Raw genomic sequence first — 144179 nt, forward strand, 5'->3', positions numbered from 1 at the left:
AACTTGCTTTGCTAAAACTGAACTCTAGAAGTTAGACTATTAGAGATTCTACTTCCAACATTTAAGATGTTAATGCAAACAAACCTTTTGAAAATACATAGTGATAATGAGGAGCAATCTGCCTGATTTTTAATATTCCATTATTAAACATCACATCTTTCTTCCTGTAATTAATTATTACAAACATGTCTGAAATGTGGGAGCTTACCACACTGAAGATTATGGAAACTTAGTTTGTTGACATTCTCAGAAAAGAAAAAAATTAACCACATAAAGGAAGTATTTTATTTAACCCCACCTGCATTGGCAGTTAAACACAAACAATTAAATGTAATGTGATACTACATTTCAGGGTGTTTACAATACATAATTCTGAAACATTGTGGGTAAAAAACAAAAAGGATTATATAAGCCTTTTTGTGAAAATAACAATAATAAATGAAAAAGTTTGAACTTATAAACTGCACACTACTTAAGCCTTAATTCACAAATCCAGGTATGTTACACTAAGTGGTACAAGTCCAAGATTCCCTATAATACAAGTGTTTGAGTTCAGCATGATGCCTATGCCAATCATATTTGTGTAATATTTATTACACTATGCCTATTGAACAATAGTTTTTGTTCTTATATCACTCATTCTAACATTAGAAAAAAATCCACTGGGTCTATTTCTGGATAACCAGACAAGTTCCTAAAAATATTGAAATGTGGAAGTTAAACACCTGCACAAAAACACTACAGTATTATACATAACCTCAAACCAAAACTCTATACACATCTCTTATTCATAAACCTATTTATAATGAATTAATTCTTCCAGATTAGACATTTTGATAGTTGAATCAGTCAGTTTAATACAATGGGTTATTAATAATCAATGTTAAGGTACTCACTAGTAATGGTATGCATGCAACTGGTAAAGAAAAATTTACAGCATGTACAATAAACTTAATTTATTCTTTTTAATCAATTTTATGATGTATGATAAAAGTGTTTTATTACACCATTTTCACACAATTCAATGTTAAACCAATAAATGATGCTGATGTTTCTGTGAATCTTCACTTTGCAGCACTAACTAAAGTTTAATGTAGAATAAATCAATGTCACATGGATTAATGTTTTAAATTAAAAAGGGTCAACCAGAATCCATGCTGTTGATGTATGGATGAGAGAGAGAGAAACATTACTTTTGTTTACAGCAGAAATCTAGTGAAATTGATTGGTAACTGGTAAAATGAAATTATGATCAGTGTTTTGCATCTTAGATAATATATTAGTTTGTAGTAGCATTAACGTAAACCTTAATTTATCATTCACACATTATGGTAATTAAGTCCAGCACTAAAAACTATTTGTAAATGCATCCTTTAATACAAAAAACAGGATGTTTTTTTCTAACACAAACTTTAATATTTAATCATACTATACATATCATTTCATGAACAAAATAGTTCTGTTCCTGTTCAGTAGTAATTATTCTTATTGCCACTAGCATTCTTTATTGTTCATGCAACAAGGTTTTAGTCAGTTAGATTTAAAGTTTAATAAAAGCTACTTTTTTGTTATTGTTGTACAAGCTAGCATAGCATAAAATCATAGCTAGTAAACTGTATTTTATAGTATAAAAGTTTAAAGTTCTTAATATTATAAAAACATTTTTAAAAATAGTGAATTTCACTTACAGCAAGAAATTCAACTTTCTCTAGGTATTTGCATCATTATGTTTAGTATTTTGTTTTCTTTTTTAAAATATATGTATACACACACACACACCTTTTAGTTTTTCACGAATAATAAATCTTCAGCCAGTTACTTACTCTTGGAAAACATGGATTTTTTGTTCACCAACAATCAGCATTCCTCCCTCTGCTCGGACCTCACCCTTGTAGCGACCGTGTGTAGAGTCGTATTTGAACATGTAAACCTATCAAACAAATAGGAATTAAAGTATTCTTGATAAAAAGTAATAACTAAAGAATAGCTCAAATTAATAATATCAATTCTATATAACAAACTGAGTAAAAGGACAAAAGTGTAAAATATACAAAAAAAAACACTAAAAGCAACAATAATTAAAGATACACTGATTTACAAGTTGTGTTTGTTTGTTTTTTTAATTCCGTGCAAAGCTACTCGAGGACTATCTGCACTAACCATCCCTAATTTAGTGGTATTAGACTAAAGGGAAGGCAACTAGTCATTAACACCCACTGCCAACTCTTGGGCTACTCTTTTACCAAAGAATATTGGGATTAACCGTAACATTATAACACCCCCACAGCTGAAAAGGCAAGCATGTTTGGTGCGACAGGGATGCAAACCAATACAAGTTGTGAAAACACATACTACTAAGTTCAAGTTCACCAGCTTTTTGTTAAAGGTCATGGATTGTGCACTTTTAAACTTGTTTTGACCAGATTTTTATCTAATACATTTTGACAGATGTACAGCTATCCTCAAAGCAATTAAAATAATTTCAAACATTAAACTTACCATGTAATTGACATCAATAAAAGGATCATTAACAGCTACAACTTCAACTCCTTTGTCCAAACAGGAACGGAGAACCAATCGGCCAATACGTCCAAACCTACACAAAATAAATTACAGCTATTAAATGTGTTGATAAAGAAACAATCTTACCAAAACAGGAGACAGTTATGATGTTATTTTAAGAGACTAAACATCTTATCCTGGTGGCAATTTATCAGGTGTTAAATCCTTCATTTTTTCTGTGCAATGCATAAATGAAGACAGACTACATGAAAAATGTTACATAAGAATAACAAGAAGTAAAATGAAATTTATCTTTACCCATTAATTCCAACTTTTGCCATTGTGCTTTAGATGACGGACAACCAACGAGAATAATTCCTGAAAGAAACATAGCATACTTGTTTAAAATATATAATTTATTAAAATACTGAGAAGTATACAATAATGACAATGTAAAAAGTTTATAAATATATGAAATTTATAATTCCACACACTCCAAATAATTTTAAACTAATGACGAACTTTATGAAGTTTCACATCATTTGAGTTATGAATTTACCAGTTTCCCCTCATGCTCATTTACAAATATCCAAGATAAAATACACAAAAAACTGAAAATTTATTCTTACTTTATCAAAACTTTAACAAGCCATTTGTTTGCAACTAAAAATAAAATCCAAGTTAAAAAACATTGCAAAAACCAGTTCAAGAGCTATCCCACTTAAAACAGTGTCTACATTTCATTAGAAAATATTTAGACATTTCTCCAAGTGACAAAGGAATTATATACCGGTTTGTCATTCTCGAAATAAACTTACATTTGCAGTGTAACAAAAAAGTAAACATTTTTCTATTAAATAAAAACAGCAAAGATTGATTGTTAAACATGAAGCACAATTTAAACAAACATACAAAGAAAAATGATGAAAACAATGTTACAGATTACATGTAGGTAAATATTAATATGCTGACAGAAAGATTACTTTTTATTTTTTTACATTGTTCTTTCAAAAAGAATTCGTCAATTTTCATTTGCATTGTGCCAAAACTAAAAAAATATTCTAAAGTAACAAAAATAAGCAACATACGTATATAATAAAAATCAGACCATCTGTTAAAAACAGAATATGCATATTTAACATCATAAAATTTAAATAAAAGAAAGCATTTGAAATACAATTGCAAGTTCATGGTTTGAAGTTTATAAAAATAAATTTAACAAGTCAAGTCAAAATCACAAAATATTTTAAATTCACAGAAATAAATTTAATGGTAGCACTAAATAGCTTCAGTAAAAAAGGTATTGAAATTGTGGCTGTTGAATTTATGACTGAAATACAAGCCACAAATTTCATGCTCATCTTAAAATATACTTTGATTATGTAGAATTAATATTAGGCATAAAGAAAAAACTTTGATATTAATGTACACAGCTGACTAATGAACATAAAAAAAAGTATGCATTTTGCATTGTTAGACTCAACCACTTATTTGAGTAGAGCTTCAAAAGATGAAAATAAAAAAGGGAAAAATAATTTTTTTTTTAGCATTTAATTGGGAAAATGTGAACACTAGGAAATCAGCCTAAATACTAGCTGGTCAAATGTTTAAGACCATACTCAAAGCGTTAATCTGTAAACACGTAACGAAATTTGGTCATTTGTGTTCAAGCATTAGTATTGTCAACATCTCCCACTGACATCTCCTGTGTTACATAAGGTAAAAACATGGCAAAGGCTAAAAAGTATACAGAGTTTGAACGTGGCAGAATTGTCCAGATGCAAAAGCAAGGTCTCTCTCAACGTGCCATCACTGGTGAGATTGAGCGTAATAAAACTGCCGTTGCAAATTTCTTAAAAGACCCTGAGGGATACGGAACGAGAATTTCAAGTCGTCGACCCAAGAAAATTTCGCCGGCGTTGAGCAAGAGGATTCGACCAGTTGTCCGGCAAGACACCAGCTGATCGTCAAACCAGATTAAGGCCCTTACGGACACAGAATGCAGCTCAACAACAATAAGACGGCATCTACGAGAGAAAGACTTTAAAAACCGTAGAAACGTCTTTAAAGGCCTCGCCTCCTTCTACACCACGAAACAGTTTGGTTAAACTTTGCTGAAAAGCACCATACATGAAACGAAGAAAAGTGGATGAAAGTTTTGTTCTCTGAGCAGTAAAAATATAACCTGGATGGTCTAGATAGCTTCCAATGTTACTGGTACGATAAGGATATCCCAACGAAGACATTTTCCACATGACACAGTGGAGGAGGTTCCATCATGATCTGGGGTGCTTTCTCCTTCCATGGAACAATGGAGCTTCAGGATATACAGGGGCATCAAACAGCAGCTGGCTACATTGGCATGTTGGAGAGAGCATCCTTACTGACTGAAGGCCCTCACTTGTGTGGAAATGACTGGATCTTTCAGCACGACAATGCTGCAATCCACAATGCCTACAGGACAAAGGATTTTTTCATAGCATATAACGCAGTTCTTTTGGACCATCCAGTGTGTTTGCCCGAACTGAACCCCATTGAAAATGTTTGGGGGTGGATGGCAAGGGAAGTCTATAGAAATGGACGTCAATTCCAAACAGTGCATGATCTTCGTGAAGCCATCTTCACCACTTGGAATAACATTCCAGTCAGGCTTCTGCAAACATTTATAACGACCATGCCAAAGCAAACATTTGCTGTTATTCGCAAAGAGGGCTGTGCAACTCAATACTGAGACCTCTTGTTGGGCATTTTCTACCCTGTTTAGGACTTCTTTTTGGTGTGGTCTTAAGACCTCTTGTTGGGCATTTTCTACCCTGTTTAGGACTTCTTTTTGGTGTGGTCTTAAACATTTGACCAGCTAGTATTTGGGCTAATTTTATAGTGCTCACATTTTCCCTATTAAATACTAAAATAGTTTTTTTATTTTTATTTTCCCTTTTATTATTTTCATCTTTGAAGCTCTACTCAAATAAGTGGTTGAGTCTAACAATGCAAAATGCATATTTTTTCTTTATGTTCATCGGTCTTAAGATTTTGGTAAGCAGTGTACAGTCATGTGAAAAAGTTAGGACACCCCATGAAAGCCTGAGTATTTTTGTAACATTTTTGGATATATAGATATTTAATCTCAAGTTTAACAATACTGAGAGATTACAGGAATATAACTAAACAATTACGACAGAAGAAAAGACTTAAGATCTTCTGTAATTCTACAAAAATGCATATTCTAACCAAGGAAAAAGAACACCCCCATATTTATTCCCACTTAAAATGGCTCAACTCACACACTGGTTATCACACCAGGTGCACACGATTAGAAGATCGTTACTCAGCATTTTGAACAAGGCTTGCCCTATTTAAACCCCAGACATTTAGTTTGGTGTGCTTCTGACTGTTGAAGTGAGTGAGCATCATGGTGAAAGCAAAAGAGTTGTCTGAGGTCGTCAGAAAGAAAATTGTAGCAGCTTACGAGTCTGGTACAGGATTTAAAAAGATCCCAAAAGATTTTGAAATCAGCCATTCCACTGTCCGGAAAATAGTCAACAAGTGGAGGGCTTTCAAAACAACTGCCAGCATGCCCAGGTCTGGTCGTTCAAGCAAGTTCACCCTGAGTGCAGACTGCAAGATGCTAAAAGAGGTCTCCAAACACCCTAACATGTCATCACAGGACCTTCAGCAGGCTGTGGCTACTGTTGATGTGAAAGTGCATGCCTCTACAATCAGAAAAAGACTGCAGAAGTTTAACTTGTATGGGAGGCGCGCAAGGAAAAAACCTTTGCTCTGTAAGAGAAACATCAAGGCCAGACTGAATGTAGACAAAGACCAGGAATTATGGAATAATTTCTTTGGACAGATGAGTCCAAAATTGAATTATTTGGACACCAGAACAGAGGACATGTTTGGTGTAAACCACATACAGCTTTCCAGGAAATGACCCTCATACCAAATGTGAAGCATGGAGGTGGAAGTGTCATGGTTTGGAGCTGCTTTGCTGCAGCAGGACTTGGACAGTTCACAATCATAGAATTCACCATGAATTCTACTGTGTATCAGAGGGTGCTTGAGGATCATGCAAGACCATCTGTATGAAAATTAAAGTTGAAGCAGAACTGAACCCTGCAACACAACAATGACCCAAAATATACCAGTAAATCCACCAAGGACTGGCTGAAAACTAAGAAATGGAGAGTCCTGTAATGGCCAAGTCAAAGCCCAGATCTTAATCCCATTGAGATGCTGTGGGATGACTTGAAATGGGCTGAACATGCAAGAAACCCCCTCAAACATCTCACAGCTGACAGAATCCTGCATTGAGGAGTGGAGCAAACTTTCTTCAGACCAATGTCAGACTGGTAGATGGCTACAAGAAGCATATCACTGCAGTTATTTCATCCAAAGGGGGTAACAATAGCTATTAGGGGGAAGGGTGTCCTAACGTTTTCCTCAGAATATACATTTTTGTAGAATTATATTTACAGAAGATCTTGAAATGTCTTTTCTTCAGTTTTAATTGTTTAGTTATATTTCTATAATCTCTCAGTATTGTTGAAATTGAGATTAAATATCTACATATCCAAAAATATCACAAAACTACACAAAGTTTCATAGGGTGTCCCAACTTTTTCACATGAATGTATGTTCTAAACTGCTAACATTCAGAGGAAAAAAAAAAAATTAATAATGTCTCATTCTTTCCAATGTAACATTTTTTTTTTATTTGTTAAGAATGTTAGTTCTTCCACCTTATGAAACCAGTTTAAATTATTTGATCAATATTTTTTTCTTTTATGAAACTTAAAAACACGTTCATATAAGAGGTTTTCCCCATTGAAATAAGGATGTTATAAATTTACATGTATCCCACAAGCAGCAATGAACACAGAAACACTGTGCTTCTAAGACAACACACAATACTGTGCATATTATTAATTAAATTATAAACCACACTTCTTTGGAACTTCACACAGATCAATGTTGGCTTTAGCAAATTCATTTGCCATTTTATGCTGGGCAGTTTCTCATGGTGGGAAAACATGATTGCTCCAGCAGGCAGCTGATAGGGTAAAGCTTTGATTACATATTTCCTGAAGGATACACATGTTCAAATACTAGTTCTCTCAACATATGCATCCTACAAGAAATAAGATCAAAATTCACCACATCAATTGCATACTAGGGTGCAATCTAAAGAAAATTTAGGATTGAATTTTATTACATATGTATGCTGAAATGATCCTCTTTTTCTGTCAATCACTCTCCAACTGCAGAGAATATTGAATCTTGTAGACAAGTATTGCTGTCTGTGTCAGAAGTTTCATACAAGTAGATTTTAGTTCGATTATAACAAAACCGCAGTTTAAAATATGAAGAAATATCAATAAACTGAAAATTAGTTCTATTTTCATTATGTAAAATATTCAGTTAAAAGTTCGTGTTTTTTTTTGCATGGTAATTAGGTGTATGAAGAGGCACTGCACTTCCAAAACAAAATGATGTGATCAATTTCCTTATTAATTTTTAACCTCAATGTGGGGTTTCTTGCTTTAGTCTTTATATACGTGTCACAACAGACAACCGATACTTCAGTATAACAAACATTTTACTCTGCAATACAACCCTTAAAAGCAGCTTAACAAAAGTATTTTACTTTTTCTAGCTAAGCTTAACAAGTTTTTTTCAATTCTGTGTTAAAACTAAAATAAAATTAAACTACTGGAACCACATTTGTATCTCTCATAAGAGATACGTGCTCTACACCACACCGATGCAGTAAAAACCGCATTTCAGAAAAATTGACGCAATGGCACATACCCGGTTCGGAAACTTGAATAATTTGCTTAAAAATCATCTATTTTGATTAAAGTTCGTCTTGAGGTTTGTAATAATACTATTACACATACTAAACTAAATTACAGACATTAACATTCTGATTACAAAACTTTAATTAACTTTGTGATAATTCCAAACATACTTACGTAACCCAAGGTCGATTTATAACTGCTAACTTCCGTGCAAATGCTTTTATAACCAGCAAAAGCTGCATGGAATTGTGGGATATTACCTTAATCACAGATTACCACATGGTTTCCTGTATATGTTGAAATAAAAATGCCCAAAACAAAAGTAACAAAGAATTATAGTTAAAAATCTTTCAAAAGTGTCGGTCTGGTTTATATTATAACTAAACAACCCGGCATAAATTTTCAAATATGTCTTCCAAATAAAGAGATTTAGTGAATGACCATTATTAGGTTACTCTTAAATTAATAAAAGTTAATTTTACTTTATTACGTCATCGTTAATACAAATATTTTAAGTGATGGCGGTGGAAACATAATACAATTTTTAGGGTACTGTACAATATCTTTTTATTTCTAATTTTAAATTTAGTACAGAAAACATTAATTAATCTAACTTCTCAGTCAACCTCCCTAAATACTGATAATGATTTTTATAAATGTGTACGGCACGGCGGAAGTTCGCTTGATAAACACTGATTACATGGTTAAATTTTTTCTTGTGTGTTGTGAAGCGCAAAGCTACACAACAGGTTATCTTTACTGTGCCAACCACGAGTACTAAAAGACGTGTTTTTAAGAAATAATTCATGATGATGACTGGTATGTTTATTAAGCCTTTTATTAAAATAAAGTAGATAACAACGTTTTAACCTTCTTAGGCCATCTTCAGGTCAACGAAGTTGTTCTCTATTTTATTTTAATACCTATACCAGCTGTTTTGAGATACACAGACATATTTTAGCATTAGAAGCATTCTTACTTAACATTGATTTAGAGGAGAAGAGGGAGCAATCAATCTGGAAAAATGGGGTGCTTCAGGCCTCAGAGTTGGGATCCTTGCTCTTTAGTTTTTGATATACATCAATTATATGTGTAATAGATAAAGAAACGGCTAATAACTTGTTTGATTGTTTTTATTAGAGTCTCAGGTGTTCACTATTGTGACAAAGATGTCTCTGCTTTTCAAAAGGTTTGTTTGTTTGTTTTGGAATTTTGCACAAAGCTACTCGAGGGCTATCTGTGCTAGCCGTCCCTAATTTAGCAGTGTAAGACTAGAGGGAAGGCAGCTAGTCATCACCACCCACCGCCAACTTTTGGGCTACTCTCTTATCAACGAATAGTGGGACTGACCGTCACATTATAACGCCCCCACGGCTGGGAGGGCGAGCATGTTTGGCGCGAACCCGCGACCCTCAGATTACGAGTCGCACACCTTAACCTATCTGGCTATGCTGGGCCCAAATGTATAAATTCTATCTGAGCCAGCCAGGATAATAAACGAACAGTACACAGCCTACGTGTTTTGAAAGTGATATATATATTTGAAAAAATTAAACATAAGTGCAAACATTATTTACGCTATGGAAATCGTAGTTATCTCTTAAACACTACACAGCTCTCTTCTTGGTGCCAAAAGTCCACTTAGGCCAATTCAATTGCTTTAGAATTCAACTGACAAGTCAAACCATTTTTTCTTAAACACTATCAGTGTACAATTCACTTCCTTTCATTATCTTTTCTTTTTCTTCTTTTATCACACTATCAATGTAAAATTCACTTTCGCTGCCTCCCGAGTTACTGCAGTTGTATCCCGAATTTCCGTTATACGTCTGCTTTTTCGTATTTACGCCTTCTTTAAATAAACATACACTTTTCATATATAGGCCTACTTCCCACTAATTGTCTGCATTTTTTCATCAAAGTATACACAAACAGTTTTAACTATTTTAGAACACCCTTTCATGAGACAAATTATCTTCCCAAAATGTTAGAAAACTGTTAATCTCATTTTAACATGTCAACCATTAGACTATTTACTCCTATGACATAAACAACCGTCTTTAATAATACTATTAAATAGTTTTTGATATACACATATCAAATATGAATCGCTACATATTAATGCAGAGTTTTTTAACTCTTCTATAACCAAAACTCTCTTTCACTCAGCTTTATTTTTGGCTCTCTAGTCTTTCGGCTGGTTGCCGCCATTTATATCTCTCATTGAGGCATTCTAGAAACTTCAGTTGCCTCGACATCAATAACTTATAACTCTTATTATGTGAAGACTAAAAATCAAGAAATATTAATATATAAAGTAAATTAATTAATACTGCCTACACCAAACAGACTTTTATATCTGACATGAAAGGAAAGGATTTTGGTGTTTTGGTTAATCAGTCTCTTAAGTTCTGTAAACAGCGTGCTGTTGCTAATGGCATGGCAAATAGGACTTTGGATTGTATTTAGAGATATGTTTATATACGTCCAAAGAAGTTATATACTCTCGCTATATAGATCACTGGTTATACCTCATTTGGAGTATTGAGTTCAGGCTTGATTTCAATCCTATCCTTAAAAACTAGTTTTGTTTTCTTGAAAGGCTTATTTAAAAACTGCACTGTTCCTATTGCAATTTCAAATGTCAATAATTGACACTTTATCTGAAACCAATGCAAATGTAAATAATACAACTTGTTATTCATATTTTCAATCCAGAGAGACTGAGAAAAGCCGTCTCAGACATTGGCAGTAATAATGTTTGTCCTCATATAGGAAACTCAAGTCTTAGGTACTAATTGTTATAAATATGATATAATTGCTTTGTCTAACACAGAACCCTCGAGTAAAATGTATAAGATTGAAAACTTTGTTTTCCAAGGTTAAATTATAGCTAGAACCTATATCTAGAGAATACACGTAGCACTTGCACGCAAGTGATATAAAGGCAAATTGTAACTTAGCAACTCACAATGCATGTTCATAATCATAAAATATGGTTAATAGTGTATTGTTAGCTTGTTAATAGTGCTGAAAAATGATTGTTTTTACTTATTCTTGCCAAAGTTAAAAGTAAAACTTTAAAAACCATTTAACCAAGGTAGTGTAATTCAATCATATACATTTAGGTTTGCATAAAGTGAAGCTGATGCTAAAAGATTGGGAGACGTATACTCTCCAGGCCTAGACAGATCTTTTTTCAATGCAATGGTACAGTTTGCCTTTGTGGCTTCAACAGGGTTTCTTATTGAAATACTTTGTCTGGCATAAGTCTGGGATACATACTGCTTCATCCAGTCTTGAAACTCACTAGATGTCATACTGCGGCAGTAATCATTAGTCTGTTTCCCTTGCAATGAGGTTAATCAACAAAAAAAATTCGATCATTCTTCCCAGTACAAATGGGTTCTGATCATTTTTTCTTCCCAGGTATGTGACAGTAATGTTTTGAAGCATTGGCAAAAGTCCAATATCCAGGAAAGTTAAATGTCAAGAGTCTAGCAGAAACCATATCTCTCTTGTTAACAAGACCTTTGTATTGTAAGAAATTCTGTTTCCTGAAACATAAAAATATTTTTGAACTTTAACAGATGTGGTAAACTCCGAATTCAATAACATCCGGTAAAAGCATCAGCATTTCTCTTCCTATCCAACTCTATGGTATATTAAAATAAACTAAATTTTCATTCAAGCTACCAGATAAGTCTAATAAATAACAGAAGATTTGCTCAAGATACTGATTTTCGAGTAATATTAAACCTTACCAATTGAGTCAATGAAAATGAAATAAAAAGAGTGTACACAAGGTGAATTACACAATGAACAATCTTTATTAATTCACTATACAACACAAATGGAATTTACTTATGTCAGGCCGTTATTTTCACTGGCTCATTTGATTGACTCCTGTTGACCATGTTCCATTAGACTATCTTCAACAATATTCCAGACCAGACTTCCAAATCCAAGGCTCCTATGTTTTAAGGAAATCTTGTTTTTACCCTGAATAATATGCATTACCCACATGTGACTGTAACCTTTAAATATCCAAATAACAATGAAAGCCACAACTGTGAGCTTTCTTATACAACCTCACATGGGTGGTAAGAGGTTTGACCTACTTTGAGAACAACAATAAAGGCAACTTAAAACAATATTAAATTAACAATTTTCTTAATTGCATGTAATATGAACCATCAGATATTCAGAACAATGAATAATATTTGGAATAAATATTGCAATACTATAAGAAGATATAAGCCTATGTTATATTCATGTACCACACTTCTTATTAAAGAGCTTGCTTTAATTCTTATTCTTTGCTGGAATATGCATATGGCTTTCATTTGCATGTGAAGGAATTATTTTTTAATTTGCTTGATTTTGGCTATTGAGGAATAACATAAATTGGACAAAATGGTGATTTTGTATCTAAAAGTGGCTGGTAGGAGTTTTAAAACTTTTATCAAAATAAAATAGAGAATGTTTCGACCTTCTTAGATTGAAACGTTGTTCCCTTGCAAACTCTGTTAACCTGAAGATGACCTAATAAGGTCAAAACATTCTCTATTTCATTTTGATAAATGTTTTACCACCCATACTTGTTATCTTGAGATACATTTTGACTTCAAGTGGGTTTCTTGTCGTCATGAAATTGGTGTTCCAATCTTATTTGATTATATTTCTCAGTACATGTATGCTTTTAGAAAATAGTTTTGCATTTTTGCACCATGTTGGGTGCTTCAAGCTGTAAGAAGTAAACCTCTACTATTTTGTTATTTTAATGTATTATTTAAATCTCTTTTCACTGTAGGTTACACATAATAAATTCATATGGGCTTTTAGAAAGGTGTATGTAAGGTTACTTATAAGCTACATGTGCATTACCTATTATCTATCCAAGATCATTGTTACAAGTGCATTATACACTTAGAAATACATTTTGTATTTTGGATCACTGAAAAACGGGAAAAAACGAATGTTTTCATAATAAGGAAAGTAAAGGCTACAAAAATAGCCTTTAAATAAAGCATACTTTTACCAAGTATATATATTTTCTTTGTTTTTACTATTTGTTTGTTGTCATGCACAAAGCTACACAATGGGATATTTGTGCTGTGCTCAACAAGAACATTGAAACCTAATTTTTAATGCTGTAACCTGACATACCGCTTTTGTTTTATCATTAAAATTCAGTGTACTTAATACTTCATCATTAAACTGTTCTCTTTGATAAATGTGGTAATGGAAAACTTAACCATTCACAAATGGAAAACACCTTGAAAAAATATACATAGAGTAACTTGAACATATTGATGAAAATACTTAAATTCTTTAGTTAATCAAAAAAAATCCTTGTACTTGTTGCTGAATAGAGATATCACAGCTTCCTAAGCTATCAATTGTATGTAAGATTTTATCTCACACCAGTGTGATATATTCCAGTGCACAAATTCTCCACATAACAGTTAGTCAATGATTCTGCAGGCTCATGCCTTTCATATGACTTTCAGTTGTTGTGGAAGCTTTCTTCCTACCCCCTTATTTCTGCCACTTCACACAATCAGTATCTTTATATTTCTGCAACAAATAGCTCATTATAGAATGGTTAGATTTAATACTTCTACCAATCTGCCTTGTCAAAAGTTTCTCTTTGCTCACAGAAGCAATGACTGTTTTCTTCCATTGTGTTAACTTACAACTTTTGGCACTAGTAAAATCCCAACGTATTGTGGCAGATATTTTACAAACTGACTCTCAATAAGAATATTTATAGCCAAAAGAATGGTTTACACAAAACACAAACAACTAAATATATAGCACGTTTTTCATGCCTTAAGTCTTTCAAGTAACCTTCATACAAACAAACTGATTAGTGTTAGCTCGATCTCTAAAAACTAGCTAAATTCCAAAACAGTTTCTTTTAGGGTTCTAATGTGAAATAAGTACTAGAACTCATAAGAAGCCAATAAATATTCAGGAAAGTTTACTTCAGTTTTAAAAGTTACTTCTACTGTTGTTGTAAACCTTAACTTTGTAATATCATGAAACATTAATATATGTCTCTCTGCTATTATTCACAGTCATAGCAAGCAAAAAACACTCATTGTATCCTAACTGCATTATAAATACAATACACACACACACACACACACACACATACTTATGTTCAAATAATACATTACACAGCAAGGAAACAGTACAACTTTAACCCTTTCGGCACGTTTGGCAACCACAGTTGACTTGAAGGCTCAGTGCGGCAGGCGACCTTCTTTTATTCCTGTTATTCTTATGTATTGAATTTAACATATATAGTATTGGGTACAATCACTGAATATTTCAGGGACTTTTGTTAAGTTGTTGCCGAGATATCATGCTTTTAGTACTGATACCGTAATTAATTGAAGTATCAAACATATATATTCAGTGCCATGTCAAACATTCAAAGTTGTTATTCAGTGCTGAAAGGGTTAAAGTGAAACTAAAACTTCAAAATGGCACTTGACTATTTGTTAACATACTTATCCAGACTGACTAACTTCAATATCTATAAAGCTATACTATTTTTACTACAACTGTACTTACTGTGTATGTTTTCACAAAATTTGGAAGGCTTATGGTAAACATTACAAAAGTGTTTATGCAATAACAAATAAAAATTTTTAACAATTTACTTACACTATATGTTTGTCAGTAAATTTCCAAAGCCTTTACTGAGTCAATTTGAATGAAAGGTGATTTTTTATACTACAAAAGCAAATACTTTTCATTTTAAAGTTATTATATTTTATTTACACAAGTCTAAGAACTACCTAAATAAATATCAAAATATTTTCAATGAGGTTTTATATTGTATTTCATATTTTCTCTACCTAACTAATTGAAATTTGACAAATGTTAAACATTGTATTTTGCCTTAGTTTTATACTAGAGCTCATGGAATATTAAGTGTTTTATTTCACTAAAAAGTTTATAATTTTCATATTTTAAAACAATACATAAAAATATGAAAACGAAAAAAAAGTTTTGAAGTACTTACTGTATAGTTGAACTGTTCATATTCAAGTAAAAATCTGAGTAATTAATCCCTCGTTATCATTGAATTTTAAATGTTTGGGTGTCCAAAACAAATTAATATATTAAATAAACATATTAGAACACAAAACAATGTATCAGTCACTAAAACAGAATGTCTCAAAACTGTTATAATTTATTCAACTTTCTAAGTTAGCTCTAAATAGGTTAATAAAATTCTGTTACTGTTCTGAGCACTAAAATTGGAAAAACACAAAAAATAATGACAGCAAAACTGAATACAGTGTACAAGGTACACATAGAAGAGAATCTGCTTTTTCTATTAATTATAAACTTACCATCAGCCATGCACAGGTAATTAGAAAACAGTTTCAAAACTCAGAGAGAGAAGAAGAAAAAGAACTTCATTGGTAGGTTTAACAAATTCATCAATACTGTTGCAAATAAAAACGATGGAGGTTCAACATTTAGATTCTTGGTTGTAATTATGTATAGTTTTGTTTCTAATTGTTTGGAAAGTGCAGGCAACATATTTTTGTTGTCAGAAAATTCTGAAAAACAAAATCAGACCTGAAACATGCCAGATAACAGAGAAATAAAGACTGAAAATATTTTAAACATCTGTTTTTGAAATTCAGAATTTAAAACTTACATAACAAACTACATTTCATACCAAGTTTATTATGAAACATTAATAATGAATTTGTTTGATTAAATTTTGAATATAACCACATAAATGTTTGTGGCATGCATAAAAGAGCCAGTCTCAAATATGACGAGTATATATATTTTATCTTTGCTGTAACAGGATATAACCACATGTTGTCAAACCATGCTATGTTACTCACTTATACACAAATGTAAATGAAAAATAAACAACAAATCAGAACACTTCCAGCCGTATTAGTAATTTTCATATTACTATATTTTTATAAGTGCGTTTGCCAGTATTCAACTTTTATTATTATTGTTCTTTTATTGATCACTAGAAAAAAAAAGCACCAATCTATTGCTGATTATATTCTTTAAAAAAATGCATTAATAGTTAAGTCAAAAATATTTATTATATTGTTTAAAATGTCAGTTAGTACATTTTTCTCAAATTTCCAACAGCATTGGAGCAATCAGAGAACTGGCTATGTCTCTTCCCATAAGCTTTTCCACAATCATTCGTGCAAACTCAAAAGCTGTTCCTGGACCTCTACTTGTGATAATTTTACCATCTACAACAATTCGGGCTTCTGAGTACTTGTATCTACCTGTTGATTCAATACAGAAAAAACACAACATGACAGCTACATACACGTTTTCTCAAAACATGAGGTAGTTCACACAGCTATCACTTAATACACATAAATAAGAAACTACCAAAAAATCTTTAAAATATTAATAATTTTTTCAATTAAATAGATTTTCAATAAAAAAATGTATTTTTGTAAAGAACAAAATTATTGAACAATTATAAAAAAATAAGACAAAAGAACATTACTTATTTTATGAACATCAAGTAATCTAGGCTAAAGTTGACAATCAATTACTATCTTTACTTCTAATTTCCTTCCTTATAACTCTAAAACGAAAACATATTTTATGCACCAATCAAATCTAAAGCAATATATTTTACTTCTCTTTTTATAAAAATAAAAAATGATTAAATTGATTTTAAACTTTTTATGTAATCAGATAATATATCATAAATATATAATAAATGTTCAAAAGTTTATTTACTATTTGCAATAATACTTATCTTTCTGATTGCATATACACATTCCTATTTTCAATGAAAAAAAGCCACTGAATAAAGTTTAAAGTAATGACTAATATTTGATAAATTGCCAATCAAATTAGAAATATTCACATTTTAGGAATTTAAATTTTCAATCTACAAATTTTCATGTCAAAATGTAGACCAGTATTTTAATAAACTTTTTTGTAAATTGAAACGTTTATTTAAAATTAGCTAAATGGATGTATTGTTTGTTTGTTTTGAATTTCGTGCAAAGCTACTCAAGGGCTATTTGTGCCAGACATCCCTAATTTAGCAGTGTAAGACCAGAGGGAAGGCAGCTAATCATCACCACCTACTGCCAAACTCTTGGGCTACTCTTTTACCAATGCATAGTGGGATTGACCATCACTTATAATGCCCCCACGGCTCAAAGGGTGAGCACGTTTGGTGTGACGGGGATTCGAACCCACAACACTCAAATTACAAGTCAAACGCCTTGACCCACCTGGCCATGCTGGGCCTAAATGAATGTATCAATACCACAAGCTCAAATTAAAAGTTTAAATGCAATTGATGAATTTGTTGTATTGCAAATGGCAAAAGTACCACAATATATATATATATATAATTTTTTTTTGTTGGTTCTTAACTCATTTAAATAGAGCAAACAAATTGAAATATGTAAAATAATCCCAAATATTTAGTCAATTTCAGTCTTAACTGCGATATAACATACAGTGTAAAGCAATACTGAATCCAATTAAGCAATCAATTTTCTTTTATTAGTATTTTTAATTTTTTCGTATTATTGAAACTTTACAGTTATATAATGAGAAAACTTAAAATCATTATTTCTTGAGCCACTGTTTGCATTTTCTAATAAATCTTTACAGCTGTAGTGTTATTGGTGGTACTGTAGTATGCATTGCTACAAAATGCCTCACTAGTAATCGATAGCAGATTAACCATATCATACTGGGAAGTTACAAATTTTTTAATCTGCTCATGGGAAATACAAATATGAAAATATGTATATGTATATATATATTAATTCCCCTAATGTTTGGAGCAGCAAAATATAATCACTCCAAATCAACCAATCCAATATCAATTTAATTTAGTTATAAATTTATGAAAAAGTTTTAATTATTAAAAAATCATTATATATACTAAGTGATTACTCATGGTGCCAGTGCTCACTTGGGGTGCCAACAATTGATAAGAATGACAGTGCATGGTGGCTAGGAGTGATTTGCAGCCTTGTATAATAATCTCTGTTGAATCCTTTTATTTTTCTTGTCTAAAGACAAAAATTTGCCAAATAACCTGTAAACACTGTATCTACATGTGACCTCTTCACCTTCATTTTGCTCCACTATGCACAAGTTCAGCTGCCCAATTTTTTCTGTACATTTGAATGAAGAAGAATAAAGCTCTCTGTGATGGGAAATGCAGGATAAATGGGAAAATTGTGACCCCTTTTGAAAGTCTACATGCATACAGGATAAACATTTTGCAAACTTGGGGGTTGCACATCATGTAATAAAAGGTTTTCCCAGTATCATACACATACAGAGATGCCAACTATTTCAAATGACTGAACGTAATGATTGTAGACAGAGCCCTTTCACAGTCTTAGTCCTCTTAGATTTGCCAGAAACAAGACAATCTGGTGAACGAGGCCTCTTTTTTTTTCCATCTTGTGAACGATCGCATTGGTGTTTCTATGCAGCTTAGAAAATGAGAAATACCCATCTATGCGAGAGCTGATTGGCTGACAAGCACTGATGACGTAACTATGGATTCCCCCACGTACCCAGTATGGAGAAGTACCGCACTTAAACTATTGGTAGACGTCGGAGATACAAATATTTTTTATTATTTCGAGCACAAACATTATTATTGCAAGTAGTCATTTGGACTATGTCTTTTATTTATTATCAAAATTTATTTGTATCTCACTAGAAATTTTCTTTTCACCCCTTTCAAGCCCTGGGGGAACAATTTATCACTTTGTTGTATAGGCCTATTTTATATATAATAATTTGGGAGTTGCAACAAGTCGTAATATTTATCTGTATGAGCGTATAGTCGTAATGTATACACCAAAATTGTAATGGTTGACATCTTTGCACACATAAGCATTATTGTATGACACATATACACACCACAGTAGAAGTATGGTATTTCTTGTTTAGAGAAATAATGGCAAGCAAGTAACAAACCATGCATACTAAAATTTTGAAGATTTTACCTGAATGGAATGTTAATGTGAGAACAAGTGCAGAAAAGAGCAAACAAACAAATCTGACACACACAACAAAGTACATTTTATTTCACACCCCATATACCATGCATGTATATCTTCCAGGTTGAAAAGACAAAATTAAAATATAGTAAAAATAAGTGAATTTGATATGAAAATGTAGTTAAAATAAAATTTGCCCATTCAGCAGCAGAAATAACATAATACAAAAATTGGATTTCCACACTAATTCCTGGATCTCTCAGAACAAAGATGGACAGTCTTCCTTGAAGGTTAGAACACATTTCATCTGAAACTGCCCAAACTTCATTCACAATACACATTCTCTCTGCAGTTGATGAGAAAACTAAAATGCAGAATTACTTCTGCACAACTGAAAGAAAACACTGTGTACCTTTACAGACATATCCAATATTTTTGTATAATCTTAAACACTGAAAGAATCAATCCAATTTGCATAAAAACAATTGTATAGCATTCAATACAAAAAAAGTTGACTCACTTTGTTATTAGTAATGCATGTTTTGAGACCATGCAGTTTTCAACATTTAGAGTACTGATAAGTTACTTGAATAAAATCTTTATCAACTTGAATATTGACAAACTATAGGCACAAAACAGGCTACTTTTATTGAATCTTAAAACATTAATTTTCCATTAAGTTTTTTTGGTATTTATGTCAGTTAAACAGAGCAAACAAATTCAAACATGTAAAATAATCTCAATAATTTAAAATATTCTTCCATAAACCTCAATGAGTCTCACAAATTTGGCTATCCAAAAATGAACTTATGTAACTTTCAAATGAGGAGAAAAATGAAAAGATGAAAAACATGATATACAATGAATATTCAAAAAAATTATGAAGCTTTAAAAATATATTGGTTACTAAAACATGATGTCCCAAGATTACTAAAATGTATGCGACTTTGTAAGTAGATAATAAATTGATTAGAAACTCCTTTAATGTTTGGAGCAGCAAAATATAATCATCCCAAATCAGGCAATTCCATACCCACTTTATTAAATTATATATTCATGAAACAAAAAGTTTTAATTATGAAAAAAATATGTGAATACTTGTCACAAATATATTGGTACTATGTTAATTTAACTCACCATCATCTTCCAACATGGACCTTATACTTGGATGAGATGTAATATACCTCTCTGTTCCAATAGCATGACTTTTCAAAGCTAATGGTCCTAAAGAAAAGAAAAGAAAAAAACTGTTTCAGTTAGCATGACCCATTCAAAATTAAAAATATTTCATACCATAGGTTTGTGAACTATTAGCAGTTGGTGTGAACCATTTAAAATTAAAATATTTCACACCATAGATTTGTCTAATCAAGTGTACACAGGCTTGGTCAAACTTCCCACCCCAGTAACTGTGAAGTTATGCCTAGGTTAACATTTTCGTAAAACAAAAATGTATTTTCAGTAATACTTACTTCACACTTATAGGTGTTATTAAACAGGCAGGGCTTATTCCTTTGCCCATCTGATTTTTCCTCACTTACTCCAGCCTTTTATACCCCATTTAACTTCCTATAGCAGTATTTATCTCATGACATTTTCTTCCTGATATTGTATATAAGCACCTCATTCAGATAATTTTATCAGTTTCTTTAGACTGGCTCAATCCCAGTCTCTTACACTGGCTCTTAGTGAGGAGGAATGAAGGAATTGTGTGAAAGGAGGCGAGTATCATATTTAAGTTTTTATTAACTTCCAAGACACTTATAGTTAAAATCCAACACTGATATGAAGAAGGGGCCAGTGAGGGTATTATCCATACAGAAAGTGTCTTCAAGGGTGTGTCAATACAAGATTGATATCATAGCTGGGGAATCACACTACATTAAAAACAGGTATGTTCTTCACCTGGAACTTAATTCCTCTATTGTGGGTGGAATTGTAGATGATTTATCATCACTATAGGCCAGGTCCTAACCAGATAACCAAGATTCCACTATTACAGTTGGAATTAAAGGGTCATGGTCCCTATATCCCAAATTAGTGGTCAGGGTAACTGGACTGAAGAAGCTTAAAATGCAACACCACAGGCTCAGAATGACAGGATTATGTATGCCTTACTCAACCTGAGGAAACAGAACTCAACTGGTCTGGAATTATGAACATTTGTCTTCACTCCCTAACTGTATGAGCAAGATAAATTCCACTTGACCCAGAATTATTGGAAGGATGTGAAACAACTGTGCTCAACCAAGGATACTGGATGGAAACACTCTTCCTTCAGAATTACAAGGGGACAGTGGATCCTTTTCCATGAACAATGTACTGAAGTACTAAATCAATATTGATCAAAAAGAAGGGCCACATTCAACCCAACTGGATAGCCTAGCATTAAATCTGAACCAGTACAACGAGTAGGCTCTGGCATAGACTGGTCCCATTTATGCTAATCCCTGGAAAAAACCCTCCAGACACTGGGTAGGAGGTACACCTATAGCAGTATAACCTTGCCCTCTTCTCCAACAGTGAAGGAATTCACTCTAACACTCTGAAAGAGAAGCCTCTGTCCACTATCCCAGTGACTGGACATTGAGTGGGTTAAGGCTCCCTAGCTTCACTAGTATAATCTGGAGATGGGGCAGAATGTACATTAGGAAGTTCTGAGAAACATATGGCCTGATATCCAGAAAACCTGGAACGAAGTAGATAATAGAGAGAAATGGGCCAGTTTGTTTTGAATATCGATGAGAACAGGGTGAGAACTAACGTGAAGCAATTCCAGGACCAGTAGAGCCAAGCAAGCTGGTATAAACAGTACAGTTGATGTACTGCATAGTTTCTATGTGATCCAGGGCAAAAGAAATGGCATACAATTCAGCAGTGAACACAGAAACTGTAGAGGGGATTCTGTGTACAATCACCAAATCACAACAAACCATGGCAGATTCCATAGAGTCACCTTGGAATGGAAAGATTGTTCAAAAGATGTTTGGCAAATAGAAGGCAGTACTTCCAATTAGGAGTATTTGCCTTCTTCAAATGAATCAAAGAAAAGGTCACACTTGAGGATGGTAATAAGCCATGGTGGGATGGGACGACTGATGTTATTGAAGGACAGACCCAATTCATCCAATTATGCTTTGAAACAAAGGCTGAAAGAAACAGTGGCAGACCATTTATTCTGAAAAAGCATGGCCCACTGCAGAAGAAAAACACAAACCTAGGTGGTATGCTGTATTAAGGATCAAAGTTTTGAAACATACAGTAAATGTGGTTAATGTTGCCACACATCCAGAAATTCTTAGAATTAAGCCCCCACAGACTCTAAAGCTATACACTAGACCCCAACAACACTGGTGGAGATACGACCCAGCGACAGAACCCCTGGATATAGACAGAATCTGTTCTGGGTACCAATATATTGAGGGGCTGATGTTGGGAGTTGAAACCTACAAATAGGGGTAGAACTATGATCCCTTGTATAAGTCAATGAAATTTTAGACTCCAATAGCAATAGAGATGAATGTAGAAGCTAACAAGTGAACCAACATGCACTTTAATAATGGTTACAGCTCGTCAATGAAATTGGTGATCCTGAGTGTCTTCCAACAAAGTAAAGAGAAAGAAAAACAAAATGTTGGATTTTAAAGTTATAAGTCTGTAGACTTACCATGTCCTATCAGGAGATGTTGATCTATTCAGGTTAACTACAAACTCTGCTTTAGAACCCTGAAATTTGAGGAGCAGATGCATTATTTGAGAGTTGAAAAATGCTCCTATCTGGTAGTGGTAAGCACAATTATGAAGTTTTAACAACTGTTACAAATAAGAACAAATAATTATTCTTTCATGTAACTGAGAATTAAAAAAACCGAAAACTTGTTCCCAGACCCTTCAGCCATTAAGTAAGGTGCAGGCACAAAAGCAAGTAAAGTAAGACTCAAAACATCATAGTCTCAATGAACCATCTGAAGAAAACAAATCAAAGGCAACTTATCCCAGTGTAGCTTCATTTTTTTATATGACATTTAAATCCTCTGTTGATTATTGTTGATTAGAACAACATTTAGTTAAGTAAGTTTGTTTTGTTAAAGTAAAACAACACTGGACTATCTTTCGTCTCCACTACAGAAAATTGAATTCCAAATTTACAGCACTTCATGTTCACAATCTCAACAGTGTCCCACAGGGAGCTGAAAAAGGCAACTGACTAAAAGAAGGTGCAGGAAAAGTGAATTTAAATTTTCTCTAGAATGTTGAGGATCACCTACAACCACAGCCTCAGAAACTACTCCATAGAGCCAAACATGTCTGCATCTCACTAAGAATATTATCACTGACAATTTCAACTGAGAGTGACCCTCCTGATTGTTGTGTGATGCTAAATATTAGAGATGGGATAAGAGACATGATTATCCTCCATTCCCGAAAGAATAATCTAGGAATTCATACTGTAAATTGGCTTCTCAATCAATTAGGTAACATGGAGAATGTTCAAAATATCCCCAAATGATCTCAGCACTAGGAAATCCATTAGTTACACTTTGTTGAGAAAGTAATACTATTATCTGAATGAGGTGCTTCTACATAATACCATGATAGATGATACATTGATATAGATGAAGTGTGTTATAAGAAAAATATCACCAAGGGTAATTGAGTGGGGTATAGAAGATTGGAGCAAGTGAGACAAAATCAGACCAATGCTTAGATGAGCAAGAGAAGAAACTGCCAGTTGAGCAGTATCCATAATTTAAAGACGAGATATGTTTTAGAATAATGTTTACTATAATTCTGAATATACTATCTTTACCTTTACATGCTCAACAAACTTTTAGTAAACATTACACGTCTGTTGTAAACAAAAACTGGAAATTTTGATATGCATATTTATTAAAAAAAACTGAATTTCTAAGGCTTTAATGATTCTGCCTGAATGATAGGCAATTTTCATGCTAATAATAAAAATTCTTCAAATTACAGTTTTCATATTTAATTTGCACAGCCTATAGAACCTCCTAAATGAATATCAAATGCTACTTTTTAGTAAAAGTTTATATTTTCTGTACCATACACTACCTGCAGCATAAACAAATGAGTGAAAGTGAAAAATATAAAATAAACTGAATAATACCATTTTTTCCCTCTGTACTCAAGACAGTAAGTACTTACCTCAGATGTCCCAAGTTATTCATCTTAATAGTTTCAACTGTTAATATTTTAAAATTTATTTTATGGTTTCATCACCATATTTCCTTTATATCCACTGGAGCAGTAATCCTGCTGTTAAAAGGAGTTGTAGTAGGCTAAGCTGAGAAGTTTCTCCTTTTTTTTTTTTTACATTTCAGTTAATTTTGTTAAAAATATATTACAACCAATAAAACATACATAAAATCATGGATCTGTAGTTGTTATTGTTCACACAAATAAAAATTAAAGATGTTCTCCAAAAACTCATTGAGTTTCACAAATTTTGGTATCTAAAATTGAAATGATGGAGCTTTCAAATGTGCAACAAAATAAAAAATTGAAAAACATGAAATACAATGGATAATAGGGGAAAAAAGGGTTCATGTAGCTTAGAAAACAATATTGGTTACTAAAATGTGATATTCCTGAATTACTATAATTTACCTGACTTTTTAAGGAGCCCGTAAATTGGTTAAAAACATTCCTTTAATGTTTGGAACAGCAAAATATGATCACCATAAGTCAAGTAATTCAACTGGCAGTGGTTTATGACAGGAAAATTAAATGAATGTTAAGGTTTATATACAGAATAATCTGCTCTTTTTTGTTGTTTATAAACAGCAATCATTTAGCAAATAATCTTGAATATCAACAAAAAAGTAGATTTAATTTTGGAATTAAAAAATGTATCGATATTTCAAGCAAATCAAAAAGGTAGGAAGTTCAATTTTTGGCTGTGGGCAGTTTGTGTTTTTTATTAATTGGAAACTGTAGCATCTTAATTCTGATGGTTGGAAATTATGAAAGGAGAAATCATAACTTGAATATACTATATGGCATGGGAAAATGAAGGAAGATAATTTTTAAATATTTCATTTTAAAATTTAGAAGTTTAAATTCAGATAATATATAAATTTAAATTATTAATTATTTTCATGCCAAGTTTATTGATAAACATGGATAATAAAGATGCTTAATTAAATTTTGAACATAATACTTGAACATGTCATGATGTGCAAAAGAGTTAGGGTTAAGTAATGCACAGATGCAAACTCCGGTTATTCTTGCTAAACAATGTAATATTCTCTTCAGGAAAATTACATTATGGAATATACTTACATATTACTTAGCAAAATGTTACAGCACAACTAAAACACAAGACAAATGAGACAGTACAACATAAAAGAATAGTTGTTAGTTCTCATACAACATTTAATTTATAAAATCAACTTTAATGATTTAACTAACATTATGAGAATAATCACAATCAATCATCATAGAACAATTTAATTATCTTCATAACTGATACAGACTTTGTAACCTGTACTTAGACTTTAAAAGACTGTTTTCTATTAGGTTGAATCCCTGAAAGGGTTTACTTTGTAGATGAGCTCAGATGTTATTTCCTGAGGAGTACAAGTAACATACACATAGTATGTATCAAGATAATATTATCACTCCTCAACATAGTTTGACTAATTCTAGCCCTATATGACTCACTTCTTCCCATATACATTTGCAAAAACATTTCCAAATGATTATGGGTGCTGGGTATATTTTCTGCACAGCTTCTAAGTACTCAGCAGCAGTCACATCAGTAAATTTTGGGGGTACTTAAGCATTCACAAAGCTGACACCTATGACTTTATCTGGTTAAGACTGAGGATTTTGTAAAGAATGTTACAGCATGTTGGTTAAAGGTTCATTTGAACTAAATCTGTAGACCAACCAAGCATGATTTGGCACAACAATATACAATATCAGATCTATAAATATATATATCAAACAATTATAAGTATTTCAATTTTTCTATTAATAAGTTATTAATCCACTTTTTATTTTGAATTATGAAAAAATTAATATTTCAATTATACAATTTATGTTGTGTAAAGATTAAATTTCTCAAAATTTTGTCAATGGTAGTATTATTCTCACACTCCCAATTAATTTAGGTTTTTTTACAAATTCAGTCTTTAAGTAACAGATTAAATAATGGTACCAAACTAGGAAATAAATTACAAAAGCCTGTTTATTTTCAAATTTAGTTTCATTAATGTTGTTACTAATTTTAATTCTTTAAATTACTGCACAATACCATTTATTTTGTAACCAAACAAAGAACTTATTCAGTAAAAAGACAAAAACTTCTTGGATAAATTTTAATTAAATGTACAGTATTTGTATTATGCTGTTCTGTTGAATACTGCTGCATGCATTACTTTGGCCATAATTAAACATTACAGTCATGAACACATCCAAACAAACCTGGAACCCCTTTACGGTCATGCCCATTTCACTAGCCATGAATAATGACCATAATTTTGTTGTATTCCTGAGAGACAAATTATGTGGTTAAAGGTGACTATTAAAGTTTATGTTAAATAGGCCAATTTAAATTTCTTATTGAAGAGAGCACGGAGTGAAACCCAATAATAGTAACGTGGTTATTAGTGGCATATCCTAGACAGTGGTTTTGGTTTTACTGTACTTATATATATGGTGTGTGTGTGTGTGTGTGTGTGTGTGTGTGTGTACACTTGTATAACAGTAATCAAACTTAAACATATCAGAAATCATCATGGAAAATGTATAACTAAAAATAAATTAGGTTTAGCCTAATAAATAATATTAAATTAGTGTCATCTGACATTTGCTACCCTACTTTGCACTGAGTGATAAACTTTCAATAAATATTCTCCCTTCAGCAGAAATCATGTGTAGATGATAATGTGTGTATTTAAGAGTTACTAAACTTAGTTAAAATTACTCTTGAGGTGCAACCTAATGATTCAGTCCCAAGCTTGAGGGCTTACAGCTCTAAAATGCTCACATTAATCTTAACGGTGAGCATAGTGCAGATAACTTATTATGTAGCTTTAAACAAAATAAGCTCTTGAAATAGTAATGTACATCTAAAAATCAGAAATTTGACAGAATCTCTCAAAGTGTTGAATCAAGTGCAACAGAAAACATCTGACAAATTCAGAAGTTACCATTTTCTTTTATCTTACTTTACTGTAATAATAAACCAACATATAAGTAACATATTACCTGCACAGATAGCTGCAATAAGTCTTCCATTCTTTTCTTGTTCTTGAAGGACATTTTTCACCAAAGAACTCTACTAAATAAAATTTTTTAACAAATGTCAACAACCTGATACATGGACTGTATATTTTACAAATGTAAGCACTTTTTTTTTATTGAAATACAATTGCAACCATATTCACCAATAATGTAAAGTTGAAATCATCTTAAAGTTAATCAATCAATCAAAGAACTGGGTGGAACAAAGAATATTCACACAGATTTTAAAGTATTTAAAACTATCTTCACAATGGAAATTATTACACATAATACACAGCTCTAAATTGATAAAAACTTTAATGTGTTAAAATTATTTAGATAGGTTAGATATGGATTCTGTTTCTAAGAAAGCTGATCAAGGTTAAAATAAACAGCCACTATTTACTAAAAAAAACCTAAAATTGTTGTAGGGAAATATGTGCTTTTACTCTTTTTACCCACAGAATGAATTGCTTGTGCTGCAGCATTTGTATGTCTAAAAAATTAGTGCTAACTGGGCAGTTAACTGTATTGTAAAGATGGCTGGTATGGGTATTAAAGCTTGATTCTAATTAAAGTTTTAATACTCATATCAGCTGTATTTAGAATACAATTTTACTTCTAGTGGATTTCTCATCATTATGAGTAGATAATTATAAATTACCTATGTTTAAATGTTTTTCTTGTCAATTATTCAATGTTTTATTGGGTATCATGACATTTTACATTATGAAAGATTTTTAATTAACTAATACACGACTTCCTGTCATTAACTGCACCTTGATAAGGAAATATGCATTAGTAATAATTACTTTTTTTTTTATCAAAAGCATCTAATAAGAAATAATAAATGGTAAAAGATTTTGCGACCTCAGTACATGAGCGTGCTTCCACCTTTGTCCATAATTTGCCAAAGAAAAATATGTGGGGATAATTGTATATTTTATCCATTGTATCAATGAGATGTTGTTGTTTGGAATTTTATGGCACAAAGCAACTAGGCTATGTAAATCAAACAACTAGTAAAAAAAATTAAATAAAATAACAGTGAAAGTATTATCAAGTGTAAAAGGAAATTAAGTTAAAACAAAAACAGTGGTCCAATGTCATAGAAAAACTTAAATAGAATTAAAAAGGCCAATGGCCCTTAAAAAATTAAAAAGATTTGTAAGGTGGACAGACATGTCTAAAATGGTGCTGTCGCTCATGGTTGTAACAACAGCACGAGAGTAAAATGTGGGCTATTGTGACTTGAGGGTCGCATATTAGTGCATCAGTTCCAAATAAAAGAAAATAATGTTAAAAAACTATGACAGATGAGTAGCTTAGTTTGGACAACTTCCTCCTTCCGATCCTTACGGTAAGAAGATCACCAGAGTCCAAAATTTTATCACATTGCTCACTCCAAGTAGATTGCCAAACAGAGCAGAGCTGAGCCTTGAATACAGGGTTGTAGCCCATTTGTGGAATAGGCACTGCAGTGGTAGCACCAGAGTAGACAGACTTAGCTGCAGTGTCAGTGAATACCAATGCGGCTTGATATCCAGAAAAACTGGATAGAAGTAGATGTTAAAGATAAATGGGCCAGTCGATTTTGAATATCGGAGAGAACAGGGTGAGAACTAACATGAAGTAGAGGGCTATTAGAGAGGTAAGCAAGTCGGTATAGATAGTATGATTCAAGTTCTGCTTAGCTTATATGTGATGATCCAGGGCAAGAGAAATGGTGTGCAGTCCAGCAGTGTACACAGAAACTGTAGAGGGAATTCTGTGCTCAACCACAAAACCACAACAAACCATGGAAGAGCCCACAGTGTTGCCTGACTTTGAACCATTCATATAAATGGGAATGGAAGAATGGTTTGAAAGATGTTTGGTGAATAGAAGACAGTACTTCTAATTGGGAGTATTTGCCTTCTTCAGATAACTCAAAGAAAAGTCCCAATCGGGGATGATAATAAGCCATGGTTGGATGGGCTGCCTGTGGAGAGAGCAACATCATCTAAGGACAGACCCAATTCAGTCAAATGAGCCTGAATATGAAGACCAAAAAGAACTATGGCAAATGATCTATCCTGGAGAAGCACGGCCCACTGAGGAAAGAAAACACAACCTCAGGTGGGATGCTGTGGTCAGGATTGACATTTTGAAGCATACAGTAAAGACAGTTGCAAACAGCAGAGATGTAGAGGAGGTTCATGAGACTCAGTGTAGAAACTTTGGACTGGAGAAGTGTAAAAGGCCCCTAATGAGCAATGAAAATGCTCATCTTTTTGTATAGTTTAGCAGACAGCTACAGAGGGGTAGGCATCTTCAACATCAAGGTTCTGGCAGAGCCACAGACCAGAAACCCATAGTCTATCAATTGAGGGCATGATAGATCTAGAGCACAGAACATCAATCCACTACCCAAGAGGTGGAGAAAAGGACATGGAGGATGTTTAGTACCCTTGTACATTTGATGCATAGTTGCTTTATAAGTGGAATGAAAGTCAGTTTATGATTAAATATAAACCCCAATAAATTTGCCTTGGAGACTATAGGAACAACTTCATAGAGATGGAGTTCATGATCAGAATGAATAACCAATTGGTGGAAAAAGTGTCTGCTAATGGTTTTAGAGAGATAAAAGGTAAAACCATTTGCTACAGTCTACTTTACTAAATGATCTAAATTACTGAGGACAGTACATAGCTACCATTCAATAAACTTCATGCTCAATAACTGACACAAGGTGTGGAAGTTGTTTGCAACTGTAGGGGGAGTTATACAGTGTATGGCATTAATCTTTATAATGAAAAGTGTGACACTCAAGACACATCCCAGAGGGACTCAAAGTTCCTATGGAAAAGAACAGGAAAGTATCAAACCCACACAAACTTGGAATCACCAGTCAATTAACAATTTTTTTAAAATAATGAGCAAATGGCCACATAACCCATACGAGTCTAGGTTTTGCAAAATGTCATACATCCATGTAGTATCATAAGCTTTTACAGGGTATAAAAAAAACAGAAACAAGATGTCACTTAAGAAAGGCTTCCCTGATTGATATTTCATGTCAAAGCAGGTGTTTCACATTAGAATACTGTTGTTGAAAATGACACTGGGTGGGTGAAAGGAGGTTACTTGATTCAAGGAACTAAACAAGATGACCATTAACCATCCTCCCTATGATCTTACAGAGACAGCTCATCAAAGCAATTGGATGGTAGTTTGAAGGAATCTTAGGATCCTTCCCAGGCTTCGAAAATGGGAGGACAAGAGCCTGGTGCCAAACATCAGGAAAAGCATTCTCCTGTCAGGTCCGGTTAAAAACAAGAAGAAGAGAAGCAATAGAGGTAGGAGAGAAATGGTGCAACATCTCGTAGTGAATATCATCAGGTCCGACTGATGTACTGCCAGACCAATGAAGAACAAACTTGAGTTCTATCAGTGTTAAGGGGCAATTATAGTCAGAGATAATCAGTCTGAAAGAAAAGAGTCTTGATGGCTAAAAAGGTGGATGATGAAGTGGAAGTGCTAGATGCATGAAAAAAAGCTTTCATTGAAAGTATCGATGATGCTCTAGGCATCAGTAACTTCATGGCCATCAGAGAGCAAGAGAATATCATGGAAAATGTGTTGAGACTTTAGAAACACACTGCGCAGCTGCCTGGACAATACAGTCACTCACTGCTGCTACACAGTCAATGGCTTATAGACTGCAAAAGGATCAAGTTTCAAGAGAGCAGTGAAAGAGGACAAGTTGGACTGCTCTAACTTTCATTGATGCATGTGGGTTGGGTGTCATCAACCACAGCCAGTTTCTTTCAAAATGATAGGAAAATGATCACTGCTATGAGAGTTACTGTCAGCCCACCAGGAAAAGCAAGACAAAAGTGAAGTAAGTGTAAGAACTAGTATTGAAGAGAGAAAGATTGTGATCCAAGAGCATATTCTTTATGGAAAAATTTCTCCCATCGATATCAGCACCACTCTAGTGGGAATTATGTCCATTAAAATCACCCAGAATTAAAAAGAGAGACAGTAACTGTTTAATGAGAGCATCAAGGTCTGACTGATCATAGGTTTCTTCAGGAAACAGGTATAGAGAACAAATAGTGATGACACAACCCAAGGAAACATGGCTACAGCATTTAAGAGTGTATCAAGTGGCAAAGACAGGGTGGGCATAGCTTATTGACTAGTGGTGTTACCCTTCTATGCACTCATCCATAACACAACCTATCCTTTCTATACAAAGAAAACTGCCAAAAGGTGACTGCATTGGCAATACGTTTCCTGTAAGAAGAGATGCACAGAATGGTAAGAATCATTCAAATTCTTAATGTCATCTATATTTGATTAAAAACTCAGACAGTTGCACTGTATCAAAATGGCCATTTTTATTTATGTGGAGGAGAATGAGGCAGGGAACCCTTCTGCTTTCGACCACATTTTTTTCTCGTTCAACAGAGGTTATCAACCTCCATGGATCCTGTCTTTGGTCAAGTAGACAGGTCTTTGTCTGTGCATGAAGGTTCAAGTCACTAAAGGTGTGAACAAATAATTGTTTTGCATCTCAAGGCTGGAGAATAAGATGGGTCTCAGGAAATGCCCAATTCCAGAGCAAAAGGAAGTGAACCCGAGCAGCCACTGAAAGAAGTGGCAGGGATAGAGATAGGAGTAGCCAACACTTTTAATTATGGATGGCAAAAGATTCTTCAGATTTTTTGCAAATAACTCTGCTGGAGGCCTGAAGGAATTTGTCTGCACTCACAATGTGGCAGTGGAATGGAGTGAACTAGCATATTTCTGAGGTGAAATGAGGGGCAGTAACTTCTGAGCCTCTGGGTAGGAAATATTGTTCACAGTCTTCAAACATTGCATCTCTTTCTCCTTCACCCACTTAGGGCAAGAATTAGAGTAAGAGGGGTGTGAACTACTACAGTTAACAGAGTGTGGTTCTAGTTCACACTCGTAAGCATAGTGATCTTTGTCACCCCAATGAGCATGTTAAAGAACCATGACATGATGTCTTCAAGTGACCAAATTGCTGACACTGGAAACATCTGAGAGAGTTGAGAACGTATGATCATTCCTTACAATTCAGGTAACTTGACTGTTGCAGGTAAACGTGGTGATATAAACATCAAAATCAGAACATAGGCACCATAATTCCATCTTTGCAAGTGGAGATTTGGCACATTGCAGAAATGCTTTGGCTGGAAAAAATAGTGAGGATTTCTTACTCAGGAATGTTCTTCAAGTCCCTCTCAACAATAACTCCTCTTGAAGAATTCAGGGTAGCATGGGGAGTAACCTCGATTGGTATATTCCCAATGCTCTTTGAACTCAGAAGGAGTTTGGTGTGTAGTGGTAAAGATGTTTCCATCAAGATGTCTTATAAGTGTAGCCTTCTACTGACATAAGGAAGTCAAAAAGATCCTCTAATCCCTTTTGAATGATAAAGGGGGGCATCTGCCCAAAATATTTCTCAGACAATGAATGGAGAATGGAAAATTGAGGTGTTGATTCTGACTTTTATGGTGACTGTATAATAGAGTCATTCATTTATAGTCGATTTCTGATAATGTTTTCTTTCATTTTCCATTTTTATTTTTTTGTTCATGAATGGAGATATCCATATTAAAAGAACATTTCAGTGCCAATTGTCCCCACCCACCATAAAGTACTATGACTTTTCATGCTGTAATGCCAAAGATAAACATTGCAGCAATGCCAGGGTTTTGTGAACACTATACTCAAACATCAACATCGGACACAATGTTCATAATACCTGTTGAGAATGTTCAATACTGGTACTTGGTTGACACTAGCCAAGTGGAGCCCACAAGTGGTATGTTAGACTTAGAACTCTCAACCATCAGGATCCTCTCCTTCCCTTCACAGGTTGCCACTCATGGCAAACACGCTGGTGGATGTTCAGATCCCAGAGAAGGTAAGCTGAAATTACAGAACCTTCTTTGGTAGGTCCACTCACCATGTACAGGAGACCACCTCAAGGGAGTCAATGAGATAAGTTACATGGTTCATATTAAGTTGCTAAAATCAGTTTCAACTACTCTCAAGGACTTTATAAGTACCCACAGAATGTTTTCCAAGCACATTTTTTTGGATGTTAAAATCTACATCAAAATCAATTGGATTCCATAGAAATTTTATAAAATTCCTATTTATTTGTTTGATAAATGAATGTAGACAAAAAAGAAAAAAAAGATTTTATTTATTGCATTCAACTCTGCAAGATAAATTAAAGTTAAATATATCGATGTATTCTGACGATGACCGAAGAAGGTCAAAACGTTGTTCGCTCTTCTATGTAAAATACTTTCTCAACCTAAACAAGCCGTTTTGCATATATATTTCTCTACAAGTGGGTTTTCTCGACATCACTGATTATCGATGCATTCTGCTACTAGCTGGGCTACTTGTCTCCTTGATGAAAGGTATGCATAATTATAATTAATAAAAGATTATCTTAAGACACAAAAAATTGCTTCCCTTGAAAAAATGCCAATAAAAAGTACAAAACTCAAAATAAGAAACTGCAAAATTGCACTTATCTTCTCATTGACCCAAATAACCTTCATACCAGATTTGATGAACATCCATCAACGGGTCAGCAGGTAATTACAGCCTTACAAGTATACAGGAATCTTATCAAGTACCACAACTGTTTTTTTTCTTTTTGGAGTAACATATTATGGCCATCATTTAATCCTTCAAAATATCTCTAAGGTTGCCGCTAAAGGTAGTAACAGTGTTAATAAAAAAAAAATGATAATGTACTCAGTGTTTCAACATTAGTTTTGACAATCTTCTCCAAATAAATATGAAGCCAAACTCAAAAATATTAATAAGTGGCAAATGTAATATAATCTGATTTTGAAAACATGTCACAACTTGACAGCAAGATCCACATAGACCTTTCAAACAAGAAGCTTTATCCCTTCATATGCTGAAGAGTTCTTATGGATAGTAAACTTCTAACCCAAGCTGGATCCAGACAAGGTTAGATAGCAAAAGAGCCTAGAATGAAAATAGTAATTTTTACGTGCAAGAGCACATGGTCCAGTAAAAATGAAAAGTGAAAAAATTGGAGAAAACATTGTATTATCTTCTTAAGATTCAAGTCAGTTGGTAAAACAAATTGTCATGGAATGGCCTTAAGCCATCTAACTATAAGAGTCCCAGAGGAGTCAACAACAAACAAGTCCAAGTGATAAAAACCAGATGTCAAAATAGCAATAAGAAAGCTTTTGCCAATTTAGTGAAAAACCCAATATTAGCCAAAGATATAAATAGAAATAGTACTAAAACCTGAAACAAAATGTGACATTTTCTTTTTTAATGACAACAACAAATCTCTTGGTGCATCTGGGCTATCCCACCAACTGTACTAAATTCTAAAAATAAAACACTCAAAGTCAGTTCTTATAATTTATATCTCTATCAAGCCTTCCCTTAAATTCACTTAAATCAACTGCATTTGTAACATCTAAAGGCAACCTATTCCAAAAGCCAACCAACTTGTTTAAAAAATAAAGCTGTCTTAGCTCAAAATGATTCCTACTCTGCCAAAATTTATACTTGTGTCTCATAGTCTTACCATTCTCAGCATTAAATACATAAAAGATGATACATCAACATTATCAATTTCCTTAATTTTAAACTCCTCTCTAGCTTTTCTTTTTATGAGAGAAAACAAGATCAAAAATTTTATCCTACCCTTGTATGACACCCTTTCCAAGTATTATCCTAGTAACCCTCCTCCAAACCACTTCCAGCAATTCAATGTTCTTTCTAAAGTAAGAAACCTATGAATGAACACAGTATTCCAAACATGGCCAACCAATGACTTATACAATATTACAGTCTCTTTAGGGTTGTATTCAATATTTTTATTGATACAACCTAATATTTATTTGCCCTGCCACTAGCAACAGTACACTAGTCAGATGGCTTAGGAGACTGGTCAACCAGATCACCAAAACCCTTTCCTTTCATAACACTCTTAAGATTATTCCTATCAAAATTGTGATCATAATTAACATTGTGATATCCCAAATGCATCATCTTACACTTATTATAAAATAAAAGCCATCTTTCATGTTTTTGACAAATTAATCAAATTATCCAAATCTTTTTGTAAAGCAGCAGTAGTGTCTTCCTTACAGCCAGCAACAATCAAAATTTTAATATCATTAGCAAATTTAAACAAGTTATTGATCATTCCTTCAATCTAAACTATTAAATAAGAAAAGCAAAGGATCTAACAAGGAGCCCTGAGGAACCATAACTGGAATGAACTCCATTTACAACAACCCTCTTTTCTCTTCCATCTATCCAATGAGCCAACCTATCCCCCATGCCTATAGAGATAACATTTTGAACAAGCCTTTTATGTGGCACCTTGTTAAATGTCTGCTGAAAACCAAGATAAATCAAATTCACACAAATACCTTCATATACATAAGCAATAACCTCTTCAAAGAATGTCAAAAGATTGGTAAGGCAAGAAGTAAGGAAATAAGCATATTGTTTCACTTGTGAATAAAAAGATCTCAATTTGTTTAGGACAAGAAACTAAAAATTGGAAAATTTGTGATTCAAAGTCATGGCAAAGCATCAATTATCAAGTGACCTAAGCAACAGCAGATTAAACAAAATTACAAATAAACACAACTTCCACTTGTGTTACTACAGCCTTGGTGTTGTTAACACACACACACACACACAAGTAATGAAAAAATACTTTGTAAATGTAAAATGATGCAGAGATGGCAGACATAAAAAGAATGTGAACAAGAATACAGAGATGATACAGATGTACATATCATCCTTACATAATTTTCAATATTAAAGTTTATTGTTGCATTCAAATTCCTTTCAGATAAAGAATTTATCATTGAACATGATTTAGACACAAGCATAACCAGGCCTGACCTTGGTTGTCACTACTTTCTTGTACCTTTTAAATATTATGGATAGTTCTTAGGGTTTAACTCTAATCATTACCTTTCTTTGCTATTGGGGAGTTCTCCAAATAAACCAAGAACAACCTAGAAACTGACATACTATATAAGTTGCAACTGTTAGAGAAATGAAACCAAAGTCTCTATCTCAGACTGACGGGGAGTTTGTGAACAATCCAAACAATACTCTAAAATAGCAAAAAAAGCAACCACAAACAAATCAGTTCTCAAACGAAGATGGTAAAAAAACAAAGTAACCAACAATATATAGAGTCCATGACTGCTTGATGGATAAATGTCTTTGTAAATCAAAGTGTCTGGAAACTCATCATTGGCTTCCAGAGACCACTGCTGAAAATGTAAATGATCAGTTGGAAGACAAAAGGTAAGGATAAAATGAAGCTATTACCCCTTAAAAGGGTTCAGCTAAAGTATAGATAGGCATTCCTGAATGGAATAGATAAAAAGTTGGGTATAGTGTACTTAAGATTTAGAATTCTTCACCAGTTAGCTATTTTGTGAAGAAGGATGAAGTGCTAACTCAGTCCAAAGTAATAAATTTTTCCAAAATACAATGATGCCACATAGCAACATACCCAAGTGTAACTCTAAAAGTCAAACTTAAAGTAACATGTTCCAAAAAATAATAAGGAAAAGAGATACAGTAGAGAAAAGGTATGCTAAAGAACAGATCAAGGACAATGTATCATTGGACAAAGTCTCACCTCCATGATTACTGACTCTTGCTATAAAACAAACTTTCGATGTTGTATTCCAATTCATAAATACAGAATTCTGCAGAAATGTGGTACTTTGTTGCAAAGATTTAGAAATACATTGATAAAACATAAGATACATACTTTGTGGGCAATTATAAGACTTGAATGTTATAATCAGATGAAGCTGACCATCAAACTTCTCTAATTTTTATCAGTATTCAAGAAGATTTTTGAAAGATGTTTTAATTGCATACAATTGCCCTAAGTTTTTGTTACATTAATTGAACCACATTTTTTGTTTTATGCTCAGACAATTGTTTTTTTGTATGTCTTTTGTATTTTTCAATCATGTTTTGAAAATTTTTAGTCTCTTATATTTGACTGAAAACTGTGTTTGACAACTTTTATTGAAATAGAACCATTTCTTTTTAATGAGATGCCAATTTCATGCAACAAAGTGTCAATTTTTTTGCAACGTGTAATTTCTCATCTTGAAAAATACAAGCTACAATTATCAAATTACCTACCTAATTATGTTCTCACTTGGAAACAAACAATCTTTTGACACAATTTTTCCTGCCATAATTAAGTTCTCACTTTGAAATAAACTTTAAAGATGTCTTCAGAAAAAGTAATAAAAAATAAATAAAAAGGTAGACTGTATAAAAAGTATTTGGATGAGACATTGTCCTCTTCTTCCAAAACCTGATGAGATATTGTCTAGTGAGACTTTGTCAGTATATAACTAAAAAATAAGTCCTTAATGCAAGCCTCGGTATTTTGACACACACACACACACATTACTGACAATAACTAACAAAATGAAGCATGTCACAGCAGGAATATAAAATTAATTTAAGATTATCTAAATGAGATATAATCATACACTCATGACTAACATTCCATTAAAAAGTCAAACCTGATATCTCTAAGGAAAATGTACAGTTAGTAGTAGTAGAGAAAACCAAGTGATGTACAGAAGGTTAGCAAGAATAGTGATCAAAACTTAGCTTGCCCCAAAAATATTATGCTAATATTAAAATAACTATAGAAGGAAGAAGGCAAGAAAAGAAAAGTCTGAAGTAAAAAAGAATTACCTACCTCCAAATGAGACTTGAAAAAGAAGTGAAAAATATTCTTGACAAGAAGAGGCACATTTTAAGCAACAATTTATTTCAACAATTGTATGAAACATGCAAAAACATGTTTTTATCAGTAATAACGAAGAGTAATAGTTAGAGATTTTTAATTATAAAGCTTTTTAGGCTTCAAGACTTATAATTTTATCCATGATATTTTAGTATTTCCAATATTTTAATTTCACTATTAAATGAGAACCTATATGCTGGTTACTTAAACTCTAGCAATTTTACACTCTTAAATTCAGACAATTCTAGTTTATTTACAAACCAAAATAAGTCTGAGTCTTTAAGCCTCTTATTATAGTTAAAGCTTTTCAACTGTAAAATATTTTTATTAACCTATATTTAACCTGTTCAGTGCTGTAGACAAGATAACTCGTCCAAGCCATTCGGTAACACAGTGCCACACACAAGCTAATTCGTTTTCAATACTGTGTTCTCAGTGTGTTTTAAAGACATGCATTTGACCTACTTACAAATTGTTTCACTTTCGATCCAAAATGGTGTCACAAAAAAAGTTACAAAATGAAGAAGCATTAGAGTTGTATTTTGAACTTGGTTCAGAGTTGCCGTAGCAGCTGAAATACTTGGCAGTCAACAGGTTAATCAAAAAAATCTCAGATGTGATTAAAAAGTGCATTCAAAATAGGATTGAACGTGCAACTTAAAGGAATAAAATTAACACTGGCAGCAAAACTGTTTTTTGCACTTACAGCATCAGTAAGATTTTTATAGTAAATATTCATTCATTATTTAGCCAGGCCTCATTTTTTGTTCAGCTTGGAGGCATGATGGTGGGTAAAACAAAATAACAAACTGGTGCTTAGACCTCACATGGTAGGCACTGAGAAATATAAATCAAAATATTGAAATAAAATGAATCCTTACACCAGCAGTAAATAAATCTAAAATGCTGAGATTGATATTGTAGGCTTAATGCTCAGTGTTTCTAATTAATATTCATCTAAAACCTTAAACTTCTAACCTCATTTTTTATGTTGCAAAATTGAAGTAAATATTTAAACCATGCAAAAAAAAAAAAATTCTGGTAGTATACACAAAAAGGGAAATTTGTAAATGCATGAAGACCTCAATTTTCCATGAAAATATTCAAAATAGTCATAATGTGTTTGTAAAATTTCTGCATGCAGAAATGTTTATTGGACTTTGGTGTTAATTCTTCTTTTACCTTAGCTAAATTTTCAGCTCCTTTTATACCACCTGGAAGAACTATTATATCATATGGCCTTTCTTTTATAGCATCTTCTAGGCTGCTGTCAGGAACAATAACAACATCTCGACTACAAAGTACTGGTTTTTCTCCTTCCAATCCTGCTATTTTTACTGTGATCTAGAAGCAAATTATAAAAAAAAAATCTTTAGATTATAATCACTTACAACACTGAAGAAACAAATAAGTTATAAATTTTTCTACACTATTGATTGGTTCAACTCTGAATCCAAAACTGCTGAGAACCAATATCCATGTAAGGGTAGGATGAGGGATTCCAATCACATTACATACATGAGGATGTGAGGTTGACTAGTTCAGCTCATAATCCAAAACTCAACTGCCAGGAATTGACTTCTATACAGAGAAAAGATGAAGAATCACAATCATTATGATGGCCCACTCTAAAGCTACAACATACTCTAAAGGTAGAAGATGGCAAAAAATGAAAATCACAAAAAGTATTCCATGAGCCCCCAAAAGGTAGGTTAGTAAAAGGTGATTTTGACCACCATGTCACTCCAGGTCAGACCTTTCTAATTTATCCTTCCTGATCAGCATAGATATAGTTTTCTTGGTTGTTTTGGCCTGAATGTCCCTTTTGTTCTGGAGTGACATGGATGATCAAAATCAACTTGGGTGGAAGACTGACGTAATGAGAAAAATTAAAGTTGTAAACTGGATCTAATCCTGTCTGAAAATATTGACAGCCATAGCAAGTGGATGATGAACCAGAAAACAAAAAAAAAAGGTAACTTATAACAGAAAAAGAGTGATACAATTCCTATGGAGGAGTATCCCACAGGATGAAAAGCCACAGAAAATCTGAGAATCGAGAGGCTACTCCTTGGAAGAAATTGTGTTGGAAATGGAAAGGCAATCTGTAACAAGAACAAAACCATCTGTAACATGACATGCCAGGAGATGTACATGAAATATGTGGGTTAAAAAGAAAGATTCACTGTCTACCACAAAAAAAACATGAATGAGTACCACCTTGGTGAGTAGTATAAGTCACCATCATTGAGTAGTCAGAATGAAACATGATTAGTCATATCGGAACAAGAAGAAGAAAGTAAACTAAAGCATGTTTGACTGCTTGAAGTGCCAGGGTATCATGGTAAGACCTTTCATCTATAATTGTCCTGAGGCCTCTTGTTGCTCAATCCGCAACCTCTAACTATGGAGATGAGCATCAGGGAAAAAAAAACAAATCCACGCAAGGTAGAGGAATCAGAAAACCAACAACATGAGAATTATGTTCAATCATCAACACATATAGTTGAAGAGATGAGGAGGAAAGTTAAAAGGAAAATCCAAACGAACCCTAGGAAGAGACTATGGGGCATACAGCATCTCCTGAAAAGATCACTAATGTGCTGCAACCAAAAGAAGAAGTGCTTCCATTAAAGCCATATTCCCAAAGGCATTAGAATCTTGCTAACAGTAAAATAGTGAATTGTAATGATGTAGATAACAGAAAAGTCCATCAAATAAATTTGAAAAAGAAAATAAATGGTCCTGACAGAGGTGGGTGTTTAAAAAGACACTTCCCAAATAGCCAAGATTGTAAAGTAGGTAAAATGAAAAACTTATCCAACCACCTGAGCTGCTTCTGTAAGGAACAGATGAGTATCTTATGACAACTCCCATTCGAAAGGAGCTAACATTAGCCAAATATCCAAGTAATGGTGTTAGTAAAATCCTTCCAAATGCTGAAGTCAGGTAAAATGCATACTGCCTGACAAAAGACATATGGAAACAAAACAAGTCCAAAGGGCAAGGCACAAAACTAATACCAAATCACAAGGTGAAGAAACCTAAAATAGTATCCCAAGAAATTAAAAATAAAAGTTTGTAGTGTGGGCATTCTCAGTCATGTAAAAATTGCCCACCTGATCATGATCAAAAACTACATACTAAAAATGGGGAAGAAACAATGAATTAATGAGGCAAGACCGATCAATCTAGAATTCCAACCTGCATCAAATGTAAATGACAAATAAATAAACACATAGGTAGGACAGGTAAAGGATGGAAAGGAAATGCAGATGGAACATAAAGATGGCAATGACTCAGAATGAAACAAAAGAGCAATAAAAAAACAAATATTGCAGATAACCTATGTGATGCTAATTGCACAGGAGTAACCCCTGGACTGGTAGAAAGAAGGATCCGACTATAGCTCCCTATTAGGATTGGATAGTAAACAAATGGTATAGAGCAGTGTACCACCCCAGAAGATCCCAAAAGCAAAGAAGTCATATGTGGAGAGAAAGAGCTGAAAATGACAAATGTCTCAAGGGAAAGAGGAAGAAGTATCCCACAAAAATATCCCTGATATAAGTGGAATGGCTAAGAGAGGAGGTGCAAGGTAGATATTTCCAGTAGAAGAGTCAGTAGCATAAGATGTATCTGGATGTAAACTGCCCCTCCCTCAACACACACGAGCAACAGGGATTTTAAGTACGTAAAAGCAAGAAGAAAACATTCCTAATGGCAAGCTAAGGCATACTGAATTAAACCCTGTGGAGGATGAGACGTGCAAATTATCTTCTCCCAAAAGAGACATACATTCTCATCATGAAATATAATGTCTGTGGAAGGAGAGGGGAAGTATACTGTGAAACATGTCTTTAAAAAGGTTTAGGTAGGCCTGGCAGATTCTGCATTAGAAGCCTGGGAAGGCAAACCATTATCAAGTGGATGAAAACTAATAAACTCCAGGTCTCCTAAACAGGTTTGGCAGTTGTAGGAGGTCGATGAACAATATCAAGAGATGGTATGGTGGCCCCCACAAATAATCAAAAACTAAATTAACTGCAAGAAGTATAAATTATTAAAGACTACAAAAATAAAATAGCTGATATAATGTAAACTAAAATAAGTGCATAGTGAAACTTACATATATATATAGGATGTTATGTATTGAAGAAATGAAGATATTTAACCAAAATATCAATTTACCCAGAACATGAACTACAGGTAAGCAAAATATAACACACTTGTTAAGACTAATTAAACTTTGTAGGAGTCAATAAAAAGAAGCCTAGAAAGCAGTAAAGCAACCTAGAGGATGTACAGAACAGAAGGACATCCATATCTGACCAACAATAAAGATGGAGGATGGTAAGAAATGAATATTCCACATGAAACTCTAAAGTGTATGTTAGTAAATTAGAAAGACCTGACCTGGAAATACACATTATATAGGTAAATTACATAATTTTGTATTGACAACAACATATGAACAAGATGTGACATTTTGAAGGAAAAAAAACACAATATAGTTAGCCTAATTTACAACATACCAGTAACTTGACTTGCAGATAATCCTAAAATAACAAAGATCCATGTTAAGATCCAAAAAAAACACAATATATCCACAAATAACTGACTTGCAGATAACAAAGATATGTTAAGATCCAAAAGTAAAAATATTAAAAAACCAAAACAGTATAACATCTTCTCCCTCCAAAGTTGACAGACTATGTTTCAAAATGTGTGGGTCTTCAAACTTGAGCCAAGTCACAATCAAGATTAACTCACTGAATGATTAATCACTCAATGAATATCCAGATAAGCATTGGAGACGTCTACCTTGGTCACCCATAGACCCAGAGAAAATGCCCACCAAAGAATGAGGTCAATCTTCAAAGTGAAATACGGGAGGTGAACAAAAAGATTAAGGTGGGATAAACCAGTTACAGGCTTCCAGTTCCTGATCTTTTTGTAAACCACAAACAGAGACAAGGGTAAAACACTGATGAATGATATGGAACAGGTTTGATAGCCTGTTGGGTGGGGAGGTCCTGTAATGCCTCTGAGAGATTTTAGCAAGTTATGGGATCCCAAGGAGAAGGGAATAAAACAGGTACCTGAGGCTAGAGAGGTGGAAGAGAAATGGAATTTTGAGTCACTTTAATAAAACCTGAAAAACTCAAATATAGGTGGTGACAGTATTCCATTAATGAACAACAGCCACAAACTGAGCTCTCACTGGGCCAGAGCCTGCTAGGTAGTGACTGTAACTGTTGGCACATATTGTGTATTGGCAATACAAATTATAAACTGTGACACAATGAGAAGGAGGAGCAGGTAAAAGCTTGGAAGGGGAAGAATGAAAAACTGTAACTAGCATCACACTCAGCTCTGAATGAAATAGACAGGTCATCAGATGTAAAAGGGTAGATTTTGCTGAACAGATGAGGCCTAGCATGGTCAAGTGGGTTAAGGCATTTGACTCATAATCTGAGAGGCACGGGTTCAAATCCCGGATGCACCAAACATACTTGTCCTTTCAGCCGTGGGGGTGTTATAATGTGACAGTCAATCCCACTGTTCGTTGGTAAAAGAGTAGCCCAAGAGTTGGCAGTGGGTAGTGATGACTAGCTGCCTTCCCTCTAGTCTTACACTGCTAAATTAGGGATGGCTAGTGCAGATAGCCCTTGAGTAGCTTTGCAAGATATTAAAAAAAAACAAACATGCTGGACAGATGTCATCCAAGACTTCAACTTTAGGACCATATCAAAGATGAAATTTCTTGAAAATAGAGCCATATGCAAAGCCCAGAAATAAGGAGCAAATAATTGAGTTCAAGATAAGATAGCATCATGACCTTAAATGTCCCAACAACAGATAAATCATGTTTGTAAAGTCAGAGTTAAAGGCAACGAGCAAGCCAATGTGGAGATAAGAAAGGAGAGAATATCTCCATAAAATCCCTTAGGATTTCTGAGAAGATAAAACATAGAAAGGAAAATCAGAATAAAGGGAGATTAAGCACCTCCACCCACCCTAATCAGATAAAACTGAACCCATCAGTTGTTGGTCAATATCTGGAGAGTCAGCCCTATGATATGCAAGAGCAGACTGATCTGAAGCCCATGGAGGATGAAATACACTAACATCATCACCCAACTGAGAAAGCAAATTGTTCAGCACAAACCCAAATGTCAAGGGACAGGGGGAAAACCAACTAGGGTTGGGAAATATGTTAATGCAGTAATAACAGATGCAGGTCACAAGATACGGAAGAAATAAAGCATCACATGTTTAAAAGTCCAAAAAAATCTTGAAAGGCTGAACAGAATCCTCAGAAAGAGTATGGAAAGGTACAACAAATTTAGGATATGGAAAACTCCTCATTAGCCTGCCCATGTTCCATATGTTCAGAAGGAAGTGGGAAAATGTCTAGAGATAAAGGTTACCCATGTAACATTCAATATCTCTGCAAACAAATCTAGAAAAATCTCTCTACAGGTGGCCAGCACCTGAAGCCTGTGATAAAGTACCTGCTGGATGTGAGACACCAAAAGTTGTGACATTAACTTCAGAATTCATAATGTATTAGTTGAAAAAAGCATTTGAAGTGAGAAACAAATGCAACTAGAATAAGGGTAATTGAACCTGAATGCTTTAAAAAAAACTGGATATGTGATATTAAAACACTTTAAAAACAAATTCAATCAAAAATGCCAATCAGGACAAAACAAAAGGGATAAAGAAGTCCAAATACAAGTACTGCCAAACAAAAAGTGATAATTCAGTAGAAGTACAAAGAGGGAGTCACATGGGTGTATCATGCTCTTATTGGAGAGGGAGTCACATGGGTGTATCATGCTCTTATTGGAGAGGGAGTCACATGGGTGTATCATGCTCTTATTGGAGAGGGAGTCACATGACTGTATCATGCTCTTATTGGAGAGGGAGTCACATGGGTGTATCATGCTCTTATTGGAGAGGGAGTCACATGGGTGTATCATGCTCTTATTGGAGAGGGAGTCACATGGGTGTATCATGCTCTTATTGGAGAGGGAGTCACATGGGTGTATCATGCTCTTATTGGAGAGGGAGTCACATGAGTGTATCATGCTCTTATTGGAGAAGTGGCAAAGTGATAATTCAGTAGAAGTACAAAGAGGGAGTCACATGGGTGTATCATGCTCTTATTGGAGAGGGAGTCACATGACTGTATCATGCTCTTATTGGAGAGGGAGTCACATGGGTGTATCATGCTCTTATTGGAGAGGAGTCACATGGGTGTATCATGCTCTTATTGGAGAGGGAGTCACATGGGTGTATCATGCTCTTATTGGAGAGGGAGTCACATGGGTGTATCATGCTCTTATTGGAGAGGGAGTCACATGGGTGTATCATGCTCTTATTGGAGAAGTGGCACAATTACTTGCATGAGAGATATGATGGAATCATTTGATTCCAATGGGGTGGAAGGCTTGTACCACACATATTAAGAAAATTTGCATACAGAGAGTAGCAATGAATGAACGAGAATAGTTAATTAAACATAACTCCAGTTAAGACAGTGTTAATAGGGTATTTGACCAATGAAATGGTTTATCTATATTTGTGGAAGATACACCACTGAAAGAATTTAAGAGATTGTATTTTAGTGATAGAGGGTTGGATATGAGAAAAGAGAATTTTATACAGAGCCGTAAGTAGGGCTGTATTAATAAAATGGATACTTTAGATTGGTCAAAAAGACATTTCATATATACCTTAAAGGAATTAAAATTAGTTGCATATACACCATCATCACCTGATAAGGTATTCTTATAAATCAACAGCTCTAACAGGGAAAAACATTTGCCTTACTAAGCCTGAATCTGGCTCAGTATTTCTTTGCAACTTGTACATATTTTCTTCAATATTTAATATTTATTCCCAACTATATCTTTCCACCAGATCAACAATTCTCCCATGGGCATTTTATCAAGGTCCCTAAAAGTTTAAAATACCAGAATCAGGTTGTTTCTTATTATATTGCACAGAGAAAAAAGTTTAAATCCTTAAGTCTCTCTCTTCATAGCTGAAATGTTTTAAATTAGGAATAATTTTTGTATTCCATCTTTTCAATTTTCAAGAAAATCAATATTTCTAGTATAACAAGACCAAATTTTTACCTATACTCAATGTGTTTTTACTAAAGTCACTCTTCCTGAGCTCAGAATTTCTGTCAACAGATCCCAAATAACTAATTACTCTTTTAAGCATTTCCAAATAAGTCAAAGGCTTGAAGCTTTTATCAACCATTACACCCAAATCCTTCTTATCATCCACAATACCAATAGTTTACTTACCAAAAATATTGTCTAAATGTTCATACCCTAAATGTATCATTTTACACTTTTTAAAGCTGAAACTAAATTTTTTACAGATTATACATACTCCATGCAACAAGAATGTCAAAGGTCTCCTACACTAGGGAAGCATTTTCAAAAGATAAGCTTTCCTTTTAGTTTAGTGTCTAAGCAAATTTATATTACTGATTATAAATTAGTCCATTACTGACACAGATACTAAACAACAAAAGTCTTAAAACAAGCACTGGAAATCCACACTAGTCACATTTTCCAATCAGAATGGTTCTTGTGTACCATAACCCTTTGTTTTTTACCTTCAATCTAATTTTAATCCACATTCTGAGATCTTTATTAATTTTATAACAATTTATAAGATCCTTTTGGAAGTCTCAATACACAATTTCACCAAGGATTACTTCATCCAAACAAAGAAAAGTCTAACAATAAGAACTCCATGAAATATGTAATCTCAAGAAATACTTTTTAAAATTACCCCTGGCAACAAGTTCCAATAGTTTTTCAATAACAAATGTTGGAGAAATGACTTGGAACTTTGTGTAATCTCCCTAGCTATCTTCCAATCATCCAAATTTTCTTGTGTGTTTAAAAACTATTGCAGGTTTCAGTTAAAACCAATTCATTACTTAGCATATTTAATCACTGGTGTTACTGAACATTGAATATTGTGTATAGTTTTGGTCTCCTTATCAAAGAAAGATAATTATTGGAAATGGGGAAAGAGTATAATCTCACAAAGATAGCTTAAGGTCTCAACTTATTTTCTCTAAGAAATAAAGAGTAAAAGGTAATCTTATTGAAGTTTACATTATATCCAAGGGACTGATAGAAGGCTTTGTGTTGAATTATTTAGACAACAAAATTAAAGGGCACAAGTTTAAGATTTGGAAAAGACAGTCTCTGTTGCAGACTCTACTTTTTAATTGGATGGTTGTCTAATGGAATAAAATGCTGTTAGAAATATAAAGAGGAAAATTAATTATTTCCTAAAAAAATAAAGAGTGGATTTATTTTTTTTCTCAAAAATGTATGTGCAAGGATATCCATGATAGGCTAAATAGCCTTTTGTTGTCTGTATGTTCCATTTTGGAATAAATGCCCTCAAATGATTTACCATGACATTTCTGAACTTTTTAAAAACACAATTTTCTTTAATAATAATAATTTAAGATAATGCCTTTCCCATCCTGTCATTAGTGAATAAAATCTTTAAATTTATTTTACAAGCTCAAAACTTTACAGTCCCTTTTGTAACCTCAACCACAAACATATAGTTCTCTTAGCTTGTTTTTTATGTATTCTACCACAACCCCCATTCTATTAGTATTACTGGCTTGTATTATGGTACTTGCAAAATGTTATTTATCATTTAATATTTCATAATTTAACAAAGTGTAAGTTTTCTGTTCAATTTCTTAGTGTTTGGTCTCCAGTTTGAATGTAAAAAAGAATATTACCAAATCTAGAATAATACTAATAACAGATCTAGCATTAAAGTTCTAGTAGTAGTAGCGCTGCTATTATTAACTTGCTACTGTCTTAACTTCTAAGTTCTACTACTAGAACTATTATTAATTAGTTCAAAAAAATCTCAAATATCACTCTCACTTTTTAACTAGTTCCAAAATATATTTTGATCTAACTAGTTAACTTTTAAACGTTAACATTCCTAAAATCATGAACATAATTTGTAATTAGCTATATATTCTACACGAATACATCTAATTAATTTTTATAGCCATAACATACCCCTCCACGCCTCATAACATCAATTAATATCACTGCTTCTAATTCTCCCGCACCATCAGCCAAAATCAGAAGAGCAGACTTCAAGTTTGTCATATCGTTACTATGTTTTCTACTTGAATAATATAATCAATCACAGTAACAATTAAAGCTTATATTTAAAACGTGTAATACCGATAGTTGCAACTTAAACTTTCGCAGATTTCAAAGTATTATAAAAATAATATTCACTTGATAGTACTACTGCTATCATACAGTTCGTAGTAAGACTGAAAAGACAAACAAATGTAATGCAACTATATGGGATCGATTCCACTCGCAAGCACAAATAAAAAATTAAATTATAATATCTTCCTATTCTTATATCATAAAAATCGTATCTTCTAAAAACCTATGCAAACATTACTGGTAGTAGTTTGTTTTTTAATGACTTTACTATGAAACAGTAAAATTCTTAAAATGACCACTTTTGAATATTACCGGCACTAACAACAACGTTTGTACTTTTACGTAATTTTTTGTTGTTTTACTAGTACAAATGCTGCTGCCGCCATACGGCTCAATTGCAAGTATGAAGGTTTATAAAGCTGAAACTGGGTTTCAATACCACTTGTTATCACTAGCACAGATAGCCCACTGTGTAGTTTTTGTGCTTAAAAAACAGAATAAATTTTATGTAAATATATATATATATATTAGAACCACACTAAAAATAGAAAATTTATTTAACAATTATCATAAACATAATAACACAAGTTTGTTGAAATTCAATATTGTAATACGAGGTCTGTTCAAAAAATACGCGGACTGACGTTATAAAACAAAATGTACTTTATTTAGAAGTTACAGGTCTGGGACCCCTTCAAAGTACTCTCCTCCCCAACGCACACACGTATCCCAACGGTGTTTCCACTTGTTGAAACAGTCCTGGTACGCTTCTTTTGTAATGTCCTCCAGCTCCTTCGTCGCATTTGCCTTAATCTCGGGAATCGTCTCAAATCTTCTTCCTTTCAAGGGTCTTTTGAGTTTGGGGAACAAGAAAAAATCGCAAGGAGCAAGGTCAGGTGAGTAGGGGGGGAAGAACAGTGACTGAGTGTTTGGCCAAAAACTCACGAGTTCTGAGGGCCGAATTTCGCAGCAACGCGGTGCATCTTCAATTTTTCGGTCAAAATATCGTAACAAGATCCAACTGATATCCCACACTCTTCAGCAAGCTCCCTGACAGTCAGACGTCGATTTGCTTGCACCAGGATGTTGATTTTGTCGACGTGTGGGTCGTCAGTTGACGTGGAAGGACGTCCAGGACGCTCATCATCTTCAATGGACTGTCGACCATCCTTAAAACGTTCATGCCACTTAAAACATGCCGTACGCTTCATAGCAACATCACTGTAAACCGTGTTAAGCATAGCAAAAGTTTCAGTCGCAGATTTTCCAATTTTAACACAAAATTTCACAGCAAGTCGTTGCTCCTTCAGGTCATTCATTCTGAAATCCGCCAAACGAAAAAAACGCACTTCACTTAAAACCGCGTAGCTAATACACAATTGAAGATATCTGCAATCCGGAAATGGCGTCATAATCAGCTGATCTGTGCAAACCTAGCGACACCAAGCGGATCTCCCTGAAACCAACTGGAGCCGCGCAATTCAAACAGTCCGCGTATTTTTTGAACAGCCCTCGTATTATAGAAGTCTAGCTATGTTTGGAATTTGTTTTCAATAATTACTCCACACTCCAAAATAAGCTAGATGTAAGAATACACAAAATTTAGGTGTATAAACATGTTTGACATATTTGCTTGTATGCTGTGTGAGCATATCATCCGTTTTATACTACATTAGTTACTAAATAAATCGTTTGTAGTTTGCAATGTACTTCATTGTTTATTATTAATATAGTATTTGTTTAAGAGTCTATTAGGTTTTTCACAACTTAAATATTCACCTGACTGATTGACATTTCAAGGGCATCATATGTACTTTCCATTATGGAAGATCACTGTAGCAAGAAAGACGCTATAAATAGAGAGAATGATTTATTCTGCTGAAGGAGCGTATGCCAGCCCAACAGTGTAACGCCCCTTACTGACACGAAAATGGCCCTCAGTCAAAGTGGATAACACATATGCTTGAACAGAAAAGACCTTGTATATGTTGTGATTTTTCCTTTATTAGATACATATCTTCATAAAAATTGCTAATGTGATAAATATTAATATTGACCACCAGATTCATAGACAATGAAAGATTTGTAGACTTCCAAATTTCACAGAGATATTATACAATATTCAGTTCAATATAACCAGACAGGTCATGAGAACGAGAAATACAGAACGTATGTAGTAATCTCTGACTTCTTTCCTCTAAATTTCATATCCTTCAGTTTATGATTGATAATTTCCAGCAGAGACTGTGGGAAAGAAGGGGGTACACCAAGTTTCTGTATGGATTCTGAGTAGTTAAGTGTGCCAGCACACAATTATGCCTTTCCTTGTCATGAAGGAAATGGAAATAATCAATTGGTTAAACATCTTAGACCTAACTTACAGAAAATAGCAAATTAAAATGAATAATGAGAGCAGATATAAGACTGTGCATAGCGCAAGAAGTGGCTTATTTGAGTTCTTAATCATTCTGTGTAACTTATTTAATACTCTTGCCACTTTCAACATGGTAATGGAGCTTAAACTGAAATGAGAGAGATTCCTGGCCTATGTAAATAATGATTTAGTGTTTAATCACACATTCAAGTCTGTAGCTAAGAACTTTAAAATAGTATTTTAGGATACAAAAAGGGGCAGACTTGAAATTGATAACAGAAAACTGTGTGCTCACATGCAAGGAAGTGGAATTTCTTGGTTATATTGTTAGTAGAGATGGAGTTTAAATGGATCCTACTAAAACTGAAATAGTGCAGGACTGGCCTCATTGTTTGACTGGACATGAAGTCTACAGTTTTCTAGACTGTGGCAACATTTCCGAGATCATCACACCATTATTGTATCTCGCTAAAGTTGAGATACACTTCAAATGAATTGAAGACTGTGAATAAGCATTACATTCCATGAAGTGTGTTTACTGGAAGTCTCACTGATGGCATATCCATGAAAAAAATTATAAATTATTGATGGATAATGTGAGATCAGTGTTGTTGTATTTGTAAAATGACATAAAATGAGTAGTCATGAATGTGAGCTATTCACTCGTGGCAATTAAGTGCATATACTGTATAACAAAAAAAAAAAACAACTGTTTTCTATTGTAGTGGTTATGAAACACTACAATTTTAAGTTAGAAAGTTCACCATCTGAGTGAACCATGCTTTGCTGTAGCGAGAGGAATAATTGAACATTGGATATCAACATTGCATACAACATGTAAAACCTAATTGAATGTCCTGCTAGACAGATAGACCCTGTCAGTTCACTCAACATCCTGAATCTGAGGGAGTTGAGATGATTTCATCATTATAACATCAAACTATATAGAAGGTGGTTCCACTCGTAGATGGATACCATGACTAACACTTCACGACTGTGAGAATAGTAACTGAGGATAGGGGCGTAGCCAGAAATGGCTATTTGAAGGGTTAGTTTAAGTGCTTGATGCAAGCGCCGCAGGCGCGAAACTATGCTAAGAGCGTCCAGGGGCATGCTCCCCTCGGGAAATTTTTCAATGAAAACATAATAGAAAAACCTGAATTATGCATTCTGAGACTACCTTTTTGGCAAGTTTCAGAATGACACACTGAAGTGTTTGTTTTATTTTTTAATCATAAATAACTAAATAGGCCTATATATATAATATATAATTTTAAGTTATCAGGCCCAGCAAAGTAGGCCTACAGTCGTGTCATCAACATATAAAATATATTCACTCAGGAGAGTGCAAAATATATGTATAGTGTCTATAATCTGTATTCAAATATCATGGACAGTGTATGTTCATATTCCCTGGATTTCAAGAATTAACTTCACAAATAAACAGTGAGTCGCACCGTGGCAGGCTGGCAGCACCATGGCACTAACCTAGTACCATTGGCGCCATCTATAGTGAACCATTCACTATAGATGGCGCCAATGGTACTGTGAATGTGACATTAACAAACAGAAGTTGCGATAAACAATGATTTACTGTGTCAAGCCTGAAAAAGCAAATGACACTGCATGGGCTCTTTAAACCCATTCATGAGGCTGAACCTGATCAGTCTGCTGCAGCCAATCAGGTTGAATCAGAATTGTCAACTGAATTGTCAGAGTCATCACCGTGGCCTTCTACCAGTGCTGCCACTATCACCTCAGGTCCAGTCTGGGACAGTGGAAATTACATTTCTGATGATGTTAGCATTGGTAAACAGGTAAGTCGACTCCTCATTATATTAATTTTGTTTTAAATATCATATAAACAGTATAATGAGGAGGTAAGTCGATTCCTCATTATAGTAATTTTGTATTAAATATCATGTAAACACTCTGATGAGTTTTAGACTGAATATTTATTTCTGCTAGTGATTGTAGGCCTACAGCCACAGGATGTTAGGCCTGCTCTGTGAAGTACAGCTCTAAGCCTTTCTCTTCGATGTTATTGTACTCTCATAACAAACTTTCCCATGTGCAAAATAACTTAATTAGAACTATGTCTTTCTGTTTCTTTTAGATAAACGCTGAAACCAAAAAATGCCTCCTTGAGAATGCTTGGAAGCCAGGGAGTGTTTATGTTTCCCCCAGTGTGGTCCAAGAAAGCTGCATTTTCAGCATCGTTGGCTTTCACAGTGGAGATGGCTACTCTACAGTCCACATGTAAAAGGTGCCTTTTGCAAGTATTGCTGTCTTTTTGCTCCTGATGGTGCTAGTGTTGGAAGCCATAAATTGGGACAACTAGTAAAATTTCCATACACAAACTCGAAGAAGGCTGTTGAAGACTTCAAGGCACATGAATTGAAACATTACCATCAAGACAGCAAAGAAAAGGCTAACAATTTTCTACAGGTCGTAAACACAAGTTCATCTGTGCACTTGCAGCTTGATGCAACTTACAAGCAAGAAATTGAACAGAACCGGCAATATTTAATGCCTATTATTGATACTGTATTGCTGTGTGGGAGACAGGGTTTAGCTTTGAAGGGAAAATATGATTCTAGTCCAATGTTTGTTGGTGAAACTGATGAGGAGCCCATCAATAATGATGGGAATTTTCGGGCAATTTTGCACTGCAGGGCAAAGGGTGATGTCAAGCTTTCAGCAAGCCTTAAGAGTACAAAAATGAATGCTATGTATCTGATTCCTCACATTCAAAATGAAATCATCAATGCCTGTAATACTCATGTTCTTGATGCTTTGGTAAACAAGGTTAATGCTGCAAAATGTTTCTCAGTATAAGCTGATGAAAACAGATAGTTCAGGCATTGAACAGTTTTCGCTGTGTGTTAGATGTTTGCATTCCAATAACAACTCTGTTGCAATGAGAGAAGATTTTTTGCAATTTATACCTGTTTATGATGTGACAGGCAAAAACTTCGCTGATGTTATCATAACCAATCTGACAAAATATGGTATTGACATGGCTTTCCTGCGAGGACAAGGGTACGACGGTGCTGCCTCTATGAGTGGGAAATTCAATGGTGTCCAGAGACACATAACTGATAAATTCCCACTTGCACCCTATGTACATTGCATAGCCCATTCCTTAAACTTGGCAATTTCTGATGCTTGTAAAGAAGTTCCTGTGCGAAATTGCATGGGAGTAATTTCTAGCATTGAAAACTTTCCCAATACATCCAAACGAAAGCACGTTTTGGCTCTTTCGGTGGAGAATAAAGCACCTGAATCGAAAAAAAAAAGTTTGAAAGGTATCTACCCCACCCGGTGGGTTGAGAGACATGACTCATTCATTGTCTTTCTGGAATTAATCCATACAGTTGCAGATGCCCTTGAGACCATATCAGGTTGGCAAGACAGATTCTGCCACACAAACCAATCAATTGTTGTGTTCTATAACACAGCCAGAATTCATCAATACTCTACTTACCATTGCTAAATTGTTTTCCTTTAGTGCAGCTTACTGCAGCAACAGAACATTGATTTTGGTGCTGCGATGCATCACGCAGAAATAGTGGAAGATTTAATCCGTTCACTCAGAAATAATACTGTGAATGAATTTAACAACATTTTCTATGAGGCTCAAACTCTGTGTAGTGAGCTTCAAACCGACATCATAATGCCAAGGCAGGGTAAAAGACAGATGTACCGTGCTAACCCACAAATCACTAGCCCTGAGGAGTACTTTCGTATTGTTGTATTTGTACCACTTGTTGATCACTTTCTTTCACAAATATATGATTGTTTGTCCAGTCACAAAGCTCTCCTTACAAACTTTATGTGTCTACTACTATCAGGATCTACCACAGAACGGTCAGAACCTACAGCACAACAATGTGACCAAATTAAAGAGCTGGTCAATATATACAAGGCTGACATTGACAGCACTTCACTAGCTGCAGTAGGTGAACTTAGGGTTTGGTACAAATCACTTGCGAACAACAGACCAAAAAATGTCATAGATGCATATGCAATGTGCAATGCAGAAATGTTCCCAGTCATTTCTAGACTGTTGAAAGTATTTGCTACGCTGCCTGTGTCAACGAACTCAGTGGAGCGTTCGTTATCAACTCTCAGAAGACTCAAAACGTATTTGAGAAATATCACCACTGAAGATCGATTGAATGGCCTGGCCTCATTATACATTCATAGTGATATTAAAGTTGAACCAAACTGTGTTATAGATGTCCTGGCAAGAACGAACAGGCGTTTGAGCCTTTATAGATATTCGATTGTATTTCTCTAGTTCTGACAAAACTTGCTGTATTAAAAGAGTGTTCAATCAGAAATTTGCATTTGATCATTTGTTGTGTGTGAAATTATCTGTCATGCAATCACGGATCTTTATGAAACTTCACAAGTGGCTACTGAACTTGTCTAAAAAGTTTGGGTCCATGGGGGGTTTAAAACCCCCCTTGGCTACGCTCCTGACTGAGGACATAGCATTAATACTCATACTTATTTTCACACAGTAAAGTAAAACTCAGACTGCACAGATTGAGAAATGTAGCAAGTAACCTAGAGCTTAAACCGGGTAAACTACATCAGAGAATACTTGATTCTTCCTTACAGAAAACAGCCATTACTGGTCAACATCTGGAGATTTGTCATTGGTACATATTAATTGCTATTGATTACTTCATAAATGGGCCAATGTTTATCCACTCGTTAATGCTTCAGCATCTGTTGCTGATGTAATTGTAGAGCATTATATATGTTGGTTCAAAACACTAGAATAAATCCACTGAATCAGGGAGCTAATTTCAACAGTCAACTGTTTTCTGGGTTGTATAAATTCCTAGGTTTGGTGAAGGTGCACACTTTGCAATACCAGCTTCAGTTTGGTTGTTTAGCAGATTAAGTGCTATCAACTAAATATTTGGCAACTTTTTATTATGACCAAACCAACATGAGTGTGCATTCGTTTTGCACATGATGACGTACAGATAAACGTAAAAGAGATATTCAGGCTGTTTGATGAAAATGCTCATTCCTGGAAGTGAAAACCTACTCTCGGTGATATGTGGTCTTTTCCCCCAATGTCCACAAAATTACGTAGATTAGTTACGGTCTGTATTACGTACTGAATATGTGTTTGCTTTTCTCCTATTTTGACATATTGGTCCATTGACGTGCAAGTTACATCAGTCAAGAAATGTATAAGCATGTATTCACATTGACAACTTGTTTACCTTAGCAACAGTACTTGACCAGGAATCAGAATATGAGACTGATGAGTAAGGTTGTTGTCTCCTGTTACCTTAACTCAACCAGTGAAAGTATTATTTGTTTGTTCATGATGAGCCGGGTGAGGAAGTGTCAGACTTTCAAGTAAGAGACAGAACCAACAAATAGCCGATCTACTTATGACAGCCTTCTCATTCATTTGGCTGAAATCAAACTAAATTACCACCAGAGTTGCTAGTTACGAAAATCCATTACAACAACATTTATTAAAACACCGAAAGAAATGTGCAAGTTGTGAAAGCACAAAGGTCACCAACCAGTGGAAGCTGACATGAGAATTAAGGAGACGAAGTTGTAACTATGATTAACCAATTGACACATTAATCAGTTACTATAGAAATCGTAAAAGATATTTGCATACAACAGCTAAATGAAACAATGATACATATTTTTCTTTGCATACATTTTCCTTTTCTGTTGAACAGTTAAGCAGTCAAAATGTATAGAGAAGTCGACGACAATTTTTTATTTCTATTGGCTGCGAATTACAAGGAGATATTGACTTCTTTTATAACAGACTTTTACTGACAAGTGACTGGCTAAAGACTAACTTACTAATTTATGAAACTGATGTTGTGATTTTGTATGTAATAAATACATAAAGAGTATGTTCTTATATTGTTACGTATTTTATTCAGGAGTATCATAAATTCAGGTTATAGTTATTTATATATATATTGACCAATTATATTAATTTTACACTAGCTTTGGTTTTCTTTTCAAGTTTTCCATATCAGTTGGTAAGACACAATGAGCTTTGTTACGCACGTATCCTGGCCCGGCATGGCCAAGCGTGTTAAGGCGTGCGACTCGTAATCTGAGGGTCGCGAATTCGCATCCCCGTCGCGCCAAACATGCTCGCCCTTTCAGCCGTGACGATCAATACCACTATTCGTTGGTAAAAGAGTAGCCCAAGAGTTGGCGGTGGGTGGTGATGACTAGCTGCCTTCCCTCTAGTCTTACACTACTAAATTAGGGATGGCTAGCACAGATAGCTCTCAAGTAGCTTTGTGCGAAATTCAAAAACAAACAAACACACGTATCCTGATGCGATAGCTGTAACTGTCTATATCTGAGTAATGAAACTGTGTTCCCAATTTTTTATTCTAATCTTCTTTGCCAGGGTTTTAAATATGGGTGGGTGATGAAGATTCTTCTATGGTAATTGTCTGTGAGTTGTTGGCGATAAATTCGAATAATAAATGGACAACACACAACCCACTTGTTTTAAAATAATATATTCAAAATAAGTCAATTGTATGTATAAAATTCTTAACACTATAGGGTATTAAGTTGTATCTAAAAATTCGAAATATTTCTATTTTCTTATTAAACCTCCTCTCAGGTTGAATAAATTTCTATAGAATGTGATTGACAATCTTTTTTCTCTACTTTGTTTCTTACCTTACAATATTTTTTACCACAGTTGTGTCTGAAACTTTAAATAATTGTCTCGTTTTTGTCAGAGTCCACAGACATGAGTTCAATTACTTTAGAACATTCTTTGACCAAATAAATTATTTTCCTTATCACAATTATACTGTAAAACTCACTTTAAAATATCGCTCGCTGTGGTTAGTCATTCATACGCCAGCTAACTTTTTGTGATTGAACTTTTACTTGATTTGCACTCACTTGGTCGCCTACATTTATATATTGTTTAGTGGGGCCTTTAAATGTCTATAAACTACGCGACACTATAATGGAACAATATTCATTTAAGGTGACGACAAAAATATCGAAGATTTGTGCAACTTGGCGTCAAGAGTACAACAACAATTGAATTATGTTTTTTTTCGTCAAAGTACAGTATCTTCTTTGCTTCAATTTCCCATACATAGTCTTTAGCTTTGTGAGGATTCTTGGTTTATTTCTAAACATTATAGGAAATCCTTATGAAATGTGAAATGGAAAGGAGGTTCCTGGAACCAACTGGTTAAGGAAGGAATCTATTAGAAAAAATGCTATTTTAGATCTGTTGTTAACTCCTTATATAGAAATGGTTGAGATAGTCGATCACTCTCTAAAGCTATCCAATCTGTGTGCTGTTGCTAATGGTAGGGCAAAGAGGAGGTTATACTTTCTTTGTACAGGTCACTGGTTAGACCACATTTGGAATACTGTATTCAGTCTTGGGCTCCTTGCTTTAGGAAAGACATTTAATTGCTGGAAAGGGTTCAGAGAAGGTCTACTAGAAAGGTGCTTGGAATGAAGGGGTTGTCAAACGAGAAGAAGATGAAATTTTTTATACTGTTTCTTTTGAAAAAGAAGAGTTAGGAAGATCTGGTTGAGGTGTTTAAGATTATAAAGGGAATTGTTATTGTTAATGCATCATTTCTCTTTGTATTTAACAGTGAGAATAGTGTAACTAAAGAATAATAATAGTAGTATTAAAAAGGTGGGAGTTATCGAGTCCTCTTCAGTGAAGATAGTTTTATTTTTCTAACAGGGTGGTTGGTCTTTGGAATTGGTTGCCTTCAAGTGTTGTAGACGCAGTAACCTGAAATAAATTTAAGAAAAAGCTTGATAAGTATACACTGCTGGCCAAAATATTAAGTCCCAAGAACATAAAAAAAATGCATTTTGCTTTGTTAGACTCATCCACTTATTTGAGTAGAATTTCGAAAGATGAAAATAAAAAAGGGGGAAAAAAACAAAACATTTTTAGCGTTTAATAGGGAACATTATGAAATTAGCCTAAATACTAGCTGGTCAAATGTTTAAGGCTATTCTGAAACGAAGCGTTAATCGGTAAAAATGTAACGAAATTTAGTCATTTGTGTTCACGCATTAGCGTTGTCAACATCTCCCACTGACATCTCCTGTGTTACATTGGGTAAAAACATGGCAAAGGCTAAAGGTTGACAGAGTGTGAACGTGGCAGAATTGTCGAGCTGCAAAAGAAAGGTTTCTCTCACGTGCCATCGCTGGTAAGATTGGGCGTAGTAAAACTGATGTTGCAAATTTCTTAAAAGACCCTGAGGGATACGAAACGAGAATTTCAAGTGGTTCGCCCAAGAACATTTCGCCGGCGTTGACCAGAAGGATTCGATGGGTTGTTCGACAAAACATTAGCTAATCGTCGAACCAGATTAAGGCCCTTACGGACGCAGAACGCAGCTAAAGAACAATGAGAAGGCATCTACGAGAGAAAGGCTTTAAAGCCGAAAACGTCTTTAAAGGCCACGTCTTCTTCCACACCACGAAACAGCTCGGTTAAACTTCGCTGAAAAGCTCTAAACATGGGACATAGAAAAGTGGATGAAGGTTTTGTTCTCTGATGACAAAAAATTTAACCTGGATGGTCCAGATGATTTCCAACGTTACTGGCACGATAAGGATATCCCACTGGAGACATTTTCTACACGACACAGTGGAGGAGGCTCCATCATGATCTGGGGTGCTTTCTCCTTCCATGGAACAATGGAGTTTCAGGTTATACAGGGGCGTCAAACAGCAGCTTGCTACATTGGCATCTTGGAGAGAATATCCTTATTGACTGAAGGCCCTCGCTTGTGTGGAAATGACTGGATCTTTCAGCAAGACAACGCTGCAATCCACAATGCCCGCAGGATATAAGACTTTTTCATGGCGAATAACTTGATTCTTTTGGACCATCCAGCGTGTTCGCCCGAACTGAACCCCATTGACAATGTTTTGTGGTGGATGGCAAGGAAAGTCTATAGAAATGGACGTCAATTATAAACAGTGCATGATATTCGTGAAGCCATCTTCACCACTTTGAATAACATTTCAGCTAGCCCTCTGCAAACACTTATATCGACCATGCCAAAGTGAATGTTTGTAGTTATTCGCAATGACGGCTGTGCAACTCACTAGTGAGAACTTTTGTTGGGCACTTCCTACCTTGTTTAGAACTTCTTTTTGGTATGGTCTTAAACTTTTGACCAGCTAGTGTTTAGGCTAATTTTATAGTGTTCACATTTTCCCTATTAAATGCTAAAAAGATTTTTATTTTTATTTTCCCTTTTCATATTTTCATCTTTCGAAGCTCTACTCAAATAAGTGGTTGAGTCTAACAACGCAAAATGCATATTTTTTCTTTATGTTCATTGGCCTTAAGATTTTGGCCAGCAGTGTTTGAATGATAAAGGCTGGCCTTGAGTTTCTTTCTTTCTTTTTAAAGTTGATTTACTTTTGAGTTTCGTCCTAGAATGTAATATTATCTCAAAAGGAAACCCATTTTTAAGCTACCTTATACAGTAACACCTGTCTGAGTCGGAAACCGCATAGGGCGGAAACCTGTATAAGCTGGAAATATTAACATTTTGCAGCATTATCTTAAGATTTTTCTTATAAAAGGCCCTCTATATGGCGGAACCTGGGTAACGCGGACGGAAAACTATCTTTCACCTTCCTCATCATCTATCAACAAGTAGCATTAGAACCTGAATAAGGCGGAAAATGTTTTTGATTAAATATTTGACTTATAATTTGTTTAAATATTAATAAATTCTCGGACATTTTGTTACAGTAAGTTTTGGTTGAATATATTCTGTTTTGTTTTTTTCTGCCGTCATTATTTTTGCAGTGAAATTAGATTCATTATTTGTAGAAATATATTTTTCTTTTAAGTGCAAAATTCTACTCTTCAAATATTTCTCACGAAAAAATAAATTCCTATCTTCCCTAATTTTAAAATTTAGGGAAATTTTACCATGGGCAATGGGAAAGAGTGAAAATCCGCGCTGTTTCAAAAATTTAAGGAAGAATCAACTTCCTATGGAATGGAAAGCGAATAATAATGTGTGGATGACAAGTGCTATATTCGAGATATTTTTTGAACAAATTAAACAAAAGAATGGAACAAGAAAATAGGAATATCTTACTTTTCCTAGATAATGCAGCTTGTCACCCAAAAGTTCAACTTTCAAATGTTCCTATAGTTTTTCTACCATCATGTACAACATCAGTTCTACAGCCACTAGATAATGGAATTATACAGTGTATAAAATTGAAATACAAAAAATAATGTTTCAGCAAACATGAACGACTGTAAGAGAGCGTCTGAAATAACCATGAAAATTGATGTATTAGATGCAATTGCATTTTTAAGTTATTTAATCAAATGCGTAAAAGATGAATGCATAATAAAGTGCTTTCGAAACTGTGGATTTATTCTTGATAATGGCAGAGATTGTGGAGAAGTTGTTTGTTATGACGATTCTAGTGAAATTCAAACTCTGATTGAGAAGATTGATGCGGATGATTCTGTGAACGCGGATAGTTTTGTGAACGTTGACAAGAATGTTTTAACAGAAACAGATGAAATTGTTTGTTTTGGAATTTCGCACAAAGCTACTCGAGGGCTATCTGTGCTAGCCGTCCCTAATTTAGCAGTGTAAGACTAGAGGGAAGGCAGCTAGTCATCACCACCCACCGCCAACTCTTGGGCTACTCTTTTACCAACGAATAGTGGGATTGACCGTCACATTATACACCCCCACGGCTGGGAGGGCGAGCATGTTTAGCGCGACGCGGGCGCGAAGACGCGACCCTCGGATTACGAGTCGCACGCCTTACGCGCTCGGCCATGCCGGGCCCAGATGAAATTGATTTAAAATCTATAATAGAATTGCAAGATAGTAACAGTGTGAGAGATTCAAACGACGAACGAAATGGAAAAGATAGTGAGGAAATAGAAGTTCCTATTTCATTGCGGCCCAGCATGGCCAAGCGTGTTAAGGCGCGCGACTCGTAATCTGAGGGTCACGATTTCGCATCCCCGTCGCGCCAACTATGCTTGCCCTTTCAGCCGTTGGGGCGTTATAATGTTACGATCAATCCCACTATTCGTTGGTAAAAGAGTAGCACAAGCGTTGGCGGTGGGTGGTGATGACTAGCTGCCTTCCCTCTAGTCTTACACTGTTAAATTAGGGACGGCTAGCACAGATAGCCCTCGAGTAGCTTCGTGCGAAATTCAAAAAACAAACAAACCTATTTCATTGCAAGTGTTAAGTTGTAGTAACGCTGTCAAATTGCATGCAAAGGTTAAGGGGGAAAATGAACTTCATGAACAGGCCGTAGAATTGACGTTCTCTTTTAACCGCATGAGAAAGCCAATTAAAAAAAACAAAAAACATTTCAAACTGGACACTTTATTCAAATAAGTTTGATTAAGATTTTGTGTACTTAGGTGTATTTTAAATGTCTATTTTGTTCTTATTCTAATAAACGTAGCATAAACGGTATAATAACTTTAGTCACAAATGTCTTACTTCCCTTGAGTCAAGTAAGTATAACGTTCCGCTCAAAAATTATATATAATTAAGAAAATGCATATTCACTGTGTCTAAGCCGGAAAACCTGTTTAGGCTTGAAATTTTACTTAGTCCCGTGCGATTCCACCTTAGACAGGTTTCACTGTATTTGGTGCCTTGTAACAACCACAACAGAACGAAATAAATGTAAATAATTGATAACTCTACATAATATTTCCCATACAAGTAACTTCTCAATTTTTGTAATTTAGCTTAACACTGAGCAGAGGGCAGTACACAACAATAAAAACCTCATTGTTGTGTCATGCGAGCTATGGTAAAGTGTGTTGTTTAAACGTGGTTAATATTTAAGTGGTGTTTTATGTAACACAATAGTCACTCACAAACATTAAAAGAATAAATCCAAGTAAAACGTTTTATAGTAATGGCTACTACACAAGACTGGGCGAAATCTGCAGATGACCAAGAGAAACATCTATCTGAAATTTATAAGAAGGTAAGTGGTGTCGAACCTACTGTTGTGTAGGTGTGAACATGCTTTATATTAATCTTAATGAAAAACCTCTTAATGAAAAAAATGAATTTTCATAATTCTCAGTTTAGTTATTGTAAGTTAATTAGATGTTGTAAGAACCATTTCAATGCAATTATTATTTTATTAATAATTGAGTAGTAAGTCTTGTTATTATTAATAGTATTGCGCAACTTACTGTAATATTTATATTCGTGTTCAACTGACATCTTTAAAAGTTAAATGTTATTTATAATTTAAAATGATTGGCTACATGAGTTAAAAGTAGAAATGGTACAGAAGATTTAGTTTAGTTTTCAAGTTTCAGTACATTCAGTAGTGTAAGTGCAAGAATTGTGTATCAACTACATATTCAAATATAACATGTAAATGCTAGGTATGGTTTAATCATTACTGTGCCTAGATTGTAAAATCAACTTTCATGGATTTGTGATTTATAATGTTGCTGCAAAACATAGCTGCCTACTATTCTTAATAATAACAGGGATATTTTAGAATATGTTAAAAGTAATCAAAATGTTTGGAAGGAGATTGGACTCTTGTAGGGTTTTGATGGTTAGGTTTATTTGTAGAAAACTGTAATATAGGTAAGTTTTGAATGTTTTATTCTATTTTAGCTACAGCAAATGTTAGCAGTATTTCCAACCTCCAAGCATTTTAAGGGAATTTATCTATTTGCAATCCATTTTCTTTTAAATCACCAGGAGGTTAATCTATCAACATGATACTGGTCAATTCCAATAAAGTATGAAGTCCAAACATTGTTTTTTCCACATTTATAAAGGAGGTCACAGAAATATTGAAAGGTGAGATGCAAACAGAAGTTAGATAAGGTTTCTTCCAGTTTTAAAGGAGGTCAAAATTTGTCAAGTCCATAATTTAGGTTTGATTTCCTCTGTATTTTTGCTTGGTTGGTTCACCTCCTATTGAGCTGGACTCTCTGGTCATGTAGCCACCTTTTTGTTCTATTCTTCTTGCCCTTAGATTTTTATCTGTCTACAGCTGACATTGGCAGGTCTTTCATTGTTGGTCCATTTGTTCTCTTCCCCTCAGCCATCATACTGTGAACTGCCTTTTTTTACTTGACTTTCCATCCAACAGTGGTGTGTTGGTCTCTGTCATTGTCCACTATGTTATGCTTTCCTCAGTACCAGAAAGTATTTTCTTCCCTTCCTGTCATTACACTAATCCACACCTTCCTTTCTTACCGACCTTCTTCCTTGATGGACATAATGTGGATTTTCATGCTGTCACTTATGCTGCCTTTAATCCATTGGCTTTTTGCCTTTTTACACCACCTTTCTCTTAAGACTTACTTCCTCTTTCTTGCATATAGTTGCTGTTACTTGGATTTATTTCCTAGTGATGATTCTTCCACCACACCACTAGGGATGTTCTTTACTTCTTAAGATTTCTGCCAGTCAGGAATGTAACCATACTTTCTTTCCCAGCTCTCTTCCATCTACTTCTCTGATTTTGGTTGATTGTTCAGACCCAGATTAACTTCTATGAACTGTTTGATGTTACTTACTGAAACCTTCTCCCTTTAGGGGTTCCCCTTTTATATGTTCATACCCAAGAACTCCTTTTGTTCCACAGATCTTTCTCCTTTTAGCCTTACTGGATTGATCCATTAGTGCCTTTTTAGTTGGTAAATTCTTCTTTGGATATGGTTGCTCTCAGGTTATTTAAAATTTCTTCTCAACAAATTTGTCACCTATCTTGCTCTGTTTCATTCCATTTTCACTGGTTTTGGATGTGATCCTTCATGTGATGAGATGTGGTTTCTCAGTGTACCCCTATGGAGCCCCCTACCATTGAGTGTGCACTTCACAAGCTTTCCCTTCAAGTACTCTCTGAAGTTTTGTATTGGCCCCCTCCCATATTTCAGTGTAGGATTTCAGCACTTCTTTGTGGAGTTATTGTCTCGGAAGTTTACATTTTCCTAATTGGAAAGTGTATTTCTAAAGTGCTTGTATCTTCACACCCCATCTATTCTCCCCCCTTCCAGTGCACTTTTTTTTTTCTGCCTTGTCTAAGAATGAAGTTATCATGAGTGCAATTATATGCATAAGGGGAGTTATTGTGCATGAAATTTGTGGCACCATCCTATTGAAAGAGGCTGTTGTTGCATGATAAATAACCATAAATTAGCAAAGTTTACATTAAATATGTGAATTTTGTTGTTAGTTAGCTCAAGGTTAGTTGCATACAAATATCATAGGCATATGCTGAGGAAAATAGTATTTGGGCAAAAGGAGGTAGGTATCTCTGAGAACTAACTTTTAACTGCCTGTTAGATTTATAGCATTTATCCATTATATTCTTCATATCTTCAGCAAGTCAGTTAATTTTGGTCTTTGTTATGCTTTTCTTTTTTTAGGAGTATGTCCATCTCAAAGCAAAATAAATTTTAATTGAAAAAAATATTACCTAATGTTGTATCACCTTTTAATTTATCCCCAGTTAGATAATAATTTTTGTCTCGTGCCAAAAAAAATGTTTATTTGAAAATTAGGAACTAAAATATTTCTTTATTGTCTCAGTTTGTAACAAAACATCAAATCTGATTGTGTAATGATCATCTATCTATAAATGTTTCTCACTTAACGTTTTAGTGGTTTTTTTTTATTATACTATAATTTTTCCATATCATTATTCAGAATATTTCTAACATTATGTTACAGTAATAGCAACTAGATGTATTCTTGAATCTGCTGTGTTTAGCTTCATATGAAGTCTTTTTGTATAACCAGTTTTCTAAGTATAGTTACCATAGTTTGTGTATGTATGCTCTACCATTTTGTTATATATTAAAAGGAATATAGCTGTATAAAGAATTCTGTATAGTCTCAGAAACCTCTTTCAAAGTTCTAATAATCTTGTTATGTTGAGGTTTATTTAACATGGGCTACAAATATATTCATACTCCATTAGCTCATTATACCAAAGCCAGTAATTGTTTCAACTTCAAGATACCTCCAACTGAAGCTTTTGTTTCACTTTCCAATTGGTTGTCTGTATACAGGTGAAATGTAAATATTAGGAGTGCAAGCTCAAGTATTATTGGTAACATTTATACTTTGAATGTCTAGATTTGAGCTTTTTTGTTTTTCTCTGTAGTATTTTTTTTCTGAAGAAATTATAGATGTGTAAAATTTATTTTTTAATGATTGATCTTGTTAATTTGATTTTGACTGTTTTAGTGAATAAAATGGACTTTTCTTTTCTATACTTAGCTTCATAAGCACAAAATCTATACCTTTCAAATTGTTTCTAACAAACTTCTGATATATAGCACTATATTATTTTAGCCTGATAGTTATACAGACTCATTTCTATTAAGAAATGCAAAATATGGCAGACTGTGTTTATGAAAAGTACCTTTACCTAATGGGATTGGCTTAAAGAATGTGTATTTTGGTAATTTATTTCCTTTGTTTAGGTGGAGAGTATAAAGGTTTCAATAAACAACAGTGATGCAAATAATGTGAAGAACGAAGAAACGGAGGATGCAGAGGAGCCAAGTTAGTTTTGTTTTTAATTTGTCTTTCTTTTAAAACAGATTTAGGCTTCTTGGTCCATAGTTTATAATTTGAACTGTTGTTCTGTAGTAGTGGAATTGATTCTTAAGTTGTTTAAGGGAGTACAAGTTATTGAAAACAAGAGCCAACACATTTCTTTGTCAAAATTAAATTCAATTGGTTGATTTGTTTTTTCAATAATTATCTTTAGATTCAAAGCTGTTAATCTTGAAATAATGTTTTCAGTTTTCAAGATTTAATGTTCATCAAGAGTGGAATTATTCCTAATTATGATTGCTGGTTTCCACAATTTTATCATGATGGTTTTAAGGATATTTAGATTTCTTACATTCTGTGCTCTGAGAAGACCTAGAGCTATTGTTTATCCAGTTGACTGTCATTATTGCTTAAGACGTGTTTTGCAACTTGACTGGAGTTTGCACTTGTAAGACTTAGGTGCTCATCTAGTTGCTTATTTCTCTGGCAGTACATCCCATGTACTCCTGTTAATAATTTGTATTGGTACATGATTTAAGAATTATGTAAATAGTTGATTTTATCTTTCAGGTGAAAATATTTTATTTTCACTGGGCAATCTGGAATGAATGTTTCACTTTTGCTAAAATGGTAAATGAACATTTTTGTAATCATTAACTTTAAGTTTAGTGACAATTAACATCTTAACATTGGTACTATGGAGCAGTGTATACACTAAAGGAATTCAAGTAGTACTATTACTATTCACTTTTTTTTTTTTTTTTTTATTGAAAGATATTTTGTAACAGTGAGTGCATTATGTTTGTTGTTTTGAGTCAAGTGGCTAAATACATCCCACCTGGTGAGGTTCAAGGGTGTAAAGCCCTCAAAAATATTTTCTAGTACTTCCTCTATTCTCTTTAAACCGTGTAGTGGCAACTGGAATGAATTTTTAGTGGTTTGAAAATGCTTCAAGCCTAACATGTACCATTGAAATACGAGGTGAAGTTTACAATTGATTCAACAAATACACACATACACTACCTTAATTTTGTCAAATATGGCATTTGTGATGTTTGACTTAAGCAAGCAACCCAATAAATCAGAATGGTGATCATGTATTCATATATTATCAGTATCTCTAGACTTGGTGGATTGAGCTGTCAGCAATGATTGTTTATGATGGAGAAAAACTGATTAATGAAAATTGCAAAATTAAAAAATTGGAATTGCATTCAATGAATATTGGTGTGTAACTTGCAGTATGAAACCTCATGCTTTCACTCTACTGTTTTTGTGTTAGTTTTAGAAACTTCTAGTGTTAGTTTTAGCTATCAAAGTGATATTTTTTCTTTAGCAGTTACTTTACTGTCGATAGAAACTATTTTTTTAAAATTAAAAGAACTTAAGCTGTGATAAAAACAAACAAGGATAACAAGAACATTGAACACATTTTCTAAAAAAGTATGTCTGTTTATACATCAATAACAAATATATTCTTTATTTTTAATATATACTTTATATTTAATTTATTGTTTTTTACTTAATTTGATGCTTATAAAATAAATCAAGTCATGAAACATATTCTTGGCAAACATAAGATGTTCTTACCATTTGAGGGGCAATGTTGACTTCAGCAGGCTTAATAATTAATTTGGATGCATGGATAGTTGCTGTAGATCCTAACTTTAGCTCATTTAGAATATTTTATATTCAAGTTCCCTTTTTAGTTCTAATATTGGTAAGAATGACTGTAACACCCAGACCACAGTTTATTTATACGGCTTAAGCTATCATGTCTAAAGCTAAGATGAATGCATTTGATTGCTAGATTACCTGAATAGGTGAGTATTTTGTGAAAATTACAAACAATACTAATGTCTTTTCTTAACAGAAATATCTGCAGCTGAAGTATCTCTGATGAAAAAGATCCTAAGATCTAAATTGATTGAAAGCACTCATGATGTTGAAGTTCAGAGAAACGATCCCAATTCCCCTTTGTATTCAGTCAAATCATTTGAAGAATTAAATCTGTAAGTATCTGTAAGTCAGCATGTGTAAAACAAGATTTATATCTAATTCAGTTGGGTTCATTTCAGTGAAATTTGTTGAAAGTATGACTTTTAATAGTTATTTAAAACATGCATAAATGTAAGATTTAATATTTTTAATATTTCCTTTTAACTGTAAGCTATGTTTGTGGCTTTTAAATTTTTACTTGTTTTTGTTTTATCATATGTCACTTAAAGATTTAAAAAAAAAAAAATTAAAGTTAAAATGTATCTTCAGAAACCCTGATCTCTTGAAGGGTGTTTATGCCATGGGCTTCAATTCACCGTCCAAAATTCAGGAAACTACTCTTCCAACATTATTAGCAGATCCGTAAGTAAAAGCTTTGTACTTGTTTCATTCAATATGGTATATTCACTGTTTCAGTTTAGGTACATCAAGTGTTTCATGGCATATACAGCTTTATTTGGTAAGTTGATTTTTCTTAAACATGGGGAAAAAAACCTCATCAGGTTTTACAATGTAAATTATACAAGTCTGTTTTTATTTGCTTTTATCAGGACTATAATATAATACAGCTAAAGAAAGATTTTGACAAGTTTCTTCTGTCATCCAAGATTAACTATGTATTCTTAGTAGTTTCAGCTACTTTTATTGTATGATTGTTTCAATTGTTATTTGTAATGTTTATTTCAGTTTAAACATTCTAGACATTCTTTCAAGGGTATGGACAAAAAGCATAGTTTCATCATATTAATTTCCCAGTATAATTCCATTCTTTGCTCTATAACAAGGATAAGATTAAAGAATATTAGATAAAATGTTTATATATATTAAAAAAATCATTTATTTATTGTTAAACAATAAAGAAGTTTACAAGTTTCTGTTCAGAGATGTATTTATTTTTAGCTTAACTGATGTTGGAGGTGGGTCTCTCTTACATGATGGGTTGGAACTCTGCATGAATATTGTAATTTAATTACGTGAACATTTATTCATAACAAGCTTCTAAAAACAAGAATGTTAAATAATTTTTAAAGTACAGTGATGTTTTATTAATAGCATGAAGTACAAAAGTTTCCTTGTGTTTGCACTTGGATCCAAGATACAACAAGAAAATGTTAAACTTTGGTTTAAAAAAAATTTTGCTCTGTCCACAGCCCTCAAAATCTGATTGCTCAGTCTCAGAGTGGAACTGGGAAAACTGCTGCTTTTGTATTGGCCAGTCTTACTAGGGTTGACACTTCTAAGTCCTTTCCTCAGGTAGGTTCTGTAAGGTCATTGAAAATAACCTGTTAAATAAAGCTGTAGTTGTAAACAGATGAACAAATGTTTTTTGAGAATGGTTTATTTATATTGGCAGTCTAGGATTATTGGATGGTATGTGTTAAACCTCCTGCTCTAAAAACAATTGCATAAGACCTCAAAACTAACTTCTAATAAGGGCTTAGGATGAAACCATGGAAACTAAATGAACAATAAGTATGCAGTTTAAAATTTATTACATTTATTAAAACTTGAAGTGTAAGAGATTGAAAGAAAGCTATTATTGAAACTCTTTTGTTTTTATTAAACTAAATTTACAGTGTAAGGAAATAGTTTTTTTGTTATTGAAGTTCCTTCTTTGTATTATTAAACTTTACACTCTGAATTAAACTTGCTTTCTCCTTTTATTAAACTTTACAATGTAAGTGATTGAAACAAATTCATGATGACAAGAAACCCACTTGAAGTAAAAATGTATTTCAAGAGAGCTGGTGTGGGTATTAAAACTTAAAATAAAGTTGAGAAAAGCATTTTGACCTTCTTAGGTCATCTTCAGGTTAGATGACCTAAGAAGGTTGAAACGTTCTTCTGTACTTTATTTTAATTAAAGTAGTTACACATCTGTTGCTAGCATCAGTTTTTCTTAATTCTTTTGACTAATGAAGAGATTTCATAAAATCTAAAATACAATTTTTCTCTTTAAATTTGATACAAATTAAAAGTGAAGACTAAGTAGTTTAAAGTATTTTAAGATTTACTACCTTAAATATGGAGTGCAGGAACTAAGCATTAGGAATTTTAATTATCAAATATTATTTAATGAGTTCTTGTTTCATGGTTTTGCAAAGAGAGGTAACCAAATAAGTCCCCTAACTACCAATCTGCAGGTGGTAGCCAGCTGATCTTCAAGTTTTGTGTATATTTAATGTGGCATTGTGCTTTGTTGTAAAATGCTGTTTTTTTTCCAATATTAGTAAAAGTCAGATACTTATGAGCATTGTTCTGTCTGTCATTTTTGAAGGTAATAATTTTATCACCAACCTATGAACTAGCATTACAAACTGGTAATGTGGCTAAGCAAATGGCACAGTATTGTAAGGAGATCAAATTTCGCTTTGCTGTCAGAGGAGAAGAAGGCAAGTGTTTTATTTATTTGAATATATACATATCTATAGAGTGAAAAAATATTTTAACAGAAGGACAGAGTACAAGAATGTTTATATTTTAGCCCTATTATTTTATGAATATTTAAATAAATTGAGTTGCCTTTATTCTAATTTTTTTTTAAATAGTGCATAATTATTCACCAGATATTTTTTATTCTTACTTAAAGAGTAACATAAATCATATTCAATTATAAAAAGCATGAAAAAACCTTTTTAAAGCCTATCGTAGAAAGCTATTTAAAAAGTACACAATGCAAAATTAGTACAGAGATTGTGTCCTCATGTTCAATTTTGTGAGTGCATATTTGTAGCTGGCCAACTTTGGTTTAGCATTAGAGAAGTTTAATCAATGTTTTCAGTAGATAGTTATAAAATAAGTTTGGTATTACATGCCTGTTCAATAAATTCCAAATACAATCAAGTCTCATTTTCAGTTCCACGAGGTGAGAAGATCACGGAACAAGTGATAATAGGAACTCCTGGAAAAGTGATGGATTGGGCATTAAGATTTAATTTCTTTAATATCCGTAAGATCAAAGTATTTGTCTTAGATGAAGCTGACGTGATGATTGCTACCCAGGGCCACCATGATCAATCCATACGCATTCATAAGTATGTAATTTTTTAATGCATTTTTTTGCATTTTCTGTGATGATGAAAAAACCCACTTGTGGATAAAAATGTGTAAACAATCGCTGGTATGGGTAGAGAAAGCTTTATGTAGAGGAGCGAACAACATAAAGCTTTCTATACCCATACCAGCCATTGTTTACACATATTTTTCTTGCATTTTTGCACTCGTGAGAAATGTTTCTATGATTTGTGCACAAAAAACAGAAGAGAATAAACAAGTTAACAATTGTCAAAGTAATGTCAGTTTATTGTAGAATTAATTTGAAAACATTTTGGGCACTAGTTCTTTATTGGTTTCCAGTAACAAGAAAACAGTTTTTAAGAGAGAGAGGGTATGAGGGTATGATAACTGATTCATAAGTCAAATATCCCTTGAAGTGGATTCCTGTACATTGTGAAAGGGGCCTTCTAGAGAAAGTTCTGTACTTCCTGTGGGATCTGAATATCCACCCACATGTTTGCAGGGCATAGCAACCTGTGAAGGGGAGTAGAGGATCTTGATGGTTGAAGGGTCCAACTCTAACACACCACTTTGGCCTTGAACTCCTGTAGATGAGCAGCCTTTGGGTGGCCCCCTCAGGGTCATTTGACTGGTCCACTTGGGTTATGGTCAACTTGAGTACCAGTGTTGGACATTCTCAACAGGTGTTATGGATATTGTATATGAAACTGATGTTTGGTATAATGCTGATGAAACATTGGTGTTGCAGCAGTGTCCTTGTTTGGCATTGCATTGTGTTCCCTTATAGGGATCCCTGGTAGGTGGGGATAGTGGGCACTGAAATGTTTTGTTTATTATGGATCCCCCAAATCCAAATGAAAATAAAATAATAAAAAAACATTATAGGTAAACAACTACATCTTGAAGATTCTGAACAGCATTCTTTAACATCTTCAACACCCGTACCTCATATTCTGATATTACATTCTTTATCAGACAAATCTTTAGGGAAAATGTCTCCTTCTTCTTCCAGAAGGGATTATATGGGCTTGCTGTCTCTCCTTAGTCAGTCAAAACTATGTTCTGGGGACATCTTCACAGAAACATCCACTCCAAAACACACTGAACTCCTCTTTCGTTCAAAGACCATTGCAGATCTACCCATTGAGGTTACTCCCCATGCTACTTTGAATTTGTCACAGGGAATTATTGTTGAGAGGGATTTGAAGAACATCCCAGAGTCAGAGATCCTTGCTTGTTTTTCCATCCAAGGAGTTCCTGCAGTAAGGTATGGCCATATATTCCCAACCCTCTCAGTTGTTTCCAATGTCAGCAGTTCAGTCACTAGAAGACATCTAGTCATGGTTCCTTGACTTGTGCTTGTTGAGGTGGCAAAAACCATGATGCCTATGAGTGCAAAATTGACCTTCATTGTGTTAATTGTAGTAGCTCTCACCCCTCTGACTTTTGTTCTTGCCCTAGGCGAGAGGATGAAAAAAGAGGTACATCATTTGAAATTGATTCACAACAATTATCTTGAGCTTGAAAATTAATTGCTGCCACTCCATCTTGGACATGTGCTGCTGCTGCACTCTGTTCCACTGCTACAGTGGAAGTGCAGACCGTCATTTTCAAACCATGTGAAGAGACTTTTGCCTTCCATGATTAAGAGAAATGATGAGTCAATGTCAACACCTATCTCTGGGCCTAGCATTTCTTCCAGTGCCACTTTCTTTGGCCCCAGCCTCTGGCAGTTTCTCGGGCCCATCTTCTTTTTTGGCCCTGAGATGTAGAATGATTATTTCTTCATGCCCTTAGTCACTGGAATCTTCATCCACCAACAAAGACCTGCCAACTTGACCCAGGACAGGATCCATGGAGGTCGATAGATCTTCTAATAAAGAAAAAAGACGTGATCAAAAACATAAGGGCTCTCCGACCAGTTCTCCTTTACCTCAGTAAAAAGGGCCATTTAGATACAGTGGAACTTTAGAGGTTTTCATTCAAACATAGATGACATTAAGGATATGATTGATTCTTATCATCCTGTGTTTCTCTTCATACAGGAAATATTTCAGAAAACTGCCAATGCAGTCACCTTTAGGCAATTTTCTTTGTGCTGAAATGACAGGTTATGTTATGGATGAGTCCTTGGAAAGGTGGCACTGTTGGTTGATCAGTATGTGCCTGTCCTGTTTTTGCCACTCCATACACCCTTGGAGGCTGTGACCATCCATGTTTCTTTGGGTCATACTATTACTGTTTGTTCTTTTTATTTGTGTTCTGGAGAGATCTATGGCCAAGAGCATTGCCAATACTCTTGACAAAAGCTTCTGATGGGTATCTAGCACTTCTGCTCTATCCTCCACCTTTTTTAGATATCAAGACTTGAGTAAACAGATCACTTCTGTGCTGGATATTGTGGATGCAGTGTGGCTGACACGTTATCACACATTCTCCTTTGCTTTCATTCTTGAGCCCTTAGCATTTACACATGTCTATTTCTTTTGAACTGTAGAATAACCAAAATTCTGTATCTGTAATGAAACAATATCATACACAGGTTATACCTTACACAGATGTATTGTGAAAAAAACAGCATTAATATAAGATCAACAAAACAAAATATTTATCTAATATTCATCAATTTTACAAAAAAGTTATTGCAGAAGTTTTCTGTCCAATCTAGCAGAACATTGTTGTTTTATGAAGTACTTCTATTACTTTGATCCTGTAATTTAAGAACAGGTTAAGTTTGGAATCTAAAATGAATTTATTATTTCTATGTAGCTTATTCATAACATATATCAATAAATAAACAAGATATGTGTTTTAAGTTGAGAAGAAAGGTTACTGTAAAGAACTGTTTAATAACTAACATTTTAGTTAAATCATAATATTGAAATAAAGGTAGCAGTTGAATGAAAAGTGAGATAGATGGAAGTGATACATTAGATTTTTGCCATAACATTTGTTTGGTTCACACTAATGTGAAACGAAAACACTTCTGGGTTTTAACCTTCAATTAACTCTTTCACTGCCGAAGACGTTATGTAACCTTTGTTCTTGCCATGATAGGGTTAAGTAAATATTTATTAGAAATAGATATGTAATAAAATCAATTATTTTATGACCAATTAAACAAAATCATAAATGTTTCATATTGAATTGCAAATTTTATAAATTAATGTATAAATGTATTATCAAAATTACAAATATGTGAATGGGGGAAGGGGGGAGTAGAACAATAGTTTTGTTAATCAATTTAGAAAAATTGATTTGAGCCTAATCACTTAGACATGTTCTTCCATGGTCAATAAGAACATTTATGTAACAAAGGTTTTCAAAGTTAAAGAAGCAAAATGCAGAGTAAACATTTAGATATATTGACAACTATTATGGTTGTTAATTAATTTAAGAAACTGGTGGAGTGAGTTGTCTTTTCCATTATATTCATGTGTTCTTGTGCACTAATTGACTGTTTTGTAGTGTTGTTTTTTTCAGAAAAACTTCCATTTATATAAAAGACTATTTGGAATTTGTTTTAAAATATCTGATTTGTTTGTGACAATAAGTAAAATGTTTTTCTGTTCATAATAAAATTCAGATTTACTCTAATGCAGACAACTTGCCAAGGATTGCCAGATGATGCTGTTCTCAGCCACTTATGATCAAGAGGTGATGGACTTTGCTGAGCTAATAGTTTCTAATCCAGTGATCATCAGACTTGAAGGGAGGAGGAGAGTCTAGAGAATATCAAACAGTTTTATGTTGTCTGTAAAAGCATGGAAGAGAAGTATTCTGCCCTTTCTAACATTTATGGAGTAATTTCTATTGGACAGGCCATAGTCTTCTGCCATGTAAGTATTTATAAATAAAAGTACAATAATCATGTGTTTCCTTTGTCAGGTTTTAATTTTTTTCAAATTGTGCAGCAACTTGGTCACAATTTTCAATTTGAATTAGCCAAGTTTAAATATCCCACAGTCATGTCAAGAGAAACTGTAGTGTTATGTGAAACTAAAGATTAACACAACTATGTGAAACTTATAAATTTTTTTCTTATGCATATTAGTTTTACTGTTGAAGATATACAAAACACTAGTTGCATAATGCTTTTCATTTATCTAGATTATATAATACATGTGTCATTTGTACCATGAAATTCATAGTTGTTCTCTTCCATTTTCCAAATAACTTAGTTACATCAATACTTAACTGTACTTTAACTGTATTAGTATAGTAATTTGTTATGAATAAAATATTAGGCTTGGCATGGCCAGGTGGGTTAAGGCATTTGACTCGTAATCTGAGGGTTGCAGGTTTGAATCCTCATCACACCAAACATCCCCACCCTTTCAGCCATGGGGGAGTTGTAATGTTATGGCCAATCCCACTATTTGTTTGTAAAAGAGTAGCCCAAGAGTTGGCAGTGGGTGGTGATTGACCAGCTGCCTTCCCTCTAGTCTTACACTGCTAAATTAGGTACAGGTAGTGCAGATAGCCCTCATGTAGCTTTGCGCGAAATTCAAAAAAACACAAACAATAAAATATTATCTATCATAACCAAGTCCATTACATTGTATGCTTAATAGTTATACCTTAACTATATTAGTATAGTAACTTGTATAATATTTTATCATAAAAGGACTAGAAATGAGTATAATTTAGTTTAACTAGGGATTATACTCCCTGATCTTACCCCTTTCAAATGTACTGCACACATGTATTATGTGAATAAGACTTAATATAACTCTCAGCATAGACTCTGTCACACAGACCGACCTCATAACCATTTTGTATTTGTTATAGTTTTCATGGTATAACTTTTAAATTAGAAAACATAGCTTCATGGAATTTTGCATGTTAGTAAACATTACAAGTTTTTTATGCAAAATATCAGAATCTTCTACTTAGTTTTAAGGGCTTTTTTTCTCGTGCATTTTTTTTTTTCTTTTTTTGAATGTTCACTATCAAACATGCAAAGTAATCTTGATTAAAATTACTTTTATGCATCAGAAAATTGTCAGATTTCATGTGTGAAACCTCTAACCTACAGATAATTATTAAATGTGTAAGAAAACTGTTATTTTCCTTTATCAGATCTCTATGAGTGCAGTGAAATTGACTGATCTCAATCACCATAAAAAAACAAAAACAAAATTAGGAAATGAATATAAATTGTTTCTTGGTTCTAGAATGACTGCTTAACAGTCTAAATAGCTTAAATCTCTAAATATATTATAAATGTATAATGTTATTTTTTTATTAACCTTTCAGCTGTGTCTGCCTAACATTACAGAAGTTGCAGTGATGTAACACATACTCATGCCAACATATCTAGCAATATAAAGCTGACCTTTATAAAGTGACTTGTCTTGCCTGTCTTTTATTGAACTCTTATTTTTTTTTTTAAATAAGTCGCATTTCAGTTATGTATATACATTATTACTATTTACAAGTACATTTTTAAAGTTCTTCTGATAAAATAGAGCAGTAACTAAAGTATAGCCCCTCGGTGTGGATTCCTATACGTGGTGAGGGGACCTCCCATGGAAGGTTCTGTTCTTTTTGGTTACCTCCTCTGGGATCTAAGCATTCACCCACGTATTTATCGTGCATGGCGACCCGTGAAGGGGGAGGAGAGGATCCTGGTGGTTGAGGGGTCCAACCCTAACACACCACTTTAGCCTTGAATTCCTGTAGACAGGCAGCCTTTCTGTGGCCCCCCTTGGGTCAGTTGGCTGGTTCACTTGGGCTAGAATCAACCAAGTACCAGTTTTGGAAGTTCTCAGTGGGTGTTGTGGACATTGTGTCTGATGCTGGTGTTTGGGTATAGTGCTCATGAAACCCTGGTATTGCTGCAATGTCCTTGCATGACATTGTGGTGCTTCCCCTCATAAGGCTCCATGGTGGGTGGGGTCAGTGGGTACCGAAATTTTCTTTTTTTCCTATGGATAGGTAAATGACCACATCTTGAAGACTTTGATCAGCAATCTTCAACATCTGTAACGCACATGTTTCATTTTCTTATACTACATTCTCCTTCAGAAAAACCTTTAGGGCAAATGTCCCCCTTTTTTATTCAGGAGGGACTTGCTGGCTCTCCAAAGCCAGTAAAGAAGCTTCGATCTGGAGACATTGGTTGAAACATCCACATCCCAACACAGTAAACTCCTCTTGAATTCAAAGGCAATTGTGGATGTACCTATAGATGTACCCTCATGCTACCTTGAATTCATCATGAAGAGTTATTGTTGAGAGGGATTTGAAGAACGTCTCCGAGTTGGAGATTCTCGCTGGTTTCTCCACTCAAGGAGTTTCTGCAGTGAGGCGTATCTCCACTCACAAAATGGAGTAACACTGCCGACAAATATCCTCGTTTTGACATTTACCTTACCACGTGCACCTGCCACCATCAAGGCAGGTTATCTAAATTGCAGAGTACGGCCGTACATTCCAAACCCTTCAATGTTTCCATTGTCAGAGGTTCGGCCACTCAAAAACATCATATTGTGGTTCCCTGACGTGCTTGTTGTGGTGGCAAGGACCATGATGCCTATGAGTGTGACACGGACCCACATGGTGTCAACTACAATGGTTCTCACCCTTCCTACTTTCATCCTTCCCAAAATGGTTGGAGGAAAAAGAGGTGTGGTGCTTGAAAACGACTCATAACATTAGTTATCCTGAGGCTCAGAAACTGCTGTTTGCTGCTTCATCTCAGACATGTGCTGCTGCACTTCATTCCACAACTACAGTAGGAGTGCAGACAGATCTCTTTGTGCCTCCAAGAGAATCGTTTTCAAAACAAATGAAAAGCCTTTTGACCTCCATGGTTAAGAAAGTTGATGAATCAACTTCTACACCCATTTCTGTTCCTCCCACACATTCCAACAAACCCCAAGATCCACATCCTTTGGTTTCAAATGCATCTTTTTCTCCCACCCCAAGATGCAAAACAATCATTCGTTTGCATTCTGTCACTGGAATCCCCTTCCAACAACAAAGATCCATGGAGGTCAATAGACCTCCTACAAATAAGGATAGTAAGGAAAAAAAAGACGTGGTCATAAACAGAAGGGTTCTCCAACCACTTTGCCTACCCATCATTAAAAATGGCCACCTTGATACAATGGAATTGTCGAGGTTTATGATCTAAACTGGATAACATCAAAACACTGATTGCTTCCTACCATCCAGTATGTCTTTTCTTACAAGAAACATTTCTGAAACCTGCCAATACAGTCACCTTTTGGCAGTTTTCTCTGTACAGAAATGACAGGTTGTGTGATGGACGAGTACATGGAGGGTGGTACTGTTGGTTGATCAGCATGTGCCCACCCTGTCTTTGTCACTGAACACACCCTTGGAGGCTGTAGCCATCCGTGTTTCCTCGGGTCATACCATCACTGTTTGTTCTTTCTACCTGTCCCATGGAGAGACGTTTGATCAATCGGGTCTTGATGCTCTCGTTGTACAGTTGTCGTCTCCCTTTCTAATCCTGAGGGACTAATGGACATCATTCCTTCTGGGGAAGTGCTGGTAGTGATAGGAGGGGTCGCTCTGTAGAGCGTATGCTCTCTGATCACAATCTTTCTCTTTTCAATACTGGTTCTTCTACTTATTTTCATGCACCTAGTCAGTCCTTTACTGTTATTGATCTCTTGGTTTGCTCTCCTTCATTATTTTCCCGTTTTTCATGGAGGGTTGACAATAATCCACCAGGCACGTGATCATTTTCCTATACTTTTGAGAGAGACCGTGGTCGATTCCACCAGGGCACGCAAGTAGGATGGCAACTGGATCAGGCAGACTGGTCCACTTTCACTGCTCTCACAGAACTTGATCCTGCCATCGTGAGTCAGCCATCAATAGACGACTGTGTGGAAGCAGTAAGTGACTGTATTATACAACCAGTTGCTCAGTGTATTTCTAAAACCTCAACACGTTTTTCACGATATCCTTGTCTGTGGTGGAATCCTGCTTGCCACATAGCACAGAAGGCTCAAACTGGCCTGGGATACTTTCCGTAGATATCTCGCACTTTCGAACCGCATCGCTTTCCAATGGGCCCATGCATATGCTAGGTCGGTAAGACATCAAAGCCAGAAGGAATCTTAAATTAAGTTCACAACTAGCATATCTTCTACCACCAGTTCCAAGGTCATATGGGACAGGATTCAAAAGGTCAGTGGGCACTACAATTCTGTTCCCCTCTCAATCTTACTCTCTGATGGCCAAGAGGTAGCTGATGTCCAGAGCATTGCCAATACTCCAGGTGAAAGCTTTTGCCAGGTATCTACCATTGCTACTTGTTCCTCCACCTTGTTGGCCATCAAGGCTTTGGCAGAGCATTCATCTTTCATTTTGAACTGACTGTCTCTTTGATTATAATTGTCCCTTTACACTGATGGAACTGAAAATGGTCCTTCATTAGTCTGGCAGTACATCTGTTGGACTTGATGATGTACACTATGACATGCTGTGCTATATCTCTCCTGCTTCTCTTGATATTCTAATTGTTTTTAACTGGATCTGGCAGGAGAATGTTTTTCCTAATGCTAGGTGCCAGGCTATTATCTTATCTTTCTCTAAGCCTGGGAAAGATCCCAAGATTCCTTCAAACTATCGTCCAATTGCTTTGACGAGCTGTCTCTGTAAGACCTGAGAGAGGATGGTTAATGCTCGTTTTGTTTGGTTCCTCATATTAAACAACCTCCTCTCGCCCACTCAGTGTGGGCTTCTACGACAGCGCTCCACCATGGACCACCAAATTCGACTTGAAACATCAATCAGAGAAGCCTTTCTCAAACAAAAACATCTTGTATCAATATTTTTTGACATTGAGAAGGCTTATGACAAAACATGGAGGTATGGCATTTTGCGAGACCTCCATATATATGTATATATGGGTTACGTAGCCACTTACCCATGTTTATTAATTTTTTAATGGACAGGAGATTCCAAGTTCATGTGGGTTCGACACTTTCCCTTTCCTTTCTACAGGAACTTGGGGTCCCTCAGGGCTGTTTTGAGTGTCACACTTTTCAGTATAAAGATAAATGCTGCCAGTGTTGAACCCTGAGACCAACTTCTTGGGGCTTATCTTTGACCGTAAGCTGACCTTTATACCACACTTAAAGCAGCTACAGGTCAAATGTACAAGAGCACTGAACATGCTCCGTGTTCTCTTTACCACCAGTTGGGGAGTGGATCGATGTTCTATGTTAGATATATTGTGCTCTTATTTGATCAAAACTCAACTATGGATCAATGGTCTATGGCTCTGTCAGACCCTCGGTCTTAAAGATGCTGGACCCCATTCATCATCAAGGACTTTGACTCTGCACTGGGGCTTTCTGGAACTCCCCAGTTCAAGCTTATACATAGAATTTCATGAACCTTCTCTGCACTTTTGCTGTTTGCAACTGTCTTTACTATATTCTTTGAAACTTCATTCCTTACCAAAGCATCCCACCTGGGGATGTGTTTTCCTTCCTCAATGGGCCATAATTTTTCAGAACAGACAATCTGCCATTGTTCCTTTTGGCCTTTGCATCCAGGCACAATTGGATGAATTAGGTCTGTCTTTAGATTACATTGCAGAATCCACTGGTCAGCCTATCCCACCATGGCTTATTACAGTCCCCAAATGTGAGTAAGGCAGATGCTCCTGATTGGAAGTACCATCTTTTATTTACTGAACATCTTTCAAACAATCTTTCCATTCCAATTTATATGGATGGTTCCAAATCGGGTAATTCTGTGGGCTCTACCATGGTTCAGTGGTTGCGTGCAGAATCCCCTCTACAGCCTCTGTGTTCACTGCTGCACTGTATGCCATATCTCTTGCCCTAGATCATATTTAAGCTAAGCAGCACTCCAACTGCACTATTTATATTGACTTGCATAGTTCTCTACTGGCCCTGGAATTGCTGATATTTAAAACCGACTGGCCCATTTCTCATTAACATCTACTTCTATCCAGTTTTTCTGGATACCAGGCCATATTGTTATTTGTGGGAACGGGCTTGCAGACACGGCAGCTAAATCTATCTGCTCTGGCACTATCACCACTGTGCCTATTCCGTACATGGACTATGGTCCTGTATTCAAGGCTCGGCTCTGTGCCAGCTGGTAGTCCACTTAGAGTGAGCAATGTGACAACAAGCTTTTTCAAATAGAACCCTTTATTGGGCTTTGGCCGTCAAGCTTCTGTAAGGTTCTGAAGGAGGAAGTTATTCTAACTAGACTACGTATTGGTCACAGTTTTTTAACTCATTGTTTTCTTTTGTCTGGAACTGATGCACCAGTGTGTAGTTTGTGTAACACTCAAATCACTGTAAGCTACATTTTACTTTCTTGCCATCGTTATGACTCAACGACGGCACTATTTTAAACATGTTCTATTTCAGGGTTTGTCCATAACATTGGACAGTGTTATTGGTGGTGGTGGTGACACTGTCCACCTTGATAAAGTTTTTAGTTTTTTAAAGGCCATTAATCTTTTTAATATCATTTAAGTGTTTGATATTTATTCATTAAACCTTTTAATTGTGGTTTCCTTTTAAGAGTCGCAATCTCTGTAGTTTGATTTGATTGGAAATTGGCCGAAAGATTAAATAACTCTGCACCAGGACTGGAAAGGCCAACTTCAGATGACTAATGCTCCTGTTTGAACTATCTGTTTGAACTACCCTAGTCGACCTGGCGAGTTGTTGTTATTATAATTTTGCTGCATGTCTTTTTAACACTTTTATTACTTTACCTTTTGGTTCTGGCCATAAAGACACTTAAGCCGGAACCAGGACTGGAAAAACCAACTTCAGGTGACTGACAGTGGTTCCTGCACTTACCTGTTAGTCTTCCTGGTGGGTTATGATCATTACCATTATGCTAGAGAAAGTCCTTTACAACTTCTCTTACTCTGCTTTCTCTGAACATTGTAGACTAGGTGTCAACATTGGTTTTATGCTTTTTCTGTTTTTCAATACTGTTTTGTTTTACCTTCATTTCCTTTTATGTATTATTACATTTAATTTATTTTTACCTTTTACCACATGTTTGGTGCAGATAACCTAGCTGCTTTGTGCCATAAAACACTAAATCAACCAACCAACCAAAGAAGTGGTGCATACAATTATCTAAGTTACAAACTTTTATATTTTATTGCTTGCTATAAATTCCTGTGCCTTAACAAAATTTGCACTTTGAGGATGTAAACTGAAATAAATATTTTAGGTTTTATATATACATTTTGAAGTAATCAAAAATCATAAATTAGTTTTTCAATACCACAGAATTCCAGATTTATCAAGCTTGATAACTAAGCTATATTTGGGTTAAAAAAAAAAAAAATTTCAAGATCTTTAAAATCTTGCCTTACTGCTTGGAATCTAGCATAAAAAGAAAGTATGGTGCCTGAATATTTAAAAAAATACCTGTAAAGTCACTAGGGGCACATTCCAAGCTTTCACATGTCAGACAGAAGTTGGTGTACCTAAACAAGCATTTCAAAAAATGGAAAAAGGTGGGCAGGGCCAATGCATTTGAGTCGGTAAATGTAGCAATATCTGAGCAACTAAAAATGATAGGTTTTTATTTTATATTCTAGCTTGTCAGTATTGGTAAGTTGAGTTCTTAATGTATAAGACTATAAATTTTGTATTTGTATATCAGACATCTAATTTGAACCAATGCTGCATTTAACATACACACCAAAATTAATATTTAAGCATTTTTTGCTTAATATTTACTTTTTAAGTTAGGAAATTAAGTAATGTATAATATTGAAATATAAATTATAATCTACAGGTTAATACCAAATTTATTGACATAAATTTATAAAATAGTAGTTCAATAAAATGTTAATTATGAGTAAATCAACAGATGTAATGAAATGACCTATGACCCTTGTCAAATAGGGTTGAATATGCAGTTATAAAAGGACAACATAGACCTACAATAGTTCTTATAAAGCATGTTATCTCTGCTTCATTTGGAAAGATTTGTTTTATTTTAATCAGTCCCAACTATTTTCTTTTTTTCATCACAATACAAAGCCATATTTCTATATGTATCATCTACCTATCTGTGCTTCACTTAACCATAAAACAAAGTGCATTCACAACAGTACTAAAGGATATGATGTCATATATTTATTCATGTCTTATGATGGTGCTGTGTTAAAGCAGTTAACTCTTTCACTGCCATGTCAGTTTGAAATTTCTTAGTCACAAACACAATAATAAATTGGTATCATTGTCAGATTTCTCTAATTTTCTCATTTTCAGGTAAAGAGATAACAAAACATTTCCCTATTTTTTGTGTATGTAAATAAAGCTGGCACTGGGAGTTGCTTATCTACAAATATGCAGTGAAAGAATAAATGTACATGCACTAATGTGTAACATGATTTATAATTAGATGGATTTGTTGCATTATTCAGTCTCAAAATATATGCAATTCTAATTTTTGGCATGTTCATGAACATCAGCTTAATTGCATCACAAAAGGCTTTAACTGCTTATTCTGTGAAAGTTTTAACTTGCATATTTTTTAAGCATCTATATACAAAAATAGAATGATCATCTTGTTTAATTTTTGTTTCTGGAAATGAGGCCTAATTTCACAACCTGTTACAATAATTACTTCTTTAGAATTAATTTACAAAATTAAATCATTTGTATTACTATTTTCAAATTTATATAATATTACTGTATTCAATAAATATGATAGAAAATGTTTGATTTTCAAGTTATTTCTGATTAGATATTTGTGAAACTCCTTTTGAGTAGTTTTCTTTATTGAAGTTTTCTTTGTGTGTCTGTTGCTTATTGAATTTTAGTCAATCTATTAAAAATGCAAATGTTATTTATGAAGTGAAAAAGCCATGGTGAGAAAGTTTTATATACTGGAACAAACTGATATCAACTTATCATAAATATATTAAATGTATATGGTGCTTAGAATTTTTTCTTGTGCATAAAAGGTCAGGCCTAATATTCTAATTCTTTTAAGTCATAAAACTCAAATTCTTTAAAACCATTCTCTGCTACTACTATTGATTTTTTTTTCCTGTAAAAAGCTGTCTTAGTGTTTGAAAAAGTTGTATTTATTTGGTGAGTCACAGGTCTGAGGAGTAAGGAGGATGAAGCAATGTTTTGTAATCCAATTTGTTGAAATTCTGGAACGTCGTTTGAACAACGTGTGGTCGAGCATTATCGTGAACAAGATTGGTTTTCTTTGATTGTCTAATGCTGGCATTTTTTCTTATACAACTTTCATTGCATTACTTCCATTTCTTGACAGTAAACCTCCAGTGATATTTTGGCACTGGTTGAGTATGTTGGATAATACTGGCTACAGACTACCATACAGTGACAATAATCTTCTGTTGTTGAAACTTTGGGAAGTGTTTGGAGTCTTATCACAGTTAAGCCATTGTACTCATTGCTTTCTTTTATTGTAAAGGATCCACTTTTTTGTCACAGGTGACAATTCAATCAAGAAATGAAACACTTCTGTTGCACAAAATCAGCATAGAGCACAATTCAAAATGGAAATTTTTCTGATTCTCACTGAGTTAGTGTGGAATCCACTTGTAGAGCTTTCTCACCTTTTCAGTTTGCTCAATATGGTTCAAAATTGTGAAAATGCCAGCACCCAATTCTTGTGACAATTCTTGAACAGTTTGGCAGGGGTTTCTTTCCACTAATACTGTCAATTGATAATTTTCAATAGCAGAAGGATACTCTCTGCCCTCCTTATCTTCAAGACACATCTCTATTGTGAAACTTTTAGAACCAACACTGCTGTGCTTTTGAAGGTGGTTCCTTTGCCCCATGCTTAGTTGATATTGTTAGCTGTTTGTGATGAATCATGACCAAGTTTGAATTCATGCAAAAAAATGATGCACAACTTTTTTTTCTCCATAATTAATTTTAAGAGTCTAAAATATTGGAATTAAAATTTTAGGAAAGAATAAATGCCCTAACGAATACAGGAAAACTTTAGTTTTTCATTGGTATACATTAAATCAGAAAAAAAGACAGGTTTTGTATTCCTATAAATAACTAAAATTTTAGTGTTAAACTCTGCCATTCTTCTTCAAATAACCAAATATTTGCAATACTGGAATTAAGTCTCTAAACTTTGTTTCATACAGACAAGAAGAACAGCATCTTGGTTATCGGAGAAGCTCGCTGCAGATGGGCATGCTGTAGCTTTACTTTCTGGAGATTTGCAAGTGGACCAAAGAATAGCTGTCTTAAACAGATTTAGAGATGCTAAAGAAAAAGTTCTTATTACTACCAATGTTTGTGCCAGAGGTGAGGATATCTTAAAATTTGATACAACTTTATTTGCTGTTAGATTATCTGTTTGATCTCAATTTAAAGAAATGTTTGCTTGTTTACAAGGAAACCATTATTTGTAATAATTTTATAACCCTATATCAGTGAAATATTTAAATTTAAGATTATAAATAAAATGTTTTCTGTTATATCCAAATTTCGTGCTTGTTATCATTGATCCAGTTTCAGTGTTGTACCTTTTTTATTTCACATGTTTTGGGGTCTCCAGACCATCTATCTTGTTGAAATTCTTATCGCACAACTCCTGTTGACAGTATCCTTTATGTGGATATCTTTCTTCATGTTAACAAAAACTTTATCATGATTAGGTTCACAAAATGTGTTTCTTACTTAAATTGAAGGGTGGTTTTTCTAAAACTTTATAATTACAGCATCAATATGATTACACACTGTAGTAAATACAATAAAAATAGCAATATAAACCTTAATAAAGCTGTTGCCCTCCCAATTTATATCAGCTGCATGATCTGCCTATAATGATAACAATTATAGGAACTTTAATATTGTTCCTTATGTATTGGATCAAGCTTATGTTGTTACATAATATGAATATTTCAGTAGTATGATTCATTTTCATGTCATTTTCTATTCAGGTATTTTCACACTTTCAAGAAATGCCATTTTTCAGGGTTTGATTCTGGTTCTTTCAAAAGTATGCCTTACTTATTGTGTTGATATTATAGTGTCACAGCATACGTTGTGAATGTGAATTATATTATAAATTGTAACTGGGTGCAGTAACTTACATAGAAAATACATTAGTAGAATGCCTGTAAATGAATTACAGAATAATATAAAGATTTAACATTTTTATATACTTTTGGTTGTTGGTTACTTCAAAATTTTATTAGACAAAATTGATAATTAATTTAATATACATGAGTAGAAATGATGCCAAGGACCTTCTATGCCAAAATACATCAGGGAAAATAGAATCTTATAAATGCATTTGCAAAATTTTGCCAATCTTTTATTTGGCTACTGACAAATGACAATTAGAGCTTTTTTAATACCACAGTTGCTAACATTATCTTATTGCCAAAGCAAATGGGACAGCCTTTCTTGTAGTTGTTACCATAAAACATTGTTATTTTGTAAAACTTGAAAGTAAGCAGTGTTAGTTTATAGGCTAACTACAGTGTGTATATTGTATTTAGTGTGGTTTGTGTTGATGGTTTATCAAGCGAAATTGTTTTCTAGGTTGAATATTTTTTTACATCTTCTCAACTGTGTCTTCTGTTACCAGGTATTGATGTAGAACAGGTGACTGTGGTGGTCAATTTTGACCTTCCTATTGACCAGAAAGGAAGGGCTGACTGTGAGACGTATCTTCACAGAATTGGCAGAACAGGACGTTTTGGGAAAGTTGGTCTTGCAATCAATATGGTTGACGGTCCACGAACAGTTGCTCTTTTGAAGCAAATAGAAGATCACTTTGGTAAGTTTACATGATCTTAAAATAAAACAAATTAATAAATGGGGAAAAAAAAATTGATTATATTATTAATATATTTTATTTTCAACCACAAGTTAACAGAAGTCTAAATTTTTATTACAAAAATGGTCAATTTAACTCTTTCCATGTCATGTTTATTAACTTGCATTCAAAATTTAATTGAACTACTTATATTGTGCTAAAGTGAAGGGTTCCATTTATTGCTCTCTGCAATAAGTTTAATATAAAACTGTAGATTTATAATTTACCTTATTATATATTCAGTTTCTTATTGTAAAAGTAAATTAAAAGAAAACAGTTGAATATTGATATTTGTCTCCAGTGTATTGAATGCAGCGATGGTTCAAATTATGTTCATGATGTCAAAATACTAAGTCTGTAGTTTTGTACAAATTAGGAACTCAAATTATCAATTTTGGCAAGCTAGAATATAAAATAACCTCATATCTTTTTTTATTTTGCCGAGATATGGCTTATGAACTGAATCAAACACAGTAACCCTTCTCCTTTTTTGTTTTTGGAAATGGTCCCTTATATACTCTTACTTCAATATATGACATATGAATAGCTAATCAGAAGCTTAGAATGATCCCTAGTGGTTTTATTAGCAATTTTGATGTGTTAGGAGGCCACCTCCTTTCATATCAAGGTTTCAAGCAGGTAGGTTGTCTTTTAGTCTGGTCAAAATTACATAATTTCTGGACTGAAATGCAGCCCAGTTACTAAATTTGATAAATTTTAATGGAGTTCTGTGGTATCAATATATTAATGTAATATTTTTGGTTTTTCAACTAATGTGAAACAAAAACAAAAATTGTTTCATAATATTTCCGTGTGCTTACATGAAACAACAATGGAGTTCAAAAGTTGTCACTAGAAGAGCTAATTATGTGCTTTGCTGCTATATTTATTCTTTATTTTAAGAAAAATTAATTTTGTAACTTGTTTCTTAATAATTGTGTGTGTGTGTGTGTATATTACAAAATACTAGTCCTCTAAAATACAGCCAAGACAGGTCACTTTGTAAAGGTTAGCTTTGTATTTCTGGATACAGTAGCATGGGTGTACATGCAATGGGTTGTTGCAACTTGTGTATAGTTAGCCAGGCACAGCTTGAAAGGTCAACATAATAAAAAAAACAACATATATAAAAGTGTATAATGTTGTTATAAGATTTAAGCTGTTTAGTGTAAACATTTGATTTTGTTACATTTTGATGTCATTCTAGAATGAAAGTAGCATAACTTGTATTTATTTCCTAATTTTTATGGTAATTAAAAGATCTTCCAAATCTACAGAACCTATACAAAAGATAAAATTTCAAGTTTGTTTTCTTTGGAAATGTTGATAACTATCTGAACATTATAAAGATTTTTCATGTAAAATTTAAACTTTCTGATGCATAAAAGTATTTTTAATTTTAAAATGAAAATTACTTTGCATGTTGAATAGGCAATTTGTGGAAAGTCTGGTGACTTGAAATAGAAAAAAAAATTGAAGTTGGTTCAACATGTAGTTCTTACCTATTTTTTTTCTTTAGAGTTTAACTCGTATTGAAAGAGCTGCCTTAATCCTTTTATAACTGGTTCAATATAATATATGCAAGTTTGTTTATACACACTATTTACACTAGCATTTGATACAACATGTTTATCTTCACAAAATTTGGTAGACTGTTATACAAAACACATGTAATCTTTAATGAAATATTTTTACTAAAGATTTTGTTTGAAAATAATCTGATTCGTTACTAGTCTGAATGCAAAGTGATTTTTGTTATGATTAAGAAAACTATTTATTTGCATATTCTCTAAGACTTTCTAAATACATTTCAAACATTTGTTTTCAGCAAGACTATATTGTTATTTTCTGTAATCTGCGTGGGGTCTATCACTTTACCAACCTCAAAAAAAAAAAAAATAAATAAATAAATAAATTTCGTGCTATAATGACTACATATAAAACAAATACAAATGTTTAGTCTAAATAGCTTAAGTCTCATAACTCTATATATTTACATGTATATTATTTTTTGTTATATTGATTTTCTAGCCATGCCTAGCTAACATTAGATAACTTTAATTGACACTGTGCACATGCAACCAGGTCATGTATCCAGTACTATAAAACTGACCTCTAGTCTTCCCTGTCTTGGCTGTGTTTTAGTGAACTAGTATTTTGTTATATACAGTCATATTTCAGTTATTATACATTAAATGTGTATAGATTATCACTATTTAGAAATAAATTATTAAACTTATTTTATATAACTAAAGTAAGGCAAACAATTGTTTCTTCTCGCTGTGTGTGTGTGTGTATTACAGTTGAATAACCAAAGAATCATAAATAACTACATAATACCATAGAACTCCACTATAATTTATTAACCTTAGTAACCAAGATCTTTTTATATTTAAAAAATATTAAACTTTGAGCAAACTAAAGAATGTTGTATTGTTTTCTCAAGATTAAAATGACAGGAAAACCACTCTTGGGACATTCTAATCAGTTGATTGGTTATTCACATCTTCTGAAGTAAATGTATATATAAAGGACTATTTCAAAAAGTGGAAACTCTTGAATGGGACCATCATGTGTGATTCAGTACAAAAGCCATATCTCATCAAAATAAAAAGATATGAGGTTCTAATTTTAAATTCTAGCTTGTCAATATTAGTAATTTGTATGAAACTATACACCTACTATTTTGACATTAAACATCTAATTTTAAACAGTGCTGCATCCATTCAGCATACCATGTGACTTGCTAAAATCTATTTTTAGGTGTATTCTTTTAATATTTACTTTTAAATTAAGAAATTAACTCGTATATAATATTAACATTTGAATTATGACCTACAATTTCATTCCAATCATATTAACATAAATTCATAAATTAGTAATTAAAAAAATTTTGAATGCAAGTCAACAAACACAATGGCATGGCCTTTGATTTGTGACCTGATGCAAAAGGATTACTAGTTCAGAAGTTTCCAATGAAGTATGTTGAATATAGATAGAACTTCATCATGGAAAAAGAATCTTTTTATGAATCAAGACAAGATGAAGGATGAGCATTCATTAAATACATCATTAAAATAACACGTTTAAAGTGGTTGTGGAAAAGTTTGAAAAATACGTTATTCCACTAGTTCTATTGTATCCAAGTGAAACTATATACTTGAATTCTATGTGGTCAGATGCACTACTACAACACTTCATCCTGCTCTTGTTGCAGATACTTGTACTAAAGAAAGTTACTGTACAAATATGTTTTAGATATGTAGTCTCAAAGCTAAGGTCAAGGCTGTTGAAAAATCACCATATGGAATAAATATTTGTCAGATACACCATTTAGAGAACCAGTTAATTAGAATCTAGAATGTTCTATTGGTATAAAGATTCAAAGCATAAGTTAAGATTAATAACGGCTCCAGAAATGCTTAAATTAAGCCTTTTAAAGTGTATTTAATTTTGCTAAAAGAAAGATTAAGGTACATGCACGATTTTTCCTGACTGTTGGAAAGTTACTGAAGAAACAAGTTTGTTGCAACTTCTATTTATAATCTTTTTTTTTTTCTTTTGTAAGGACGAAAAATAGTGAAGTTGGATGCCGAAGATGTTGATGTGATTGAAAAGTTAAACAATGAGTAAATCTGTAAAAAAAAAAAAAAAAAAAATGGAAAAATGAATTAAATTAAGATCAATATATGTATGACTATTTTTAAAAGGATGCGTTCAGGAATACTTTTACAATAAATGTCATAATAATGGAGTATTGAGTTTTTTGTGTGTATTGTGATCTGATTTCAGTATTGAAAAGTAATTATGGTTCTCTACTTGATTAGATATTATTTTACTTGCATTGTTAGTAAGGTAAAATTTTATAAATGTAAATAACTTTTAGAATAAAATGTTGAAGCAAAAAACAAATTGTAAGAACAAGAAAACAAAATATTGGTAAGCCTACTAAACATTTTTGTTTTGAGTTTTCTTACTGATTAAGTTTACTTTATTACAATTTCAAGTTTTTACAGTAAAATTTGTTTCTAGAACATGCACAACATTTTTATCACTGTTTCATTCTCACAAACAGGTTTTAATGGTAAAGAATGTTTTAGTACCTAAATCAATATTCTACAATCTAACAATGTATTAAAATTCTAGAATTAATAGTGGTTACTTATGTACATACCAATCTACATGAATTTTACTGATTATTTATCTAAGGCTAAAGTAATTAAAAATAAAAAAATAAATAAATAATACTTGCATTGGATTAGGAATATGTGAGGTAATAATTATCAAAGATATACAGGTATGTGCTTGGATATTTGTCAATTGTGAGATTGTTTGATTTTTAGTAACAAAGCTTTTCTGGTTTGTTTTCTTGTTTTTATCAGGTTTATGTTTTAGTGTTGTGACATTCTGTACAGAAAAAGTTGTTTTTGTTCATATGCTCATGGGCTTGGAAGGGGAGTTTTTGGTGTTCTTTTAACCTTATCTTCAAGTTACATCCTGTTTCAAAGCGTGTGAAAGGCTTTGTAACTATTACACTGTATTCTGTCATGGGGAATCCATTATCAGATACTTTGGCCAATATATTTTTATTTTTTATGCATCACATAAAACTGTATATCTGTAACATGGAGTTTTGGTATTATTTTCATGCTTTGTCACAATCTATGATGTACCTGACAGTGTTTCAAGAGCATTTTATGCCTGCAACAGTTTGTAAATAACTTGAAGCTGAGCTCTTGATAGAAATGAAATAGAAACTCTAACTCAAACATTTTTGAAAGGTGGACCTTTCTTCTTAGGAAAAACTTCAGTTTCTCCCTGAAGAACTGTCCATCTTTTGAAAGTGCATGGGTTATAGTTCCTATTTAATTTCTGTCAAGAGTTTTTGAACCTTCATATTTTTCTAACATCATGAATTTAGGCTTAACCCAAACATCCCATTTGTCACCATATTCCTCTACAGAATCTGTGCTAATATTTGTCAATACTATTGAGTAAATGGACAATTAGTGAGCAAGACATTTTCAAGTATCTCTTGTAATCAATGGTATTTGAGTAAAACTGTTTATTGTTGCAAAAGATGATTCAACTTGATATTAGTTCTAACAGAGTAAATTATCCGTTTGTGTATTTTAATTAAAAATTGGAAACTTTTTTTCAGGTTTATGTCAAAAGCACACTGTACAAATGCACGTTATAGATTTGAATGTAATTTATTACTTAAATCATTTGAAGCTTTGTACTCTTAGTTTTGGTTCATCTTTTAGTGGACACTTCTGAAGAAACTGTGAAGTTAAACATTGAGTGCCTAATTAAATAAAAACAACACTTTGGTTTGTGATCACATGAAATTTATAATAAAATTAAAGCTTTTCTGTCATATGTGGTATACCACATACAAAAATAAAAACCATCAGAAACAACAAACCAGACATTGTGTCTAATCTGTATTTATTATTAGCTAGTTTGTTTATTGAAATGTACACCAATTTCAAGTTTGAACAAGTAAATTATTTGAAGAATCCTGGGGCTTATAGGAGAGTTTCACAAAGAAACTGCTGCAGACTCCTGGATAACTACTGTTAAATGTGCTGAAAACAAATATGCTGAATTTTAATTTCCAATAAATAAGCTGATAAAAAAAAAAAAAAAAAAATTGTATATAATTGATACAGTATGTCCAAAGGAGATGTATTTATCACAGCACTATTCTTCAATCATCATGCTAAAGTTAAGGTGGGAGGTCTCAAAGTGTTTTATTTGCATGAAGGGATCCTCAGACTAATGTTTGGGAACTGTTGATGTAATAAGTAAAGATATCAATCTTGTTTTTGAACGATGACGCATGCCGAACTTCAAGTGAGTCCGCTAGTTGCTGGCGTGTCCTACGTGATGGTAATTGTGATGTTAGGGTAATCACTTAAAAATAAAAGTGCAGGTGGCTGAATTAGGATGCATAAAACTTTTTTGTTACAAGATAGAGTACAGACCTAATGACGTTTTGACCCGTATAAATGATGAACACTGCTTGCAATGTATTACATGTAGTAATAAAAGTTTCTTGGACATAGAAGCTTACTTAGCCATTGATCTAGTTACTAAAAGTAATGTGATTATGCTGTCGTCTTTCTTTGCTCTTTATATAGCCTTCCTCATCTTGGAAATATTCTATTTCTGCTCTCACTGAGTCCTCCAGAAATCATTGGATTGCTTCCATTTTTGGAATAAGATATGCAATCAAGACAGGGTTACTACAGTCTTTGTATAGAAACTGCTCTCTACAGGCTAAATGAAAATGTCATAAATATTGGAATTGATCCCTTGCGTTTTATATAGACAGTGAATGATTCTACCAAACTTCTTTTGAACAACACAGAACTACTAAATGTGATGTAATAGATGGACCTCAGCTGTGATTAACGATATATGTGTATAGATGTGTCAGTAATTTGAGGGTAACTTGCTATTTTTAAAATGAGTTACATTTATAAGGTTTATATTTCTTTAACATATTAAGTCAAATAGTTACAAAAACAAGTCTTTAATTTGCGCATGGATATTTTAAAATAAGGATATTTGTATTTTAACTTAAAGATACGTAATGGGTTCGATTCCCCATTTCCCCCCCTTCATGTGCCGCCCCTTTCACCTTGGGGGGCGTTATATTGTTGGTCAATCTCACTATTCGTTGGTAAAAGGGTGGTCCAAGATTTAGCGGTAGGCGGTGATGATTAGCTGCCTTCCTTCAGGTCTTTCACTACTATATTAGAGATGGCTAGTGCAAATAGCCTTCGTGTAGCTTTGCGCGAAATTCACGACAAACAATGCACTATATGCAATCTGCCCGCCCACACAGGATTCTAGCACTGCATCTCCGTAAATTTACCGCTGACCCACCGGGAGACTTGGACTGTAAATAAAACATTGTAAACCTTTTTCCAGATTTTAAGCTTAAGTAACAACAGCGAGATATTCCTTCAGATTTTAACAGTGCTTTTCGTCTAGGCAGATTTCGTTGCGAGTTAAGATGCCTGAAATGTCATCCTTACAGTGTATAGGTAATAACGAATACCTAAAGAAGGTTTACACCTTTACTGTTCTGGAGAGACCCTCTTTTCTCAGACCAGTTTAAATTGTGATAAAATACCTAATAAGAAATAACACCCCTAATGTTTAGTTAAAACCGTTCTCACCCATGATCACTTAAGTCTAATAACACAGGCCTGCGATGGTTTTATCGTCTTCATTTTTACATGTTCTACAGTAACTTCTGTACGCTAAATCCGAAAATGATATCCATTTTTCTCCATCATACACAGGCGCCACATGGCCAGGTGATTTAAGGCATTCGACTCGTAATCTGAAAATCGCGGGTTCGAATCCCCGTTATACCAAACTTGCTCACCCTTATGTATGTATATTTCATTATGCAAAAATCATGAGATATTATGTAGTATAATCTTATTTTTAAACAATCTTTTGTACCAGAAGTTTCTGTCGCTTTTTACGGAATTTTATCACTCATAATGAACCGTTTTTGTTGTTTGTTTTTTTAATGACTTTCGTATAGACAAAATCAGAAACAAAAGCAGAGATGTAGTAAATGATATAATGTAATGTTAACCTGGTGGTTTTGCAAGCTGAGTCACGGGATCAATGCGAGTGGCCAGGCCCGGTTATCTAACATGCTCACTATTTCAACCATAGGCATGTTATGATGTGATGGTCATTCCCACTATTCGATGGGAGAGTGTTTGCCAAGAGTTAACAGTGGGTGGTATTAAACAGCCGCCTTCCCTCTAGTATACCACTTCAAAATTAGGGACGACTAGCGCAGAACTTCGAATAATTTTCGCGAAATTCAGCAAAAAAGCAAGCAATCATGTTAATCGTAAACATTTTAATATCAATAAATAAATAGATAACTTCTTTCAACTTGTACACTATAACTGGTTTTATTAATCTCTTGCTTGTAATAGCCTGGAATACATTTACTTAGTAGTTCTTCTCCAGCTGTTTATTCCTTTCCCTCTGGGACAGCGGAAAGGCTTCGGATTTACAACGCTAAACGCAGGCGTTCAGTTCCCCTCGGTGGGCATAGCAGATAGCTCAACTTGTCTTTGCTGTAAGAAAAAACAAACAAACATGCGCACCTGTTTATTGTTAGCTACTACTTTCCGCATTATTAATTGAAATATTAAAAAATATTCTATGAGTAAATAATCTACTATGAGTAGATTTTATGACTTTTGGCCCCTTTTCTAGGTTACAAATCTGAATTGTACAAATTTGATGACCATCTGTATTACCACAACTACATGAACGTAACTTGGAGAAGTGGTTGTCGTGTATGGCTGCCAAAGCTCCATCTTCACTTTGCATGGGCTGACCTTTACAGCCCAAACTTGTCACTAACTAATGATACACTTAGTATGCTGCTGGGCTGACCTTTACAGCCCAAACTTGTCACTAACTAATGATACACTTAGTATGCTGCTCCTATTGCAAAGCAGCCCTAATTGTTGTTGTGATTCCTCTGAGGAACAGTAGTAAGTTTACGGGCTTACAACGCTAAAATTTGGGGTTCGATTCCTCACAGCAGATACCGAAAGTGGCCTTGCTCTAAAACAAACTGACAAAAAAGACCTAAGTGTAGCAAGATGTCTGTATTTGTCTTTTCTGTTCTTTGGTGTTTCCAAAATGTTTAAGCTTAGGTCGAGACCAATTCTTGAAATGACAAAAATAAACTTGTGGAACACAATATTAGTTGCCTGATGGGTGGGAAAAGATTTATAAGGCTGACTAATACCACTTTTCATTTTTAAGCTATACAGCATAATAAATGTAAAGCCTTTTTATGTTTGGGGGATGTTCAGTTCTCAACAATAGAACGCAACTTTGGTAAAAAGACGTAGTATTTTCTAGTACCAAACTTGTATCCAAAGCACAATTTATTGTTTATAGGAGACATTGAATAGCAAGTAGTTGTATCATCCAACTATTTTTTTTTTGGGGGGGAATATAGCCAGAAAACAGTATAATTTTCTTATCCGTTATGGGTTGATAACAATACTCATACAATTAATGATGATTTCGATGCCTTTTACTTTTCATGTTATTAAATTTTCGCGTTACTTTTATCAACTTACACCTGGCAACAACAAAAAAACATCTGGTACTGGAAAAAAATACACCTGTTGCTGAGTAATTTGACGATTCTAATTCTAAGAATTATGTTGAACATAACTAACACCTCTAGTTTTTCGAGTTATGATAGATTTATTCAAAACATTTTCGTATATGGTGAAAATAACGTTTTCTTTAATAACTTTCTTTATTGATTGAAACTTGCATTTAAGAAAGTATAAAAGAAACAACGCAAAATATCAATACCAGTTTAAAAAGACTACGTATATTTATATTATATACGGAAAATACATTCAGACTATGTTCAAAACTTTCATCATGGTATTAATGATCACTTCTTGTCATACAGTCTCTGCTTGACTTGTTACACCTTTTCTGTATGTTTTTAGTTTCACGTTGTAAGAACCAACCGTAATTTCTCATCATCGCAGGATTCCATCGTTCTTGATATCAGTCTTCTATTCTAGAAACATTTCAGTGGAAGTGTTCACTATGTTTATTGCTCACTGCAGTTAGATCATTTGGAAAGAAGTATGAATGGGAATGTAAGAAGTACATCTTTTGTGACATCCTATATCCTATTTTTCTATAGTTCTCGAGCATATCGTCAATCATAACAGATTGATTTTCATCTCTGTAATTTCGTAAGAAATTTTCAACAAACAGTTTTAATTATTTTCAGACAAGTTGTTTCTGATTGACTATTGTTTCAAAATTATCATCCATCAGCTCCTTCCGAATCTGTGGCACACACAAAGATACCTCCTTTCATTTTTGCTTTACTGATTTTTGAAAACTTGCCAAACAGATATCTGAAACCATTACCATCTTTGTTTATTCCTTTTAAAAAATTCATCACGAGTCCCAGTTTAATATGAAGTTTGGGTAGAAATACATTTTGATAATTCGTTGAAGACTGATTCTTGACATTTTGTTTTCCTGGTATGTAGATCTCAATTACTGGCTATTCCTTCTTTTGGCCTGGCATGGCCAGGTGATTAAGGCATTCGACTCGTAATCCGAGGGTCGAGGGTTCGAATCCCCGTCACACCAACATGCTTACCCTTTCAGCTGTGGAGGCGTTATAAGGTTACGGTCAATCCCACTATTCGTTGATAAGAGTACCCCAAGAGTTGGCGGTGGGTGGTGACGACTAGCTGCCTTCCCTCTAGTCTTACACTACTAAATTAGGGACGGCTAGCACAGATAGCCTTCGTGTAGCTGCTTTGCGCGAAATTCAAACCATTCATTCTTTTTGAAATTGCTTTTATTATCTCGGCTGTTTCAGAGACACAAAAAAAGCAACAATATTTGGCATACCCACTCTGTAGGCCTAGCAGCAGCGCAATAACTTTTGGATTACCACTTATGGTGATCGCATTTGATGGTCTCAACTATAGCCTGCACATTTTGCTAACTTTCTTTAATGTTCACAGCGTGCTTCACAGGAATCGATGGCTTGGTGTTCCCATTATGCAAAAATACAGTTTTCAGACTAGTTTAAGATAAGTTGATAAAACGTCCATTATTGTGGATGGTGTTCCGGACTTGATTCTTCCATTAGTGTATCAAAATATGAACAGAACCACAAAGTATCTTGCATGTTATAGTGAGAAGCATGATTCTAATGACAGTAAAATGAAACTCTTGTTCCTGATGCTAATAAATCCCATTGCTACGAATGAGAGCCAATAAGTTCTACATGCTGCTTTAACAGAAAAAAATCACGAATCAGATCATTTAGCTCTTCTTGAGGCAGTTTATATTGAAGGAATAGAATTACTAAATGAATATTATTCATTGTCTTCTTCGCTGGATAAATCTGTTTTCCAATTCGCTGGTTGATGTGGCACTGGAAGACCATCATCATAAGGTACTGGTTTCATTGCAGATGCAATATCTGAATAGTTAATGTACTGAATATCTAGAAAATTAGTCATGCAAAAATAACAGTCAGTTATGTGATCTTTGGGCTCACGTCATATCAGAGTGACTGCAAATGGCATACTTGATCTCTTCTTGTTCAGCCACTGTGTTAAGCCAGATGTGGAAACTGTAGAATGCATTTGTGGAGCCCAATGTTGTTGTTGTTGTTTTGCCACAATTTTACATCCGAAATAGTGATAGTAAACTACACTTACTTTATGTGTGATGTTTTTCCTTTATGAAATTGTAGTATATTTTCCACAAATGTAGCAGAAACTGTTTGTGTGATTTTGGACTTTGACTGAACTGGAGGCAGATGGAATTTCAAATAATTTTCTAAAAAATGTATAATAATCTATGTTTACATACCAAGAGTTTAAAATATTTTGAAAAAAGTTTTGCAGGATGTGATTAAAAGCGGGTATAATGCGAGGAAGAAGATCGGACTTTGTTTTGATTGTGCATGGAGCGAGGCGAAGTGACCAACCGTGTAAGTGAGAGGCAAGTGATTCAGCTCCTTTTATGTTCAGCCGAGAGACTTCTTTAATGTTCTAGAAAACTGAGTACGTGAGGATTTTGAGATTCGAGGGTGTAGCAGATGAGTATGGGAATGAAGTAAAGGTGTTGCAATTTGCAACAGTTATATCGAGAACAAAGAGCAAATGTGAACAATACATTTAGAATTCTACACCAATAAAAGACAGTCAATTATTACCCATTAAACTGTTCAAGTAAATGCCATTTCACAGCATAAATCTATTATATTGAGTTGAATGTATAGTATTTCACACAGTGCTAAAAAAATATTTTAACGATTCAAATTTAGATGTGATTGACAACTTTTGACTACATTTATACTGCACGGGTGAGAGAGATATTGTTAAAAGTTTTAGGCATTTTGGGGAAGATGAGCGGGACCTTAAAAGGTTAATTCGTCTTGCAACTTCCAGTACTGACGTTTACATACCTTACGTTTTGAATTTTAAAAATATAATGAATGGTTTATTGAATTTTTCTCAAAGCTACACGAGGGCTATCTGCGCTAGCCGCCCCTAATCTTACAGTATAAGACTAGCTAGTCATCACTACCAACCGCCAACTCTTGGGCTACTCTTTTACCAACTAATAATTGGATTGATCGTCACATTATAACGTCCCCACGGCTGAAAGAGCGAGCGTGTTTGGTGCGACGGGGATTCGAACCCGCAACTCGCAGATTACGATTCAAGCGCCTTAACCACCGGGCTGTCAGCTCCGTCATGTCACCCCGAATCTTTTGAATTTTCTGCAGTGACAATTTTTGTTGTCCAGTGTTATTTGTTTACAGTGCATACACATACATATTTAATCAAATGTTTATACATAAATTTGAATTGTTAAAACTGTGTGTGGAAAGCATTTGGTGAGGTTTGTGACTACTCGTAACCAATAGATACGACGTCAGTGGTGGCAAGATTCCTTTTCAAATGATAACTGGATCACTTATCAGATGTAATGTGTTTCTCAATTTCGGCAAAATGAAGCTCCCTATTAAGTTATTAGCTTTTACTAAAACTTTTAACGGCTGATATAGCACCAAACGTTTCAATGTTTTTACATTGTTCACAGTTTGTTTACAGTTAAGCACAAAGCTACACAGTGAAATATTTGTGCTCTGCCCATCACGAGAATCGAAACCCAGTTTTTAGCGTTGTAAGAGATTACTCAGAGTGGAGTTTCGTATGATTATACGGTGCCGAAATGTTTGTCATTCATACACCAATGCTGCATTCAGTGATGATTCTTATTTGAAAAATTATAATTTTTTCTTTGTGGCATTTTGACTCCATCTGAACATCTGTGGGAGATACTGCTTTCAAACTTCTATACCGTGTGGAAGTTCAGTTTGAACAAGTCCTCTGCGGGCTGGAATGTGCTGTCACAATATATCCATTTCACGGTGGAGCAGTGAAGAGTTTACAAATTTATAGTGCTAAATTTCGAGTTTCGATTCCCCGAAGTGAATATTCTGTTGTGCAGATTCGCGCAAAAAGCAATAACAACACAATAGTTTTATTAATATAACAAAGATGTACATTTTTACGAGCACTTAAGAAACCGATAAAATGAGAGCTTTCATAGTATAAACTCTCCCTAGATCCTTCCAACTATGGAATATTTTAAATGGGGTGTATCTTCCATTTTGATCCTGAATATTATCCCCTTGTGGGTCGGTCAGTTTATAGGCTTAAAAAGCTAAAATCTATGGTTCTATTTGCTGTGATGGACCGGTGCAAAAAAAAAAAAGCCCACTGTGTATTGCACTAAATAAAACACCAATAAACAAGCAACAATAACATCCTACATGCTTTTCAAAGATCACAAATAATTGTAAAACGATTTCATTATGTTATTTTCCATTATACCGCTGTCGTGATTTAATATAACAGGAGAGATAAAATTATGACAGCAAAACACGAAACTAGTAGAACCATTATCATGTGCTTCACTGTAATATATACCAGGGGAAACTTGTGCTTCACTGTAATATATACTAGGGGAAACTTGTGCTTCACGTACAAAAGATTTTTGAGTGTGGTATTTTTGTCTACACCTCTCGCACATGAGGTTAGGTACGGAGAATTCTAAATGAATCTGATAGCCGTGCGGGCCATCTCAATGACTGCGAGGTTAAACTTATTCCACAACACGCAATACTCACCAAACGCTTCTAGTACAAAGGATACTTTAAGTTGAATAGTCTAATAATAAGTGATAAAGCGATCGACTTATCTAGTAAGAGATACAGGTCTGGTGACGCTTCTAAAACTTGGATATCGGTAGCAAACATAAAAACTCGATAGGGTGACGGTACCGGTACTCTAAGTGTTTATAAACAAAGGAAAACCTAAAGACAAAAATAAATAGTAAAACTACTGTTTAAGATGTGGATCTAAGGGATGACAGATCCATTCCCCAAATACCTTTCCTTTTGTAATTCGTACAACTATCTACACCCATCCCTCCACAACACGCATGGTAACGTTGTCTGTACTTTCCTACTCCTGGTTTCATTGTTGCACAGATTAATGGAATTTGTAAAGCTTCCCAAAGAGACACAGGCGTTACTGTTTTAATTATATAGATATCATTGAATCAAAGATTGGATCATTTGCAACTTTAATTTAATATGGTTATTGTTATAACCAATCAAATTTTTATATAAATACCAAGCTTTACAAGTCTAGTCCCTAAGACTTTGTCATAGAGATAGATGAACACGTGTAGTCTGGAATAGACATGATACCAGAATGCGAGTTGACAAATTTGTATGTTGAAACATATCATAATTTGTCACTAGCTGCTCTGTATTCCACGATCATTTATCAAAAGTCACGGATCAATTTTTTTGATGTCACGTACTCAAGTGACTCACTCGTGTGCGTGATTTCCGGAATCAAATCATGAAGGCTTTCCACTGGCACAACGATATGTCTATGGACTTACAATGCTAGAAATCGGGCTTCGATACCCTAGTGGCACAGCACAGATAGCCCATTGTGTAGCTTTGTGCTTAACTTCCAATAAACTAGCAAACCATGAAGGGTTATTCTATTTAGGAAGTAAATATTTACCCAAATACGAGCTGATATAATATAGATTTTATTAATATTACTATGGTAAATACAGTTTGTGCAATATACCTTATCACGCAATATATATTAAGTTGTTTATGTATTCAACTAGATATGTTTTCTTAAAAAGCGATAAGCTGAAACAGATTGTTTAATTTGGATAATCTGCAAACTATAAAACGGTTATTGATGTTGTCTAAAGTAGTTTTCTTTGGGTATAAATGTGAAATTTATTTGGAAACTAGGTTTTTTAAGTACAAAAGAATATCATTAATAGACTGTAGAGAGACGAAATTTCCAATATATTTTTATCCTATTACAAATTCATACATATAAACAGTCTGTGTTTTACGTATTAATTCGAAATTATACGGCAGTACAGCTATTTGTTTAATAATTCTTCTTTTCACCCATCTTGTTTTTGTATAACATGTTAGGGCCTACTGGGTACTAATGAATTACGGTTGACAGTATTTCTGCAACACAACATTTGGGCGACCAACATTTGTTAAACGTTCGACATTTTTGCTTGTATTTTACATGGGACAAAAGAGGATTTTATTACCTGATCTTTTCTTAAACTAGTTTTGACAAAAAAAAAAAGTGTTCGCGAAAGTATTGTATAATTGTCACAAAAAATACTATGATATCAGAAATTTTAAGCGTATAGTTATTTGTTTGTGTGGGGGTTTGTGTGTATGTTTGTGTGAGGGTTTTTAATTTTAAAAATGCGCTGCACATTTAAAAAAATGATCCTAGGGTACAAACTACAACATGGAATTATAAAATGTATCTTAGGTTTTAGAGGTAACTGAAGAAGTAGGACCCACATTGCAGTGGGGATACACTATCTATCAGTCTATTATACTTTTTATTTTACAAAATGAATTAGTATAAGTAATAGGATGAAAAGTACCTAGAACAGGACATGTAACACATCTTTTGCTGTTACATTTTATTACATTAGCAGCAATATAATTACTATAACCATCTTGCTAGGGTAAATTATAGTTTAAATTTAATATTTCTAGTTAAGGCTATTAAACTTCATAAAGTTTAAAGAATGTAATGTTTACACTGATAGACGATGTATCCTCAGCGCAATGTGGGTCCTACTTCCACAGTCACCTTCAAAACCTAGGATACATTTTATAATCCCACATCGTAGCTTGTACCCAAGGATCCTTTTTTTAAAAAATGTTCAGCATATTTTAAAAATAAATCATGTTAATGTGGTTTGGTAATGGCTTAACAATTTTTTATGGTTATAATATATATATTTATACGTATGTATACGTTTTTATATTTCTAGCTGCGATATAGCGACTCATATAATCACTGAGTTTTTCAAATTTAACACTTCAGCTCAAGAGCCTCGCCATCTCTTGACCAATTCAAGATCTAATTACAGTTTTCTACTTGTTTTTTTGTTTTTGTTTTTTGAATTTTGCACAAAGCTACTCGAGGGCTATATGTGCTAGCCGTCCCTAATTTAGCAGTGTAAGACTAGAGGGAAGACAGCTAGTCATTACCACCCACCGCCAACTCTTGGGCTACTTTTTTACTGACGAATAGTGTGATTGACCGTCACATTATAACGTACCCACGGCTAAAAGGGCGAGCATGTTTGGCGCGACGGGGTTTCTACTTAGGAGCTTATTTGTTTTGAATTCCGCGCAAAGCTACATGAGAATTATAGGCTCTAGTCGTTCCTAATTTAGCAGTCTAAGACTAGAGGGAATGCAGCTAGTCAAACCACCCACCGCCCACTCTTGGGCTACTGTTTTATCAACGAATAGTGGAACTGACCGTCACAACTATTTCCAAAGAAGGTTATAAATAAATAAAGATTGTTAAATGATGTAGAGCCACAAAATACAACATTTCGATGAAGGGAAACATTAATGCTCTTTATAGATACAAAAAACTCGCAACGGGGTCTGCAACCAAATTGAAAGTCAATCCAGAATATTGCTTTCACACACAACTGAAGGTGGAAATATAGCTCCCTGATTTGAAGTTGATGAAAACTCGTATTCCGATACTCCACAAGTTTTCACACTCCGAAACTGGAGCTCTCCGCTATTAGAGCGGTAAATATATGAATTTACAACGCTAAAATCAGGGATTCGATTCCCCTCGGTAGGCTCAGCAGGTAGCCCGATGTGGCTTTGCTTTTAGAAAAACACACACACTCGAAACTTGAATCAAAACAGTTCAACTAAGTTTTTGTTAAGACCCCTGATGCCGCTCTGGTAGAAGTAATGTCCACGTATATTGTAAAGTTTGTGGAAATGTTTTCATGATTTATGGCTTAACACTCACCTCATCATCATTCAGTGAAAGTTCTTGTGTTTGATTAGCAGTACGAAGTCTGTTCAAAAAATACGCGGACTGTTTGAATTGCGCGGCTCCAGTTGGTTCCAGGGGAATCCGCTTGGTGTCGCTAGGTTCGCACATATCAGCTGATTACGACGCCATTTCTCGATTGCAGATATCTTCATTTGTGTATTAGCTACGCGGTTTTAAGTGAAGTGCGATTTTTTCGTTTGGCGGATTTCAGAATGAATGACCTGAAGGAGCAACGACTTGCTGTGAAATTTTGTGTTAAACTTGGAAAATCTGCGACTGAAACTTTTGCTATGCTTAACACGGCTTACGGTGATGTTGCTATGAATCGTACGGCATGTTTCAAGTGGCATGAACGTTTTAAGGATGGTCGACAGTCCATTGAAGATGATGAGCGTCCTGGACGTCCTTCCACGTCAACTGACGACCCACACGTCGACAAAATCAACACCCTGGTGCGGGCAAATCGACGTCTAACTGTCAGGGAGCTTGCTGAAGAGTGTGGGATATCAGCTGGATCTTGTTACGAGATTTTGACCGAAAAATTGAAGATGCACCGCGTTGCTGCGAAATTTGTGCCCATTCAGCCCTCAGAACTCGTGAGTTTTTGGCCAAACACTCGATCACTGTTCTTCCCCTCCCTACTCACCTGACCTTGCTCCTTGCGATTTTTTCTTGTTCCCCAAACTCAAAAGACCCTTGAAAGGAAGCAGATTTGAGACGATTCCCGAGATTAAGGCAAAGCGACGAAGGAGTTGGAGGACATTACAAAAGAAGCGTACCAGAACTGTTTCAAAAAGTGGAAACACCGTTGGGATAAGTGTGTGCGTTGGGGAGGAGAGTACCTTGAAGGGGTCCCAGAACTGTAACTTCTAAATAAAGTACATTTTGTTTTATGACGTCAGTCCGCGTATTTTTTGAACAGCCCTCGTATGTAACAACAGTCATTACACTGAGTATCATAAATGAAACTTCCAAGAACAGAAAGGAACCTGCCTCTTATAAGTGGTTTGAATTATGGGTAAGTCTACATAGAGGCTATCTGCGCTAGCTGTCCCTACTTAGTAGTGAAAGACTAGAGCGTAGGCAGCTATTCATCGCCATACCTACCGCCAACTCTTGGGCTACTCTTTTATATTATAACACCTCTAGGGCTGAAAGGGCGAATATGTTTGGTGGCACGAGGGATTCAAAACTGCAGAATGTGAGTCGAGCTTCCTAACCACCTGGCCGTGCGAGGACCTTATAAATAGTTGTTAATTAACCCAGAAAAAACAATACTTTCTAAGAGCATTTAATCTAAAAATACATAAATGTGTCTTGAAGATACGATTACGCAAGGATATTTGATACCGAGAACAACATATGATACAAAGACGAAAATATCGATAAAATTTCAAGTTGTGTTACGGAAAAAATCTAAGATGGCTGTAATGGGTGCATTTGTACTCCCCCTCCGACCATAAGACTTGTCTCTCATGTTTCTAACGTATATGTAATTCTCTCAGTTTCCATGTTTTTGTGTAATCCTTTTCTTGTTACCCTTCTTTAGACGTTTTTCCCTCATTTCTCAATACTTAACTTTCGTGTTAACTCTAGTTTTGGTTCACTGACAGACAATCCTGGAGCGTGAATTTTAAAAGATATTAACTTGGATAAATATTTGCTAAGTCGATTGGTGAGAGTAAAGTGATTAGACAGATAATAATAAATTACATATCACTGAAGACTGCAACTCACTGAAGTAAAATAAGTGGAAGAGCAGTCTGAATACACAGAGTAATGTTTCTTCAAACATCGCTACTGACTTTATAGTATTGTTACTGTCCTGACTATATCAGTTGGGAAGAGTTTCTTCAAACATTGCTACTGATTTTATAGTATTGTTACTGTCCTGACTATATCTGTTGGGAAGAGTTTCTTCAAACATTGCTACTGATTTTATAGTGTTGTTACTGTCCTGACTATATCAGTTGGGAAGAGTTTCTTCAAACATCGCTACTGATTTTATAGTATTGTTACTGTTCTGACTATATCAGTTGGGAAAAGTTTCTTCAAACATTGCTACTGATTTTATAGTATTGTTACTGTCCTGACTATATCTGTTGGGAAGAGTTTCTTTAAACATTGCTACTGATTTTATAGTGTTGTTACTGTCCTGACTATATCAGTTGGGAAGAGTTTCTTCAAACATCGCTACTGATTTTATAGTATTGTTACTGTTCTGACTATATCAGTTGGGAAGAGTTTCTTCAAACATTGCTACTGATTTAATAGTATTGTTACTGTCCTGACTATATCAGTTGGGAAGAGTTTCTTCAAACATTGCTACTGATTTTATAGTATTGTTACTGTCCTGACTATATCAGTTGGGAAGAGTTTCTTCAAACATTGCTACTGATTTTATAGTATTGTTACTATCCTGACTATATCAGTTGGGAAGAGTTCTTTCAAACGTCGCTACTAATTTTATAATATTGTTACTGTCCTGACCATAACAGTAGGGACGTGTTCCTTCAACATCGCTATTGATTTTCTTGTGTTGTTGCTTCTGACTATATCTGTAAAATTGTCTTTATTTGTACTGCTTATTGCACTGATTGCTGATTATAAGATGAAATATATGCTGATATTACGAAATACGTATTTCACTCTCTTGATCGATTTATCAGAAGTCTAAGAAATTAGTTAGTTTTACCTCCGTAGTGGGCCCGGCGTGACGTGACCAGGTGGTTAGAAAGCTTCAACTCGCAATTTGAGGGTCGCTGGTTCGAATCCCCGTCACAACGAACACGATCACACTACCAGTCGTGAGGGCATTTCAATGCGGCTGTCAGTCCCACTATTCGTTGGTATATGAGTAGCCCAAGAGTTGGTGGTAAGCAATGAGGACAAGCTGCCTTCCTTCTTTCACTGCTAAATACGATTTATATATGTCCATGAAATTTGAAACGTTTTCTGTAATGATCATAAGTGTTTCATCAGGAAAAGCAAAATTTCTAATAAAGTAATATACGGAATCATAGCAGTCATTGCTCCAAGTGTAAAGCAATTTTCATATTAAGATTAAAAAATACTTTTCTCCAACTAAAAATTAACAAATTTCATTTGTATAATCTCAAAAAAACCCGAAATAACTTTTCAAGAATTTATTTGATAAATATTCATATACTCTTCAAAAAAAGAAACGCAAAAGGCAAAATTTGAGACAAATTGTTAACAAGTTTATTCCGGGTAGTTCTGTATGTCATGTGTGAAACTTTGCACATTCACTGCTGAACATCCAAAGTCTGCAAAGGCGAAGCCCACGCTCACTAGTTGAAGTTTAACGTCACTCAACGTCAATAACGAGTATGCTCCCCGTGAGCATCAATAACTGCTTGGCATCTCCTGCCCATGGAAGCGATGAGATGACGAATCACATCCTGTGGAATGGCTGTCCACTCAGCCTGCAAAGCTGCTGCAAGCTGAGGTAGAGTCTGTGGTTGAGGTTGTCGCCGTCGCAGACGTCGGTCCCACTCGTCCCAAAGATGTTCGATGGGGTTTAAATCTGGTGATCTGGAGGGCCAGGGAAAAACGTTGATGTTGTGATGTCTCAAGAAGACAGTGGTGAGTCGGGCTGTGTGAGGACGGGCGTTGTCATGTTGAAAAACGTCGTTGACGTTCACCATGATGGGTTGCACATGGGGCCTAAGAATCTCGTCGACGGTTGCGTACGGTCTGATCGGAAATCCTACGCAGCCCTGGTATGGTTGAGGCAGTAGACGTCGCAGTGGTGGTCCTATCCCGAAGGTGACGTAACCGGATGTAGCGATCTTGTGCGGGCGTGGACGGTCACGAGTTGATCCATGTTGTTGGTGACGATTCCATAGCCTTGTGATGGTGCTCGGGTGGACATTCACAGCTTTGGCAACATGTGATCGAGAATCGCCTGCTTCTACTCGACCAATGGCGTTGTTGCGTTGTGCTTCAGTCAGTCTTGGCGTAACTGTATTGCGTGTCGATGGCTTAACACTGAGCTATGGAAACCGAGAACCCGTCACTTTTATAGGGATTTTGCACAAGTTGCACTTGCAGAACATGCAGATCTCTCAAACAAATTTACTGGACACGAATGCGTTTTGGCGAAAAATCCGATGTTTTCCTCCGTTTTCAAAGTGCACAACTTTTATTGTCATTTTGGTCTGACAATCAGTGCCTTAACACGTGTAACATCACATACTCTGAGCTTGTAACGTTATTACATATATTTCTCTTTAAAATAACAAAAATATCCATTTTGCGTTTCTTTTTTTGAAGAGTATATTTTATCTGCTATATTAACTACCCTAATTTTATGTGATTTCGGTCAGTTTGACCAGCCTCGTAATCACCGTAAAAATACAAAATAAATCAACATTGCCCTTTTTTTTTCTTCCTAGTATTACTTCATATTGTAGCTGGCCTAGCATAGCCAGGCACGTTAAGGTGTTCGACTCGTAATCTGAAGATCACGAGTTCCAATCCTCGTCGCACCAAACATGCTCGCCCTTTCAGGCGTAGGGGCGTTATAACGTGACGGTCAATCTCACTATTCATTGGTAAAAGAGTAGCCCAAGAGTTGGCGGTGGGCAATGATGACTAGCTGCCTTTCCTCTAGTCTTACAGTGCTAAATTAGGGACGGCTAGCGCAGATATCCCTCGTGTAGCTTTGCACAAAATTCAAAACAAACAAACAAATAATCATATTTTAGGAGGAAACTACATTTCCTTACACTAAATAACTTAAAACTCTTAACATTATACATCTGTTTCTAATTAAATTTTATTTTTGAGATTGTCAAACTTTATAATAAAACCGTTGTTAAAACTTCTGTATCGTATCAGAACTAATATTTTTATAGCTTATCATGTTTTATAGAAGAAAAAGTAATTCGAGTAATACCAAAGTCAGCAAGTGTTTTTTATATAAGAGAATGCTAGTCGTTATAACTATGCAGAAAAAATAAAAGTTCGATCCTGGTGGATTTTTGCAGGTATTATAAATAAAAGAATAAAGACTTACTGAGCAAACTTTGGGCCTAACTACTTTTTATCCTAAATAAACAGTTTCAAATGTAGTAGCGACATTAGTGGCGATGGAAAATACCACGTAAAATTACTCTTTTTTTTTTTTAATCGGTATCTCGTTTATTTATATTATTTTTAACTTATTAATTCTTATGGAAACAGAGAGTGACGCAATTTGATGGACGCATGATCTGAATGACCCGTCTCCTAAGTCAAATATCACTGGTACAGCACGTGTTATTTGTGCTATTAAGTATGCACGAAGCACGAACGCTTTCCCGCCTTAAAGCGTGGGAATGTAACACTAGGCATGCTGTTACATCGCGCATGCTTTCTCATGCTTATCACGGTGTCAGTGAAGCGTGTCTGATAACCAACCTACGAGGTGATTTTTTTTTAATTATTTACCTATCGTAATTCTAAGTGTATTTTTATGGGATATTAAACCACCAGGTGAAATGCTATGTCGGTGGTAACCCAGAAACGTTCTAAATGTGTTAATTTCAAACAGCATTTCTTAGAACAAATATTTACGGTATTTTTGCCCATATTAAATATACTTATTATTTTATAATGTTAGTAAAGAAAAATATAAACTATTTTTGCTGTGCATATCAAAAACTAAATACTTTGAAAAGTATTTATTGTATAGTGGTGTCGTCTGTCAGCCAGCCAGCAGACACTAAAATGATGTCGTATAAAAAAATACTTGTGGTAATTTGTACTATTCAGACACCAGTAAGACGTAAGAACGCCAAGAATCACGAGAATAATTCCGCACTTTGTAGGCTGCAACATAGTGTGACATATGAATTTCAGAAACAAGAAGTAAACACATTTGTTACTCTTACATTTTGCTTTCTCTATTCTTGAAAATAATATTTTCGGAAACCCTACGTTTAGCAAAGTTTAGCTTCCATTTAGCATTCTAAATTGTATTTCGCAGGTTTCACTATCGGTTTCATTATAAACAGTTTAAAAATAAACAAAACGTCATACACACATTATAGATTAATTTTCTTTATTGGTAAATTTAATTTTCCTTAAAAGTACAATTTTTTTTCTTGACACATCGGATAACTTTCCATAACAATATACACAGTGCTAAGAAGTTGAATGTTAAACACAGACATTCAGTGTTGACTGACAATATTACTTGTGCTGAATTGTAAGAATATACACTAGGATATAAAAGGATAAAATGTTTCTTCATTTAGTAATTATGGTATTTTTACGAATTTCTCTCTTTAAACCTCAGTGCCTACCGTGCCCCTTCTTGATCTCGATTTCAACCACGTTCAAAAAATATCAACTCACCTCTCCACATTTTGATTCGCTTATATTTATTTCGGGTGCAGATTAATAGGGCTACTGATTTAATGGCCGGAGATCCGGGTTCGAATCCGCTCGAAAGTGAAGCGAAACCACAAGATATCTCCTTTCCACTTTTAACTGTGTAAGCGTTATAAGAGTGACAGTCAGTTCTTTAGTGGAGATGATTGTCGGTAGGATGGTGTGGACTAGCTTTTATTGTAGTTTTTTTTTTTTTTTAAATTTCGCGCAAAGCTACACGAGGGTTATTTGCGCTAGTCGTTCCTAGTTTAGCAGTGTAAGATTAGAGGGAAGGCAGTTGGTCATCACTACCCACCGCCAACTATTACGTTACTTTTTTTGCCAACGAATAGTGGGATTGGCCGTCACATTATAACGCCCCCACGGCTGAAAGGGCGGGCATGTTTGGTGTGACGTGGATTCGAACCCGCCACCCTCAGATGACGAGTTGAGTGCCTTAACCAACTGATCAGGCCGGGCCTATTATCTGTGTAACAATATGCCAAAAAATACAGCAAACCACGGGGTTGAAAAGGGTGGAATTTTAAAAGGCAGTTTCGCGACTCAAAAAATAAATATCACACCTTCTGCCAAAATTAACGTGATCAGAACCAAAAGAAACAAAATCGATATGTTTGCCAGAATATAATACAGTGTGTGTTCTTGTTCACACACCTTTTAAAATTATTTTTATATTCAGGGAAGAATCATAATATTGATTTTTGTATGTAGTTTATATAGAATCTGTCGTTAATGCAATGTCAAATTCAAGAATTCGTGTTTAGATCAACTTTACATAAACATTTGTTGGCCTCGTTTAATATTGAAATAATATAACGTAGGCATGCACAAAGAAATAAAATCAGCTTACTTGATCTCAGTTTGTTTGTTTGTTTGTTTTTGAATTTCGCACAAAGCTACTCGAGGGCTATCTGTGCTTACTTGATCTCAAAGATTCTATTTTCTTTTTCAAGACCTTAACTGCCATCTAGTGAGAGTTTAATTATAAAGTGTAAATAATGTGACCTTACAATTTTTTATTAAGAAGAATTGTAATTATTTAATATACAGTAAAGCAATTTTCGTTTTCGAACATATTTTAATATCATAAAATTATTCCATTTGAAGTAAACATATGTGTGAACTAACAGTGTATTTCACTTTTTTTTTTTTTGATTTAGCGAACAGAATTAGCATAGAAAAATGTACTTTTTATTTAGAAAGTGCGTTCTGTACACCCTCATTGCTTTATTCTTAAACAGAAAAATAGCGTTTCTTTGTGCCTTTAAAGGTTATAAGGCCACAAGACGTGATAAAAACCCGTTACCACAGGTTACAAAAGAGGGGGGAATGCGAGGGCAAAAATAAGTAAAGTTCTATGATCCCGTCTTTTCAACAGAAACTCCTCTCCTAAAACCATATAAAGTTCGAACCTCCTTTGCTGGCGAAAAGGAACGCGTTGAGACAAGTTCCCACGGATCGAATTTTCTCTCTTTGCTAACACCTGTCGAAAGAGTCATGGTTCGAAAGAATTTTCTCACACGCTCATTTCGTTTGGAGAAGCAGCTTGTTGCTCTTGCAGCTGCTCGTGAGAGCTGATAGTATTCGGCAGATGGCGCTGCTGCAAAACCTCGATTCTTAACATGAGATTGTAGTCACGAGAATAATTATGAATTAACAACAGCGTATCGGGAATATAAACATCTGTGTGTGTGTGTATATATATATATATAACAAGAAGTATGTTAAATTGATTATAATACCATAGGGAGAATATTTAACTCTTATTAATTAATATGTATTAAGCGAGAATTTTATATTTTAACGTTTTATTGTTGACTCTCAAGTGTAGGTCACAATAACTACACGAAAATCAGCACATGAATACCAGCAAGTGAGGTAAGAGACACAAAAATGGGTGAAGCCACCTTTAGAATAACTATAAACATTTAAAACGCGTGTAGCTTTAAAACATTTAAGTCGAATTCAGTTAGCATATTTGTCACAGCGGTACGTTTGCGAACTTACAACAATAGAAACCGACTTTCGATACCTGTGGTTGTCAGACTACAGATAGTTTTATTATGTAAGTTTGTGCTTAACTTCAACCAAACAGACTATAGTGTATTTAAATAAAATGTTTGTTTTGAAAATGTGATGTGGCAAGTCATATTTTGATTTCTGATTCAACTAAAATCTGTGGTACAACCTACATTTTTAACTCGTTTTAAAAGAGAAATTTTATGATTTCGCGAAGGTTGCTTTTTTGTAAAACGTGGAATCACCCAAAATTAATCTCTGAAAAGTCAGTTTTGTTTTCACATGTCTGATTTTAAAAACCAGTAAGGGTTACGAAGAATGAGACAACGTGACCACACATTTGTAACTTAACATTCACGTCCGTTATTCAAATGATATTTGAAGGTAGGTTTTTCAGATAGTTTTGGCAGATTTTTAGTCGTTTACATTAGGGGTAATTCCACGTATTACAAACCAAGTTTCAATACTCGTTGTGGGTAGAGCACAGCAGGGACGTAGATTTTTTACACCCGATTGGGGGGATGATTTTTGCAACCACTTATGTGGATTGTTCAATTTGCAAAATGGTAATCTCTGATTACTGAACCTGAAAGCTGTAAACATGCAGTCACAGAGTAATCTTGTTGCCACGATACTTGCATGTATACTTAGGCCTACTGGCTGATACTTACGAACTATCGCTTAGATCGAAAAGCTTAGAAGCACGCCTATATTAAAGATGCACATTTCGGCTACTGAAAAAGCCTACATCTAGGCCTAATTATGTAATTCGATTGGTAAGAACACGAGAATCACAAGAACAAACACACAGTTTGTAGGCCTGTGATGCAATAAAACAATTCAACAGACCAAACTGTAGGGGGATGATTGTATGCACCATACCCCCACCTAAAATGAAGGGGGTGTACCCCATCCCCCCAGGATCTACGACCTTGGAGCACAGATATCCCTTTGCGTAGCTTTGCGCTTAGCTACAAATAACAATAACTAAGTACCTTTTCTGACAAAGTATAACCAGAATATTTATAGTTTAGCTTTGCCAACATCAAAATAGCCTAATGCCAGATTTTTCAATCTACTACTAGTTATAGTAACAAAATTTTTATTTCGAAAAGGTGTTCATTTAATTATGCATGACGAAAATAAATACATTTTACGTTTGTGCGTAAATGTATAGAACGTTTCTGTACGTCTTTGTAAACTCAGTTATTATCGGTAGACATTGAGCTTCTGAATGTTGTATCCCGTTGACGTATCTTAACAATAAACACACGCACTATGATAGTATTCCATGTCATTAGCTAAAAGGTAGGGCGTACTGTTTCCCCCAGTAAAGACAACCTTGTAGCTAATAATTGTGACAGGTGCAGGAAAGGTCAGATGGGTAATAATACGTTGCATAATACCTATCTCTACGTCGAATTTGTATATAAATGTTTTAAATCATGTTTACGATCTTAAAAGCATACTGGTGAACAGAAAGCAATCTAAGAACATCCGATTGGCAAATTTGACGGATATGTATATTAATGACTTCACACAATACACGTATCTTGTCTAATAATTATTGACACACATTTAGGACATTAGTCAGCATGTCTGCAGATTACTTGAATATTGGTAAATATTTTAAAAATATGTCATCTATAATAATTGGTTTTATATGGGCATGGTGAATGTCGGAAATGTGTGCCACATGTAGTAATTGTTGGTAAGACATAGCAGAGATGAATGTTAGGGAATGTGTTATATCCAGGGATTGTTGGTAAGACATAGCAGAGATGAATGTTAGGGAATGTGTTATATCCAGGGATTGTTGGTAAGACATAACAGAGATGAATGTTAGGGAATGTGTTATATCCAGGGATTGTTGGTAAGACATAGCAGAGATGAATGTTAGGGAATGTGTTATATCCAGGGATTGTTGGTAAGACATAGCAGAGATGAATGTTAGGGAATGTGTTATATCCAGAGATTGTTGGTAAGACATAGCAGAGATGAATGTTAGGGAATGTGTTATATCCAGGGATTGTTGGTATGGTAAGAGCACAATCGGTATATTTTAAAGGAGCTGTTATAAAGTGGTGTCAGAAAAGTTGTACCACGTGTATTAAATATTGTCATGGTATAAGTGTTATTTGAAAATATCTGTGGGCACAGAACTGATGAACGTTAAAAACTGTGTTCTCACATCTTGACTGAGGTTATAAGTATTGCAACGATACGTGGGTCAGGACAGGACATAAGGTTGGTTGGTTTCGAAAATTCGCGATAAACTACAACGTTCGTTACCTTGGACCGAACTAGAGGGTTGACAGTTAAGACAAACACCACCTACCTTCAAATTATTGGTATATTCTAATTGAATAGTTGTCTGACCGTTACTTTTATAACGCTTATGTGTAACCAAAGATAAAACTTCGTTTATTTGGCAACAGCATCCATGGTCACTCACGCTAACCACTGGACCACGTGTGTAAGACTAATAAATGTTGAAAATGTTTGTTACATTTGAAAATTGCTGTCATGTTCTAGGTATTTCAATAGCACATTTTTGTATAGGTCTAGTTAATGTTATAAAATGTATATTTCATTTAATAACTGGCTATGACTTATGAAGTATGTAGAAATTATTTTCACGCATGGCGATTGATTTGTTTAGTAATAGTTTTTGTGGTCCAAGTAGTGTTGGAAACTTATCTGCCACGTTATATACTTATGCACGCCTTCAAAACACATTAATGGACATTCTAAGACTGCATCAACTTTTTTATTAGTTGAGGCAAACAGGACATGAAACAAAAAGAAAACAATGACAATGTGCGTCCACTCATTGAACTGTTTACTTTGATTATTATGGTCACCTGTTCTTCGAATCACAATAATAACGTATGAAACCCAGCGATAAAAAAAATATATTATTACGCCATCTATAAAATAAATATTTCCACCAAAAGTAAACAAGAAAGAATCGATAGCCGCGGTACATGAAATTCTTTCAGGCAGTATTTATAATAAATTACTCTTTGACTTTTTTTCCTTTTTATTAGCTATATTTTTACGTACCAACAATATCAAGCATGGGGACTAAGTATACTGATTCGTTGTATTATTCATCAGGATTTCTACTAACATACCTTCAATTTTAAATGCTTTTAAACAGAATTAGATTTATTAGGCGTGGTAAAATACATCAGTCGAAAGGGTTTGACATCCTGAACTCGAAACTATAATTAGATCTCAAATCAGTCAAGAGATAACGGAGCTATGAGTTAAAAGTTCGTACTTGATATTATTAAAGCAAAGTTATACTAGTGCTGCGCAGTAACGAAGTATTACAGATTTATGTAGAATACCCTCAATTTTGCATTACCGAGGACTCAGTAAAACGTAAGAGAAAACATTATTTCCTATTTAGTTATAAGACGCCATAACTAGTAAATAAACCAAATTTCTTTTTAGAACAGGAAACTATAAATAAGAAACAAATTTGAAGGGTAGAAGCTTTGTTGAGTTTGTGATTTCGTTTTATATACCTGAAAACAAAATACTCTAGTCTTACGTATTTTTTGCCAATTTTCTCACAATTAAAACATAAATAAGAAGAAAATCGCTCTTATTGACTTACTATTTTTGCCTCATTTTACAATAAACTAACATGCTGTCACTTCGTTATTAATCCGTAAAATGTTCAACAGATGGCGCTATGCCATAACCGATCAACTTTTAACATGACGTATTTTGATTATCGTGGATGGATGTCAAAACGTGATAGTCGTAATTGGGTGAATCTAGGTAATAAAAAAAGGGTTAAAATACATACGAAAAAATAACAAAGAAAACAACATAAATAAATAAAAACAATAACAAATCAAGCCAATTACTAAAACAATGTAAACCGAATTTTCAATATTAATATATTAACGTTTTCTAATTCTTAAAATATAGGGCGTTTTTAAAAACGTTTTTGTAATTTTCTTTATCTTACAAGGTTTATGCATGTATGTGATAATAAAAAGTAAAATGCTTATTTCTGAATGTATCATTTTATTCACTTCATACCTAATTTCGTAATTTTCTTTGTCTTTTTTTACCGCTACTGTAATCGACACTTGATTTTATATTATAGAAGTAGGGATTACAGTTATATAGTAAGAGGTTTTCCAAACAATACACGACTCAGGGCTTGGTGTAACTGAAACAAACTCACATTTGCTTCACGCTGAACTTAATAAACACGTTTATTGTATAAATAAATAATAAACCAAAAACGTAACTGACCGTTAAGAAAATTAACTTTGACAATAACTTTTTTAAATTACCATAAGTTTTTAATTTTAGAATTAATTATCATTAATCAGACCATCGACAACGTGAATAATAAATACTTCAAAACCATTTGTTTATTATTATATAAATACATTTTGATTAGAATATATAATCGTGAAAATTAGAAATTGATTTGCAAAGTCATATCTTAAACTATCTATACTATTTCAGACCCGGCATGATCAGGTGGTTAGAGCGCTCGACTCGTAATCTGAGGATCACAGGTTCAAATCCCCGTCACGCCAAACATGCTCGCTCTTTCAGCCGCGGGGACGTTATAATGTGACGGTCACAATCTTATTATTCATTGGTAAAAAAGTAGCCTAAGAGTTGGCGATAGGTGGTGATAACTAGCTGCTTTCTTTGTAGTCTTACACTGCTAAATTAGAGACGGCTAGCGCAGATAGTCCTCGAGTAGCTTTGCGCGAAATTCAAAAGAAAGCAAACTATAATATTTCACAACCTCGAATATATTTCTAACTGGGTTGAGTTTAATTTCGTACAAAGCTACCATATGGCTATTTGCGCTACCCGTCTCTAATTTAGCAGTGAAGGTGGCACTGGACTATTCTTTATCCAACGAACTGATCGCCTTATTACGATGCTCCCACAGTTAAAAAAGCAAGTATGCTCGATGCAACTGGGATTCGAACCTACCACCCTCAGAATCGAGCACTTTTAACTATCGAGCCATGGCAGACCTAACGATTATCCTATAATCAACTTTTCTACCTTCAAAAATATAAAGCTACAACATATTAATAAATCATTAAGCTTTGATACTCCTCATATTTTGTTTGTATATCTGAGTGAAAATGTGTATACTAAGGTCGCCAAACAGTTTCATCCTTTGTTTGATCTTGTTGGTAAAGGGTACTAATTAAATTTTGTTTTGTTTTCTGGGTAATTGAACTGTCGATTTTGAAAGTTGTGTAACCAGTAGAGAATTCAATATATCTACTGGCCAATTTTTTAAGATTTTGAAACGAAGTATGTGCTTGAAAACTATCCATGTGATTAGTTGTAGGTCTATCGACAACTGGGTTGTTGACGAAGTTACCAATTTTTGAGTAGGAATATTGTTCTTTATTGAACAAAGATTGGCCTCTCATTCTTGTGGTGAATATTACAGAAGTGTTAGGTGGCCGAACACCATTGCGTACCTCAGATAAAAGTGAAAAGTCTTTTGGCAAATGATTTCTTTCACGTGAAGATTCTGTTGTTGGCGCCATTAGCGTTTCTGTGAAGACGTCTGTAAGAATTGTCTGCAGAAGGACTAAGTGAACAATATTTGTGAGATGCTGATGTTTGTGCTTTTACGGGGAACTTCGGGTGACCGAAGAGAGTCCGAAGGAGGACGAGAGTAGCTGGAGGTGGTACTTTTGTTAACCACGAAACTTGAAGGATTCGTAGCTTTAGAGTCTGAAACAAGACTTTTTAAAAGATGATTATGAACAGAGGACATGACTTTGCTTGGGAGGAAAAATGCAATGTCTCCATTTGGTATAGACGGCTTGGAGTGAGATCTTCCCGCAAATTTTCGGTGTTGGTTAATGTTGGTAAATAATTTAAGATTAAACTAGAAGCTACTGGTTCATAGATACTGTTATTAGTATCTTCTTCCGAGTAAACAGTCTGTACTGTTCTAGATGGTACCAAATTATCAGACAATGTATCGAGAAATCCAATTGGTATCTGGACTCCCAAATGTTTCAGATGACGAACAATATCTGAAAGAGAGAAGTTCAGTCCTGGGAAAGCGGAGGTCGAACCCATGATGGGAGTTGGAAGACATGCAATAGCGTTTCCCAGATGACTTAATAAACGTTGTCGAAGATTGAGATCTATTCCTGTTCGACTGACATAAGGGCTGACTTCGGCGGCACACTCGTTAAATCCGCCTTGAACTCGTTAATCACAGCAGAATCAGTAGCAGCTGGAGAGAAAAAATAAACGAAAAGGAGAAAATTTCATGTTTATATTTTCTGATAATAGAGGGTAAATGTCTACTTTAATGAAACTAACATATATACGTTTTAGTTGCAAAGCACATAGTCACAGAATTTTAATAAAAGTGGGAGATACTTAAGCTTACTTGTAATATTACCGTGTTCTGCAGTGATGGAAACTTTAAAATAAAAAGTTACACAAGTAAGACCGATATTAACTACATTGTTCTATCAGTAATATAGCTAATACTATCTGCTGCCATCTTTAATTTGGAACCACTGACCAGAAGGAAAGCAGCACCGTATTACTCATCCTCCGCATTAATGGACTGACCGTCACTATTATAACACACCCACTGCATAAAGGGGCGTTGACTGATATCAATAACGTACTTATGTATTCGGACGTGACCCAAAGGATAGCATTTAATTGGTGATTCCGAGAGTCTAGAACTCACGCCCCGTTCCCGCAAAATCAGTCACGTTCGAAACATTCGGGCCGTGGTTATATTATAGGAGTAACAGTTAAATTCCCTAATTAACTAGAGAAGCAGCCCAGGAACTGATGGTGGGGTACAACAGATTGGATACTTTTCTTTGCTCTGTACAGGCTAATTGGAAATGAAAATGTCATCAACATTAAAACTGATCCCGTTTTATATGGACAATGATTCTACCCAACTTGTTTTGAACAACACACTCTATTCGTTGGTAAGAGAGTAGCCTAAGAGTTGGCGGTGATGACTAGCTGCCTTGCCTCTAGTCTTACACTCCTAAATTAGGGACGGCTAGTGCAGGTTGCCCTCGTGTAGCTTTGCGTGAAATTCAAATCAAACCATATCGATATTCCACAGTGCAATGGCTTCACGGTGCATCAATCTTATAACTAGTTATTCTATACAACCTTACAGCTATCTGGTTGATTTTTGTTATGATTAGTAGCCCGACAAGGCCAGGTGGTTAGGGCGCTCGACTCGTAATCTGATGGTCGCGGATTCGAATACCCATCGCACCAAACGTACTCGCCCTTTCAGCCGTGGAGATGTTATTTACTTACAGTCAATCCCACTGTTCGTTGGTAAAAGATTAGGCCAAGAGTTGGCGGTGGGTGGTGATGACTACCTGCCTTCCCTCTAACCTTAGACAGCTAAATTAGGGACAGCTAACACAGATAGCCCCCGTGTAGCTTGCGCGAACTTCAAAACAAATCTCACTATTCGATCTGACAAGATTAGTCCGACAATTGCTGGTGGGTGATGACTACCCTTTCTCATTTCAAAATTAGCAACAGCTAATGTAATTATCCCTGGTACAGCTATGTGTTGAAGTCAGACAAATCGACAAAACTCACCTCGGATGTAATATTTTTTGGGGGCTGTTTTGTATTCTGGTCGAATCTTTTATTGTTTTTACATCCTTACAAACACATACGCCCCTGCTGGTACAGCGGTAAGTCTACGGATTTACAACGCTACAATCAGGGGTTCAATACATACACAACAAGACTTACCTACCACTTGCTGCCTCTGAACATTTTGAAGGTATCTCACAGACATATCTAAAATATCTGTTTTTCTAGCTTTGAATGTCGAGATGGCTGTTAGTGTTAAGAAAGAAAAGATAAAATAAAACATTTTGTAACAAAGCAACTGTTTCTTCAAGTAGAAAACAGCTAGTATTAAATTAAAGTAGTTTTTCATGTTAAACAATAGGTAACAAAAGTTTTTAAACAAAATAATATATAACAATGTGACACTAAACAGTTTTTAAAATAAACTAATACGTTTATGTGACGCAAAAATCAATTGATTGTATTTTCATCTAAATAATATCCGTTACTATCTTTAAAAAAACGTTGCTAAATTATAAAAAAAAATCCAATAATTTCTTATTTACTATGTTTAGAAGCTAAGCTGAAGTGACAAAACTGTTAATATATTCATTTAAGCCTACTGTATAAAACCTACATCGTGCAGTGCATCTAAAACTAACGTTTTCAGTTCGTTGAGACACTGGTTAATTCGGGCTCGTCTTCGTTTTTCCATGATAGGTTTAGTAGTCTGAATAAAACTAGATATGAATTACAATAATTGTGAAGATTCGTAACAGTTGATATCGTAAAAAACACCGTATCTAAGATTTGAGGAAAAGATACACCAATATAAAAATAAAGTAACTATAATACGGTTTATCCAATAAAGTAACTATAATACGGTTTATCGCCTGTATCATTGAACAAAGTTACATAAAAACTTATCAAAATATCGTCGCAGCTTAGAAATAGACAAAATAAGATTTGCAGTCTATTCGAAAAATGGTAAAATTTTTATAACATAATAATAACAAACGTAGAATATATTATTATTGTTACAGCATAACGTCCTTAAATCATTAACAAAGAGAAATATATATATTTAGAAAGCCATTGTCACAATGAAGTTTTTTTTTTGTTTTTACCATTTAAGTCTGTTTAAGACAAAACAATTACATTTTTACATGATAATTTTTAAAATATCAGTGAAACGCTAAGACAAAATATTGATGTGTGCAGGTAATATCTATATGTATTTGTAGATTATAATTACAAGTTATTGTTAATATTATTCATTTTCAATTTTATCGTAAATGAATGCAAAATAATTAACACGACAATATGATTCTATCATTTCCAAATATTTGAAATCTATTTTCAAGTCTTGATACTTTAAGGTTTTCTTTCGAAATACTTGTAGGCAGCCCTTGACATGAGGGCTGCACTTTTTAAAAATTAATTCTCGTCCTTCCTTTTGATCTAAGACATTTTGAGTTCCACACTCCAAACACGGCGAAGAACTAAACGTGGCGCCAACAGTGCAGTTTTGAAACCATATCAACAAATAACAGAAATGAATATAAATGTACATTTTGTAAGTGTGCAGTAGCAATGTTTATACACACTGTTTCGAATCAGTATTCTTATTTGCTTATTAACTTTGATCGCTACAGTTTATTAAGTTTATAACGTAATATAAATTTATGAAAAAAGATTTCATAAATGTTAAAGTCTCCTTCTTACCAGATGTTTACGTTTAATAATTATTGAACATTTTATTTTCTAGTCAGTTATATTCTCTCGATCGTATATCTGTTAACTCTACTGACTTACAACGCTAAAATACAGGGTTCACTTCGCCGCGGGAACACACCCGATAGCTCAAAGTGACTTTTGCTCTAAAAACAAATAAACTTAATCATAAGCTAATGTTTACGTTTATATATTAATGTAAATTTTATTTTCTACCTTCTAATAATACAAACCAATTACCTGTCTATAGTCACTAGTTTTAGAAAATGATTTATCCACTGGCATTTTCGAGACGTCAGGTGGCAGTGATGTCAGTAATACCAACACAGAAACAGGTGGCAAGATTGTTACTTTTGTTTAAGTAATCATAACGTAAATCTCACACCAACAAGAAAAACCTCCATACTGCAACACGATTTAACGGAGTGAGACACTTATGTGTCTGAAATATACATGCAAAAACGGCTCGTTTTTCCATATATATTTCTCTACAAGTGGGTTTTCTCGACATCACTTACGTGTCTGCTTTCGTAAGTCTTAAAGCCTATGGCCTGGCATGGCCAAGCGCGTAAGGCGTGCGACTCGTAATCCGAGGGTCGCGGGTTCGCGCCCGCGTCGCGCTAAACATGCTCGCCCTCCCAGCCGTGGGGCGTATAATGTGATGGTCAATCCCACTATTCGTTGGTAAAAGAGTAGCCCAAGAGTTGGCGGTGGGTGGTGATGACTAGCTGCCTTCCCTCTAGTCTTACACTGCTAAATTAGGGACGGCTAGCACAGATAGCCCTCGAGTAGCTTTGTGCGAAATTCCAAAAACAAACAAACAAACTTAAAGCCTAACCTCTGAAATACGGGCAATCCAACAACGATGGACAATGCGTGTGTGGGAATGCGCCTGCATGTCGAAGGTTGATATTCATGCAAAGTTAGCCAAGCATGTAGGTCGACTATGTGAGAATGGCGAAGCGAATTCTTTCTCACATTAACTTAACGTTAGTTATAGGCGCGATGCCTGTCGTCTAGATTGTATATTTGAGAATCTCGAGACGACATACACGGGTATTACGTACTGCGCAGCGTGTGTTGTAGAATTTATCGGGTTTGCATGTTTTGGTTGAACGTTTTACACATTGTTTTCCTTTTCAATTTAATAATAAATAATTTTAAATATACTTCTGGAGTTTTAGACTCATATTAGAACTGTTTCATGTTATTAATTTAGTCTATATTTCTGTTAAATTGCAATATCTTCTGATTTTTAAGCACAGTTAAAAACATGGCCTTTATAATTTCATGTTTAGTTTTAAACTTATTTGCTCTCATGTTTGTTTATATTTTCTGGAACACTTGAACTAAGTTATCAGCAATTACTGTGATGGCGGCTACTATTTCGACGTCTTACCAACTGGTATTTTGTGTAGGAATAGCCTAGTGGGTCTGACATGCAAATTAATCAGGGTATGGCTAATCTAATAGCACGTGCCACCGATTTCTTCCCATAACCCTAGTTTGTGTCGAATGTGGAAATATTGCGCCTCTAAGCGCGAATCTTGAGCATCTGTATCGTATAAACTGGTTTCAAGTTTCAATGAACGGAAATCAGATTTGGGAAGATGGATAGGAAAGTAGATGTTTCGTTCAATGAAGTTCACGTTGTTGCGCCTGTACCCGGACACGTTTGTTTGACACGGTCTTATTTGTTTGATTTAACTCGTTCCATTTCTCTCGGTTTCGTTATCTTCCACACAGTGGTATGTCTGCAGACTTACAATGCTAGAAACCAAGTTTCGATAGCCGTGATAGGCAGAACACAAGTAGCCCATAATGTAACTTTATGGTACAGACAAACGATACCAGGCACAATTTTCCACAGAAGTTCAGAACTTCGCGAAGAAGAGTAAGATACATTTTAATAGATGACTATGTGTTTGAACAATAATAATGATGACTATGTGTTTGAACAATAATAATGATGACTATGCGTTTGAACAATAAAAAAAGCCAATAATAATGATGACTATGCGTTTCAACAATAAAAATGCCAATAATAATGATGACTATGTGTTTCAACAATAAAAATGCCAATAATAATGATGACTATGTGTTTCAACAATAAAAATGCCAATGATAATGATGACTATGTATTTCAACAATAAAAATGCCAATAATAATAATGACTATGAGTTTCAACAATAAAAATGCCAATAATAATGATGACTATGAGTTTCAACAATAAAAATGCCAATAATAATGATGACTATGTGTTTCAACAATAAAAATGCCAATAATAATGATGACTATGTGTTTCAACAATAAAAATGCCAATAATAATGATGACTATGTGTTTCAACAATAAAAATGTCAATAATAATGATGACTATGTGTTTGAACAATAAAAAAGCCAATAATAATGATGACTATGCGTTTGAACAGTAAAAAAGCCAATAATAATGATGACTATGTGTTTGAACAATAAAAAAGCCAATAATAATGATGACTATGCGTTTCAACAATAATAATGATGACTATGTGTTTGAACAATAAAAAAGCCAATAATAATGATGACTATGCGTTTCAACAATAATAATGATGACTATGTGTTTGAACAATAAAAATGGCAATGATAATGATGACTATGTATTTCAACAATAAAAATGCCAATAATAATAATGACTATGAGTTTCAACAATAAAAATGCCAATAATAATGATGACTATGAGTTTCAACAATAAAAATGCCAATAATAATGATGACTATGTGTTTCAACAATAAAAATGTCAATAATAATGATGACTATGTGTTTGAACAATAAAAAAGCCAATAATAATGATGACTATGTGTTTCAACAATAAAAATGTCAATAATAATGATGACTATGCGTTTCAACAATAAAAATGCCAATAATAATGATGACTATGTGTTTCAACAATAAAAATGCCAATAATAATGATGACTATGTGTTTCAACAATAAAAATGCCAATGATAATGATGACTATGTATTTCAACAATAAAAATGCCAATAATAATAATGACTATGAGTTTCAACAATAAAAATGCCAATAATAATGATGACTATGAGTTTCAACAATAAAAATGCCAATAATAATGATGACTATGTGTTTCAACAATAAAAATGCCAATAATAATGATGACTATGTGTTTCAACAATAAAAATGTCAATAATAATGATGACTATGTGTTTGAACAATAAAAAAGCCAATAATAATGATGACTATGCGTTTGAACAATAAAAAAGCCAATAATAATGATGACTATGTGTTTGAACAATAAAAAAGCCAATAATAATGATGACTATGCGTTTCAACAATAATAATGATGACTATGTGTTTGAACAATAAAAAAGCCAATAATAATGATGACTATGCGTTTCAACAATAATAATGATGACTATGTGTTTGAACAATAAAAATGGCAATGATAATGATGACTATGTATTTCAACAATAAAAATGCCAATAATAATAATGACTATGAGTTTCAACAATAAAAATGCCAATAATAATGATGACTATGAGTTTCAACAATAAAATGCCAATAATAATGATGACTATGTGTTTCAACAATAAAAAATGTCAATAATAATGATGACTATGTGTTTGAACAATAAAAAAAGCCAATAATAATGATGACTATGTGTTTCAACAATAAAAATGTCAATAATAATGATGACTATGCGTTTCAACAATAAAAATGCCAATAATAATGATGACTATGTGTTTCAACAATAAAAATGCCAATAATAATGATGACTATGTGTTTCAACAATAAAAATGCCAATGATAATGATGACTATGTATTTCAACAATAAAAATGCCAATAATAATAATGACTATGAGTTTCAACAATAAAAATGCCAATAATAATGATGACTATGAGTTTCAACAATAAAAATGCCAATAATAATGATGACTATGTGTTTCAACAATAAAAATGCCAATAATAATGATGACTATGTGTTTCAACAATAAAAATGTCAATAATAATGATGACTATGTGTTTGAACAATAAAAAAGCCAATAATAATGATGACTATGCGTTTGAACAATAAAAAAGCCAATAATAATGATGACTATGTGTTTGAACAATAAAAAAGCCAATAATAATGATGACTATGCGTTTCAACAATAATAATGATGACTATGTGTTTGAACAATAAAAAAGCCAATAATAATGATGACTATGCGTTTCAACAATAATAATGATGACTATGTGTTTGAACAATAAAAATGGCAATGATAATGATGACTATGTATTTCAACAATAAAAATGCCAATAATAATAATGACTATGAGTTTCAACAATAAAAATGCCAATAATAATGATGACTATGAGTTTCAACAATAAAAATGCCAATAATAATGATGACTATGTGTTTCAACAATAAAAATGTCAATAATAATGATGACTATGTGTTTGAACAATAAAAAAGCCAATAATAATGATGACTATGTGTTTCAACAATAAAAATGTCAATAATAATGATGACTATGTGTTTGAACAATAAAAAAGCCAATAATAATGATGACTATGCGTTTGAACAATAAAAAAGCCAATAATAATGATGACTATGTGTTTGAACAATAAAAAAGCCAATAATAATGATGACTATGCGTTTCAACAATAATAATGATGACTATGCGTTTCAACAATAATAATGATGACTATGTGTTTGAACAATAAAAATGCCAATGATAATGATGACTATGTATTTCAACAATAAAAATGCCAATAATAATGATGACTATGAGTTTCAACAATAAAAATGCCAATAATAATGATGACTATGAGTTTCAACAATAAAAATGCCAATAATAATGATGACTATGTGTTTCAACAATAAAAATGCCAATAATAATGATGACTATGTGTTTCAACAATAAAAATGTCAATAATAATGATGACTATGTATTTCAATAATAAAAATGCAAATAATAATAATGACTATGTGTTTCAACAATAAAATTGCAAATAATAATGATGACTATGTATTTCAACAATAAAAATGCCAATAATAATGATGACTATGTGTTTAAACAATAAAAATGCCGATAATAATGATGATTATGTGTTTCAACAATAAAAAGCCGATTTTAACTAACTTGCTAATTCCTCTCGTACATGCAGCAATCTTTCCTTATCTATAAGATCAACAAACAGACTAACTAGACTCGTTAACTCTGACGTAACTTACGTTTTTGTACTAATCAAATAATTTCTTTAAGGTTCTATTCATTAAGCCAAGCCAATCAGATGACGTGAACGTTTCTTTTGGCCAATAACAATAAAAACATTTATATATTTTAAAAAAAAGAGCCTATAGCATCTTAAACGTTATTATACGTAACTTTTGCATTGTACAATAATTTGCAGGTCGATGAATTTTTTATTTAAGAGTATTAAAGGCAAATATAGTTAGCAAAATACGCAAGAGGCAAGAGTTGGCGGCGTGTGTTGACCAACTGCTTTCCTTCTAAACTATCAATTCCAAATTAATAACATCTATGCGCTGGCAGTCAACCCTTAAGTATCTTTGAACGAATATCGAAAAACAAACACAAATTGACTTTTGTAAATAACAAAATCAAGAACAATAATTGGGTTCTTTGATGGCTTACAGTTAAATCATATACGTAATGAAATGTTTATTTAAATGAATATCAAATAGTTTCATCTTATCTGAGAAGGAGTTTCATTCATTTACGTGACGAGCACGGACGTATAATCAAAGTAACATTAATTACACGGAACATCTTTATTAAACATCATTTATAAGACTGATGCATGGTTGTTAAAATGACATTTAATTGGGTAGAAAAAAAGCGGTTTTAAGACTAGTTAGAAGACAGAATGAAAATAGAAGTCACTTGAATATCAACGGAAGGAACAGGTGGCTTTTATAATAAAACTAAACGTTTTCCATTCATTTAAACAGAAAAGTAGGAACGTTTATCATTTTTAAGACAGCTGTTAGACGGTATATTTCTTTCAGTTAACCTGATTTTATCAGGAACTGATTATATTAATTTCGGTTTACGATATTGTAGCTGACATAATAAGAAACCCACTGAGAACTGTCATTTGGGCTATCTGTGTTCTACCCACTACGTGAATCGAAACCCGATTTTTAGTGTCTTAAAACTACAGACTTTGCGCTGAACCAATGGGAGAGGCGAATTATCACTTATCTATGTCTTTGTTTTTCTGTTCGTGAGACGAATATGTCAGGTAATATCAGAAATACCTAACTTTGTACATCTAAAACACTTTGCTTTATCATGACAAGTTTACATTGTTATAATGCACTGATATCTAAATATTTTATATATAAAACAAAAAGATCGAAAATCAAAGCCTTAAGTTATTTATTATGATTTGAAAACATCGTTTAAAATGTGAATTATTGTTTCATTGTAAGTTGCCTAATTTTTCAGACAATAATTATATTTAACGAGTTTACCAGTTATTAATTATTTACGAAGTATCTTAGAACTTGAATATCGTTAGTTGATTCTTTTCATGTGAGAAATGGTCGAAGAAAGCAGAATTATTACAACCACATAATTATCAAATCTTCTAGTGCAGCTTCAGTCGATGTTTGTGCCTTGGGTCTCCTGAAACTGATTTTATAAGTCAACGTACAATGAAATTATCAAGGAAAAGTTTCCAACATATGTGGTTTATAAGTGACTTCTTGTCCTTTGCAGAAATGTATAAAGGAAATCGAGGTGCTGGTTAACAACAATAGCGTGTAATCGCAGCCAATATAATGAACACCATTGATTATATATCATACAGTTACAGAGGAAATAGTCTAAAGGACCTGGGACAATACTTATGTAAAGTGCAACTACTTATCGAAACATCTTGAGGCACTTTTATCGATATTCTAAATGCTAAATTGAATATCCTATGTATGTCATATGTACATATGATTTAATTGAAGCAAAAGTAAACACATTAATGAATTTGTAACAGAAGCTTCATAAAGACAGTTATCCCAAATCAGGAATTATCCTGTGATAAGTCGAATGAGAGTCAGTGACCAGTTACGACATTAATTGTTTATATAAACAAGTACTCTCGTAGCAGAGCGAAAATCTGCATGAAGTTTACTTTGAATACGTTAACTGCAGCAATGGTTTGTTCATTCGTGTAAAGTTAAACACAAAGCTACACAATGTACTATTTGTGAACTACCCATCACGAATATCGATGTCCGGTTGTGAATCTTCAGCCATGCCGCTGTGTCACTGGAGAGCGTTCAGCAGTGGAACAATCAGCACAGAGAAGGGATACATGCAAATGGCCAGCCGATTAACTGCTTCTGACAAACTCCGATTGGTCTTTAGTTTCGGTTCAGTAGGTTAGCATAACTGAACTAATTAAATGAAGGACCCATTTGTAGACTGGGCCAGGAAAATTATTTGGGGTATTGTAATAATACCCAGAATAACATATAAAACCCACGTTTGGTTGAACAGTTTTTTTTCCAATGTTTTCTATGGCGTTCCAGTCAGTGAAAAAGATGGCCTTCCCACAACCATTGTTCCAAAGTCCACATTAAACATTTTCATAAGTTTCGATTGACATATCTTCTAGTGTAACAACGTGTAGTATACACTGTTAAATAAGATCTTTAACTACATCTGGCTTCTCACTAAAATGTTAATAATTATTTAGTGTATAGTTTGTTCAACATCGTCTCGGAATCAAATAATTTAATATAAGGTTTACTTAATTTATAATTACAAGAGTAAAATGAAAATGTTTGACGAAGAATTGTTTCAATGTGATTTCGTTTCTTTCCATGTTACTGTCAAAATGTTGTTTGGTTGTCATCTTATGGCGCAAAGCAACTAGGATATCTGCGTCAAACAACCGGTAAAAAAAATATTAAAAGTAAATAATTAAGATTCGTAAAAATGAATTATGTTACAACAAAGTTCAATTTTTGAATTAAAAACTTAAACTGCATTTAAAAGGCCAATGGTTTCTAAAAAACTAAAACCATTTGTAAGGTAGACAGTGTTACCATCGCCAATGACATTGTTTAGCGTCAAAGGCAAACCTGTAGATAAAGCATGCCTAAAATGATGCCGTCGTTCAGAATAGTAACGATGGTACGACAGTAAAATGTGGACTATTTGTGACTTCAGTGTTACACAGACAACACATTGGTGCGTCAGTCCCGGATAAAAGAAAACAATGAGTTAAAAAACTGTGACCAATGCGTAGTCTAGTTGGGACAACCTCCTTCTTCTGATCTTTGTGGAAACATGACGTCCAAAGTCCAATAGAGGGTTTTATTTGGAAAAGCTTGTTTATCACGTTACTCACTCCAAGTCGACTGCAAACTGGCGCGAAGCTGAGCCTTGAATACAGGATCATAGTCCATGTATGGAATAGGTACAGTAGTGATAGCGCTACAGGTGACAGACTTAGCTGTGGTGTCGGCGAGCTCGTTCCAGCGAATATCAACGTGGTTTGGTATCCAGAAGAACTGGATAGAAGTACCTGTTAAAGTGAAATGGGCCAGACGGTTTTGAATATCAGAGAGAACAGAGTGATAATTAACGTTAACCTATTCCAGAGCCAGTAGAGAGCTGAGCAAATCATTATAAATGGTAAAATTCGAATACTGCTTAGCTTCTATGTAATCTAGGGCAAGAGATCTGGCGTACAGTTCGGCAGTGAACACAGAAGCTGTAGAGGGGATTCTGCGCACAACCACCGAATCACAACAAACCATGGCACAGCCCACACAGTCACCTGATTTCGAAGAGGAATGGAAGGATTGTTTGAAAGATGTTCAGCAAATAAAAGACAGTATTTCCAATCGGGAGAATCTGATTTTGTCAGATGACTTAAAGATAGGTCACATTTGGGGACTGTAATTAGTCATGGTGGGATGGGCTAACAAGTGGAGACAGCAATCTTATCCAAGGACAGACCAAATTCATCCAACAGCCCCTGGATATGAAGGCCAAAAGGAACAATGTCAGTTTGTCTGTTCTGAAAAAGCATGGCTCACTGAGGAAGGAAAATACAACCCCAGGTGAGATGCTGTGGTAACGATCGAAGTTTTGAAGCACACAGTAAGGACATTTGCAAACGAAGGAGGTGTAGAGAAGGTTCATGAGACTCTGTGTACAAACTCTGGACTGCAGAAGCCTTGTGCAGAGCCGAAGCTCCTGATGAAGTGCAGAAGCCCTGTGCAGAGCCGAAGCTCCTGATGAAGTGCAGAAGCCCTGTGCAGAGCCGAAGCTCCTGATGAAGTGCAAAAGCCCTGTGCAGAGCTGAAGTCCTGATTATAAATGGGGTCCAGCATCTTCAAGCCTGAGGTCTTGGTAGAGTCACAGACTAAAGACCCATAGTCTAGTTTCGATCAAATGAGAGCACGATATATTTTTAGCACAGAACATCGATCTGCTTTCAATGAGGTGGAAAAGAGGACACAGAGAATGTTCAATGCCCTTGTACACTTAACTCGTAACTGTTTGATGTGCGCTATAAAGGTCAGCTTACGGTCAGAGATAAGCCTCAAGAACTTTGCCCCAGGGACCACGGGAAGGAAAATTTCACCGACATGGAGTTCAGGATCAGAGTGAATACCCCATTGGCGGAAAAAGTGCATGCAAACAGTTTCAGAGAGTGAAAAGTTTGTTGTGTTCTACTTCAATAAATGATTGAGAGTAGTCTGTAGCTGCTGCTCAATAAACCTCATCTTCAATGACTAACACAATATGTCGAAGTTGTTGACATAGAGCAAAATTGCAACAGTAGAAGGGAGTTGTCCAGTGATGGAATTAATCTTTATATTGAAAAGTGTGATACACAAGACACAGCCCCGAGGGACATCAAGTTCCTGTAGGAAATAATGGGAAAGTTTTGAATCCACAAGAACTTGGAATCAACTGTTCATTTAAAAAAGTTCAATAAAAATGGGCAAATGACCATGCAACCCATTAGAGTGGAGGTCTCGCAAAATATTTACCTCCACGTAGTATTGTAAGCATTCTCAGGTGCAAAGAATACTGGCCCGAATGTTATTTCTTGAAAAATGATCGACGTTTCATTTTGAATATGGAACCAAACAAGACGAGCATTAACCATCCTCTCTATGGTCTTACAGTGACAGCTTGTCAAGGCAATTGGATGGTAGTTTAAAGGAATCTTGGGATTCTTCCTAGGCTTAGAGAAAAGTAGGACAATAGCATGGTGCCACGCATCAGGAAAAACATTCTTCTTCTAGACCCAGTTAAAAATAACCAGAAGAATAACAAAGAAGTAAGAGAGAGATGGTGCAGCACTTCGCAGTGTATATCATCGAGTCCGAGTGATGTACTGCAAGACCAATGAAAAGCCAACTTGAGTTCCACCAGTGTAAAGGGGCGATTATAGTCATAGAGACGATCAGTCCGAGAGGAAAGAGGCGATCGCTCTGCCCGAGTTTTGATGACTAAGTAGGTGGAGAAAAAGTGCTAGATACCCGGCAAAAGTTTTCACTAAGAGTATCGGCGATGCGATGCTTTGGACATCAGCAGCTTCCTGGCCATACAAGAGCAAGACTGAAAGAAGGATAGAATTATACTGCCCACTGACTTTCCGAATCTTGTCCCATATGATGTTGAAACTGATAGTAGAAGAGATATTGGTTGTAAATTTAATCCAAGATTCCTTCTGGCCTTGACGGCTTACCTGCCGAGCACGTGCCCAGGCACACTGAAAAGTGATGCGGTTTGAGAGTGTTGGATACCTACAAAATGTACTCCAGGCCCGTTTTTTACCCTTCTGCGAAATGTGGCAGGCAGGATTCTGCCACGGATGAGGATACCGTAGTATTATGTCTGGATAATACAGTCAGTCAGTGCTGCTATGCTATCGCCTATCGATGGCTTACAGATGATGGCAGGATAAAGCTACGCGAGAGCAGTGAAAGAGTACCAACTGGCTTGATTCAGCATTCCACTGGGGCACGCATATCAGGTGGCATCGACCACGGTCAGTCTCTCTCAAAATGATAGGAAAATGATCATTGCCTCATGAATTACTGTCAACCCTCCATGAAAAGTGGGAGAATAGTGAAGTGGAGCAGACCTGGAGATCAATAGTAGTAAAAGACTGACTAGGTGCATTAAAATAAGTGTAAGAATCAGTAGTTAAGAGAGAAAGGTTGTGAACCGAGAGTATATCCTCTTTGTAATGATCCCTCCCTTCAATATAAGCACCTCCCCAGAGGGGATTATGTCCATTAAAGATCCCAGAACTACAAAGGGAGAACAACAAGTGTTGAACGAGAATATTAACGTCCGATTGATCATAGATCTCTCCAGGAGACAGGTAGAAAGAACAAACAACGATGGTACGACCCAACGAAACACGAATGGTTACGACCTCCAAGGCACGTCGAATGGCAAAGACAGGGTAAGCATATGCCGATCGACCAGCAGTGCCACCCCTCCATGCACTCGTCCATCACACAACCTGTCATTTCTGTACAAAGAAAACTGCTGAAAGGTGACAATATCAACAGGTTTCAGAAATGTTTCCGGTGAGGAAAGACACACAGGATGGTAAGAATCAATCAGTGCTTTGATGTCATCCAGATTAGAATGTAAATCTCGACAGATCCACTGTATCAAAATGGCCATTTTTTACTATGTATTGGCGAACTGGATAGAGAGCCGTTCTCTTTTCGACCACGTCTTTTTTATTTTTTAAAAGTAGGTATATTGATCTCCATGGGTTCTGTCCTGGGTCGATTTGGCATGTCTCTTTCATTGAAAGATGATTCCAGCAACTGATGGCGTGAATGAATGATTATTTTGCTTCTCAGAACCAGAGAAGAAGATGGACTAAAGGAAACGCCCAAACCTGGAACCAAGGGAAGTGGATCTTGTGGTTTGCTGGAATGATTGTTAGGTACAGAGATGAGTGTTGATGTTGAATCATCAGCTTTTTTAACCTTGGTGGTCAAAAGCCTTTTTCGTATGGTTTGAGAATGATTCTTTTGGAGGCACAGAAAGATCCATTTGCACTCTCACTATAGTAGTGGAACGAAGTGCAGCAGCATACGTCCGAGATCGAATGGTGGACAATAACTTTCAAGCCTCGGGGTAAGAAATCTTGCGAATCGTTTTCAAATGCTGTACCTCTTTTTCTTTCACCCACCTAGGGCATGAAATAAAGTACGATGAGTGAGAGTCACTACAATGAACACAATGAGGGTCTGTCTCATGCTATAGACATCGTGGTCCTTGCTACCACAAAGAGCACACGTTAAGGAGCCACGACATGATGTCTTCAAGTGACCAAGCTGCTGACCTTGGAAACAACTGAAAGGGTTTGGAATATATGGCCGTACCCTACAATTAAGATAACCTGCCTTGATGGTGGCAGGTGGACATGGTGATGTGAGCGTCAAAATTAGGTCATTGGTCGGCATCATAGTTCCTTCTTTGTAAGTGGAGATACGCCTCACTGCAGAAACTCCTTGTTGGAGAAACCATCGAGGATCTCTGACTCGGAGATGTTTATAAAAAGTTCGAAGCCTCAATGAACAAGATATAAATATAGGCGACAAAGCGAGTGCAAGTCAAATGAAACGTGCAGTAAAAAAAATTAGAAAATGTGAAGTTAATAGGTGTGTGAGTGATTAACTTTAATGTGTTAATTTTAAAGTGAGTTGCACGGTTTAACAAAGAAAAAGAGAATAATTTGTCTTGTCCAAGTAGCTGAACCAACCTGGATGAGCTTTGATAAAAAGGAGACAACTATTTAAAGCTCAAGATAAAACTGTGGCATCTCACAGAATAAAGTAAGTGAATTAGTCGCTGATGCTATGGTGACAAGAGTTAAGAAGAAGAAAATTATTGTTGTCAACTAGATTCTAAAGTAATTGAATCAGTCTGTGTGGATTTTTTAACAATGAAAGAGAAGTATTTAGCATTTTAAATAACCTTATAGTGCAAATAATGTTTGAGTTTTACTTGTTTCGAATATGGGTCATCCCATACCAACTCACCCAGGGCTTCCCAGTTCATGTCATAGATTCCTTGAAAAAATTAAGCAAAACCTTCATGTTGATTTATTCAGCCATGCAGTATGACTTTAGGATTTTTCATGGTTGAATAAAGCAAAATAAAGTTTCTCTTGAATTTTTTCAAGAAAGTCTATGACATGAACTGGGAAAAGTTCTTTTTTCCTGGGTGAGTTGGCATGAAATGACCAATATATTATTTTAAAACAAATGGATTGTGTTCTGTCTGTTTATTGTTGATATTTATCGCAGATAAGTTACAAACATCTACTGCAGAAGAATCCTCAGCCCAATCATACATGAAACCCTGACAACCATTTTTGCTAATTACATTGACAAGTGTGCTGTGAAGTCCCTCTAGTAAATATGTTAAAAAAAAAAAACAAGGCTTGTTATTTTTTTTGTAAAAGCTAATACTCCCAATGTTATATTCTTATCCACACTGTAAGATTTATAAGTTATTAGATCACATACAACAGCGTGTTTCTGTGTTTGAATTTTATTACATCACTTAGTTACCAACGCACGTGCACAAAACTTGTAGTACACGAAATTAACTTCTGGGTTGATTATTTCTCCCAGTGTTTTTGTACTTTGTAACGTGTTTGTGAGTCACGTTGTTGTTGTGTTTATTTTTTAGGAAAAGCTACACAGTGAGATACCAGAACTGTGCACATCACGACGATCGTAAACTGTTTTAGCGTGATAAGTTCTCACACATGCTGCTGAGCCATCAGGGGGCTGTAATGAGTGACCTGTTAACATGCCAATCAGTTTATAAACTCAAGAACTATCTCAGATTATAATAGTTGAAATTGAAAAACAAACAAACCGAATAAGGTAGCTTTTTTATGTAATTGACTTAAAATAACTTCAGAAAAATTTTCGAGCTATCAGTAAAATACAAACAACTCAAATAGTTTAGAACTCGCCAATCCTACGCGAGCTTCGATTTCCATTTCCTGCATCACACTGCAAAAACGTTCCCTACCGTTATGACTTAATACCATTTAGATTTATTGTTAAGGCGATTTCATTTTCCATCTGTTAAGATGTCCTCAATATTCTAAGGGAAAACGACGTTTTCAGTTATTATTTATCAAAACAGCAGCCACGCGTAGACATGCGTGATAAATGGAGCCGTTAAGTATAGCTCTTGAAAGCTGGGCCAATGTTCATCTTTTCTCAGCGACTTATGGTGCGAACTGTTGTATAAAGAAGATTAAGGTGCTGCGAGTGACGACTGGTCTTGTTTATGTTTCTATGTTGTTGTTGTTGTTTGTTGTTTCTTGTAGAGATCCCTAAATCCAGTGGAACCTGCTGGTGCCGGTATCATTGTTGTTCAGTCTTTGCATTGACAGGATTGAGGTGTTACTAGAGGGTGACGCAAACAGGTAAATAACACTTATTGATTACTAGACATAATAGAAGAGCGCTCTTCATACAAGTTATCCTATATCCTTTATTCGGTCTCATTGGAACATACGACTAAAGAAAAAAAAATAGCAGTGTTGTTCACGACCTGAATATCATAACTCTGCTGTAAATATATTTCAAGCACCTATTGTGTCTTGCGTTTTGTACTTCCTACATCACCGTAGCTAAAACACTTAATGGAAACCAGAATGACCTAGAAATCTTGAGAAAACAAAACAAGCGAACTTCTTGCACATAATGTGATATATATATATATATATATGCAAGGATAAACTGTAATTTAGCAAACTTTTTTATCTTAGTTTTAGATTTATCTAATATTTCTGGGGATTTTCCTAGGTCGTCAATTAGAAAAGGATTAGAATTAGTTCCACATTTCTTTTTGTATCCTGGTCGATTTGTGGTTGGTGCCTAGCATGGTCACGTGTTTAGGACGCTTTACTAGCAATCTGTAGTCCAAAGTTTCGAGTCCCTTCATCAAACATGCTCGCTCTTTGAGCTGTGGGGGAAATTGTAATGTTACAGTCAAGCCTACTATTCGTTGGTAAAAGAGTAGCCTAGGTGTTGACGGTAGGACGTGTTGACTAGCTGCGTTTTCCTTAAGTCTGTCACTGCTAAGTTAAGGACTGCTAACTTTGCGCGAAATTCAAAACAAACCTTTTGAGGTTAATTTTTGCTTGGAGGTCACAGTGCATTTTACATCCAAAAAGAAAACCCACTTCAGTAAAGATAAGATCAAACTTAGTCCAGATTAGCTCCTTTGTTCTTGCTGAGATTAGTCAAATCTCACTATTCGATTAGTCCAAGAGTATTAGTTGAATGTGGGTAATGTTGATTGACAACCTTACATTTAGTCTATCTGCTTTGGGCATATTCAACTTTTGTGTAACTTTGCATGAAATATTAAAACAACTAAAACAAAATATTTCTTCCCTAATTATTTATTCCCTATTATTATTATTATTCATTCACTATTACTTGAAAATTTTGATTTTCAGTGTTGCCTTTTGATACATTGTGTGTGTTTTCTTATTTCAAAGCCCCATCGGGCTATTTTCTGAGTCCACCGAGGGGATTCGAACTCCAGATTTTAGCTTTGTATATCCAAAGTCAAACTGCTGTCCTAATGGGGGACCATATTCCTAGATGTGTGTGTGTGTTTCTTATAGTAAAGAGGCCTGGCATGGCCAAGTGCGTTAAGGCGTGCGACTCGTAATCCGAGGGTCGCGGGTTCGTATCCCCGTCGCGCCAAACATGCTCGCCCTTTCAGCCGTGGGGGCGTTATAATGTGACGGTCAATCCCAATATTCGTTGGTAAAAGAGTAGCCCAAGAGTTGGCGGTGGGTGGTGATGACTAGCTGCCTTCCCTCTAGTCTTACACTGCTAAATTATGGACGGCTAGCGCAGATAGCCCTCGAGTAGCTTTGTGCGAAATTCAAAAAAACAAACAAACTTATAGCAAAGCCGCATCGGGTTATCTGCTGAGTCTCCCGATGGAAATCGAACTCCTGATTTTAGCGTTGTAAATCCAAAGGCTTACTGTTGTCCGAGTGGAGGACCATATTGCTAGGACTTTAGTAGGAGTTTGCAAGGAATCATGGATCAAGCATTTAGTTCTCAAGGTATGATTGCCAACCCTTCCGGATTCGCCATTAGTCTTCCATATCCCGGAATACTTGATAAATCTCCCGAATGTTAGAAAAATAACATATATATACATATATATATATATATTGTTAACTGCAAATAAAAGACACTTTAGTGTCACTCGGCGAACGTGCAGCACTGCACGTTACCATATCGAATTATTACGGGGTGCTCGCAAGCACACTTTGTGTAAGCATTTTAATATTATTTTTGGCTATCTTATCTGACCTAATATGTTTCTAATTTTTGAATTTAAATTTATTTTTTAACAATAAGTAAAGAATACACATGAAAAACAAGAAATATATACACTGGTTCTTACCTGAGTCCCTTTTTTCCTGCTGTCGACGAAACTTAGGCTACTTTTATACTAATGGTATTACTGTACTAAATTGTTTTTTATTTAATTAAATACTGCACCTATGAACACAGACTAGTAACATAAACAAAACAAACAATGTCCTGTCTTCTTTTTATTCGCTTCAACACTCTTTCACGAGAATACTTGGTATATTGTGTTAAATTTTAAGCTTTTTGTAATGTTCATTGTTTTATGGCTTTGAGAAAGATTCGTCATACGTGAAGTCAATTTATACCAGACCGAAGTGCTTATTGTCATACAGCTAAGTATTCTTGTTTCCGAAATCGGATAACTGAACGAAAGAGATTGTTTCAATATATCCCCAATCCATGACTAGCTGTCGTGAGATCCAGCATGATAAGATAATCCGTGTGTCACGTGGTAATAATAATATGCAACATAAACAGATAAATTAGGATGATAAAGCACTTTCATAATATCACAGATACTTCTGACGAGGCAAGCAAAGTGGTATCATGACTCTTCACTGTTTAAATGGGTTTGGTTTGATTTATTTTCAATTTCGCGCAAAGCTACACGAGGGCTATCTGCACTAGCTGCCCCTAATTTAGTACTTGTAAGACAAGAAGGAATGCAACTAGTCATCACCACCCACCGCCAACTCTTGGACTACTCTTTTCCCAACGAATAGTGGGATTAATTCTCAAATTATAACGCCCTCACGGCTAAAAGGGCAAGCACATTTGGTGTGACGGTGATTCGAACCTGCGACCCTCAGATTACGAGTCGAGTACCTTAATCACCTGTCCATGCCAGGCCGTTCAAATGGGATAGATTGACTCTTGTCGTCCTCTGTATCGGTCGTAATAATTTTAAAACTTTGTTTAAAAGCGGATATGTAATGAAGCATTCAAATGTGTCAGTGATCTTAACCTTTGACTTTAACCCGCCTAGGAGAAAAATAATGTTAACTTTTACATTGTGCAGCTACAGTTATGCTTGTTTAAATTACTCCGATTCAGTTGAAGAACAGGTTATACCTTCCTTCTTTGGGGTTTTCAAAGTCCTTGAACTGAAACATATGGATATTCAAGTTATTCTCTTAAGTGGCTAGAGTGATTTATCAATCATTTCCAATAGGATAATCGTGAGATAAACTCGCTGTTTTTCTCGTCAAATAATGGTTGACGAACCTGGCTGTTGTTGTTCCTGCTTTACTGGTTCAGTAGGACTACCGGCTTTGGTCTTTTTAGTTATTTTCTGATAATCGTGAGATAAACTCGCTGTTTTTCTCGTCAAATAATGGTTGACGAACCTGGCTGTTGTTGTTCCTGCTTTACTGGTTCAGTAGGACTACCGGCTTTGGTCTTTTTAGTTATTTTCTGATAATCGTGAGATAAACTCGCTGTTTTTCTCGTCAAATAATGGTTGACGAACCTGGCTGTTGTTGTTCCTGCTTTACTGGTTCAGTAGAACTACCGGCTTTGGTCTTTTTAGTTATTTTCTGATTGTCAGCAACATTTCTTTTCTTTTTAGTGGGAACAGACCACAGCAATAATACATATATATATATATATATATATATTTAATAGAAGACAATAACATTATTTATTATGATGGCGCAACAGAGAAAATACAGAGAAACACGAATTTGTAGCCCAAAACTACTATGGTATCCTCCATTGTACATTCTATTTTCCATCAGGTAAAACAGCGTCATACAATGAAACTAGATAGTGAGAGATGAAATCTCATTTTGTAACTGAAAAATTATGCTGTGGTACATCAATGTAGCCTTAATAAATGATATATTGTGAAATACTGGTGAGGTCCTTTTATCAAAGGGCATGTTGTTCTCTTTTGTCTAAGATATTTGCAATAGTGGCCCAAATAAAGTTCATTATGAAGTAATAATAGTTTGAGACATGGTGACACTTTATATGATATATCATATCACAGATGTTTTTACAAAATCAACAACACCCTCTTATGGTTCACATGCGAACTATATATATAAAATATTTACCCGCATCCCATGGATGATTTGGTAACCCAGCCCTAGTAGTACACTTTGGAACTCTTTGTTAACCTGAAGATAACCTAGAAAGGTCGAATCGTTGTTCTCTCCTTATCAATAAAAGTGTTAATACCCATACCAGCCGTTCTGAGATACACACTTTGGAACAATTCCCTCATATTAACTCATTGGGAACTATCCTTACCTGGGTAGCAGAACTTGAAACTGTTTGCTCTCTGGGATAATTTGTAAAATTATTATGTCACGTGATCTTCAGGATTCAAACGCAGTTCCTCTTTGTTTTTTATTATTCTCCCCTTTATATCTTTAGGCAGCGGATTTTAAAGCAGCATAGTTGTGGAACTACTTTCAACATTCACAAAAATAAACTAATTTACTAACTAACTGTTAATAATAACTAAATTGTTCATTTTAATTCACTGATAAATAATCTCTAATCTAACTCGTGTTAACACCGCTCAAAATGTTAACTTTAAGACCAGCGCTCATCACATGACATCAAACTAAACCTCCCACTGGCCAAACAACAATACAAACATCAAAATTAGAAGCGTAGCCTACAACAGAGTAAAGATGTGGTTTTATAATGATACTTTTTCACAACTAAATATTTTCAATAAAGACTTCTTCGTGAACGTTTCAACCACACTATGGTTGGTGGCTATATTAATATTTTTATCTTATAACAATTATGACTGTTTATTTAAATGTTTAAATTAGATTACACTGATAGGGAAGAAAGTTGAAGTGTATTGGTTATTAATCGATGATAAGTAAGAGAGCAAGTATTTTGTTGATGTTTTTAATTTAACTGTCCTGTAATTTAAACTCATTACCAAACACAGCTTTAAGGGTAGACAACACGGGCAGCCGTCTAGGGCACGAAATTTTCGAGAGTTTGTTTTTGTTCGATTTTAAATTTCGTGCAAATCTACTCGAGGGCTATCTGCGCCAGTCGTCCCTAATTTAGCTGTGTAAAACTAAAGGGAAGGCAGGTAGTAATCACTACCCACCGCCAACTCTTAGGCTACTCTTTTATCAACGAATAGTGGGATTGACCGTCACATTATAACGCCCCCACGGCTGAAAGGGCGAGCATGTTTGGTGCGATGGAGATTTGAACCCGCGACCCTCAGATTACGAATCGAACGCCTTAACTCACCTGGCCATGCCGGGCCGATTCTCGAGAGAGCTAAATAATATTCCACAACTCCAGTGTGAGCAAGGGCTTTAATGTGTGCCTAAAGAGACAGTCTTGTTACAGGTATATGGCATTTTTGATATGTTGTTATTTACTTATATATTCAGAAATTAACATTCATTTATATAAATATCTTACATCAAAAACATGTCTACGGTAAAATTATAACAAGAAAAGAACGCGTGTTGTGTCAGGTGCTCATAGTTTGAATTCCAAAACAGAAATAATTCACTTGTAGCATCAAAGTCGTCTTTCCATAAATGGACATCTCTCAAACTTGCACGTGAACGTTATACGTTTCTTGTCTTGGACACCCCACGAAGAGTTTTCAAATGGAGTTAACAAATACAAAACAATCTCAATCAGTGAAAAGATTTGAATCGACAATAAACAGTCAGTTCTTAAACTTCTCACCTTTAACTTGTCCCTGCTATAGCTGTCCACGACACACGCTCTAACGAGTGCATCTATACTTCCCGTGACCCCAAGACTATTGTAATTCTATTTTCCGCCTTTTGGGCTACACGCCCACGCAAGGTCCCTTACTTGGTTAACCGTGGACGTTCTGGATACAATGACTGCCTTCTTTAGAAAAAGAACGGGCGAAAGTTGAATAGGTAAAAGAAATAGAACAGGATGGAGGAGGAACAATCATGGGTATGGGTTTTACCCCATGTTACTTTCTTCTGGACTTGGAAGTGTTCATTGTGACAACACAAATAAATTGAAAGGCTAATCAAAACTTCTCTTTTGAGCTGAAAGCATAGAAATTAACGTTTATCTATTCTTGTGTCATTCTAACGGAAGCTGCGCAGGTGGCATGACGTATATATGAAAATGTCAAATTTCCTAAATATAGATAAGTTTCACTTTAGGCTTAGCATGGAAAAAAATGATTTTTATTTATAAAACCTTATTCAACCTAAAAAGTTAGTGAGTATAATTAGTTTGTAAAATTAATTGCGGTTTGAGACCAAATCAAATGAAATTAAAGCGCTTTTTTTTCTGCTTCTCAACTCCTTCAGAAAAGATTTTGGAGAAAAAGAGATTCATTCGTCTTCATGTTTATGTTAAGGATTGTGAAACACTTATTGTATTAAAAAAATCAATACGACAACAGGGACAACTACATGTTTGCAAAAAATTCATATTACTTTAGAAACACGTCGTTTTTGAAGTTAAGATTTCGTTTTCAAATCCAGATTTTGCGATTAAGTACACTTACAAAACGTTGAAACTATTATAAGATTTACTTGCTATCCTGTGAATGCACCAAATAGTGTATATATGTTATCTTATAGCAAAGCCACATCGAACTATCTGCTGAGTCAACCGAGGGGAATCGAACCCCTGATTTTGGCATCGAATAGAGCACGGGTTAGTTGTATAGTAGAGCTGGCGTGACGGGTTCGAATTTGTGTGACACCAAACAAACTCTCTCACTCTAAGCCATGGGTGCGTTACAAGAATGACAGTAAAGAGCTTTTGATTGGCTGCCTTCCTTCTGGTCAATATATAAGAATGACAGTAAAGAGCTTCAAACTCCATATCCAGGTGAAGATAACATTGGGTTGAACACGATCTTCGTAACTGTTTCTCCTCCACTACATTCCATTTGCTTAACTTACTCAGATTTCGTTTTTTGTTTTAAAGAAGATAGCCATCGTAAAATGCATGTATGGTGTTTGAATGGCTACAACAGAAGTCCACTTCAAACAATCACTGTGAGCTAATGAAAGAGAACATAAATATTTTGACTGATCTAGATTCTCTATGTTGAATTTCACTGAATGTATAGTCTATACGTTGAATTCCACACAATATATATATATATATATACATAATACAAATGTAGCTTCACAAAACAATAGTTCATTTGAATAAATACGATTTTGAACTGAAAACTGCACATCATCTAAGTTGTTACAAAATGCACAGAACTTGTCTTCTGTATTTATATTGCTAAAACATTCAGTTATGTTGTAGATTACATAAGTCTGTGTTTGGGGAACACACTTTGTGTTTTTGGATTAGGATTGTGGAACATTTATTATATTACAAATTCAATACAAAGTTAAAAAGACTATTTCTTTATAGAAACCACCTAACTTTACAAAATAAAGGCGTAGCAAATAGGAGATAAAATATTTGAAATAAAAATTACCAATATCGCTTC

General features: G+C 34.6%; 2 protein-coding genes, 2 long non-coding RNA genes and 1 pseudogene across 9 annotated transcripts in view; 1 reads left to right on the forward strand and 4 right to left on the reverse strand.

The window, feature by feature from the left end:
* Nucleotides 1-8529, reverse strand: part of LOC143229719 (glyceraldehyde-3-phosphate dehydrogenase 2-like) — a 19141-nt gene extending 10612 nt beyond the window's left edge. Inside the window, exons 1-4 of one of the 2 annotated variants that reach the window (XM_076462451.1) lie at nucleotides 8478-8529; nucleotides 2821-2880; nucleotides 2500-2596; nucleotides 1824-1930 (exon numbers count right to left, since the gene is read on the reverse strand). In XM_076462451.1, the coding sequence (XP_076318566.1) occupies nucleotides 1824-1930; nucleotides 2500-2596; nucleotides 2821-2843 (227 nt within the window). In that variant the 5' untranslated portion in view covers nucleotides 2844-2880; nucleotides 8478-8529. Of the gene's footprint in view, nucleotides 1-1823; nucleotides 1931-2499; nucleotides 2597-2820; nucleotides 2881-8473 lie in introns of both variants that reach the window. The other variant, XM_076462452.1, reaches the window with a different exon arrangement.
* A 3581-nt stretch (nucleotides 8530-12110) lies between these two features.
* On the reverse strand, nucleotides 12111-49036 carry LOC143229720 (Parkinson disease protein 7 homolog). Of its 2 annotated transcripts, XM_076462454.1 has the most exons (6): nucleotides 48515-49036; nucleotides 39600-39761; nucleotides 27554-27623; nucleotides 20453-20539; nucleotides 16430-16597; nucleotides 12111-12276 (listed from the first exon to the last, which is right to left on the reverse strand). In XM_076462454.1, exons 1-5 carry the CDS (start codon nucleotides 48605-48607, stop codon nucleotides 16437-16439), a joined length of 573 nt encoding a protein of 190 aa, XP_076318569.1. In that variant the 5' UTR covers nucleotides 48608-49036; the 3' UTR covers nucleotides 12111-12276; nucleotides 16430-16436. The 2 variants fall into 2 exon arrangements, with proteins under 2 accessions (XP_076318569.1, XP_076318568.1); XM_076462453.1 differs by having other exon boundaries at nucleotides 12111-16597.
* Nucleotides 49037-62874: 13838 nt separating this feature from the next.
* LOC143229722 (DEAD-box helicase Dbp80-like) lies at nucleotides 62875-91256 on the forward strand (annotated as a pseudogene). Its single transcript, XR_013016022.1, has 11 exons — nucleotides 62875-63095; nucleotides 66577-66658; nucleotides 68526-68664; nucleotides 68921-69013; nucleotides 69802-69904; nucleotides 70929-71043; nucleotides 71508-71685; nucleotides 75271-75507; nucleotides 85818-85980; nucleotides 87272-87463; nucleotides 91071-91256. The product of XR_013016022.1 is annotated as a DEAD-box helicase Dbp80-like (transcript).
* A 1690-nt stretch (nucleotides 91257-92946) lies between these two features.
* Nucleotides 92947-109864, reverse strand: LOC143229724 (uncharacterized). 2 transcript variants are annotated; one of them, XR_013016025.1, is made up of 3 exons: nucleotides 109583-109864; nucleotides 107237-107454; nucleotides 92947-93093 (listed from the first exon to the last, which is right to left on the reverse strand). It is a non-coding gene; the product is annotated as an uncharacterized LOC143229724 (long non-coding RNA). The 2 variants fall into 2 exon arrangements; XR_013016026.1 differs by having other exon boundaries at nucleotides 107237-107496.
* A 7480-nt stretch (nucleotides 109865-117344) lies between these two features.
* On the reverse strand, nucleotides 117345-123345 carry LOC143229723 (uncharacterized). 2 transcript variants are annotated; one of them, XR_013016024.1, is made up of 3 exons: nucleotides 122542-123345; nucleotides 120748-120834; nucleotides 117345-119224 (listed from the first exon to the last, which is right to left on the reverse strand). It is a non-coding gene; the product is annotated as an uncharacterized LOC143229723 (long non-coding RNA). The 2 variants fall into 2 exon arrangements; XR_013016023.1 differs by lacking the exon at nucleotides 120748-120834.
* Between the last annotated feature and the right edge of the window lie 20834 nt (nucleotides 123346-144179).

Source organism: Tachypleus tridentatus, chromosome 10 (assembly GCF_004210375.1).
Source record: "Tachypleus tridentatus isolate NWPU-2018 chromosome 10, ASM421037v1, whole genome shotgun sequence".
In the NCBI taxonomy this organism is placed as follows: Eukaryota; Metazoa; Arthropoda; class Merostomata; order Xiphosura; family Limulidae; genus Tachypleus; species Tachypleus tridentatus.

Excerpts from the sequence above, each read along its gene's own strand:
- LOC143229720 (XM_076462454.1), bottom strand. The coding sequence starts at position 48,607 with ATGACAAACTTGAAGTCTGCTCTTCTGATTTTGGCTGATGGTGCGGGA. Across the intron at positions 39,762-48,514 it reads ATGTTATGAGGCGTGGAGGG|ATCACAGTAAAAATAGCAGG; the intron begins GTATGTTATGGC and ends ATTTGCTTCTAG. Across the intron at positions 16,598-20,452 it reads GTCCATGTTGGAAGATGATG|GTAGATACAAGTACTCAGAA; the intron begins GTGAGTTAAATT and ends TTGAATCAACAG.